The sequence below is a fragment of the Macrotis lagotis genome, chromosome 6, assembly GCF_037893015.1.
Source record: "Macrotis lagotis isolate mMagLag1 chromosome 6, bilby.v1.9.chrom.fasta, whole genome shotgun sequence".
Classification (NCBI taxonomy): domain Eukaryota; kingdom Metazoa; phylum Chordata; class Mammalia; order Peramelemorphia; family Peramelidae; genus Macrotis; species Macrotis lagotis.
This window is the reverse complement of record NC_133663.1, coordinates 231,362,659-231,506,837: the sequence shown is the minus strand read 5'-3', so window position 1 is coordinate 231,506,837 and position 144,179 is coordinate 231,362,659.

The following is a 144,179-nucleotide window of genomic DNA, read 5'->3' as shown; positions in this document are numbered from 1 at the left end:
TAGCTTTTTAAAAATAACTATTGAATAAAGCTTGCTCAAGGACAGAATTCCCTCTTATACTATCTCAGTTTGAGGGGGAGGAAGAGAGATTAGGTTCGTGTTTCAGCTCAGTTTCTATTTTTTTAATTTAAATGTATTTTTATTAAAGACATCATTTGAGCTTTACATTTTTCCCCCATCTTGCTTCCCTCCCCCCCCCCCCCCAGAGAGCACTCTGTCAGTCTTTACTTTGTTTCCATGTTGTACCTTAATCCAAATTGGGTGTGATGAGAGAGAAATCATATCCTTAAAGAGAAGAGAAGTCTAAGAGATAACAAGATCAGACAATAAGCTATCTGGTTTTTTTTTCTAAATTAAAGGGAATAGTCCTTGCACTTCGTTCAAACTCCACAGCTCCTTATCTGGATACAGATGGTACTCTCCTTTGCAAACAGCCCAAAATTGTTCCCAATTGTTGCCCTGATGGAATGAGCAAGTCCTTCAAGGTTGAACATCACTCCCATGTTGATGTTATGGTGTACGGTGTTTTTCTGCTTCTGCTCTTCTCACTCGGCATCAGTTCATGCAAATCCCTCCAGGTTTCCCTGAAATCCCGTCCCTCCTGGTTTCTAATAGAACAATAGTGTTCCATGACATACGTATACCACAGTTTGCTAAGCCATTCCCCAATTGAAGGACATTTACTGGATTTCAGCTCAGGTTCTATTAAAGCATTAGTTTCAAAAGGCTCCAGGCCCAGAATCCCCTGGTGCCCTGCAGCCTGACTTCTAAGAACTTCTGTACTACACTAGTTGCAATATTTGACCAAGAAGGTCAAGTTCTCATAGATGGAGTCCACGGGTTGAGTACTAAACTTTTTGCATCTGAAACTGAAAAAAATGGGGGGGAGACTAAAAATGCCTAACTCCATTTTTCAGGGCCACAGGTCCTCAAGGGAGGAGAGGGTGGTTCTTAGTTCATTTTTTTCCCCAAATAATTGCATGGTATCCAGGCTTTGTTTGAATATATCCTTCCTTCTAACCTATCACCAGAAAGAGAGTGAGTGTCCTAGTCATGTAGTGTTAAAGGTAAATCCAGTTCTTGTTATGCAAACAATGAAAAGAAGATGCTAGGAATCATCTGGATCAGTGAAAAAGATCCACTTATTTCACAGATGTTCCCCAGCACCAGCCACAAATGTATTTCCTTCTTAAGTGATTTGGACATATGTTAAAGTCCTGTTACATATTTTGCAATAAAATGTAAATAATAATACTTGTGCTACCTACTTAAAATAATTACTAAAAGGACCAAATGTGATCATATAAAAAAACTTTATAAACTGCAAAATGATATATAGACTTTTATTATCATTATCAATGAATGGCTTTGCTAAATTAATTCAATAAACTAACGAAAATTCAGCAAACCACCTTAAATTTAGCAAAAATTGCCATTTAGAAATATTTTAAAGTTATTGATCAGAACTGTTACTCTATGACATTCCTCCTATTGGATGGAAATTAATTTTAATAAAATAAATACAAGAATCAAGCTACATGTTATGTTTTTTCTTAGATCGTTACTCTTCGTAGAACTTGCTTTCTTTTTCTTTCTTCCCTGATTTCCTTCCTTCCTTCCTTCCTTCTTTCCTCCCTTCCTTCCTACACTTTGTTTCCTTTTCCTTTCTTAAAAAAAGAAACAACTTTAACATAGGAACAGTTAGATGGCACAATGAATAAAGTGCAAGACCTGGAGTCAGGAATTCATTTTCCTGAGTTCAAATCTAACCTCAGACTTACTAGCTAAGCTAGCTAGACTTACTCAATGAACCCTGGGCAAGTCATTTAATCCTGTTTGCCTCAGTTTTTTTCATTTATTAAAGGAGCCCAAGAAGGAAATGGAAAACCACTATCCTATATTTGGTAAGAAAACCCCCAAATGGAGTCACAAAGAATCAGACATAACCAAAAAACAACTAAACAACAAAACCTACATAATCCTCTAATATATAGATTTGTAATTATGCTTATGTACATTTTATAAAAAAGGACGATAGTCATAACTATACACATAGAGAACACTGTAAATTACAAAATGGTTAATTTCAACTATGTTATATTAAAACGTTTTTTTTTTAGTTTTTTTTGCAAGGCAGATGGGGTGGTTAAGTGGCTTGCCCAAGGCCACACAGCTAGGTAATTATTAAGTGTCTGAAGTCAGATTTGAACCCAGGTACTCCTGACTGCAAGGCTGGTGCTTTATCCTCTACACCACCTAGCCGCCCCTATTAAAACATTTTGTACAAATAAAAGCAATACAGAAAAATGGAAAACAATTTTCACAGCCAATGTTTCTGGTAAAGGACTCATTTCCAAAATATATAAAAAAACTGAATCAAATTTATAAGCATACAAATGATTCTTCAATTGATAAATGGTCAAAGGATGTTGTTGCCATCAAGAGGGAGAGCCGTGGTTCATCTGGGTGATAAAATCTTGGAACTCTGACTCAGGCAGGTAAGAAGGGGTTAATTTATAGGTTGCACAAAAGTTTACAAGTTATGTTCTTTGGAGAAACAGCAAGATCGTAAATTTCATTATTAACTTAAAAGACAGGCTGATTACCAGAAGTTGATGGAAAGAAGAGCTAAAGTGAAGGCAGAAAACCACTGATCTCTAAGGAGGAAAAGTAGTCACCTGAGAATCAGGTTTAGGTACTTTAAAAAGTAAAGATGAGTTTCTAAGAAGGAAATGAAGAGATAGTTGAGAGAGAATAACAGTCAAGTTAAGAAAGAAAAAAAAAGGACCACATTGGATCAGCAGCATGAAGCTGGAATTACATGGATCCAGCCTAGAGAAAGGAAGGGGGGAAAGAAACTAGAGCAACTCAGATGGAAGTCAAATAGGAAGAGAGCCCAGTGAGGAAGTGACGACTCCTTAAGTATTTTCTGTGATGGGAGAAGCAAGAGTAATGCTAGAGGAATGGTTTAACACCCATAGGTGTGATTTTTCACTGCACATGCCAAAGGGATGTTCCCCTAGGAGTGACTAATGTCTTGCATTTAGCCACTGCACATATAGCATTTGCTGCATACTGAGCATACTTGGTGTCTAATGGCACCATGCATGCTCCTGCCCTAAGGGGGCTACCAAGGCCAGACACATGGCTACCCACCAGGTACAGCCATAGTGATACCCAGAGGAGGTTTCTAAAAGCCAAATCAGAATACTATATAGCACAGTTCTTTAACAATACAAAAAAAGCCACAAGATTTGTTCCCAAGACAAAAGGATCACAGTATTTCTCTGTTCCCTTGATATGAACAGGCAGTTTTCAAATGAAGAAATTAAAGCTGAGGGCAGAGCCAAGATGGTGACAAGAGAGGAGCATCTCTTAGGTGCTCTGTCTTAAAACTTATAATCTAAGGACTCTAACTACATTTTCAAGAGACAAAATCCACAGAGGGACCCAGTGAGGCCATTTTGCAACCCAAGGTAACCTGGAAAAGAGCAGAAAGGCTTGGCTCCACAGGGTCAGAGGGGAGGCCTACCAGAGGGGTGGCCCGCCAGAGGGAAGGACCTTCAGCCTTCTGGAGGCAACCCCAGGGCACTGGGAGCCGTGGCTCAGAGCAGCGGGGGCAGTTTCCTAACCTACACTCTGGGGAACTGTGGGAACAACTTGTGGGATGTGGGGGGACCTCTGCCAGAGCAAGAACGTGAAGCCAAGCCCTCAGGGTACACAGTGAACAGCATGGCCCAGGCAGCCCAGATCCAGGAAAGAAAAGCAGGAGCCAGTAAGCAGGAACCCCAGGGCATGAATGCTGAGCCTAGGGAGGGGAGTGGAGAGAGACTGCCCAGCTCTGTCCTCTGTTCCTGTAAGAGGACTCCAGCATTCTGACTACATTCAGATCCTGATTGCAGTCTAGGCCCGCCATAGAACAGCAGGGCCCCCCCCCCCCCCAGCCCCAAGGCAGAGGGGTGTGATTATGGTCATTCACAGACCTGGAGGGAAGACAGAACCTCACACACAGCCATCCTTGTTGGGGGGGGGTGTCCCAATAACACTCAAAAGCTCAGAAAGCACCCCAAAACCAGGCTCAGGCTGGGGAAATGAGTAAGCAGAGAAAAAAGAGGAATACCATTGAGAAATATTTTGCATGTGATCCCAAGAAGGATCAAAGTACTCAATCTGAAGGGGGAAGTCCAAGCTCCTACATCCAAAGACTTCAAGAAAAACAGAAATTGGGCTCAGGCTATGACAGAGCTCAAAAAAGACTTTGAAAATCAAGTGAGGAAGATAGAAGAAAAATTGGAAAAGAAATGAGAGAGATGCAGGAAAAACATGAAAAAGAAGTCAGCAGCCTAGTCAAGGGGATCCAAAAAAATGCTGAAGAAAATGGCATGTTAAAAACCATAGGTCAAAGCATAGGTCAAAAAGTTATTGAGGAGAAGAATGCTTTAAAAAGCAGAATTGGGCCAGCCAAGATGGCAGAGAGAAGACAGGCACAGTTCTAAAGTCTCCTGATCTCTTCCCTATCTATCACATGAAACAAACCTCTTAAAAGAAATCTGACCCACAAAACCCAGAAAGAAAAGCCAGGAGAAAGAACATCTACCTCAGGATTTGTCTCAGGCAGCAGCATTGGACGAATTCTGGCCATTGAGTCTGGGCTCAGAGGGAGGATCAGTCCCGGATCAACCAATTTAACAGCTAAATTGGAGCTGAGAGTCTGAGAGCCCAAGAGCTGGACCTGCTGGATCAGTGGTGGGGCTAGTCGGCAGGGGCTTGAGTCAACTAGGGAGTAGAGGCACTGGTGTTGGTGCTTTCCCCCCGGAGCTTGCGGACAGGGCTGGAGGGAGACTTCCAGAGCAGGAGAGCTATGGACACCATCCCTGGGCTCCTCTGGTTAGAGGAACTCAGAGTCCCATTACAGCTCAGACCTCTTCCCTGAACAAACAAATGCAAACTACCTCTGCCTCAGGCCCAGGTGTGTGAACAGAAGAACCAGCCCAGCTGAGGAATGACCTCAGTCCAGGGTAAAGAGCACCATTGATTCAAGGCAAAAGAATTCAATAGCTCCAACCCCTCCCTTCAAGCAAAGGGAGAAGGCCTCATTCAAAGTCACAGATTGTCCGGGGTCTTCTTCCCCGGACTCCCGAGTGAGCTCCTCAGTGGGCACTGCTTCAGGCGTCCCTGGTTTTTCCCTCCCCCGGGGATCAGCGAGGAGGGACTCAGGCAGACACTTCTTCAGGAGGCATATGTTTTATTAGGTGCAGAGGGATCCCCCGAATAGCTCAGGGCGCTGGTTAATATAGGGAGTTATTTCCGGGCTGCCACCCCAATCCGCCCCGAGGGCAGAACCTACCACCCGATTGGAGCAATGGACACAGGCCAACCAGGCGAAGCCACTGCTCCCCTTAAGGAGCCGTGTCTTCTCTGGGTTGGTCTGACCTCACTCCCGGGGAGGTCCTATCCACCCAGGCGGTCAGGGCCGACCCCCGACAACAGATGCTCCAGAGGAAGCAACCAACACCTCCTATTCGCCAGCCAGAGGAACTGCACTTAGTGAGTAAAGCTTTCAGCAATCCCAAGCCTCTGTGAACCAGCCCCTCTCCAACTCAAGTCTTAGCAAAATGAAGAAGAGTCAGCCGAAAGGTGGATCCATAGAAAAATTCTTGGAAGGGAAAGACCCTAACTCAGAAAGACCTAGAACCTCTGAGGAGAATACGATCTGATCTTCAGTACAGAAAGACGTCCTTGAAGAAATAAGGAAGGAGCTCAAAAATCAACTGGAAAATTTGGGAGACACAATTAATACCTTGCAACAAAAAAACAAATCTTTAGAAAGTACAATTGGACAAATACAAAAGGAGAATAATTCTCTCAGATGCTCAACTGGGCAAATGCAAAAAGAAAATAATTCTCTCAAAACCTCAATTGGTCAAATGGAAAGCTCTTTCAAAAGTAGAATTGACCAATTGGAAAAGGAGTTGCAAAAGGTTAATGAAGAAAACTCCTCCCCCCCCCAAAAAAAGAATGGAATCTACAGAAACTAATGACTCCATGAGACAGCAAGAATCAGTTGAACAAAATCAAAAAATAGAAAAAAATATAAGCAAATGTAAAATACCTCATCAACAAAACCACTGACCACGAGAATAGATTGAGGAGGGGCAACTTGAAAATTATAGGACTTCCTGAAAACATTGAATAGAAAAAAAAGCCTGGACTTAATGTTACAGGATCTAGTGATGGAAAACTGCCCTGATATCATGGAATCAGAGGGCAAAGTAGTTATTGAAAAAGTACATCGATCCCCACCAGAAAAAGATCCTAAAATGAAAACACCAAGGAATATTGTGGCCAAACTCCAGAACTATCAGATAAGAGAGAAAATCCTGCAAGCAGCCAGAAAGAAACAATTTAAATATCAAGGAGCCACAGTAAAGATCATGCAGGACCTGGCAGCATCAACTTTAAGGGATCAAAGGGCCTGGAACAAGATAGTTCAAAGAGCACAGGAGCTGGGAATGCAGCCAAGAATCTACTTTCCTGCAAAGCTGAGCCTTCTCTTCCAGGGAAAACGATAGACATTTAACGAAATGGAAGAATTCCAAAAATATCTGATGAAAAGACCAGAGCTAAACAGAAAATTTGGACATCAAACAGGAGGTTCAAGAGACACATGAAAAGGTTAAAAAGAAAAAGGGGGGTGGGGTGGTAAAAGGAAAAAAAAATGCAATCCAGTAAGTTGAACCTGGCTATATCCCAGCATAGGGGAAAAAAAGATTCTCATAAATCTTGAGAAATGTAACTCTAACAGAGAGAATACACCTAGCGAGAAATGATGGACATTCATGACCTATCCATGAGATGGCTATCTAATGGGATGTAACTGGCTTTAACCCCACTTGGGAGAAAGATTCTAATAACTCTCAAGAATTTTAACTCTGGGGCAGCTAGGTGGCGCAGTGGATAAAGCACTGGCCCTGGAGTCAGGAGTACCTGGGTTCAAATCCGGTCTCAGACACTTAATAATTACCTAGCTGTGTGGCCTTGGGCAAGCCACTTAACCCCATTTGCCTTGCAAAAACCTAAAAAAAAAAGAATTTTAACACTATTAGATAGAATATACCAAACTAGAAGTGACAGACACTCAGAATTTTCTATGACTCAGATAGAATGATCTAAAAAACACTACCTCCTTAAAAGGGGGGACAGGAAAGAGACGGGAAGAGGCAGGGGATTGAATGGGGTAAATCTCATTACACTAAGAGGTACAAAAAAACTTATGGTAATAGAGGGGAAGAAGGGAGCAGATGAGAAGCACCTGAATCTTTTTTTCATCAGACTTGGCTTAAAGTCAACCTACACATACTCAGTTAACTTATAAAACATCTAACCTTTCAAGTATTAAAAGGGGAAAAGGGAAGGGGGGACAGAGAAAGGGAAGGGGAGTGGGAAAAATAAGGGGAAATAACAGAAGGAAGGGAAGGGAAAAGGGAAAAAGTGAAACGGGAAAGAAAGGGGAGGGTGTGATATAGGAGGGCAAACACACAGAAGGGGGTGGTATTCATAAACAAAAGACTGGGGAATATGGATAAAATGGGGGGAATGGGGAAAAAACACAAACAGAGCAAAGATAGCATGGAGGGCAATAAAGAATTAGTAATCATAACTTTGAATGTGAATGGGATGAACTTTCCCTTAAAACATTATTGAATAGCAGAGTGGATTAAAAACCAGAATCCTACAATATGCTGCTTACAAGAAACTCATTTGAAGCAGAGAGATACATATAGAGTAAAGGTAAAAGGTTGGAGCAAAATATATTTTGCTTCAGCTGAAGTAAAATAAGCAGGGGTAGCAATCCTTATCTCAGACAAAGCAGCAGCAAAAATAGCATTAAAAGAGATAAGGAAGGAAACTTTATCCTCCTAAAAGGTACCATAGGCAATAAAGTCATTTCAATACTGAATATATATGCACCCAGTGGGACAGCACCCAAATTCTTAGAGGAAAAGCTGAAAGAACTACAGGAAGACACAGACAGCAAAACTCCACCAGTGGGAGACCTCAGCCTCCCATTCTCAGATCTACATAAATCGAATCATAAAATTAACAAGAAAGAAGTTAAGGAGGTAAATAGATTGTTAGAAAAACTAGATATGGTAGAATTATGGAGGAAACTGAATGGGGATAGAAAGGAATATACCTTTCTCTCTGCAGTACATGGAACTTATAAAAAATTGACCATGTACTAGGACATAAAAACCTAATGATCAACTGCAGAAAGGCAGAAATAGTGAATACATCTTTCTCAGATCACACTGCAATAAAAGTCATATGCAATACTGGGCCAAGGAGATATAGACCCAGAACAAATTGGAAACTGAATAACCTCATTTTAAAAAATGAGTGGACCAAAAAACAAATTATAGAAAGAATTAACCATTTTATCCTAGATAATGATAAAAATGAAACAAAATACCAAAACCTATGGGATTCATTCAAAACAACTCTCAGTGGATATATTATAGCTCTAAATGCTTACATGAATAAATTGTAGAAAGAGGAAATCAATGAACTAAACATGCAACTAAAAAAATTAGTGAAAGAACAAATCAAAAATCCCCAATTAAATACCAAATTAGAAATTCTAAAATTTAAAGGAGAAATTAATAAAAGCAAAAGCAAAATACTATTGAATTAATAAATAAAACAAAAAGTTGGTATTATGAAAAAAACCCAATAAAATTGATAAACCTCTGGTCAATTTGATTAAAAAAAGAAAGAAGAAAACCAAATTGCTAGTATCATAAATGAAAAGGTGAACTCACCACCAATGAGGAGGAAATTAAAGTAATAATTTGAAATTATTTTGCCCAACTCTTTGCCAATAAATTTGATAATCTAAATGAAATGGATGAATATTTACAAAAATATAAGTTGCCCAGGTTAAATGAAGAAGAGATTAAATACCTAAACAACTCTATCTCAGAAAAAGAAATTCAACAAGCCATCACTGAACTCCCTAAAAAAAATCTCCAGGGCTTGATGGATTCACAAATGACTTCTACCAAGCATTTAATGAACAATTGGTTCCAATTCTATATAAACTCTGATCTTGTTACCTCTTCGGATTCTTGTCTCTTCTCTAAGGATATGATTTCTCTCTCATCGCACCCAATTTGGATCAAGGTACAACATGGAAACAAAGTAAAAACTGACAGATTGCTTTCTGTGTTTGGGGGGAGGGAAGTAAGATTGGGGGGAAAATTATAAAACTCAAATAATATCTTTAATAATAAAAACAAAGCAGAATTGGCCAGAAGGAAAAAGATAAGAAAGCTCTCTGAGGAAAATAAATCATTCAGGCAAAGACTGGAACTGAGTGAGGTTGCTGATTTTATGAGAAATCAGGACACAATACTTCAAAACCAAAAGAATGAAAAATTAGAAGAAAATGTGAAACATCTCACTGAAAAAACTACTGATATGGAAAACAGATTTAGAAAACATAATTCAAAAATTATTGGAATACCTGAAAGTCATGATCAGGAAAAGAGCCTTGACATCATTTTTAAAGAATTACTACAGGAAAACTGCCCTGATATCCTAGAAGCAGAGGGAAAAATAGAAATGGAAAGAATCCACTGATCTCCCCAAGAAAGAGATCCAAAATAAAACAACCCCCAGGAATATTATAGCCATGTTCCAGAACTCCCAAGTCAAAGAGAAAATTTTACAAGCAGCCAAAAGGACACAATTCAAATATCGTGGAGCTGCAGTCAGGATCACACAGGACTTAGCAGCAACTACATTAAAAGCTCATAGGGATTAGTATATAATATTCTGGAAGACAAAAGAGCTTAGAATGCAGGAGAAAAGATGGACTTTCAATGAACCAGGGGAATTCCAAATGTTCCTATTGGAATGGCCAGATCTGAATGGAAGACTTGATCTTCAAATACAGGACTCAGGTGAAGAATAGAGAGTGGACAAGAAGGGGAAAATATGAAGGACTTAATGATGATGAACTACATGTATTACTGTATAGAAAAATGATACTAATAATACTCATATGGACCTTCTCATTTAATAGAGCAGGTAGAAGGAACTTTTATAGATGAAGCACAGGAGAGCTGAATTTAAAGATATAATGTGGTGTAAAAATGGAGTCAATAAATAAAAGGGAAATGTAATGGGAGAAAGAAAAGGAAAGGAGAAATAGGCTAAGATATTTCATATAATAAGATTTTTCTTTATTACAATGAGTTATTGCAATGATATAAAATGGGGAAGGCAAGGGGGAATGAGGGAATCTTTGCTCTCATCAGAGGTGGCTAGGAGAGGAAATAGCATATATACTCAATGGGGTATAGACATCTGGAGTAAGAAGGAGAGAAGGGGGACAGGGGGAAGGAGGGATGTGAATGGTGGAGGAGAGGATGGACCATGGGGGGAGAGTTGTCAGATATAATACATTTTCTTTTGTACTTATTGCAAGGGGCTGGGATTGTATGGCCTGTCCGTGAGCATAGGGCCAGGTGGATGCTGGGCCCAAGGGGTGGTATATGAGCTTGGGGCCTCTTGGCCCCAGGGCAGGGGATATGTCTGCTGTACCACTCAGCTATCCTACAGCAGAGACAGAGTGAAAGGAGAGGGAAAATATAGTACATGGTGGTGGAAAAGTACAAATGGAGGGAGTTGTGATCAGCAGTGGCAATGGTGGAAAAATATTGAAGTAACTTTTGTGATGGACTTATCATAAAGAATGTCATCCACCTGGGATAGAGCTGGTGGTGTTGGAACACTGACTGAAGCACAATTATTATTATTATTATTATTATTATTATTATTATTATTATTATTATTATTATTAGGGAGTTGCAGGGCAAATGGGGCTGGATGGCCTGCCTGGGGCTGCATAGCTGGGTGATTGTTGGGTGTCTGAGGCCATATTTGGACCTGGGTGCTCCTGGCTCCAGGCCCAGTGCTCCATCCAGTACACCACCTGGACATACCTAAAATTATTACTATCATTTTTTTTATTTTTTTATTTTAATTTTTTTCTCTCCCCTTTACTTTATCACTCGTGCAGTTCTATATTTTTTGGGAGAGGGGGTAATTATGTTTACTCTTAAACAAGAATATTTTATTAATGTATAAAAAAATTATGTGTACAAAATAAGTATAAATAAATTAATGAATTAAAAAAAATTAAAGCTAGCTATAGTAATATAAAAATGCTTCAAAAAATGCTTATGGATCAGAGAAATGCAATTTAAAACAACTCTGCGGTACCACCTCATACTTATCCTATTGCCTAAAATTACCCCCCCCCCCCCAAAAAAAGGAAAATGATCAATGTTGGAGAGGGAAAACTGGAACATTAAGCACTGATGGTGGAGTTTGGACTGATCCAACCATTCCAGGGAGCAATTTGGAACTATATCCAAAGGACAATAAAATTGCTTGCCCTTTGATCCAGCAAAATCCCAAAGAAATCATAGAAAAGGGGGAAAGACTCACAAGAACAAAAAAATTTATTTATATCATCTCTTTTTATAGTGACAAAGAATTGGAAATTGAAGGGATGTCTATCAGTTGAGGAATGGCAGAACACGGTGTATGAATATTATGAAGTACTATTGTTAGGCTTAGAAAATTCTCGAAAGAGACTTGCATGAACTGATGCTGATAGTGAACAGAACCAGAAAAACATTGTAGACCTTAACAGCTACACTGAGATTATCAACTAAGATGAACACAACTCCTTTCAGCAATTCAGTGATCAAGAACAATTCTAAAAAAACTTATGATGGAAAATTCCATAACATCCAGAGAAAAAAATTCTGGATTTTGAATGTAAAACAAAGCATACTATAATCACATTTTAAAATTTCTTTTATGCTTTTCTTTCTTTCTCATGGTTCCTCCCCCCTCTTTAGTCTTTAACAATAGGACTAATATGGAATATGTTAAATACAGGATTGTCTTTATACAACCAATAGCAGATTGTGGTAGAAAAATGTGGAACTCAAATGCTTGCAAAAGGGTGAATGTTGAAAACTACCTTTGTATATAAATGGAAATGAAAAGAAGAAGAAAAAGGATAATATATTTCTGGATCAAGTCAGTAACACAATGATGGACTAGACATTTTATCTAATCCCCATGACCTCTCAAACCTATCCAAATTATGGACCAAAGATAAAACAACTTCAGCTGGTTCCATAGTCTTGGACACTCAAAATCCCAAATCAAGGAATTGATGTTCATTGACCCTGAGGATGGTCAGCACCCTGCCCCAACCTCCCACACTACTGACATCAAGGTTGTCATAATGAAAGAAACACCATAATGAAGGAAATAATAGAAAGGAATTGTTTAGAACTTCTGACTATTAAAAATAAAATTCCAAAATAATAATTCACAAATTGCCTCCATAAAAAATGCTGCAAACTCAAGAAATATAGTTCTTAAATTTAACAATTCTCCTCAGAAACAAGTTCTGAGAGCCATCTGGACAAAGACATTCAAATACAAAAAAAAAAAAGAATAGCATAAGTCTATTGCTGCACCCACTTAGAAAAATGAAGTAGGTGTGAAATAATACACTGTGAAGAACATTATGGTTTAGAATATAGTCCACGATGCAAATCCAGGGTAGAAATTTGAACTTAACTATATAGGACAAATAATTTTTCCAAAGGAAAACCAGATCTGAGGAGATTCTCAAACACTCCAAACAACAAATGCAGGAAGAATGAATAATGCAGACAGCAAAAGCAACAGAAATAGAAACAACAACAAAATGACAGCAGAAAGACCACTAAGAATCTTCTTTCTAAGGTGGAAATCTAGTAAAGGTAACAGCAGTGAGGTAGGCAGGGGGAATTATGAATAGAACCTGATGACAACCTACTGAAAAAGTTATATAGAGTATAACTTTAATAATTAAAAAGAGAAACAGAATTAATGTAATGTTCATGTAGTTTATTGTTCACCTAGACCTGCAGTTAATCATGTATGAAGGGAGTCCAGCAGAATTAAAATCAGAGAGGATTTGTGGGGTAGCATAGTTATATATTGCTACAGTCAGGAAGGAGGGGTTATTAGTAAGTGGAATTTTCAGTACTTGTCCATCAACTGGGTAACCAAATAGGTTTTAAATCATTAAGAATAGAAGGATCCTTATCAATAATTTCATTAAATCAGGCAGCACTCCTCCTCACTCCTAAATCAAATATATTAAAATTTCCTCACAAAACATGCCCTTTTTCAAGTGGAAAGCTTATCTTGATGGAATTTTTGAAGGCTTTATTTCTTAAGTTATCATTTTACATATAAGTTTGATAATTTCCATTCTTTTGCCTTTACCAATGATAATTTTTAAGTAGAAGTTTTCAAAAGAAAAAGTTCTCCTTTTCTAATTTAATCAGATTAAAAGGAGGCTTTACCTGAAAGGTGATTTTCCAATCACTTTTGTTCTTAGAGGTACCAAAAAATAAGCCAAGTATAAGTATATTTTAAAGTATATTTTAAAAGGTCAAAACTCATGGTTCACACATACAAGTGTATGATTTTTTTTTGCAAGGCTACATGAGAAGATGGAAAAATATATGAAAATGGGGAGGGGTGTGGAGGGTATAAAGGGGTGAGCTATCCAAGAGAGTCAAATCAAAACTAGCAATGAAAAGAAGGTGACCTCTGAGTTCTCAGAAAAGGAAGCACCTATGAGGAAGAAGGTGAGGAGTTGGGAAAGGTTGAAAGGGTGGCAAAAGGAAGGAAGCTGTGGAGTTGGGAGGGTTCCACTAGTATATGCTCCCATGGGTGAATATGAAGAAGTTACATTGGATGAAGCCTGAGGGATTTTGTGCCTGAGAAGTATACTTGTCCTGGGAAGCAAGGAGTTGGAACCCATGGGATGAATGGGCATCTGGAGGACAAGGATAGCATGGACACAGTGAGGAGATTTCCAGGTCAAATTCTGGGGGAAAAAATGTTCAACAAGAGAATATAGAGAAGTGGTGGTGAGGAGGAGGGGCAACAATGGAGCAGTGTCTGATCTGTCACCTGCAGTAATTGCTACTGTTCTGAAATTAAGGCACAGTGGACAAAAAGGGAATCCAAGGCATAAATCTGATAAGCAGTGGCAGAAAGCACCTAAAGGGCAGAGCCTTTAATGGAAACTTTGCTTGTAATACAGAGAAAAGAGAAACAAAATAATTATAGGGGTCATGAATCAGAAAATTGACTCTAGAATAAATAGAAACAGAAGATGAGTTTTTTCCATTTTGGAAAAGGTCTAAAAATTAAATAAAAAAGCTAATGAAGGGGCGGCTAGGTGGCACCGTAGATAAAGCACCAGCCCTGGAGTCAGGAGTACCTGAGTTCAAATCCAGTCTCAGACACTTAATAATTACCTAGCTGTGTGGCCTTGGGCAAGCCACTTAACCCCTTTTCCCTTGCAAAAAACCTTAAAAAAAGAGCTAATGAACAAGGATAATTGAAAGGAAGGAGAAGGAAAAATCTACCATACACACATATAAAACATATGACTAGATAAAAAGCAGGTAGAGAAACTAATTACAAATATTTTTAAGAGAAAAAAGTAATAAATAAGAAGAGGGAATCAATGGTGAAGGGAAGAGAGTCAATGAAAGTCACCTTAAAAATGATTAAAGTAACTGAATGAAAATAACATAGTAAAAGAGGGAAAATCATAATAAAAAACTACTTGAGACAAATGGGGGGAAATATAACCTTTAAATGTGAATGGTTTGAAGAATCCAATAAAATGCAAAAGAGTGTGGATTATGCATTTACAATCTATTTCTTACCAGAAACATTAAAAAAAAAGACACATGCAAAGTAAAACTGAGGGTATGGGGGGAAAATTAATAGATATTAAATCCAAAAAGAAAGGAACTGCTATCATGCTATCAGATAAAGCAAAAACAAACAGAAGCTAAAAGGGGATAAATAAGGAAGCTAAATATAATTTTATGCATTTATGCATACATTTTCAGCATTTATACTGAAAGGAACCATAGAAAACAAACCAACTTCAGTAATAAACATATGCCATAAATATCTTATCATCCAAATTAATAAAGGAAACATTATCTTAAGCTTCAAGAATACTTAGACAGTAGCACACTTGTGACAGGAAGCCTCAAGTATCCCTTTTTCAGTTTTGGATAAGTAAAAGAGAAAGATAAACAAAAGAGAAAATAAGGAACTGAATAAATTTCTAGAGAACCAAGAGTTAAAAAAACATAGCATCTTCTAAATGAGATAGCGAAATAATTTGTAATACATATAAATATATTTATTTTTTATTTGTGCCTTATAGAACTTCTATAAAAATTGCTAGGTCACAGAGACATTGCAACAAATGTAAAAAGCAAAAATAGTCAACATATCCTTTACAGACCATAAAGCAATAAGAATAGAAATTGGTGGGGCTGTCTGCAATGGAGAATACCATCTGTATCCAGAGAAAGAACTGTGGAGTTTGAACAAAGATCAAGGACTATTACCTTTAATTTAGAAAAACCTGTTATTGTCTGAGCTTTCAATCTCTTATACTTTATGTTTCTTACTTAAGGATATGATTACTCTCTCATCATATTGAACTTGGATCAATGGATACCATGGAAGCAATGTAAAGACTGGCAAATTGCCTTCTCTGGGGGGTGGGGGGAGGGCAAGATTGGGGGAAAATTGTAAAACTCAAAATAAATGAAATCTTTAAAATGGAAAAAAAGAATAGAAATTGGTTCAGGGAACACAAACAAAAGATATAGACCAAAAGAAGATGACAATGAAATTTTAAATAAGTGGATCAGGGGAGGCTAGGTGGTGCACTGGATAGAGCATGGGTCCTGGAGTCAGGAGTAACTGAGTTCAAATCTGGCTTTAGACACTTAACAATTGCCTAGTTGTGTGACCTTGGCCAAGTCACTTGACCCCACTGCCTTGCAAAAACAAAAAAATATCATCATCATAATAAGTAGATCAAAGAATAAACTGTAGAAACAATGACATAAAAGAAAATTATAATGATGAAACAACATACCAGAATTTCTGGAACACAACTAACCCAGTCTGCAGCAAAGAAATCATATTCTTAAAATCACACTTTAGCAAAGTAGAAAAAGAAAAAATTAATGAAATAAGTGTGCACTTAAAAATTAGAAAAACTGCAAATAGGAGCAGCTAGGTGGCATGGTGAATAGAACACTAGCCCTGGAATCAGGAGGACCTGAGTTCAAATCTGGCCTCAGACACTTAATAATTGCCTAGCTGTGTGACCTTGGGCAAGTCACTTAAACACATTGCCTTAAAAAATAAAATTTTTTAAAAACACACAAATAGCAAACCAAAAATAGGCAAAAAAGAAGATATTAAAAATTAACAAGAAAATAGATAAATTAGAAAAAAAACATTGAAATAATAAATTAGACATAAAGCTGAAAGACTACTGTATTTCATCCTGTATAAAAATGGTCCCATGTATAAGATGCACCTTAATTTGGGGGGCCCAAAATTTGAAAAAAATATATTTCATAAAGTTATTGAACTCATTTTATTCATTATGAAATTCAAGTACCTTCTGCTCATAGCTTTCAGGTATCTTTTTGGACAAGTCTAGGATGTGGATGCATGCTTAGTCCATTCTGCTTCCTGAACTTGAAGCTCCAGTTGTGTCCTCCTTTGGAATCAGTAACTTTTTTCTTGTTTTTAAAGTATGGTTTTAGTTTATTTCATATTATTACAATAATTTTGTTATAAGTGTAAACATAACCCCCCCCAAGAAGATTAGAAACCTCAAGAATGGTGAGAGAGAGAGAAAAAAAATGTACTTCGATCTGTGTTCAGATTCCAATGGCTCTGTCTCTGGGTTGAGTTGCCTTCTTTATCATAAGTCCACCAGAGAAGTAGCTTCAATATTTTTCCCACAGTTGCTATTACTAGCTGTATTTCCCTCCACTCTATTCCTCCCCACTGTCATTTATTCTATTCTCTCTCTTCTTTCATCCTGACCCTGTCCAAAAGTGTGTTGTATCTGAGTACCCTATCCCACAATCTTCCCTCTCTTCTATCATCTATTTCCCCCCTTCCCTCCTCCTAAGATAATTTAATTTCACATAACTAATATTTGTCAAGTACATACTATGGGTTAGGTTCCAAAACACAAACATAACTATTCTTTTTCTTCTCTTATTGCTGAAGCAAATAGTTCTAACACAACATTGGCAAATAGTGTTATAACAAGCATCCTTATTTCACTCCTGATCTTGCTGGGGATGCTTCTAACTGATCTTCATTATATATAATGCTTGCTAAAGGTTTTAGATCAGGGATAGGGAGCCTTTTTTCTGTCAAAGGCCATTGAAATATTTATAACATTATTTGTGGGTTATATTTGGTTTGTTGGTTCTTGTTCTTTGTTATTGAAGAAGACCAAACTGACATAATTGTGTTTGAGACAAATTACAGTGTGCCCGACTCTGGCTGATCAGATCACTATGAGCTCAGAATGCTCTACCACAGGTTGGGAACAGATAGTCCATGTGAACACCTGCTTACCCTAGGGGCTTACCCTATACTATTGTATGACATGTTTCCTTTGAGCTGCTTCAATTCTGCCTTCCTCATAGAGTCCAGCACCCTCACTGATGAAGGTATACCATGCTGGGCAGTACTGTGCCAGTGTTTCCCATGCTGTTCTTAAGAGACACCTTCAGGATGTCCCAGTAGTGTTTCTTCTGAACCCCTTGTGAACACTTTCCCTGTGTGAGTTCTCCATAAAACAGTCTTTTTAGCAAGCATACTTCTGGCATTCTAGCCCATCATAGCCCATCTGGCATGCCTAGCCCATCATAGTTGCACTCACTGTAGTAATGTTGGAATGCTAATCAGTTTAGCTTAAGAATGGACTTCAGTGTCTGGTATCTTCTCCTTCCAGGTGATCTTCAGAATCTTCCTAAGACAATTTAAATGGAAACAATTCAATTTCCTTACATGATGCTGGTAGATTGTCCAGGATTCACAGGCATACTGCAGTGAAGTTAACACAATGGTTCTATAGACCTTCAAATTGGTAGTTAGTCTCCTCTTGCATGCTCTCTTTTGGAGTTTCTCAAATGCTGAACTAGTGCTGGCAATGTATATGTCAGCCTCATTGTCACTATGTACATCTCTGGAAAGTACATTGCCAAGGTAAGTGAACTTGACCACAATATTCAAAACTTCTCCATTTTCTGTAATTGATGGTTCCATATACAGATGGTGTGGTGCTGACTGATGGAGCAATTATGTTTTCTTGGTGTTATTTGTTAGAACAAAATTAGCACAAGCAGCAATTGACCCAGACTTTGTTGCATCTCAGCTTCAGAGATTGTATTGAGTGCACAATCATCTGCAAACAGAAGATTATGTATCAATATTCCCTTCACTTTGTTCTTTTTTTTCAACTTTTCAAGTTGAAATATTTGCCATCAGTGAGGTACCTGGTCTTGAGGCCATGTTCAGCCTCATTGAAGGAGTTTGATACCATGGCTGAAAATATGCTAAAAAGTATGGGATCAATGACACATTCTTGTTTTACTCCATTGGTGACTGGGAAATCTTGAGATCATTCTTCTGCTATACAGACTCCAGGTAAGCATGCTGTCATGAAATTGATGTACAATACTGATGAAATTCTCTGGGCAACCAAATTTTGACAACTGATGGAATCAAAGACTTGAGTCAGATCTACAAATGTGGTATAAAGACCAATGTTCTTTTCCTAATATTTTTCCTGGAGTTGTTGGGCAGCAAACACCATATCGACTGTTCCCTGACTCTCATGGAGGTGACCATCTTCTAGGTGAAGGATCAGCTTATTGAGAAGGACTCTGGCAAGAATCTGACATGACTAAAAGAGAAATACCCCTGTTATTGTTATAGGACAATCTATTCCTATTATCTTTATAGAAATGGATGATGGAGGCATCCTTGGATTCTTGGGGGGATAACCTCTATATGCCATATAACCTTAAAAATTTCAGTCAGCTTTTGGATGAGCAATGAATCCCCCACCTTGTAGATCTCAAATGGAATAGAATAAACACACAGGACTTAGCAGCAACTATATTAAGGGCTCATGGGGCTTGTAATATAATATTATAGAAGGCAAAAGAGCTTGGAATACAATCGAGAATCAGCTATCTAGCAAAACTGAACATCTCTTCCAGAAGAAAAGATGGACTTTCAATGAAGCAGGGGAATTTCAAATGTTCTTGTTGAAACAACCAGAGCTGAACAGAAAGTTTGACCTTCAAGTACAGGACTTCTGTGATGGACTTATGATAAAGAATGTGATTCACCCGAGACAGAGCTGATAATATCAGAACACAGAATCAAACACATTTTTTCCTCTTTCTTCTACTTTATTTCTCATGCAGTTCTATATTTTTGTGTGGGAGTATTATGTTTAGTCTTAAGAATATTGTAGTAATGTATAAATAAAGTCATATTAACCAAAAAAAATAGAAATGGATGAACTATCCTGCTAGTAAACTCTTTTCAGGGTTGCTTTCCACCTTTGATGTCTATCTGAGCCACCTAACTCTCACCTGTAACTCCAAGAAACTGTAGCATACACAATGGCCACATCCCAGTAAACAGCTTTGGCAGAAAGGCTAAACCAGGTTGAGGGTAACCCAAGAAATCTCAAACTCATTGATAGATTGTGGGAGGTGTCTGCCCCAAACATGTGAAGTCTTTGACTGATGGAATGGGCAAATGAGAACATTTAGTTTCAATGCCCATGGTTAGACATCAAAGACACCAAGCTCATTACCTGCATCTAGAGCCATCACCAGTTGTCTTAACTGTCTTGCCATGCTAAATCATGATGCCTTTAGAAGAGAGAGTCCAATTATTCACACATCAAAAGACATCACCCATACATAAGCATTCCTCAAGTGATGAAACAGCAGGAGTGGATAAATTGGTTGCTGTAGTCACAACTCTACATACAGGCAGCTCAGGCCATAGAATTGTTTCCCCACTGAAAGCAGCAGTGAGATTCGGCAGCCCCCTGGATGACTGAGCAACTATTAAGGATCACACTGTTCACCTCCTGATGTAAGGAAGAGGCTAGAAAAGGTGCCCTAAAAATTGTCTGCTTACCTAACCCTGATCTGATTACCACACTAGGCAGGGACCCCACAGTGGAGTCAAGACACACACACAAAAAAATCTAAAAACTTTTTTGAAGAAGATTACATTCACCATCAGTGCATGGAATGTGTGCACTCCCATAGACAACACAAGATCCAACAGACCTAAAAGATGAACAATTCTTGTTGCAAGGGAACTCAGCAGGTATGGTATGCAAATAGCAGCCCTGAGTAAAACAAAGCTAGCAAATGAAGGACACTTTACTGAAGTTGGAGCTGGATACACATTTTTCTGGAGTAACTGCAAAGAAAAGTGCTGTGAATCTGGGATAGGTTTTGCAATCAAAACTAATCTAGTCAACATTCTTGAAAGCCTACCAAAAGGACAGATTTAGGACAATGAAAAATGTTATGAAGAATGTTATGAAATATTATGAAGAATGTTAGGAAAAATGTTATGAAGACCTGGAGACCCTTATCATCAATATACTAAAAGAGGATAAGGTTATAAGTTTTGGGTGCTTTAATGCTAGAGCAGGTTCAGATTACCAGATATGGCAGGGAGTCCTTGGGAAGAATGGAGCTGGAAACTGCAAGAGCAATGGTCACCTTGTGCATCTTCTCATCACAGTCTTCCTTCTACCTAAATGCAATAAAACTTCCTGGAAGCAGCCTCATAGCAAACACTGGCATCTAAGAGACTATGTGATTATAAGGAGAAGAGATGGACAGGTTGTGAGAGTTACAAAGGCAATATCTTCTCCAGACTCATCTTCTCTAAGCTAAATATTCACATTCAACCAAAGTGGCAGCCCCAAGACAAAATGATTACTAGAAGAATTAAGTCAAGAGATGAGAGTGTTTCTCTGAGTGGAAACAGTTTGTTGCTAACTTGGAGGGAAAACTAACCCAACACACAGTTGACAATAGAGAAGAAAAAGAGTGAGCAGTTTTCAGAGATCTGGTGTTCAGCACAGATCTGGTTCAGAACACTGGCAAACAGGAGGTTCCCTGTTTTAGATAGATATTGATTATCATTTTAAGAAAACAAACATTTATTCCTATGCTCTCTAGTGTTTTTAATAGGAATCAATACAGTACTTTGTCAAAAGCATTTTCTGTATCTATTGAGATAATCATATGATTTCTGTTAGTTTTGTTATTGGTATGGTCAATTATGCTGAATGTTTTCCTAAAATTGAATTGACCTTACATTCCTGGTATAAATCCTATCTGAGCATAGAATATTATTCTAGAAATAAATTTTTGTAATCTCTTTGCTAATATTTTATTTGCATAAATATTCATTGGAGAAATTGGTCTATAATTTTCTTTCTCTGTTTTTCCTCTTCCTGGTTTGGGTATTAGCAACATAATAGTGTCATACAAAAAATTGACAGAACTCCTTCCTTACCTATTTTTTCAAATAGTTTATATAGAATTGGAATTAATTGTTCTTAAAGATGTTTGATAAAATTCACCCATAAATTCATCTGGTCTTAGAGATTTTTTTTAGAGAGCTAATTCATTGATGGCTTATTCAACTTTTTTTCTCAAATGACATTTTATTTCCTCTTTTAATTTAGGTAATTTGTATTTTTGTAACTATTTATCCAATTCTCTTAGATTATCAGTTTCTTCCTCATTCTTTTGTTTAGGTGGGTTTTTTTTGCAAGGCAATGGGGTTAAGTGACTTGCCCAAGGCCACACAACTAGGCAATTATTAAGTGTCTGAGGCCATATTTGAACTCAGGTACTCCTGACTCCAGGGCCAGTGCTGTATCCACTGTGCCACCTAGCCACCCTCATTCTTTTTTTTTAAAGATTTTATTTTGAGGTTTATAATATTTCCTCCATTCATGCTTCCCTCCCCCACCCCCATAGAAGGCAGTCTGTTAGTCTTTACATTGTTTCCATGGTATATACTGATCTAAGTTGAATGTGATGAGAGAGAAATCAAATCCTTAGGAAGAAAAATAAAGCATAAGAGCAAAATTACATAATAAGATAATGGTTTTTTTTTCACCTAAATTGAAGGTAATAGTCTTTGATCTTTGTTCAAACTCCACAATTCTTTTTCTGGATACAGATGGTATTCTCCATAGCAGACAGCCCAAAATTGTCCCTGACTGTTGCATTTTTGGAATTATCAAGTCCATCAAGGTTGATCATCACCCCCATGTTGCTTTTAGGGTACACATTGTTTTCCTGGTTCCCCTCATGTTACTCAGCATCAATTCATGCAAATTCTTCGATGCTTCCCTGAATTCCCATCCTTCCTGGCTTCTGATAGTATAATAGAGTTCCATGACCACAGTTCTTCCTCATTCTTAATGGAATAAACTTTAGTATTTTTGATGCTGGTAATTTTGTTTTATTCTTTCTTTATTTTAAATCAAATTAACCAAAAGTTTATCAATTTTATTGAGGTTTTGTTTTTATAAAACCAACTCAGTTTTATTTATTAGTTCAATAGTTTTCTTACTTTCAATTTTATTAATGTCTCCTGTGATTTTCAGAATTTTTAATTTGGTATTTCATTGGGAATTTCAAATTTGTTCTTTTCTAGCTTTTTTTTATTTGCATGCCTCTTGATCTCCTCTTGTTCTATTTTATTGATGGAAGCATTTAGAGATATAAAATTTCCACTAAGGATTGCTTTGTCTGCATTCCATCAATCTTCATATGTTGTCTCAATATTTTCATTCTCTTGGATGAAATTATTGACTGTTTTAGATTCACTCATTCTTAAATTTAGGCTATTTATTTCCCAATTAATTTTTTAAGGGTTTAAGTGGGGTTAAGTGGCTTGCCCAGGGCCACACAGCTAGGTTAATTATTAAGTGTCTGAGGTCATATTTGAACTCAGGCCGTCCTGATTCCAAGGCCAGTGCTCTATCCATTGCACCACCTAGCTGCCACCCTTATTCTTTTTTAACATACATCTGTGCAACATAATTTTCAAAGCATTCGTAATAATGTTCATTCCAAACATAAGTGAAATACATTGATGGAACTATGTTTATAATACTTATTTATTCATTTCTTAAAACTTATTATACCTTTGATGAAATGCTACATTTTAATTCCCTCATTTTTGTTACTTCAGTAAACAAACATATAACATAAAGAAAAAAAGTGCCAAACAACTGGGGGGTGACAAGTTTTCATTTTTTTCTGCTTTGTGTTATGCCAAAAATTCCACAGAAATTCCATCAGTGTGCTGGTGTTCCCTGAATGATGAAACCAATAGGAAACTGGTCACAATGAACCAATCAAAATATAGATTTCAAGAGTTATGTTGTCACCCATTTGGAAAGTCTGGAAGTAGAAGAAAAAAAAAGTTAGAATAGGTAGAGTAAGTTTTGATTCTGCATATTTCCAAAATTAAGTGCTGAGGTCACATGGCTGCTTTAGCTACATAAGGATATGTTTGCTTACTGTGAGTAATATAACAATCTAGTTTTGTGTACCTCTTTTTTGTTCTTATTTGAGTATTAAATGTTAAACCACATTTTGATATGTCTATTTTCTTAAAATGGTCATTAGGTTAGAAAACATAATGTAGCTGAACAGATGGTACAGGAAGTCTCAAATAGCAATGAAACAATGGTCTAGATCACTTCAAAAAGTTCCTTTCCTATTTTATGTAAAACTCACTCTCTCTCTCTCTCTCTCTCTCTCTCTCTCTCTCTCTCTCTCTTACAAAACCACCATAGTGGTCATTTAAGTTTTCAAAAAGTCTGTGATTGCCTCATTTTGACTTAACATGTAAATAGTTCATAGAGATTAAGGGACTTCCTCAGATTTATATATCTAAAAAGTATTTAAGGTGTCATTTGGACCTGACTTGAAGGTTTTCCTATTCTCCAAGTCAAATGTTATGTCTGTTAGGCCATGCTGCCTTTAGAGTCACTGAAAAACCAAGGTGAAAACAATCCAATGCTATAGAAAACTCTTCTTAAGTTTAATAGCTTAAAAATTAGAAAATTAGTACCTGCCATTACATTTACTAGGTTCAGTGGGGCAAGGAAATTTAACAAAGATATATCTAACCCTACAGTTCTGGCAAAAGTCAGACAAGATAAACTATAACAATATATGAGAATAATAGTGTGTAATTTTTTGATTCGGAGAATATTTATTTCTGTTATATTATCTCATTTGAACTATAAAATTACAAAATAAGATAGTGCTATATTCCCATTTAATATTTCCATTTTACAAATAAGTAAACTAAGGCTCAGAGATGAAAAACTTAGATTAATATGAACTCCATTACCAGAGATCATCCATACCTAGATGAAATCTTTTTGGGGATTACTTTGTATTTTGCAAATGCAATCTATAGGGAAAAATTGTTACAATTGTTTCCTGAATTGCATTTCTTGCCCCAATTAAGAATGATACCAGTAGGCATGCAGGTCCAATGGCCACCTAAGGAAACCACAAATCCATGAACTTGTCTCTGGAACTACAAGAAATCAAAATAGTGAATCAGAGCATCTGGGTGCAAATTATATGTCTGCTACCTACAAGTTATGAGAGTTCTACTAAGCAATTTCTAGAGTTCCATCCATTTCTCAATCTATAATCATTTGTTAAGAAACTTTTCATCATATTGGGGGCTGAGTGGATTAATAATATGGAAGCTAAAAGATAGAGATACGGAATAGAAGAGATTCACCAACTAGAAAAGGTCTAAAGCTTAAAGTTCTTAATTGCATATAAAGAGGGTAGGGAGCTTCTATGGCACAGACTGTATTCATAACTACTCATCTGCAGATGAATTCCACAGTAGTATGGGAGGTAAAATTAATTAAATCCAAAATGAGACAATGTGAAATGTTTTATTGAGAACTGTGATGCTTTTTTTGAACATTTAAGGTTATCAATTAATTGTAAGCCTTTCAGAATATTATTTGCCAAGCCTTCTATTGCTTTAATGTGAAAGCTGCTTAATCTTGTGTAATCCTTACTGTAGTTCCATGCTATTTTAATAGTTTCTTTCTGGCAGTTTAAAGTATTTTCTCCTTGACCTAGGAAACTTCCTGGAAGTTTCATTTTGTGATCTATTTCAGGATGTGAGTGATAGGTTCTACCCTTGGATATTCCAAATTATCAGTTTTTCTTGATAATTTTTTAAAAGATGATGTCTAGCCTCCTTTTTATCATGGCTTTCAGGAGGTCCAATAATTCTAAATTATCTGTTTTCTGTATTAGTTGTTTTACCAATGAAATAACAGTCTCTTCTTTTATTTTCATTATTTGTCATTTTGTTTTATTGTTTCTCATGGAGTCATTAGCTTCCACTTGCCCTATTCTAATTTTTAAGGAATTCTGTTCTTTTGTGAGCTTTTATAAATCTTTTTCATTCATCCATTTTATTTTTTAAGGAATTGTTTAGTAAATTTTTACTAAAAAATTATTCTTTGGTAAATTTTTGTATAACTTTTTCTGTGTTTTGTTCTTCCTTTACCAAAACTATTATTTTTTTCATGATTCTCTTGCATCACTGCCATTTCTTTTTTGCAGTTTTTCTTTTACTTTTCTTGTTTGTTTTAAAAAATTCATTTGGAACTCTTTCAGGAGTTCTTTTATATGTATGTGTCTGTGTGTGTCTGTGTGTGTGTGTGTGTGTGTGTGTGTGTGTGTGTGTGTGTGTGTGTATCTGAGACCAATTTACATTTTTTTTGAGGCTTTGCAAGTAGCCATTTTAAAAATTGCTGTCCCCTTCTGGGTTTGTGTTTTGAACTTTCCTATTGCCACAGTAACTTTCTATGGTCAGGGTTTTTTTGCTGGTTTGTTTTTTTGTTTTGGTTTGTTTGGTTTTGCTTATTTTCCAGTTTATTTCTTGTCTTTTAATTTTATGCTAAAATTGGGCTCTACTTCTAGGTGGTGTATGGTTAATGCATAAGATATAAGATTTTCCTTGATAAGGTCTTATAGTTTAGCTCTAGAGAATTACTGACCCCCCCCAATTCACCCCGATGTACTGGGAGGGGAGATGAGCAGGATTGATTTTATGCATATATTTAAAACAACTTGAGTATTTACAAGAACCAAATTTTGACAAATTATTTAATTTTATTATTTTAGTTTTTTATTATGCCTTTAGACAAGAAAGAGTCCATTGAACAACAATTAATTCTAATTGGTTAACACAATGGGAAGTGGTCTATATTAAAATGACATGATGTCACCCTTGGACATAGAAACTATCTCTATACCCAGACTATTCTTAGTCTTGAGCCAATGATTCAAAGAACACTTTAAAATCAGAATAGTAATGTCTTTCAAGAGATTGAACTTTTAAAATCAGGATGTCAGAAGAATGGAAGATCTCCCCAAATTATGAATAATCATTTTTCTTAATAATAAAAATGAAATTAGACTTCTTTTATCTTCTTTCATTCCATAAGAAAAGCTATATGATGTCAATGACATGACTTCACTGGTTTAAGTATAAAGAACTGGTTCCCAATATAGTAGATCACTTAAATGAGAGCTGAATGTCAACGTTTACTAACTGGTTGCTGTCCTTTTTCTCAAAGAGACCAAAATAAAGTCACTATGTTAGAGTTAAATTACAGTCTGTCTGACAATGGCTGATCAGACCAATATGAGCTTTAATATTGCTCATATCTATGAGCATTCATAGATTGCTCTATCACAGGCTGTACACAAATAGGTTATGTGAATATTTGAGGTGGATCCTTTAAATTTGGGCCTACCAAGAAGGCATAACTGGAGAAAACTTAAGGGAGTATCATTGACACCACAAATAAGTGAATTTTCAGGTTGTAGGAAATAATTTTCCTCAATATGGGTAGAACACAATTCTTGTGAATAATATTAGCATAAAATATGGTATCCTAATATTTTTTTCCTAAACCTTGGATTACTTGGGAAACATAAAAGATGGAATGCAACTAATTTATCAAGTAATGCCACTTATAAATATAATTTAGCTCTATAGTACATAGTTGTTAATGATATATTTTCTTATTAAATATCTTAGTCCTAACTACCATAAAGTAGTCTTCCATCTTGGGACTCTTATACAATCTTTCCTGTCTTAGACTAACTGCAAAAATACTCAGCTTAATATACTTCTTCCAGTCTCTCTCTCTCTCTCTCTCTCTCTCTCTCTCTCTCTCTCTCTTTTCTCTTCTCTTTCCCTCATTTATCCTCCATGTGAATGTCAACATACTAACATATTCGTAACATAATATTAGTTTCATATAAGTGACATAAAATGGTCAGAATGATTCAAACTATTCAAATTCTCATATTCCTTTATTAACATTTCAAGATTTGCAAGATTAAATGAAACTGCCATAATTCAGTCCTTCAAGAAGTTGCCTTGCCCACTCCCACACACAAACTATAAATATTACAGGAAGGGAGACATATAATAAGGTTCTATAATATCTTGGGAAAACATTCATACAAGGTTCTTACATCACTCAGAGTGACTGTCATAACCACAAATTTAGAGTTGAAAGAATCCTTACACATCATGTATTTTACTATCTCATCCTTATCATCATTCATTTAAAAAACCAAGGTCTTCCATGGCATCCAGGGCCATCCCTAGTTGTCCTAATCCAATTATGACCCAGATGACTATGGAGGAGTAAGTGAAATTAGGGACTTTGCATAGCAACATTTCACTTAAATCCAATTCACTTGTATGTCATGGCATCACCTCCCTGATGTCATCATGGTCTTCAAGGACAAAAAACAAGAGATGCCAAAATAACCTTCTAAAAGGTCTGACCAGATCACTCTCCTGCTCAAGAATCCTCAGTGGCTCCCAGTGACTTCTATAAAACATAAATTCAATTTAGTATTTAAAAATTTTTAGAATCTTTCTCCAACCTACTTTACCACAATTATTTCTGATTAACCCCTCACTGACTCCATTTTTTCTGACAAATTGGACAACTTGTTGAAATCTGGACAGCATAAACTGTTATTTGTATCTGAAACACAATTTCTCTGTACTTAATCTCTAAAAAACACATAACTTCTTTTGGGATCAATTAATTTGATAACTCCTATAGGAAATTTTTCTTGATTTCCTAAGTTTTTAGTGTTTTCTCCTTTCTCTTATTGTCCTGTATTCACTTAAATATGCAAATGTTGCATCACTTTAGTAGACTATAAGCCCTTTGAGGGCAGGAGCTATTTGTTTTTCTATTTCCCTAGCACTTGGGTCCTTAATAAATGCTTGTTGAATAGAAATGAAATAATGCTATAGAAGAGAAATGTGTAGCTTTGTCTAATCATGAATGAATCTTGGTCTTTCCTTCTGGACAAAATTCTAATTCAATACTAATTGTTGTCTGGTTGGGAGGCAACATTAAGCTAGACCTATCTCCTACCAATTCTTAAAAAAGAGCTGATGGTTAAATTTTCAGCATGAGCATTTATCCTTGGAAAAATCAGCAAATGCTACATCGGGGCTTGGTTTATTTTTTTTAATTTATTAAATAAAAGAAATATTTCCATAATGGTAGGAAGATGATTGTACATGACACTGCAAGTCTACTATATATCTTTTGCTATTCCTATCAAATATACTGTAAAATATTACTGCAATTTTTTTCTTCCTTCCCCCCCTCCACCCAAGAGATGGCACCCATTAGACTTAAATAGATACACATATGTATATATATATATATATATATAGATGTGTATAATTATTTGATATATAATATGTTCTAATTATTCTCTCTCATGCAGAGAACACTTTTCTTCATATTTTCTTTAAAGTTAATTTGGTTAATTATAATAGTTAAAATAACTTATTCACTCAAAGTCATTCTTAAACAATATTGTTATTGTATATATTGCTCTCTGGGTTCTGCTTATTTCATTCTTTATTATTTTGTGTAAATTTTTCCATGGTAGAATACCATTGTACTATAAGAAATTATAAAGTTGAATTATTGTTTAGTTGAATGTCTAGTGAGAGGGATGTTGACAATCTAAATTAAATTTAAAAGTGAATTGTAGGGGCGGCTAGGTGGCATAGTGGATAAAGCACAGGCCCTGGAGTCAGGAGTACCTGGGTTCAAATCTGGTCTCAGACACTTAATAATTACCTAGCTGTGTGGCCTTAGGCAAGCCATTTAAGCCAGTTTGCCTTACAAAAAAAAAAAACACCTGAAAAAAAAAGAAGTGAATTGTGCTTTTTCAGGGAGCAGGTTATTAAATTTTTATCTCCATACCACTCGGATCCTGTGTCAGGATAGGAGAAAGGACAAGGAATGAGCAGTTGTGGCTTTGGGCTACTTGATTGTCTCCATTGTTCTTCTCATAGATACCACCACTATGCCACATTAAGTTGTAAATTGAAATTAGAATATGACATAATTGGTAGGAGGTAAATGGGAGTGTTTGGAAAACATTCCAAAGGTTGAGGCCAGAGGAGAGAGAATGAAAATCCTCACCCCTGGCCTCTTAATAGCAGTCCATCAGAAGCTCTCTTCACCTTTCCAATCCTTCTCAAGACATACCACTAAACGCTCTTCAATTTACAAAATGTTTTCACATCCTTTATCTTTCCTGATTCTCACCACAGATTCATAATATAATCTTGACTGGTCACTTTGTTCTTTCCTGCCCATGACAGTTCTCCTGCTTCTGTGTTTTTTTTTTTAATAAACTGTCTGTCATCCCCTAAAATGCTCTTACTATTCAATTCCACTGCTCCAAACTCCTAGTTTTAATTTTAAAGTTCAGTTACAACAAGAGTACTTTCCTAAATCTCTCTCCTCTGAAATCATTTAATATTTTATCATTTAATCATCTGTGTAGGCATTGCTTTCTCAAATAGAATGTAAGCTCTGAAGGAATTTCATCAATTTGTCCTTGAATTCCCATATTGTATTGTACCAGACAAAAGAAAGTTGCTTACTATATGCATAGTGAATTTAATTAAATGGAATTAAATTGAACCCCTGTTTCTTCAGACAAGGAAATTAAAACTCAGAGAGTAAATGCAAATTCAAGGTGATATAGGTGTTAATTAGTGGTACTTATCCTTACACCCTAGTCTTCTAACTTACAGACCAAAGAGGGTATGTCTGATTCTTGGCTTTATATATGGACAAAGTAGACAACTACTTAGGGAATTTGATTTGGAGGGTAAAGTTCTGTGCCTCCTTTCTACCCTCAGCTGCTATCTCATGGCTGAAACTGGATCTAAAATTTTCATTGAGTTCTATTCCTTAAAAAAAAAAAACTCGGGGTGGCTAGGTGTCAAAGTGGATAGAGCACCAGCCCTGGAGTCAGGAGTACCTGAGTTCAAATCCGACCTTGGACACTTAGTAATTGCCTAGCTGTGCAGCCTTGGGCAAGCCACTTAATCCCATTTGCCTTGCAAAAGCCTAAAAAGAAAAAACTCCATTCTCACTCCCAATTCAGGGGAATCACTTGAAGCTCCTGTCAGCTATTTTCACTTCAACAGGAATATGTTATAATTTTGGAACTATATTTTGATTGAAGAAACATGAGAATAATTATGTCCTAGAGGTAATAGAGGGAACTCAGAGAAGACCCAACATAGATGAAGAAAAGAAGCAGAATTAAGAGTGGTGGTGTAGTGGAGAGAACACTAGCCCTAGAGTCAGAAGAGCCTGAGTTCAAACCAGAATCAGACACTTAATAATTACTTAACTGCACGACATTGGGCAAGTTAATTAACCCCATTGCCTTGCAAAAAAAAGTTTGAGAACCCTATATAAGAAAGAATATAGAACTGAGAATTGGGGGACCCTAAAGATCAGTTTCATCTGCTTTAATTTTTTCTGCCCAGAGTGAGTTCTAGTGTGGAGACTGAATTTTCATTTTAAACTTAATTTTAAAAAGGACTATCCTTTGAGATAGTGATGCTTTGGTTTTGAATCTGGTGAAATTTCTGGGCAAGAGCTGTGATCTCAATTAGGGGCACCATCTGCTATTATGGGCGTGACAACATAAACGTTAGAAAACAGCTCTGCAAACTGTAAAAATTTAGTGAGTTAACATGAATCCCAATTCCAACTTGGAATTGATTTTTTTATTGAAGTCAGTGTCCTTAATTAAAACTACATTCCCACAAGAGAGGAGAACAGGGAGGGGATAAACAGAGGATGAAGGGGGAGAGAGAGAGAGAGAGAGAGAGAGAGACAGAGACAGAGACAGAGACAGAGACAGAGACAGAGAGACAGAGAGAGGCAGAGAGAGAGACAGAGAGAGACAGAGAGGCAGAGAGAGAGACAGAGACAGAGACACAGAGACACAGAGACACAGAGATAGAGACAGAGAGAGAGAATCTTGACTCACTGACTTCTTCCTCAGACTTCCTCCCCGCTTCAATATTTGGGACCTTGAACTCAGCTTTTGAGGCTGACTCATGGTTCTGACATTGGGAATTCTCACTTTACACCAGGCAGGCAGTCTATTTTCCCCTGATAATGTCAGTTGATCTCAAGATCCAGGATAATGTGTTGTAATTCCTTCTGGACAATTCAGTTAAGAGCCCAAATAACTAATCCTCTCTACCCTCCCCAATAGTCCAAAGAAACCAAAAACAGTGAAGAAAAACAAATTTTAAAGTTTGCCTAATGTTTTTCATTTGTGTCTCTGTCCAAATGTATATCATTTTTTGTCTTTGTGGAGTGCAACCACTTTTAAAAATTTATTTAATGCTTATATTAAAGTTGTCTTATTCACTTTTCTCTCTCTCTTGGGACTTGCATAGTACATTGAAGACAGTAGGCAATTAATACATGTGCAATTAATTGAAGGAATGAATGGGAAGTATAAACTCTATTAAAGTTGAAAATATTCCATTTTCTTTTTTTTCTTCCGTATTTTAAATAGTGCCTGGTATATTGTGGGTGTTTAATAAATGTTTGCTCAATTGGATTGAATTTCTAGTTACTTGTATGTATAGTTTGTTATAATACCAGATGGGAAACATGGAAGTAATGCTTATTGAATGGAGTTAAATTGAATTTATTCAATGAATGAATAATTGAATGAACCATTGCCAATTTGGTAATCTTTGAAATCAAGTAAGTAGATAATTTGGCGTATAGCGGGAGATATATTGCTATGCCTCTTATACTTTATGGTTTTGTATAGTAAAATGGATGCTGTTGAAGCCTAACAGAAAGTATCTCCTAGAAGAATTATTTTAATTAGTCAAAATAATTTAGTTTGTTTTCTTAATATAAACATAGCAAATATTTTTGCAGTGTAGGTTACTTTGGGGCTCAGAAGTTGCATGACCCAGAACTTTACTCAGAAGCAGGCAAGAAACCTCACAATTGATGATATCTGAGTGTTGGCATACAAACTTGATTGTCCATTTTTCCTTCTTAAGCTCTGGAATATTTTGGGCATGCTATTCAGTTGAACATGACTGAAAGTTACTGTTGGAGCTGGGGTTGTGGATATAATGAGAAGATAAGTGACAGGTAAGTAATCTTGAAACAGAGAGACATAGGCTTACCATGAAGGAAGTTAATATATTCTTTGATATGATATGAGATGGCTGCAGTTAATTTTGGTCTTGTGGTCTGCTGAGACTCTGTCTTTGACTATTGGCAGCTAGAGTGGCACAATAAAGTGTTCAATCTGGGGTAGCAAAGATCTGAATTCAAATCTGTCCATTCTTGCAGTGTGACCATAGTCAAGTCACTTAATCTCTTCCTATCTGATAACCACCATAGTTGTTGTGAAGATCAAATGAGAAAATATATTAGTATGGTGCCTGACTTTTAGTTGGAGCTTAATAAATGTTTCCTTCCTTTCTTGTTGACAAGGATGAGTTGAGGCTGAGATTAGTGTTGCGGAAGCAATCCAAACTCTAGAATAGAGGCCAAGGTAAAGACTAAAAGTATGAAGAGGAATAAAATTTCCAAGTACCTGTGATTATCAATTTTCCCAAATCCCAATGGAGTGGTGAGCTAATTACTGGAGGATCAACTTTATTTCCTTGTTTTTCTACACTCTGTGGATGAATTCAACTTGGCTCAGAGAAGAATTTGGGGAGATGATTAGAAGTAAAGTTCTCCAATGGAAAAGCACTTATTTTTAACTTTCAATTCTGCTACATTCAATAAAGTTTGTGGTGGTCACAGTATATTGAATATTTGTTCTCTGTTATTGTGGAGTAACATTCAGGTAGTATATGTATATTAGAAGCTCTAGACGTCCAACCTTTTAACTTTCCTGGGCCCTAGTGCCCAACAAAAACTTGTGAAGGTCCACATATAAAATTTAATATTCATTTATGACTACAGTGAAACCAATATTACCAATGAGTATAATTATAAAATGTAAAAATTTAATTTTTTTGCAAGGCAAATGGGGTTAAGTGGCTTGTCCAAGGCCACACAGCTAGGTAATTATCAAGTGTCTGAGGCCAGATTTGAACTCAGGTCCTCCTGACTTCAGGGCCAGCGCTCTATCCACTGCACCACCTAGCTGCCCCAAGGATTAGGTAAACTTTCAAGAGACTTATACTACACATATGCCAGAGAAGAAATGATAAATTTATTGGGTTTATAGTAATAAGGATGGTGATACCCTGGGTGAGCAACTCATGTGTTGTATCCTTGCTTTTGCTGTTGTTGTTATTGTTGTTTGTTTTCTGTCATGTCTGACTTTTCACGATCCCACTTGGCCAGCTCATTTTACAAAAAGGAAACTGAGGTAAATAGAGTAAAATGACTTGCCCCGGGTCACACAACTAGTAAGTGTGTGAGGCCAGGTTTGAATTCAGAAAGATGAATCTACTTGATTTCAGGGTCAGAGCTTTATTCAGCACCCTTCTATATAAGGAGAATAACCATCTTTTCTATAGGTTATAAACCAATCCGGACAACTTCCAGTGCAGTGCTACAACTTCTTCATACTAAGTGTCATTTGGTAGATGCATAAAAAGATACATTCTGTCCACAGGCTTCTTATGTAAAATAATGCTTGTTGAATTTGAACACAGAGCAAAGCAACTGTAGCCACATATATTATGTAGAAAATATTCTTTTTTGTTCCTTAGATAAATAAGTCCAAACTTTGAAATCAGTGGTCTCTTAATTTCTTTATATGTGCATATATATGCATATATATTTTATATAAGAATGTGTATATGTGTGTATATACATGCACACATATCTATCTATCTATATTAAAGCACTCTTCTTAAAACTATTTTGCTAGTATAAGAATATAGAAATAGATTTGTGCAATTAGTATGATCATAAAATTATGCACTTACTATGGATTTTAAAATGAAAATTCAACATGTCTTACATAGGCAGTAACAATTATACTTTTAATAATTTTCTAATTACTAATAATTTTCCTTTTAAATGCTTTAGACAGGATCAATTGAGATAATGTAAAGTTCTTTCATTATAACAACTTAGGAAAAGAAAATCATTGTTCTAGATCTGGAATAATCTTAGGAGTCAGCTAGATCAACTCTTCCTTTTTACATACATAAAGTCTTATAGAAATGTCAGCTAATCTTATTACTATTATTTAATTATTAATTATTTAATGCTTTTAAAGTCACATATAGATGTCATAATTGTTATAAAATCTGGTCATATAAATTGCTGAACATCTAAAAAATAAATTTTGTTTTTACATCACCTATATTTCTCCTTGTCTCCTACTCCCCCAACCACTCCAAAAAGGACCATCTTTTATAATTTAAAAACAAAGTATAGGAAAGAATTAAAAAGTTTCAGAAAACTGAACAACATAACAAAAAAAAGTCTAATGTTCTATGCAGTGTTACACACCAATGAACCCATTCCTCCCATACACACTTCTACAAAGGAGTAGGGGAGGTGTCTTCTTATATCTTTTCTTCGAATTTGTTAGGCTGTCATTGTCATCATCATTATCATCATTAATGTATATAGTACTTTAAGGTCTGCAAAGTGCTTTACAAAAATCATTCCTGGAAGTAGATGCTATAATTATTCCCGATTTGCAGATGATGAAACTGAAGTAGGCACAACTAGTTAGTGCTGAGACTAGATTTGAAATCAGGTTTCCTGCACTCCAAGTGCAACTCTCCACCTTATTTTCCATGTTAAAAAAAAAAAAATATATATATATATACACACACATATATATATATACGTATATATATCATATTTATTATTTCTTACAACATAGCGATACTCCATTATATTATTCTGCCATAATCTGTTTAGCCATTCCCCAAAATATAAGAATATATTTTATTTCCAGTTCATTGTTACCTCAAAAAGGACTGTTATAAATATTTTGTTGTTTGGGGAACCTTTCTTTTTTGTTATTGATCTCGGAATACTGGCATAACAGCTGAACCTCTGAGTCAGAATACAGATATTTTAGTCAGTTTTTTTTACCTACAAAATCCCAAGACATCTCTAGCTATGCCATCTCCACTTGGACTGTCATCTCCACTGTCTCCCAACCAGAAAAATCATACTTCCAGTACACTAATTCTTGAGTGAAGGAAGACCTTGAATTGTTTACTTACTTAACTCCTTCAGTGGACTTCTCTCCAACTACATATACTCTATCTAGATGCATTTGTCAATGATTGATATATTCTCACATCCTCATAGCTCCCCACCATTCCAAGGATTCTGAATACATAGTCACCAATGTTCAAACCCTGAAATCTCCCTTAATTCAATGTCACCATACTCCATACTCCCTAAGTTCCCTTCTCCACATACTCTACCTCCTAATTCTCCTCTTAAGATCTATTTGCAACCTACAATTGTTCTGTAAAAAATCATGAGTGACCATGATTTAGAAAAGCCTAGAAGTGCATGAACTTGCATGAAGTGAAGTGAATAAAACCAGAAGAATATTGTACATAGTAACAGCAACCATGTGAAATGATCAACTATAATGGACACAGTTCTTCACAGCAGTTCAGTGGTCTGTCCTGAGAGACTTGTGAAAAATGACATTCATATCCAGAAAAAAAACTTTGAAGACTGAATGGAGAGCAAGGCCTACTATGTTCACTTTTTTTTGTTTGTTTTTTTAGATTTTTGCAAGGCAAATGGGGTTAAGTGGCTTTCCCAAGGCCATACAGCTAGGTAATTATTAAATGTCTAAGACCGGATTTGAACCCAGGTACTCCTGACTCCAGGGCCGTTGCTTTATCCACTACGCCACCTAGCTGCCCCTATGTTTACTTTTTAAAGCTTCTTTTATGTTTTTTCTTTCTTTCTCATGATTCTCCTTCCCCCTTAGTTCTAATTCTTCTTTCATAACACAACTAATATGGAACTATATTAAACATGATTGTACATGTACAACCCATATCAGATTGTTCATCGCCATGGGGAGGGGTGGCTAAACAGATTATGGCAGAATAATATAATGGAGTATCGCTATGTTGTAAGAAATAATAAATATGATATATATATATATATTTTTTTTAACATGGAAAACAAGGTGGAGAGTTGCACTTGGAGTGCAGGAGGGGTGTAGGGAAGAGAGGGTGATAGAAAACTCAAAAGCTTGCCAAAGTATGAATGTTTAAAAAAAATCTATACCTTCCACTGTGTTCTCTGAAATTCCTGTTCCATAAATCACAAATTGGCTTTAAAATTAAACCCTTTCCTTTCTTCCTTTTTTACACTATCTGGTACCCACTGAGACTTGGTTTCCTCCTGATAACACTATCTGGTCATCAGTTCCAGGTTTGATTACACTTTCACTCATAACTCCCTCATTTACTTGTTATAATGGGAAAGTTTGTATTATTCTTGCTTCCCATTGTCATTACTAGATTCGCCCTCTACCATCATCACTCAACAATCTCTCCTTATTTGAAATATACACTATTGAAATTTATCAGGGGCAGCTAGGTGGTGCAGTGGATAGAGCACCGGCCCTGAAGTCAGCAGTACCTGAGTTCAAATCTGACCTCAGACACTTAATAATTACCTAGCTGTGTGGCCTTGGGCAAGCCACTTAACCCCATTGCCTTGCAAGAAAGAAAGAAAGAAAGAAAGAAAGAAAGAAAGAAAGAAAGAAAGAAAGAAAGAAAGAAAGAAAGAAAGAAAGAAAGAAAGAAATTTATCTCCCCATACAGATGGTCATTATCTTCTTCCTTCTTTAAAGTTCTCTGCCTGGATCATAGTCTTGATTTTCCTTACAACTGCCCTCATATTGTTCAGTCATATAAGTCATGCACAATTCTTCCTGACACCATTTGAGGTTTTCTTGGCAAAGATATTGAAATGATTTGTCATTTCCTTCTCTAGCTCATTTTACAGATGAAAAAACTGAAGCAAATAGGGTGAGATGACTAGCTCAGAGTCACACAGCTAGTGTCTGAGATGAGATTGAAACTCAGGAAAGCAAAGGCTTCTTGATTCCACACCTAACACTTTATCTACTTTGCTACCTAGCTGTCTCAACTGCTCTCATACAAGAGATTTTAAAATATAACATTCCTGCTCTTTCAAATACTTCAAGATCAATTCACTACATTCTATTTATTCTCATGACTTATTTCTTCAGTCACTCTCAGCTAGACAGAGGTAGTCATTCTCCTGATCCTGCCATCACCTATAGATATTCTACTGTATGTTCATAAACTCTAAAATTCCCTATCTAATCATAATTATTTACAATTCCATCTTTTTCCTCTGATCTACAACCCCTATATCTATTCTTCATTCTTACCATGGCTTCCAATTCCTCCACTTTTAAGTCTTTTTCTCAAGTCATTACTCCTTCATTCTTTCTCCTTTGTTTCAAACTTTTAGTGAATCAAATATAGTCTACACTATCCTCTACATTCAGATTCTTTGTACCTTTTCTGATTGCCAATAACTCTTCGCCAAACCTCAATGTTGGAATACTTTCATCACCTGTCTCTCTCTATCTGCTGCTGATCAGAACTGGAGAAAAATCACAACCATCTCAGTTTCTGAGCTACAAATGTCAATAGTTTGACTTCCTCTGATACTTTACTTTTTTTTAATCACCTTCTGGGTCCTTTGAAAGCAAAAGTTTTCTAGGATTTAGAAAAGCTTCTTTTGTGTTCATCCAAGTGTTAGTTTATTTCTTGATTTGATTTGATTATGACTTGGCATTAATATTTTTAGATTCAAGCCATCCTTTCTCACATGTTCCAGAACATGATGAAATCTAAAATAAGGGGGGAAAGTCAACAGATTTAATGAAACAAAAGCCTTTCTACTTCATTGTGTAAGGAATAAGTTTAGCAGATCCCAGATTTCATTCCTGTACCAAATGTCTCAGGATGTTCTGTTTTCTACAACTTTGAAATCTCTTTTCCAACATCCAGTCCCTAGCATACAGCTATTTTTGTAATCTAATCATACAGAGACCTATTACAATTGCTCTTTATGGAATAGAAGTGGTCCCATGGTTATGAAAGGTTATGTCAGTGACCCATAAGTTCTAGACATTTCTACCATTCTGGAAAAACTTCATGCATGATCCTGGCAGCAGGCTATGTTTATTTTCTCCATATTTAAATATGGAGAGACTCACACCAATTCAATGTCCAACTGATGATGAATTCTTTGGCCCTGACAACTCAAGAATTAAAGAAAAAATCTTGTGAGTTGCCTCTACCCTTCCTTCTGCAGTGATAATAGTAAAGTTTCAGAAAAGGCAACAGAGTGTTAAGAATCAGTTTTTAGATCTTTTATAGGCTTTCATTTCAATGCAGAGACATGCTACTGGAAAAAATATCTTTTTAATCTTAGTATGCTTGTCATTAGTGAAATAGCAGTTAAATGGGAAAATGGCCATGAATTTTTTTCTTAGAAGAATAAATAGGAGCAGCTGGATGGTGGATAGTACATCGCCCTGGAGTCAGGAGGACCTGAGTTCAAATGTGACCTCATATACTTAATAATTACCTAACTGCATGACCCTTGGGCAAGTTGCTTAACCCCATTGCCTTGAAAAAAACAAACAAAAAAGAAATAAAGAAGTTGACCTACTGTGAGTCCAAAGGCAGCAAGAAATATTACTTCATTAGAAATTTGATCATCTCATAAACTAGTATTCATGATAAATTATATATATATGTATATTTCAAAGTATGAAGTGGAAAAAATCTATAAATTCAATGAGGCCATCCAAATTATTTTCTTCATTTATTATTTTATTTATCTAAGGCAATGGGCTTAAATGACTTGCCCAAGGTCACACAGCTAGACAATTATTAAGGGTCTGAAGTCAAATTTGAACTCAAGTCCTCTCGACTCTAGGGCCAGTGCTCTGTCCACTGCGCCACCTAGCTGCCCCAAGGCCATTCAAATTAAACCTACATATTCTCTGATGATGGTGATATCAATGCAAAAGAAGGAATAGGCAAAGATGATGAAGAAAATTTTGGAAACTATGGTAAGTAAAGAGAATGATCATAGTTCTATAGATAAAGCCTTGTCCTTCATTTTGAAGAAGACCACAACATCAGGGAAGTGATACCATGACAAGGATGTGAATTGGATTTGAGTGAGGGGGATGATTTGCTAAGTCACTAGTCTCACTTTTCCTCAGAGCCATCCTTCTAGGTTAATGGCCAGATATGAATCAGGATGATTGGAGATTGCCCGGGATGCAGGGCAGTCAGGGTTAAGTCACACAGCTAAGTGGCAAACTCTTATTCTCCTGAATCCAAGGCCAGTATTCTATCCACTGTGCCACCTAGCTTCCCTTTGTATTCTCCCTCCTTGCCTGCTTCTTGCTTCCTTGCAATCATTTCCTTATTTATAGATTAAGCAGAATCCTCTCAACTATATATGATGAATACTTTTTCCATGGATGGGATCACTCTAAACACAGTAATTATAATTTTCAAGCTTGCCCCTAGAGAAGAGATAAAAAAATGTACCTATTCCCTTCATTGTGGAAGAAGACTAGATATATAGAATATTGCTTACAATGTTAGGCTTGATTAATGTGTTGGTTTTTGTCAAACTATTTTTCCCATTATATTTTTATTTTTTAATTCAGAGGTTACTTAAGAAAGCAGAGAGATGCATTTGGATAATTTAAAATAAAATTTTAATTATTTGAGATAATTAAAATAAAATATACCATAATGACAGTTTTTCATAAGAAAGCATTCAGAAGGCCCTGGACACAAAAATTAAAATTCACTATATTTTAACAGTCAGGAAATGATTCATTTTTGATTATTTTTGTTGTGGAAGTCATTCAGCTATATACAAGCAGACCATTGACCTCCAAGAGAAAAGAACAGAATTAATACAAAATTTGAAGAATGAAAAAAATTTAAAAGATGTCCTACAAATAAAACAACCCCAACCTAATGTAATTAAACTGATTATGCCCCAAAGAAATTATAAAATAAATGGAGCAAAGAACAAAAATTTCTTTCCCCCAATCTCCCCTCTGCCAAGAATAATGACAATTCCCTCTCATTGTTGGATTCATGGAACACTCAAATGAAGTCCATCATCAGTAGGACCCTCTGAGATGCTTATGAATTTAACAAACTCATATGGTCTCCTGGAGTTTGGGGGTAGGACACTTTTCTTTGTCAAAGTCTTGGCTGGAACTACTCCATTGATATGCCTGGCCTGTTGAAATTCCAATTCAGAATCAACTTGGAGTGGTGTACACATAGGCCCAGAAGCACTGCTGCTCTCTTTGTTAAATTACAATTTCCATTTCCTTTTTGGTGCAACCTGCTTTCAACCAGTGACCTAAAACCCCTATGAAACTTTCAAATTGTTTGGATTAATCAGTATTGTGTGATAGATGTTCACGCCTATTTTCTTTTCAGTTGATCAATTCAAGTGGGATATTTGACCCTTCTTGTGATTGCATTAATTATGGACATGATGATACCCATTCTTAACTTTATTATCCACTTAGAAAGTGGATAATCCACTTGGAGTCTCAAAAATAACTTTCAGTAAATATACTACTTATTTTTGTAATCAATACTATGTAGAGTAATACCTTATCAAACATTTGATTCAAAATACTGAAATGTTTATATTTCCAAAATTTTCCATTGTTCCTAATAAAAAAATCTCAGGGGGAAAAATGAGTTTTTCTTCCCTTTTCTCCCTATGTCCCAAGATTTCTTCTTTTTTCTATGGTTTCATATTTCTTTCTTAGACTGGGGAACACAGGACTACCTTTGCCTTTGCCTCTGCAGTGTCTTAATGTGATTTTAGCCTTTAATAACACTAGGATTTTTGGGACACCCTAAATAGAATTTGAGGGCAGTTAGGGGGTAAAGTGCAGGCCTAGAGTTAGGAAGCCCTGATTTCAAATCTAGCCTCAGGATACTTCAAAATTATGTGACTAGGCAAGTCACTTAACCCTATTTGCTTCAGTCTCCTTATCTGTAAAATAATTGGAAGGATATGGCAAACCATTCCAGCATCTATGTACAAAAACCCCAAATGAGATCATGAAGAGTTAGACATTATTGAAAAAAATAGCTAAATAGCAACAGTATATATGATTTGACTTGTGAATTCAGTTTTTGAAATAGTAGAGGTTTTTGTCACCACCACTACCCCATTCCTGGTTTAGCATTTTAGAATTTAATTATTTTCTTTTCTCTCAAATAGAGAAGTACTAGAGCCAGTTCAAAAAATTTCATTGTCATTATTTACACCTCAGGAATCTTCAAATGGCACAAATTAGGGGTTGATTTATTGTTATGTTGATTGTCTGGACTTTAGAAAGTAAGGGAGAAACATTAATGTAGCTTAAACTTCTAAGTACGGTTGGTACAGGGTTTTGGTTTTTTTTTTTGAGAGCTAGCTGATTATTACCCTGGTCACAAGCCACTAGAGTAGAATAGCTAAATAGTTGAAAAAGGAATGAATTTGAAAGTTAAAGACCCAAATTCAAATGTGGTTGGGCTGTTTATGAACTACAAGACCTTGGACTAAACTTTATCCAAACTTTATTTCCCTCCATGTATAAAATTAGGTAATAACGTTCCCATTACTTATCTTAGGAACCAGTGTGAGGAAAGTATTTTTGCAAGTCATTATTTAAAAGTGAACTTTCATTCTAAGTCAAAATCAGAGGTTTTATTGATTTAAATTAGTGAATGAATAAATTAAATCTCTATTTTCCCTAATTTAATAACAATGATTTACCTGCACTGAATATTTTTGTGTTAAATATCAGATTCATTATTATCAAGATAAACAACAAGCTCTGTTGTTTCCTTAAGCGATTTCTTTTTTTCTGTAATCTGCAGCAATGGAATTGTTGCACTACAGAATTTCTATGCTGTAGTATATTTTCTTAGTGAAAGGTGTTTGAGGCCCTGTTTTGAAACTTCATTAGAAATACAGGTGTAGAGGCAACTAGGTGGTGCGCAGTAGGTAAAGCACTGGCCCTGGAGTCAGGAGTACCTGAGTTCAAATCCAGCCTCAGACAATAATTACTTAGCTGTGTGGCCTTGGGCAAACCACTTAACTCCATTTGTCTTGCAAAAAAAAGAAAAAGAAAAGAAAAGAAACACAAGTGTGCTCATTGTAGGGTCAGTCCAAAAGCAAGGATTAAAATTGTCCTTATTATACTGTGTTTATAGCTGTTTGCCATCGACTTTTCCCTTCTTTAGAATGTGATTCAATATCCATTAAAGAGAAATTGAATCACCTATGACCGTTAGGCATTCAAGTATAGAATAAAAGTGTCAGACATGGCCAACAAAAACATACCTATAAAAGAATAAACATGAAGTTGGTGACATTTTTGAAATGCTATGCAAAGTTGAAGCTTGCAACAGACAAACCCCATTAAATCCATGAAGCAACAATACTCAGCGTTGTTTAATCACAGGTTAAGGCCAGAAAGTGCTCATTACATGTCCTTCATTTGCCTCCTGTAGTATTTATTGAGTCTCTTTTAGCTATTTTCCACAGTTCATTGCCCTGTGGTATGATACAGATTGGGGACAGACTCAAGAACACTTTATCAGTTTAGAGCTATATTAATGAGAATTGGAAAACTGGTCAGAATATAATGAGCAGGTCATGAAATGAGGAGGGGAATTAAACTTTTCAATTTATTTTTAAATCAAAAAGGCTACATCACTTAGATTTGCAAAATGATACAGGTACAGGGCACATGGGAATGTGAAACATGCTGGGTTTTAATCCTGGCTTTGCCATTCATTAGCCTTCTGACCTTGGGTAAGTTATTTAACTTCTCTAGTTTGAGTTTTCTTAGCTAAAGAATGAGGGAAGTTGACCAGTAACCCTTAAGATCCTTTTGAGGTCACCAATATCTTTGACTTGTTGGATGTTAATAGCTGTTCTTAGAGGTCATTGGAAGGTCTATTTGTTCATTTAGTTGAAGTTCTTGTTGTAAATTATGAGTATAGTGTTATAAAATGAACACAAGTGCACTCTCCTGGGAACTTGCTGAAATTACAGACCTTGAGGGCTGTTAATGAAGGGTGACTCTGCTCCTTCAACTCAGATAAAATAAATGGCACTGGAGTTCTGAAAGTCACTTCCTTGAATTTTCATTTTACTTCTTTGTAATCATTTTTTTTCTGTTTAAAGAAAAACTTGGCATAATTGAAATTTTATTTAAGTATAAACACATGGGGAAAGCAAAATATTACTGTAGTTTTACACTCCTCTGGAGAGAGTTCTGCCTAAATATATTATCACAACCTAGCACTTGATAATAATGATTAAATTAAAATGGTTTTGCTTAAAATTAATCTTAATTAATTAGTTAATAAGAGCCCAGTTCTTACTTAGATTTGCCCTTCCTGGCAGATTATCTAGGACTTGTGCAAATATTTCTTACCTGGCTCTAAGGCAACATTTGGAACTTTGCGGATTTCATTACCCTTCATAAAGGTGATGAAAATCTTTCTAATTGGCCTCAGAGCCAAAAATGCTGAGAATTCAAGAAAAACTGAGCTAGAACTAAGTATGCATATTAAAGCTATTTTATAAGTTCATCTAATGAAGACTGATGCTATTAATTCTTTTGTGTTTATACATTTCTGATCAGAAGTGAATGAGTACCCTGAGGTAGCAGGGGTCAAATAACAGAGTCTGGCAGTGATAACAGAGGAAGTTCCTGCAGATAAAAGAAGAAAGACAGCTCCCCTAAGAATAGTGGCAACTTCAATGATTATTAACCCATGTGATAGAGAGAAATGCTCAATGTGACCTCTAGAAAGGAACTTTTTCTCAAAAGTCCAGTAGGAGCATCTTTTCTTAGAAAAATTTCATGAAGGGAGAAAGAACTTATGGGGTCAAGAATCAGAAAATAGCGCCCTTGCCATATGTATTTTCTTCATGTATGAAGAATTTAAAGTTTGAGTCCTATTTCAGGAGGGACCTGAATTTCAGGGAAGAGAAGAAATAATTTCTATTGTTCTTTCTGTACTTTTTCAGAGTAGAAACTGATAGAAAACTACTAGATAATCAATATTGCAGAATACATCAGATCAGAGCTCATGGTTGTCAATACTTGAAGTCCAATGCTTCAAGATTATCCTTAAAGAACTGAGGGGAGTAGTACATTGCTTCTAAGGACTCCATCTGAAGTGTAAGTGGGAGAGGGGACAGTGAGTATAAAGGAATATTACATTTGAAGAAGGATAGATGTGTTTTTCTTCAAATTATTTATTTATTTGTTTATTTTGAATTTTACGATTTTCCCCCATCTTGTTTCCCTCCCCCCTCCACAGAAGGCAGTCTAGTCTTCCCATTGTTTCCATGGTATACATTGATCTAAGTTGAATGTGATGAGAGAGAAATCATATCCTTAAAGAAGAAAAATAAAGTATAAGAGATAGCAAAATTACACAAGATAATGGTTTTTAAATTAAATTAATAGTCTTTTTAAAATAATAAATAGAATGGATGAAAAAATCATTCTGCATCATCTTGACTGAAAGATGATGGACCAGAAGTGAAGACATATTTTCTGACTTGGCCAAGATATGCTACTGGGGTATTAGTGTGTGTGTGTATCTGTGGCAGGGGGTAGGTGGGTTGAGGTTTTTTTTGTTTGTTTGTTTTATTTTGCTTGACTATACTGCTGCATTTAGAGGGCTTTTATTTGACTTCAAGTGAATGAGATGACTGGAGTTAAAGAGTAGGGGAGACAGAGACAGACATAGAGAGAAAATAAAAGAGAAAGAGATGGAGGAAAGGAAAGACATTGGGAGGGAAGGAGGCAGAAAAGAAGGATGAGGAGAAGGGAGGGAGGTAAGAAGAGGAAAAAGGAAGAAAAAATGAGGTAGGAAGGGGAAAGGGAAGAAAGAGGAAAAAGAAAATAAAGTACTTAGGAAAGGAGAGGGGGAAGAAAGGAGGAAGAAAAGTGTTAAAAGATTTTTTAATGTACAAAATTAAGCAAAAATAGAGTTAATGTAGACTTTAAGTTATAGAGCAGAAATTCATGTTTCATATTTATATTCATTTCTTCATTCTTTATATACTGAAATGTTTATGTTTATCCATGCTTGCTAAATTCCTACTAAAAAGAAATCTTAAGAGAATTCAAATCTTAGTTAATTGTGGTTATGATGTAACCTGGTAATTTGAGATCAGGTATTCTGTGGCTGTATACCCGATATAAATGATCACATTATGAGGGAAGGAGAAAAATCTCTTGAAAGTTGAAAATGCAAACTTAAAAACCTCATTTCCAAAAACAGATATCAACTTTTTTTTATCAAACTGTTATCCAGGCTATACTCAGATACTGTTCTCAGTGGAGATAGAAAATAGATAATTACCATCCTGAAAATAGTTAATTTTTTTTAAACTTGAAATTATTAGATCACTTCCAGTCTTCTTTCTTTTGGTCTAAAATTATCACTTCATCTAAGTGACATGGAAGATAGAGTACTGCATCAAGAGTCAGGAATAACTATTTCCCAGTCCACTCACAGACACCTTCTGCCTGTGACCTTGACCTTTAACTCTTTCTGCCTCACTTTCCTCAATTAAAAATAGGAATATTGATATCACCTACCTCCCAGGGTTGTTGTGAGGATTACATGAGATAATTTTAAAATACTTTGTAAACTTTAAAGATCTATATTGTTAGGTATTTAAATTCTTTTTGGGGGTTATTTTCCAGATTTTTGAACAATTTGGGGCTCTTTCTTTTAAATATTTTCCTTTATTCCAAGTTCTCAATATTTCTAAGTCAGGATGCTTAGAGATAATCCTTAGAGATAATATTCTAGTCAGGGACTACCAGAAGTGAATTTAGTTTCTATAGCTCTAGTCAATAGTTGCATTTGCCATGAAAATTTTTTTTACAGGTTTTTGTTCAGGAGTGATAGCAGTTAATCTTCTGTCTTCTACTCTATGTGAATGATGCTACACAGTTGTGATGCTTTTACCACAATGAATTTGGCTTCAATTTTTTATGATGTTGTTCTGACTAAATTTCCTTCTGATGTTCAAAACAGTATCTTTTATCCAGGAGACTTAATTTCTCATCAATGGAAAATCAGTGTGACTTGGATTAGCTTCCTAGTTGGGGCATGTCCAACTAGCATTTTGGAGAAAGCTGTAAGTCTTCCTAAAGCAGGTCTAAATAAATAAAAAAGAGAGTAAAGCAACTATCTGCTTGACAAAAATTGGATCATTCAGCCTCTTAAAAATAAGAAAAGAAAAGAAAGGCAACTTTGAGGCTTTGATTGTCCAATTTCACTTTATTTGGGATGGAAATACTTTTATATTGAAAATTCCTTTAAAATATCTTCAGTTTACAGTGGGATCAATTATTCAGCTATTGATGGAGTCTGTTGTACTATCAGGTCTTCATTAGTACTGAGAATCATAAACTAATAGAGCTGGGAGAGACCTAAGAATTATTTAGTCCTGTCCCATAATTTTATACATCAGGAAACTAAAATCCAGAAAGATTCAGGGAATCATCAATAGTATCATGGGACATTATGTATATATATCTGCATGTATGCGCACATATATACACAGATTGCATACATGTATATACCGCATATATGTGTGTATACATACTCATAATTTGTATATATATGCATACATATCTATGTATTTATAGTAACAGGGATGTGTTGGAGCCAACTCTGACTGCTTTGCAAAAATGCATTGCTAAATTTTCAGTATAAGCATTTTATATATCAGAAATCAGTAGTTACAGTGAATCTGGGCTTGATTTATTGTTTTCTTGATTGCCTAAATGGAAAAAGGCATTAATAAAGAATATAAATTTAAGGGTCACTGAATACTTTTTTGAGAGCATTATTTATCAGTACCTTCTTGTATTGTTTTATAAACATTGCTTGAGTTTATCAGGAAAGTAGTAGAAGGTTCAAGGAATGAAATCACCAGATTGGAGCCTTATTGACCGTGGGTTAATAATACTAATAGTTATGGTAATAATAATAATTAATACAACTGACATTTATTTAGTGGTTTGTAAAGTGCTTTTGTACCCATTATTGAATCTGAGTTTCACAATACTCCTGTGTTTATGGATATGTATGTGTGTTTGTATGTGGGTATTTAGGTGGCAGCAGTGGCTAGAGCACTGAGCTTGGAATCAGGAAGACTCATCTTTCTGAATTCAAATCCTTCCTAAGAGACTTGCTAGCTGTGTGACTCTGGGCAAGTCACTTAACCCTATTTGCAAATCTTTGGAAAATGAAAAGTCAAGAAAAACCTCAAATAGGGTCACAAAGAGTCAGACATTATTGAACAACAAATAGTATGTATGTTTGTATGTAATACAACCTGTGATGTCATTGATATTTTTTGATATGGTACTCCTAGTATGGTCACTCTCTTTACCAATACAGATGGTAACTCATCTGTAACTAATAATCCTTAGAAAACTTCCTAGGGTAACTAAGGTGTTGAGTGACTTTCTATGGTGATACAACTAGTATCTATCTGAGGTAGTACTTGAATCCTGATCTTCTTGAATCTTTAATTTAGCAAAGAAATACAAGAAAGTCAGGATTAGAATTTAGGTCCTTGAGTCCTTGACTCTTTCCACTCAGTTAGTGGCAACAGTCATACTAGCACAGACCCCTTAACTCTCAAAAAGACAAATCAAAATAAAACAAACAAAAAACAAATGAAAAGAGTTCATTTGTTATTGTTCAATCATTTCAATTGTGTCCAACTCTTCACGAACTCATTTGGCATTTTCTTGGCAAAGATCCTGGAGTGGTTTGCCATTTCCTTCTCCAACTCATTTTAGAGATGAGGAAAGTAAGGCAAATGGGAGTGAGTGACTTGCCCAGAATCACACAACTAATAAGTATCTGAGGTCACATTTGAACTCAGGTCTTTCTGGCTCCAGATCCAGTATTCTATCCACTATGCTACCTAATTTGATGAGAAAGCTAATACAGGACTTATTACCTCCAATTAATATCAGAAGAAACTGTGATACAATGATTTGCCCATGAAAACATAGTTTATTAGTATTAAAGGTAGAATTTGAATTCAGGTCTCTTGACTCCTGCTTTATCTCACAAACCAGCATACCACAGGGCTTCTTAAACCAGTAGTCTTTTGACTCCTAAAGAAGCTAAAATTCAAATTAGTCTGGTACTATAGGGTGAATGCATTCAAAACTTTGATAAACATTTGACAGGAGAGTAATTTAAAATTAGTAACCAAAACCTGGTTTAGAAATTACTTGTAGATTAATTTGGTAAATGCATTCTCCATCACTACAAATGAGTGACAGATTTCTGAATATATTGGAAGTTTTTTGAAATTTTTTAGGAATTTAGGAAAAATGATTATAATTGAAGGAGATTGCTTGCTGAACCCACTTCTAGCTAAAAAGAACAGCTTCCAAATCAGAGCCATGGGATTCTAAAACAATTGACCAAGCCTTGGAGCTCTGAACTTCTGAGAAGGAGCCAGATAGATTTATTATTACTGATTTCCAGAAAGATTAAGCATTTGTTTTCACAGATGTGCTTCAGTGTCCTGGTTTGACATTTTGAGTTGTTTTAAAAGGCAAATTAAAAACACTGGACAAGGGAAAGCCAGATAAAATATAACTCCAAACCCCTCCAGGGGGGTGGAGTAGCTGATAATGATGACTACAAGCCCAGTTCTACTTCTCAGCAGCTCTAAGGAGATGGAGGACTCAAATTTATACTCCAGGGTTAATCTTTGTTGGGGGAAAGGGAATGAAACTGTAATACAATAGTTTGAGTGCTGAAGTGGAGTCAGGAAGACCTGGGTTCAAATCCTAATTTGTACATTTAATAACCATTTGACCATGGGCAAAGCACTTACTCTTTCTAAGCCTTAGTTTCCTCATTTGTAAAATGTGAATAATAATGGTACCTACCTTATATGATTGCTGTGAGGATCAAATGTCAAAATATAAAACCCAAATATTAAATATAAAAATTTCAGAATACTTAAATCAGTAGAAAATGTGAGCTACTGTAATTTTTCATTAGCTCAAACCACTGAATCTTTAGGCATTTACTTATTATTAATAATAATAATATTAATAATGCAGGGTGGCTAGGTGGCACAGTAGATAGAGCACTGGCCCTGAAGTCAGGAATACCTGAGTTCAAATCTGGTCTCAGACACTTAATAATTACCTAGCTATGTGGCCTTGGGCAAGCCACTTAATCCCATTTGCCTTACAAAATCTTAATAATAATAATAATAATAATAATAATATTAATAATGCCAAGCTTTTAATATTGTACTTATTATGTACTAAAAGTACTCATTGTACTTATGTACATTGTGTTAAGTGATTTATAATCATTTCATCTGACCCTCACATCAACCCTGGGAGGTAAGTGCAATTATTATATCCATTTTACCAATGAAGAGACTGAGGTAAACAGAGGTTAATTGATTTGCCCAAGGCCAAACAGCTTATAAGTGTCCCAGGTAAGCTTTGAAGTCAGGTTTTCCTGACTCTAGATCCAGTACTCTGTTACTATCCCACCTAACCTGCAACAAAACATTAGATTGCTGGTCAATAAACATTTATTAGCTATCTGCTACCATGTTAATTGCTAGGAATAAAGTGAAAGTTAAAAGATAATCTTTGCTCTCAAGTAGCTCACAATCTAATGGGTGAAATACCATGCAAGTTACTATATACAAACAAACTATATACAGAATAAATTGGAAATCATCAACAGAGGGAAGATGCTAGTATTAAGAGGAATCAGTAAAAGTTTCCTAAGTAAATTGGGATTTCAGAAGGGATCTGAATGAAGCCAGGAAGCAAAGATAAGAAGAGAGAGCATTCATGCATGGGGGGAAAGCCAGTTAAAATGCCTGCTTTGGGGAGATAAGAGAGTCTTCTGCAAGCAGACTATTTTTAATGGATTATCCAAGTATGTGGGGGAGGGAAAGGATGGTAGTATAAAGCATAAGAAGAGTGGAAGGAGAGAGGTTATATCAAGGATTTTTAGTGACATAGGATTTTAAATATGATCCTGAAAGTGATAGGGAAACAGTGGCGTTTACTGAAGGAAGGAAGGAGAGGATGACCTGGTCAGACCTGCACTTTAGGAAGATCACTTTGATAGTTGAGAGGAGGATGTACTGGAGTGGGGAGAGAGAGACTTGTGGCAAAAAACCACCCAATAGGCTATTGCAACAGTTTAGGTATGAGAAGATAATGACCTGTTCCAAGGTGATGACAGAAGAGAAGAAAGATGCATATCAGAGATGTTAGAAAGATAAAATCAACAGACCTAAGCCACAAAATAGATATGGGGGACTCAAAGAGAATGAGGAGTCAAGGATGATATTTAGATGATGAATTTAGGTAAATGAGAAGGTGTTACTACCGTGGACAGTAATAGGGAATTTAGATAGGGGGAGAATCTCTTTATTTATGCTGAGGAGGGGAAACAATGAGTTCAGTTTTAGATATACTGAGCTTAAGATAGCTAAAGGACATCCAGTTTAAGATATCTGATAGGTAGTGGAAGATAAAAGACTTGGTATTAACAGAGAAGTTAGGACTGGATAAATAGATTTGAAAAATAATCATTATAGAAATGATAATCAAATCTGAGAGTTGATGAGATCAGTAAGGGAAATAATTTACAAAGAGACGAGAAATGGAAGAGAAGAAGAACCCTGAAGGACATTTACAATCATTACCTGACTGAAGATCTAGCAAAGGATATCCAGAAGAAACAATCAAATAAGTGGAGGAGAATGAACAGTGTAGTGTTCTGAAAGCCTAGAGAGAAGAGAGTAAAAAGGAGAAGAAAATGATTGACATTGTAAAAGAGTTGCAGAGAAATCAAAAATTATGAACAGGGTGGCTAGGTGGTGCAGTGGATAGAGCACTGGCCCTGGAGTCAGGAGTACCTGAGGTCAAATGCCTCGGACACATAATAATTACCTAGCTGTGTGGTCTTGGGCAAGCCACTTAATCCCATTGCCTTAAAAAAAAAGAATGATGAAGATTGAAAGCAGGCCATTAGCTTTGGCAACTAAGAGATCATTAGTAATTTTGGAGAGACTAGCTTTGCTTGAACAATGTGATCAGAAGTCAAACTTTAGAGAGATAAAATGGTGAGAAGAGTGGAAGTGAAGGTATCTGCTGTAGATAGCATTTCAGGGAGTCTGGCTACAAAAAAACAGGAAAGATATGGAATAATAGAGGAAATGGATAAATTAAGTGAGGACTTGTTGTTGTGGTTGGTGGTGGTGGTGGTGGTAGTGGTGTGTGTGTGTGTGTGTGTGTGTGTGTGTGTGTGTGTTTTAGGATGGGGAAGACATCGACATGTTTGTAGGTCATAGAGAAGTAGCCAGTATATGAGAAAATATAAAATAAATGAGAGAATGGAGATGATAGAGAGTCAATCTGTTGATGAAGACAGAATTGTTTGGAATCACTTGCAAATGTAGAGGGATTTGCCTGGCAAGGTCATTTCTCTATGTGAGACAAAGACAAGGGAGAAGATAGTGGCAAGAAAACATCTGGGTAATATGAGATGAAGAGGTGAAAGTAAGATGATGTCTGTGGATAGTCTCAAATTTTTATAGTAAAGTATGAAACAAGATTCTCAGCAGAGATGGAGTGGGATATTTGAGAAAGGATACAAAGTTCTGGAAAACTGCTGCCATGACTGGCATAGTTAATTAGGGAGGTATAAAAGGATTGCCTTGAAGCATGAAGGGCCCAGAACTGTTGCATGATTTTTCTCTAACTTCATTCATTAGCACATTTGTGGGAACAAAGGAAGAAGACAGTGGAATAATACAAGGCTAAAACTTAGCATGTCAAGATTAGTAAAGATAAAGGTATATGGGAGATTCAAGAGAGGATGGTGTAGAATGGAACTGGTTCACCAAGGGGTCAAGATGGGAAAACTAGGAGAATATAAGTAATTCAAGGTAATGATTCAAGAGACAAGTGAGAAATTCAGTTATAGAAGGTCACAGGGAAGATGAAAAACAGTGTTTGGTATTGGAAGGCAAAGGAAAAGGTAGAATTTCAAGAAAATGATATCAATAAAAGAAATTTCAGAGTTTGTGCACATAGAAGAGGTACATTTGTGGATTATGAGAGGATCAAAGGTATGACAGTGTTTGTGAATGACTAAAGTAGTGTGGAAGAGTGAGTCATGTGAAATAAGGTGAGGAGTTGTGATGTTAGACTGCTTGAAGGGGTAACAGTAGGTATCCTGAAGTTCCCTTGCATGAGATGATTTGGGATAGAGAGAAAGATTGGGAGCCAGATAATGAACTCATTGAGGAAAAAATGGGATTGTACTGGAAGTGTGTAGATAACAGCTACCAAGATTTTTGATTGGGTGATAGCTATAGAGCCTCAAAGGAGGAGTGCTTACTGTATTATGGTGGTAGGAAGAAATTCTGGAAGTGGCACTAGGGAGCAAATAGCATTTCAACACCCCCACCCTAACCAGTGAGTGAGGAGGAATGAGTGAAAGTGCATCTTTCACATGGTCAGGGAGTCCATGTCATCAGAGGAGAGCAAGCTCTCAGTAAGACTCAGAAGATGTAAGGAGTGAGTTAGGCAGAGCCAAGATGGTTGCCTGAAGGCATGAATTCCTGGAAACTCATTCCCCAAAAAACTCCAAAAGCCATCTAATTATATGACTAGCCAAAAATTAAAGGGGCAAAACCCACAGAAAGACTCAGTGATACAATTTCCCAGTGCAAGGGGGAATGAGTGAACCATCATTCTTAGCAGAAATGACTCAAAGAGGAAATAACATATACATTTAATAGGGTATAGAAATCTATCTTACCATAGAGAAAAATGAGAGGAAAAGGAGGGGATAAGGGGGAATGGGAAGAGGGAAGGAAGGAATAAATGATAGAAGAGAGGGAAGATTGTGGGAGGGGGTACAGAGTACCGGTCCTGGAGTCAGGTGTACCTGAGTTCAAATCTGGCCTCAGACACTTAATAATTATCTAGGTGTGTGGCCTTGGGCAAGCCACTTAACTCCATCGCCTTGCAAAAAAAAAAGGTAATTTAGTGCACTACTTCATATGCTATAGGAAGCTTTTTTTTTAATTCAAAAACTTCCTGTTTCTATTCTTTGACCATTTGACATTTAGGAAATGATTTGTAGTTTACAAATTTGACTTAGTTCCTTAAATATTTAAAAAAATAAGGTCTTTATCAAGGACACTTGTTATAAAGATTGTTCCTAGCTTTTTTGCTTTCCTTACAATCTTGATTGCATTGATTTTGTATGGGCAAAAGCTTTTAATTTAATATAATCAGAATTATTCATTTTGTTTAAGAAAAGATGCAAGGAATGAGAAAGGAATAGATGAAATCAATATTCGGGGAGGGGGGAGGGGAAGAGCCAAGATAGCAATAAGAAGCTTCCCTAAGCTCTCCTAAGCTTCCCTCAGAAACAACATTAATCGAGCCTCTAAACATATTCTGGAGTCCACAAAAAAAAAAAAGAAAAAACAGAATCCAAAAAAAGAATCTAGCACAGTGAGCAAGCAAAGAAACTTGGGAAAGCTCTCCTGTGGCCCAGAAACAGAGCTCAAAAATGGATAAGAAAAGCCAGACAATAGAAAAAGCATGACAAGAAAAAGTTCTGTAGAGATAAGGAAGATCACAACAATATCTCTGAAGAGGAGAGCAGAAAAAGTACTACATGTGAAGTCAAAGGCCAAGAAATCTTGGGGAAGACTCTAAAAAGATGATTAAAATCAAGTCAAAAAGGAAAGGAAATGTGAGAGAATTCAACATTTTGCAAAAATTAAGTGAAAAAAAACAATTTGTTCAAAAAAATTGGGCAAATGGAAAAAGAAAACAACACTTTTAAAAATAGAATTGGCCAAATGGAAAAGGAGATGCAAATGCTAAGTGAAGAAAATAATTTCCTGAAAAGTAGAATTGAGCAATTGGAAGTTAATGACTTTATGAGACATTAAGAATCAGTCAAGCAAAATTTTTAAAAAATAGAAGAAAATATAAAACACCCTTCTCAAAAAACAACTGACCAGGAAAATCGATCCAGGAAAGATAATTTAAGAATTATTGGTAGATTCTTTTTAAAAAATTTATTTAAGGTAATGGGGTTAAGTGACTTGCCCAAGGCCACATAGCTAAGTAATTATTAAGTGTCTAAGGATGGATTTGAACTGAAGTCCTCCTGACTCCAGGGCTGGTACTCTATCCACTACACCACCTAACTGCCCCGCAAATTTAAGAATTATTGGGAAACCTGAGAGGCATGATGACAGAGAGAGAGAGAGAGAGAGAGAGAGAGAGAGAGAGAGAGAGAAAGAGAGAGAGAGAGAGAGAAAGAGAGAGAGAACTTGGACAACATCTTTCAAGAAATTATCAAGGGAACTGCCCTGATAATCTAGAACCAGAAGATAAGTCAGTGAAAAAAATCCAGTGAAAAATCATCTCCTGGGTGGATAGGTGGCGCAATGGATAAGGCACCAGCAGGAGTGCCTGAGTTCAAATCGGGTCTCAAACACTTAACAATTACCCAGCTGCGTGGCCTTGGGCAAGCCACTCAACCCCATTTGCCTTGCAAAAAGCAAAACAAAAAATCATCTCCTGAAAGAGATCCCAAAATGAAAATACCAAGGAAAATTATAGCCAAATTCCAGAAATGTCAGGTCAAGGAGAAAATACTGCAGGTAGCCAGAAAGAAACAATTCATAAACCAAAAAGCCATAGTCAGTATTATGCAGGACTCTGCAGCATCAACATTAAAGTGTCAAAGAACCTGGAATATGACATTCCAGAGGGGATATGAGCTTGGATTTCCTCCAAAAATCAACAAAATTAAGCATACTTTTTCAAGGGAAAAGATAATCATTTAATGAAATAGGTAATTTTCAAATTTTCCTAAAGAAAAGACCAGAGGTGGGGTGGCTAGGTGGCATAGTGGATAAAGCACCAGCCTTGGAGTCAGGAGTACCTGGGTCCAAATCCAGCCTCAGACACTTAATAATTACCTAGCTGTGTGGCTTTGGGCAAACCACTCAACCCCATTTGCCTTGCAAAAACCTAAAAAGAAAAAAAAAGGAAAAAAGAAAAGAAAAGACCAGAGGTAAACAGAAAATGTGGTTTTCGGGCATGAGACTCAAGAGATAAATAAAGATAAACGAGCTGAAAAAAGCAGAATGTTATTCAATAACATTAAACTGGTTATATCCTTACATGGGAGGATGGTACTTACAACTCTTGAGAACTGAATCTCTCTTAGAAGGAGTATATTTAAGGGTGGTTAGGTGGCGGTTAGGTGGTGCAGTGGAGAGAACACCGGCCTTGGAGTCAGGAGAAACTGAGTTCAAATCTGACTTCAAACACTTAATAATTACCTGGCTGTGTGACCTTGAGCAAACCACCTAACCCCATTGCCTTGCAAAAACCTAAAAAAAAGGAGTATATTTAGACAGAAGTATGGCCATAAGTTTATTTTGATGGAATGATATGAAAAAAATTGACATTAAAACCAGTGATTGTACTGGAATAAGGGGAAGGGGATAAATTATATCTCATAAAGAGGGCAAAATATCTATTACCACAGAGGAAAAGAAGGGAAGGGTGAGAATAGCTTGAATCTGACTTTCATAAAATTTGGTTCAAAGATGGAATAACATAGATACTCAGTTGCATTTAGAAATTTATCTTAGCCTACAGGAAAGGAGGGAAGAGAAGGAGAGCCTGAGAAAAGGGAGAGCAGAAGGGAGGATAAAATGAGGGGAAAGGGGAAAGAAAAGGGGGGGGGCTGATAGAAGGAAGAGAAGATTGAGGGAGGCAGTACTCAGAAGCAAAACACTGGTGAGAAAGAATAGTGTGAAAGGAGAAAGAAAAATACAAATGGAGGATAATACAGATAGTAATAATAACTGAATGTGAATGGGATGAACTCTCCCATAATAGCATTGTGAATTAAAAATTGGAATCCTACAATATGCTTTTTACAAGAAAAACAATTGAAGCAAAGAGTTACAGAGAATAAAGGTAAAAGGCTTGAACAGAATATATTGTGCTTCAAGTGAAATGGAAAGTAGGGGTACCTACCCATATCTCAAACAAATCAAAAATAAAAAATAGATCTCATTAAAAGGGATAAGGAAGGAAACTATATCTTCCTACAAGGCACGATAGGCAATGCAGTAAACTCAGTACCAAATACATATGCACCAAGTGGTCTAGTATCCAAATTCTTAGAGGAGAAGCTAAATGCATTATAAAAAAGACATAGACAGCAAAAATATACTGATGGGAGACCTCAAAGTTCTTCTCTCAGAATCCTGTAAATCTAACCACAAAATAAACAAGGAGGAAGTTAAGGAGATAAAAAGAATTTTAGAAAAATTAGGTAAGTTAGACCTCTGGAGAAAACTGAATGGGGATATAAAAGATATACCTTCTTCTTTGCAGTAGATGACACTTCGACAAAACTTGACCATGTATTGGGCATAAAAGTCTCACAATCAAATGTATTAAGGAAGAAATATTAAATGCATTCTTTGCAGACCATGATGTAATGAAAGTCATATATAATAAAGGGTCATGGGAAGATAGATTAAAAATTAATTGGGAAATAAATAGCCTAATTTTAAGAATGAGTGAATCAAAAAGCAAATCATAGAAACAGTCAATAATTTCATCCAAGGGAATAAAAATATTGAGACAACATACAAAGACTTATGGAATGCAGTTAAAGCAATTTTTAGCAGAAATTTTATATCTCTAAATGCTTACATGAATAAAATAGAAAAAGAGGAATTCAAGAGGTATGCAACTAAAAAAGCTTGAAAAAACAAACTAAAAATTTCTAATGAAATACCAAATTAGAAATTATGAAAATGAAAGGACAGATTAATAAAATTGAAAGTTAGAAAACTACTGAACTTATAAATAAAGCTAAGAGTTGATCTTATGGAAAAAAACAATAAAATAGATAAAACTTTTGGTTAATTTGATTCTTTTAAAAAAGAACAAAACAAATTGCCAGTATCAAAATGGAAAGGGCAAATTCATTACCAATGAGATGAAATGAAAGCAATAATTAGGGATTATTTTGCCCAACTTCCTGCCAATAAAAAAGAAAACAGATATATAAGTGAAATTTTTTTCATATTTACAAAAAATTTAAATTTAACTTTCCCATATTAAGAGAGGAAATAAAATACTTAAATAACCCTATTTCATAAAAAAAGAAATGGAAACCACCATTAAGAAAAAATCTGCAGGGTCAGATGGATTTACAATTGAATTCTACCAAACATTTAAAGAAAAATTAATTCCAATTCAATATAAACTATTTGGGAAAATGTGACGAAAAAGGAGTTCTGTCAAATTTCTTTTATGACACCAATTTGGTACTGATACCTAAACCAGGAAGAGTCAAAACAGGGAAAGAAAAATCTAGAACAATTTCTCTAATCTATGAAAAAATTTTAAATAAAATATTAGCATAGAGATTACAGCAAATTATGAAGAGGATCAGATAGGATTTATACCAGGAATGCAGGGTTGGTTCAATTTTAGGAAAACTATCAGTATAATTGATCATATAAGTAACAAAAATAATAGAAAACATATGATTATATCAATACATGCTGAAAAAGTTTTTGACAAAAGACAATATCCATTCCTATTAAAAACACTAGAGAGTATTGAAATAAATTAGTTTTCCTTAAAATGATAAGCAGCATCTCTTTAAAACCTTCAACAAGTATTACATGTAATAGAGAGAAGCAAGAAGCATCCACACAGGGGTCAAACAAGGATGCCATTATCATGGCTATCATTCAATATTTTATTAGAAATGTTACCTGTAGCAATAAGAGAAGAAAAACATTGAATTAATTAGAATAGACAATGAAAAAACAAAGCTCTCATTCTTTTAGAGAATTCTAGAAAGTCATGTAAAAAAATTCTTTGAAACAACAGCTTAAGCAGAGTTGTAGAATATAAAATCAATTCATATAAATCATCAGCATTTCTGTATATTACCATCAAAGCACAGCAGAAAGAAATAGAGAAATTCTATTTAAAGACAACTTAACTTACTTGGGAGTTTACTCTTCAAGAAAAACTCAGAAACTATATGAATAGAATTACAAAACACTTTTCACACAAATAAAATTTGATCTAAATAATTGGAAAATCTTCAATTGCTCATGGGTAGACCAAGTTAATACAATAAAAGTGGCAATTCCATCTGAATTAAATTACTTACGCAATGCTACACCATTCAAACTATAAAAAAAATAAGTGATTTTACAGAGCTAGAAAAAAATAGTTAAAAAATTTATCTGGAGCAACAAAAGATCAAGAATATCAAGGTAATTGATCACAAAATGCAATGGAAGGTGACCTAGTTATACCAGATCTAAAACTATATTATAAAGCAGCAATCACCAAAACTGTCTGGTCCTGGCTAAAAAAATAGAGAAATGAATCATTGAATTGTTACATACAAAAGAAACAGTAGTAAGTTACTAAAGAAATCTACTGTTTCATAAACTGAAATATACTAACTTGTGGGAAAAGGACTCACTATTTGACAAAAACTTCTGGGCAAACTGGAAAATAATATGGCAGAACCTAGGCATAGACTAACATCTCACATCCTTTTACTTCAAAAGAAGGTCAAAAACGGGTACAAGATTTAGACAAAAGACCAAATAAGAGAACGAGAAATATTCTGTCAGATCTATGGAGGTGGGGGAGAAGTTTATTGCCAAACAAGAAAAGGAGAACATTATAAATTACAAAATGGATGATTTTGTTTATATTAAATTAAAAAGATTTTGTACTAATAAAACCAATGCAGCCTAGATAAGAAGAAATGCACAAGGGTGAGAAACAACTATGATCAACGCAGTTCCACTCAGCAGTTCATGATCAAGGACAATCCTGATAAAGGTTATAAATGTGTTACTATATTAAATATAGTTTCATATTAAAAACTTAAAATGAAATTTTAAAATGGAAAATAGTATACATTCAGACTCCATAACTCTTTTTTCTGGAAAAATAACCAGAAACATTTTATGGAAAACATTATGGTCCATGCCATCCACATCCAGAGAAAAAACTATGGATTCTGAAAGCAGAGCAAAGCATACTATGTTCACTTTTTTAAAGCAACTTTTATGATTTTTCTTTCTTTCTCAAGTTTTCCCCCCTTAGTTATAGTTATAGTTTGACTAATATGCTAAATGTAATTTTACATGCATAACCTATATCAGATTGTCTGCTGCCATGAGTAGGGGGTAAAAAAATGTGAAACTCACAAACTTGGGAAAGGATGAATGTTGAAAACTATGTTTGCATATAATTGGAAAATAAACAAAGATTTTTAAAAATTCTTTTAAAAAATCATAAACAGGTAGACTTCAGGAAAGCCTGGAAAGACTTGAATATGAACTGATGCTGAGTGAAGTGAGTAGAACCAGGAGAACATTGAACACATTCATTGTGTGATGATCAGCTATGATAGACTTAGTTCTCCTCAGCAGTACAATAATCAAAGACAGGGCTAAAGGACTTCTGATGGACAGTATCATCCATATCCAGAAAGAGATATGGAATCAGAATGTATACTATTTTACGTTTTTAAAATTTATCTCTCATGGTTTTCCCCCCTTTGTTCTGATTCTTCTTTCACAACATGATTAATATGGAAATATATTTAACATAGTTATACATTTATAACTTTTATCAGATTATTCCCCATGAAGGGGAAGAAGGGACAGAGAAAAACGTGGAACTCAAAATCTTACAAAAAATGAATGTTGAAAATTGTCTTTGAATGTAGTTGGAAAAATAAATTAAAATAAAAAGAAAGCAATGGATCAGATATTGCAGAGGGATCACTGGAAGTGGTGGATAACTTTGGGGTGCAAAGTTGTGGGGCTAGTTGAGGAAATTAAGGAATCAGGGAACAAATAACGGTAAATGAGTTTGAATGATCAGGTATGGTGGTACAGAATCACTGGGATGGGGAAGATATGACCAAGAAGGGGTTTGTGCTTAATAAATTTTTAAAATAAATTCTTAGTAGTTGATTGATGCTAGAACAATTTTCTCTATGATCTGACAGACTTCTTATTCACAGGAATATCTTTGCAGAACCAAAGATCACCTCCACAACATGATGAGATATTATTATCAGAAAAAGGAGAGTTTTAATGAATGAGTATAATATGTAATACACAAATATACAATGATCTGTGACTCATCAGTATGAATGATCCCTCTAGTAATGAAGATTGCAATTCATCTATGCCAATACATCCTAAATGATTCTTGTTCACAAGGACCTTAATCATGAAATAAATTAAACCTCTCAAGTAGGCTGGTCATGGAAATTGAAGAGGAATGATGAATAAAGTAGCATAAAACAAATCCTATAAGGGAGCATTTTATTTGGAGTTCACTTTTTCTGATACATTTTCCTGATGACATCCTTTGCTACTGTTTTTGAAGTTTCTCATATATATTGCAACCTGTCCCCATATGTGTATATATATATATGTATATATATACATATATATATATACACACATATATATATATGTCCCTTGCCTTCTCTGAATAATGTTATTTTTTCAAATATTTAGAGATTGTAATATTTCATATTATATAAATCTGTAGTAGTATTAATTACAAAGATGGACCTTTTTTCTGGTATGTCTGTAATCATAAAAGGAACTTAGTGATTTCTTGAAGAAATCCAATGAGTTCTCCCTTCTCCATCTCTTGCTTAATTCTGGGACCTACTCATTCTTTTATGTTCTCTATATCATAGCAATTGATAAGCTTTCTAAGCTGTACATCCAACATGTGTCTAATATAAATAATAGACATTCATCCACTTGTTTTGTCCTAGTTGAATGGTAAAGTCAAACTCTCTTGTGTGGCTACAGATCTTTTCTAGTTGGATTTGCATGCCCTGAATCTTGGTACAGCCAACATGGTGTCATCTGTAAGCTTTTAGTGAATCATATCACTCAGTCTCCTCTTCCATTTGAGTAGAGGGTTGGAAGGCAGACTACCAAACTCATCCCAATGCCTTCCTTTAAAGGGGGCAGAAACTTGAATTTCAGTTAATTTCACTCTGTATCTACTGCTCTGCCTGGTCTCAACTCATGGAACAAGATGATCCCATGATGGGTACTCCCCCAAACATAGCTTCCCCTTCTTGTTTCCTTTTACATGTTTCCTTCCCCCATTAGATAATAAATTTCTTGAAAACAGATACTGTCTTTCTCTTTATTAATTGTGTGCCCAGTGTCTGAAACATGGTTTGACACTTAATAGATGTTTATTGGATTGGATTGACATCACACTTTAGTAAATATAATAGAAATCTAGCATTTTACAGTTCATAAAACTTAACTCACAAGAACCCTCTGAAGTGAATAGTATTTAGATTATTAGCCAGATTTTATAGCTCCTAACTGATATGGTCACATTCAAAGGTGAATAGTTAGTGGATGAAGAAGCTAGAGTTCAAATCTCAGTTTTCTGACTCCAGAGTTCGCATTTTTCATTACCTCAAGTTTCTTTTTCAGAGTAGTAAAGATGTTATTAACTGGTTCCAAACCTAACAGTTTCATATTAATGGTTTTGAAAAAGAAAGTCTCTTAACTCTCACTTCTAATCATATAATTCAACCAAAAGTAGGATATCCATGACCACTGAATATTGAATACTGCCATATGCCTCCAGGAAACATAGACCTTGATTGATTTCTAAAAGATACCTTCAAGTAACTTTAACCTCAATGATCCAAGCAACTAGTCAAAAAACAAAGTATGAATACAAGCACTTCAGAAAATTTCCTATTAGTTTACATTGCTGTTGGCTACATTTGCTGTTGCATAGAACTAATCCTTAAGAATTAATTCTCTTTTCATATGGACTTACTGAAAACAAGTCTGTAGTGTAGAGTGCCTTAAGTTTAACTTGATAATCCTTTAGGTTTGCCATTAAATTGCCTGGTATTGAATTTCAGTTTCAAGAGCTACAAAGTTCATTCTGAAAGAAAATACTCTTGAATTAAAAAAAAAATCTTTGAGTGAAAAAAAAATTTCTCTTTCATCATAGTCCATTGAAATAGAGTTTCAGGAACTAAATATACTTTTTGGCATTATGCAAGTATCTTATTTTCTGCATTTGTGTTTAAAGGCATTATTACTTTCTAGTTCTCAAGCATTCATAAGGCTTCTTATTGGAGTTCACAGGTCTGAAGAGGCAATGTTTAAATAACCTCCCTTGTTTTCTTTAATTAATTTTTTAAAAACCTATAAAATATATCTATTGTTTTAGGTTTTACAAAACTTTGCCCTTAGTTTTCATTCTTTCACAAAACCTAAATTTCATGCTTTGACTAATTTGACTAGACAATATATATATATATATATATATACATATATATATGTATACATATATCATCTTTTAAATAAATATGAGTTGACAAGATTCAAACACTGTTGCTAAGATGTGATTCTCTATCCTTTCCAATTTTCTGAGGCCAGGTCAACAACATATATCAACATATATCCAAATAATTTAGAAATAACCTCACTGCCCACCCCAATGAAGAAAATTGTGTTTTACTTGGTTCTATTTTGAGGAAGATGAGGGAAGAACATAGTAGGTATTATAGTGAATTTTTCACATCTCTAAATCCATCTTTTAAACATTCTAAACTATGGAGTCCTGCCATAATATGGATATTTGCTATCTTGTCATGAAGATCTGGATGAGCAGTGATGGATGTGGAAAAACAGCCTTAGCAATCTTTAAAAGTGAGGAAACCAGTAGCTGAAGCATATTCACTCACCATGGCCTTGTGGTAGTGATAACAGTAAACTAAATTCTTAGGGATCATTGTTTCTCACTGAGTATTTCAGAAATGTTTAATGGTACAGTCATCTTAAAAAATTGGGTGACTCAATGTAGTTTTAAAAGTAAAATAAACAAACGTATATCCTGTGAATCAGAGTTAAGCAGTATAATTTTGATTATTTGGTAAACTTATAAGAACAATTCCATAGGCAATGCAATCCTAGTTGATTTTTTAATTGATGTCAAAAACTAAGTCCACATAGTACAAACTAAATTGGAGAGCTAGGAAACTAAAAATTAGCACAGAAAATACTAAATTATCTATAAAATTAGAATTATATGGAACAATGGGGCAGCTAGATGGTGCAGAGGATAGAGCACTGGCCCTGGAGTCAGAAGGACCTGAGTTCAAAACCAGCCTCAGACACTTAATAATTATCTGGTTATGTAACCTTGGGCAAGTCACTTAACCCTACTGCCTTGCAAAAACCAAAAATTTTAAAAAATAATAATTATATGGAACACACTGTAAAAATAGACTTTCACAGAACATTAAACTATTCATACCTCTTGACCAAGTCATCTCAACTACGATAAGGCTACTACCTACCAGGATTCCCTGTTACACCAAAAATATCAGTTTGATCAGCTGACATGGCCAAGGTTTTTGCTGTATGGTCCTTGAAACAACTTCCTAGTTGTGCCTTTGGCTAGATTGCTGTGACTTCTTAGTCAGCTAAAAGCCTAAAATGACCCACCATGTTATATTTAGGCTCTTCAAACTTGTAAACATCCTGAACATGCAAAAGTTACTATATCTTGCCTGTTGACCAGCTTAATTTCCATAAAGACAAAGGAGAGGCTATATCTACCCAAGCTAAGTTCTTCATTCTTATTTATTGTACTTTCTATGTTGGAGATAAGTATGTGGTCTATTATCATGTCACTTCATTTCAACTCTGAACTTAGACTAACAGGCAAACTGCTAATATCACCACTGGACATACACTTCAAGAAGGTCAAAAATTAGAAAAACTGGGCGCGTAGGTGGTGTAGTGGATAAAGCACCAGCCTTGGAGTCAGGAGTAACCTGGGTTCAAATCTGGTCTCAGACACTTAAAAATTACCTAGCTGTGTGGCCTTGGGCAAACAACTTAACCCCATTTGCCTTGCAAAAAAACTAAAAAAAAAAAAATAGAAAAACTCAAATTCACCAAAATCAGTAGTATTTTTGGTGGTAAAAGAGATCTAGAAACAAATATAGAACTTAATGATTAGGCAATGACATACTAGATTATTTTATATCCATATAAGAGAAAATTTTATACTATAAGAAACCATGCATATGTAGAATTCAGAGAATAAATGATTAAAAACTTCTTCCTTTCAATATAGAAGAGAAGCACATATGTGGAATGTTATATAAATTGCAAGATGTAGAAACCGTTTCATTTGACTTTGTTGAACTCTATTTTTTTTTAACAAATGAAGGAAATGGTAGGGGTCAAAAGGGAAAGTCTTATTCTAGGTGAACTCATGTAGGTAAAAATAGGAATCTGGTCTTAAAAGATTCTACCCTTCCAATTCCTCAGGAACAGTTCTCCATAATAATATTTGGGGATTACACAAGTAATTTACAAGTTGCTTATATAACTTGGTTATATTAGTTGAGTTTGGGGGGGTTGGGGGGGTAAAGGGAGAATTTATCCAGAAATGACTCTTTAAAAACTCTTTTAAAAGACCACAAATGAATGGCTGGCTAAATAAGGAGATTTACATCTCTAAATACAAACCATGTATAATTATTCAAATCATTTTATAAGCAGGCTGCTTAATCCAACTCTCATAATATGCTATATTATGGTATATAATTTAAATTGCAGATTTCCCCCTCTATCCACCCCAGGAAAATGATGATATCTAGAATTTAAGGACACTCATATTTTTTTTTTCTCTCTCAAAGGTTAAACTCCAGGAAATTGAATCTGTGTCTTGCAAAATTTGGTATTTAATACAGTCTACCACAGTGTTCTGCAAAAGCAAGTACTTTTGGAGTAATTTAATTAATGGGGGCAAGGAGAGAATCTAAAGCAAATGCCCTCAGCAGTACCCTTCCACTCCTACCTCTCACACACATACCATTCCACCCCATCATTCAACTGTTGCTTTGGTGGTAGAAAAGAGGTAGAGAGAGAAGAAAAGAGAAGGAAAAGGAAAAGGTAGAAAAAATGAGGTCAACAATAAAAAGGGGAAGTCATTCCAAAGATCTGTTCCATTGTAGAAGGAAGGGAAAGAAATTAAAGTTTCCAAAAGAGTAATATTAGTGTAGCTTTCTGTTCTCCCTCCCTCCCAGACTCCTTACTTCAAACTTTGTCAGGTTATTCTACCTAACTTTCATTGGATTCTGATACTAGCAGACCATGATCAGATTGTTATTGTGAATAGACCAAGTTTATCTCAGACCCCTACTCTATTCTACCTAGTTGCTTTAGGCTTTATTAAAGTGTTTTAAAAGAAGGTGAGATCGTTTTTTGAAGATTAATGATTCTTCCATCAATTTTTATGTCTTAACATTTCTATGTATTGAGAAAAAATGGTTATATTTAAATGATTGCAAAAACTCTCTCAGGATTAAAATCTAATATTTGTAAATCTCCAATTCTACAATTCTTTAAGCATCATTGATTTTGTTAGATTTGTTGCTGTTCAATTTTTCAGTTATGTCCAACTTTTTATGATCCCACTTGACAATCATGGTTTGTCATTTCCTTCTCCAGCTCATTTTTACAGATAAGGAACTACAGCAAACAGAAGTAAGTGATTTGCCCAAGATCACATAGCTAGTAGGTATCTTAGGCCATATTTGGACTCAGGTGCTCCTGACTCCAGAATCATGTCTATCCTAATTAATTTACCAAAGGCTATTTTACTTAATTAGAATAAAAACAGTAACAAAACTGGTTTGGAAGAACAGAAAGTCAAGAATATTAAAGAAAATAATTTAAAAAATGAAAAGGAAGATGGTATAGCCAGATCTTAAAATATATTATAAGACTGTAATTATCAAAATTATCTGGTACTGGCTAAGAAATAAAGTAGACACACAATTTAGAACAGCAAATAAATATAATAACCTTGATTTGACAAGTATAAACACAAATTTTGGGGATAAGAATTCATTATTTGATAAAAATTGTTGGGAAAAATGGAAAGCAGTCCAGAAGAAATTGGACATAGACCAATATCTTACCATTTACCAAGATTAGATCAAAGTAGATACATCGCTTAGATATAAAGAGAGAGATTTTTTTAAAAAAAAAAAAGGATAGCATAAGAAAAATTTAAGAAAATGGAATCTATCATCTATCAGACTTATAGAGAGATAATTTTTGAATAACAAGAGATGGAGAACAGTGTGAAGTATAAAATAGATAATTTAGATTACATTAAATTTTAGAAGTTTTGTACAAATAAAACAAATATAGCCAAAATCAAAAGGAAAGCAGAAAATTGGAGGGTGAATTATATATATATATATATAAAGGAATTGTCTAATCTATGAGAAAACAAGCCATTCCATAATTAATAAACAGTTAAGAGATATGTAAGGCATTTTTCCTATGAAGAAATCAAACAAAAGTCATAAGAAAAAAAATTTTAAATCATTATTCATTAGAGAAATGAAAATTAAAGCAAACTTGACAAATCATTTTATATCTTAGGTATCAGATGGCTAAAGTGATGGAAGGAGAAGGTGACAACTATTGGAATAGATGTGGAAAAATTGGAAAATTGGAAAAATTCACTGTTGGAACTGTGAACTGATCCAACCATTTTGAAGAGCAATCTGGAATTATATCCAAAGATTTATTAAACTGCCTGTACCCTCTCCCCAAGATGATTAAGGGAAAAGGAAAACAAACTATATGTTCTAAAATATTTTTGGCTGCTCTCTTTGTGGTAGCAAAGAAATGGAAATTGTAGGCCACCCATCAATTGGGAAATGACTGAACAAGTTGTGGTATATGATATGTTGGAATACTACCATGTTATAAGAAATGAGCTTGATGAGCTTAGAAAAATATGCATAGACTTGCAAGAAATGAGGAGCAAAGAAACAAGAGAACACTATACAATAACAATACTATTGTTTTTAAAAAAATTTTTGAATGTATATTATAAATAGACAAATTAACTACAGGGCATACGAAGGATGATACTACAACCAGAGAAAGAACTAATAAAGATTGCATAGAATGGTTTTACATATATGTGTGTATATACATATGTATACACACATACACACACACACACACACATATTTGTGTCTAATGGTCACCATGTCTGGGACAAGGGGGAGGGGGAAGGAAGAAAGAAAAAGAAAGGAAAAAAAGAAGATGAAAGAAAGTTACCTAATAACTTTATTGCATATTTAAAAGGAATGGGGGCAGCTAGGTGGTGCACTGAATAGAGCACTGGCCCTGGAGTCAGGAAGACCTGAGTTCAAATTCAGCCTCAAACACTTAATAATTAACTAGCTGTGTGACTTTGGGCAAGTCACTTAACCTCACTGCCTTACCAAAAAAAAAAAAAACCCTAAAAGGAATAGTGAGCTGTACATAATAGGTTTGCAGTTTCATGTATAACACTTTTTTCTATTTTACTTTGTTATGGAAAAGCTTGTTTTATTTCTTAAGTTCAGAATAAAATAGATAAATTTTTTTAAAAATGGACCATGAATTTCATTCAAGAACTGAAAGTGATCTTAGACCTTCTTGGGTCTAGTCCGTTGATTTTAAGCATGAAAAAACTGAGACTTAGAAAGGTTATATGACTTGTAACATGACCTTAGAAAGGTTACATAACTAAGGTTATATAGATAAATGGCACATATTCAGGGAAATCTCATCTAAGTCAAGATTTGAACTAATCTTTTCTGATCCCAAATCCAATGCTGTTTTCCTTGTACTTTGCTATGTTGTTGTGAAAAAAAATTCATTAGTATTGAATCAACTTAGTTATGAAAATTTCTGAATTTAATTAGGTGTCCTTAAGTGACAGATATAAATTCTCTTTCTTGGTCTATTTTCAAAATACCTACCAAAGCTTGTGCTTTACTCAGTTAACAAAAATTGTTTAATTATTGTTTAAGGCATTGTACAAATTCAATGAATACCTCCTCACAAGGAGCTTACATGATAATGAGGTATAATCTTCAAGAACTCTGATCAGAGCTCTACAAGTGAAGAAATATTCCCTTGCTTTTCTGAAGTTATCTTAAGGAAAATTATTTGAGAATTGGGCTGTTATTCCAATTACCGTTTTTTCCCCTACAGAGAATTTTCACAAGTACACTTTACAAGAATTGTGGGTTTCCTCCTATATGTTCTAACCTATAAGAATTTTTTAAGAGAAGAAAATGACAAATTGCATTACTTTTTTCTATAAAACATTTTTATGGTAACATTTTTAGTTGAACATATTCATTCTGGAGAAAGTACAAGAAACTCCACAGAAAACACTAACAAGTTTTGTACAATCTCAGACAATCTCTCTTGTCTCCTTTCTCTGGCTCTTTTTGGCATTATCTCTCTCAATTTTTCATTCCTCCCTATCCTCAAGAGAAATTTGCTCTAGAATTCCTAAAATGTATAGAATAAACTGAATTTTGCCATATCAACTTAGTCCTAGATCCATTTTTTTTTCCTTTGGAAAGTAAAAAAAAATTTTCCCCTTTGTTATTAGGTCACCACAAGAATGTGAGTTGATTCAGCTGAGTGTGTTCTTAGCACTATCTTTAGAATCTAGTTTGGTGGTCCTTGCTTGGAGTCAGACTTCTCTTGTTAACTCAGAGCTGTTTTGGCAGAATGCTAAATGTCTGTTTTATTCTTCATATTTTGTGAAAGATATTTTAAAATTAACTACTATTTTTTTCCAGTGATCTTTTTTTGTGCTAGTTTTCTTCTATCTAGCTATGTCTTTAGTAATGAATAGACTGCAAAAGATTTTTTTAAGTGGATGTGATTTTTCTTGGGATATTAGAAGAGATACTTAGTTTCAAGATAGTACTTTTAATGAAATATTTTTTAATTAAAAGAACAAAATAAAATTGCAATTCAAGTAAACAAAGTTTCTTACAAATTTAATTCTAGGTTCATGTTATACAAGGGAATGGTTCAGTATAACTCTTCAGAAAGTTATAATTGAGGATATTTCCCATAGTACTTTGTTTTCCTGAAAAATTACAGCAAAATAATTAGTTTTTCTATATGAGTATGAGAGTATTATTATAAAAATTAACATAAATTTTTTGTTTGTAAAAGAATGTCAGCTCCTTAAAGGTAGTCATTTTTTCTTTTATCTTTATCTTCTCTCTAGCACAGAGTACAAATCACATAGTAGGCTCTTAAAATGTTTAATGGATTGGATTGAAATTTTCTTCTCATTAAAATTTTCAACCTTACATTAAATCATAGTAGTTTGTTTTCATAGTGGTTTCCAAGGTTTTGTTTTTTTTTTTTAGATTTTTCAAAGCAATGGGGTTAAGTGGCTTGCCCAAGGCCACACGGCTAGGTAATTATTAAGTGAGGCTGGATTTGAACTCAGGTACTCCTGACTCCAAGGCCAGTGCTCTATCCACTGCACCACCTAGCCGCCCCTTTCTGAGGTTTTTTTAAAAAAAAATCTCTCATAGAAATGCCAGTGGACTTGAATAGTAGTCAAAAACTCATGCATTAAAAATTCATCTCTGGCACAGAACCAGAAAGACAAATATTAGTGATGACTTATGAAGGTCATAAATCAATCTGAGCAGCTCGTAAGTCAATCTGAGCAGGTTTCAAATAAATTTGCTGCCTTAACCATAATTGGACTATAAACAACTAATGCTTAATTATCTAATATTAGGGAAGATATAAATATAATTTTGAAAATCTTATTTGAAGAAATATAAGGAATTTCAAATAACCAAAATATCTTTGTTTATAGAAAGTTAAAATAGAAGCAAAACTCAAAAGGAACTTTTTGCTGGTATTATACTTATTGCTCATGACAAACAACATGAGATGAGACACGTTCAGATCAACATTATAAAGTACCTCCTCAAGAGCAAGAACCATGTTTTAAATTCTCTTTACACTATTTTCCTCAGTGTACTGCCCACAGTAAACACTAATTTTTTTTCTGAATGAATGAATTAACATTAACTGGTTTAATAAAGAATCTTAATTTTGTATCCATTTTTCCCAGCAAATTGCCACTCATTATTTCAAGCCTCTTCTTAAGCTTGAAACTAAATTGAATTAGATCTTAAACTGATTTCACCTGGTCAACTTACTTATTTGTACTAGCCCATTCCACAATGAATCAGCACTTCCAGGAAATAGCAAAGGTCACAAGCAATGATTTCTTGGTTACTTCTGATGTGAACTAGATATTTTGTTTTGTACTATTTATAGCCTATTCAAAGTGTCACTTGGAGTCAAAATAGCCTAGAAAGGCAAGATTCCCAAAGTGGGAGCCCTGACCATGGGAGGCTGTGGAAGCTCCCAAAAGGTATAGATCAACTAATTAAAACATGTGAAGAGTACTACATCTCATCGTTCTTTCAAGAACTGGTCATAGAGATTGTCTCCAATACAATTACACTATCATCCCTCACCCATCATTACCCATTATTTCCCCCCTTCTTTGGCTAATAAGATCTCAATATCTACATTTCTGCTGCTGCATGAGACCCTGAGGGCAGCATAAACTAACCTCAATTCTAGGAATCTGCACCAACAGTTGTATAAATGCTATTGGGAAATTCCTACCTTCCTTCCCAACCCAGTGTACCCACACACTGCCCCCTCACATCACCTCATTCCTGCAGCATGCACCCTTTGGCTGACTGTGTTCTTCTTGGCTGTCTCTGAACTTTGGAGAAATGACTGATGAGTAATAAATACCTTTACATCACCCCATTTGGTTTGAGCAAATCTCACAGTATGAGGGGTAAAGATATAATTTGTAAGGAAAATTTCATTACTTACCCTTTTTCCAAAAACCCACCTCAATTCCTATGACCAGAAGGTCATTTCTATATTTCTATATTTCTATTTCTATACAGGGTACCACTGTTCTTTTTGTGACTTGGGACAGCACACCCCCTGTAACATTCTTGCCTTCTCATTTTTTTCTTCTTCTTCATATCCTCTTAGTAGCCAAATTATAATGTATATGTCCACAATATTTCTAACATATGCCTTCTTTCTACTGGCCCCCATTATCTCTTCTCTAGAATCCTAGTAGTTTTTTCTGCCTCAATTTTCTCCCATCTCCAATTCATGCTCCATACAGGTTCCAAAATGTATCTAAAGCACAAATTTGACCATACACTTTCCTAGTAGTTATTGTAGTTTCTTATTGACATTAGAATTAAAAGATTATGGGTTATATAGTTATTAGGACAGTAGCATATATGCATATCTTATAATTAATAAAGCATATATACATTGGAGGTCTGTACAAAATTTTTTGTAATTAGTTAGATATGCTATCAAAAAAGTTTGATGATTTAAGAGATTTAAAGGCAAAGAAGTTTTAAAAATTGAAGCAGACCACTTCTGTTCCTCAGGAGAACCATTATTACCATTATTTTTCAAACTTCACAAGTATTACTAATACAGTAAATACCAAAGAGCATAGTCTTAAATATTTCCATTTATGTATGTTCCAAATGAACATTTTGCTTAAATTAATCTGATAGGTTTGGGGTTTTTTTAATGACTTGTCCAATTTTTTCACTGAAGAGATTGGCTTATTGGGTCAAAATCCTTGGAACAGTTGTGTATGTGGGGATAGCCACAGTCTAGGAGAAAGATAAGCAAAGCAGGATTCCTAGTTATACTCCTATTTTGGGTGAACACTGAAAATTCATAATTTCCCTGAAGATACATTAAACACATCTGATTTCTCTTTTAATACATTGTAAAGAGTTGTTTCATTATTAGAATTTTATGAGGAGATGAGAAGACAGTGCCATTGGAAATTATTCCTTTACCCACTTTACATAAGTCACAGGATTGAAAATGTTCCTTTAAGTTCACTGCTACTTTTAGGCCATACCTTAAACCATAGTTCTACAATGATCTTCTCCATTTTGATGGTCATTGATTCATTTCTATCCCCGCCTCAGTTTTGGGGGGTTTTGTGTGTGTGTGTGTGTGTGTGTGTGTGTGATCTACTTATCTTCCCAACTTCTTTTAGTAGCTGATGACTGTAGTAACTGATTCAAAGTTTTCCTTTATACCCCACTTCTCACTATCATTCTTAGGTACTTTAGAATGTTGATGTTCTCTTTAAGTCTGACCATACAATACCCCAATTTCAACAATTCCAGTGACCTCCTCAGTTCCACTTCAACTACAAAACAGTGTGATCACACATAAAACAGCCAAGATTTGCATTTTTTGAAATTCAAAGTTGATATTCTTCTATTTATCCACTTCTCCCATTTTCCAATTCATTTTAAAGATGCTCTTCATTCTTATCATTATCTCCAATTCATTAGGTCATCTCTTTTCTCTAAAAGTCAACCTCAGCTCAATCAACAACTACTTTAGTCTTACTTACCAAACCTTAATCCTATAATTTACTTTAATTTCTCCCTAGCTTTTATCCTATAATAGCTTTTTCCCCCCTGAAGATTCATTTAACTGCCTTCTTCTCCTTGTAAGGCAGTGTTATAAAACATAAAGGAAGTATGACCAGAAAAGGAACTTAGTTGTTCACATGTCCAGAGTGAGAACCTGAACCCCCAAAGAATAGAAAGAAGCTCTTCGATGTGTTGGATAAATGCTCTATAGGAAATTTATTGAAAAGAAAGGGTGGGGGTGGCTAGGTGGCACAATGAATAGAGCACCAGCCCTGGAGTCAGGAGAAGCCGAGTTCAAATCTGACCTCAGACACTTAATAATTACCTAGCTGTGTGGCCTTGGGAAAGCCACTTAACCCTATTGCCTTGCAAAAAAAACTAAAAAAAGGGGGGGGGGAATTGCACAAGGTATAATAGACAATTTTTAATCTATTATAATTTATAGTACTGGAGGGGAATAGTCACATAAATGATATTGTGGAGTTGTTGGAGTATTGAAAATCAAGACATTTCAGTTAAAAAGTAAGTTTAAATTCCATCTTGATGTGATAGTCATATCTTAATACTAAGATAGCTTAATATTCTCTATTAATATGATATAGCTATATACTGATTCAAACATTCCTTTTCTTGTGTTTTTTTTTAAATAACCAGAAAATTCACCTTGTTCACTTGACTTTAGGTATAGATTTAATAAGTTTTTACAGATAGTATCCAGTGATTATATCTGATAATATTACTAGATTATAAGAAAATAAAAGGATATGGGAATTTAGAAAACCATTATTAAACATGAACCCATCCTGAATGAAGTAAACTCAATCAGAAAAGCCTGGAGAAGAGTTGAAATAAATTCATCTTTTACTTTACAGATGTAGGAGATTATGAATACATATTGGATATTGGATATCAGACTTATTAGATGGTTTATTCTGATGAAATTTTTAATTTCCCTTTCATTTATTTATTGCTACAGTGAATTGATCATGGTATAGAGGAGAAATGAAAGATATTTTCAGAAATGAAAGTGATATTTTTAGAACTGCTAAAAATTCTGATTTTCTATATTTTGTACTAGTACTGAATATATTTTCCATTTTGGCTTCTCCCCTTTCAAATCTTCATTTGAATTGTGAGTATATCTGACTCAAAGACTACCATCCAATTAATTTTTGTTGTTATTGTTGGGTTTTAGGTTTTTGCAAGGTAATGGGGTTAAATGACTTGCTCAAGGTTACACAGCTAAGTAATTAAGTGTCTGAGTCTGGATTTGAATTCGGATCTTCCTGACTCCAGGGCCAGTGCTCTATTCACTGTGCTGCCCTACTAGGTTTTTTGGTTGTTTTTTTACAATTAAGTTTTTTTTGGAAAATGAGTTAATATTGTTGGTTGTTATAAAACAGGTTGACAATAAGAGAAGAAAAAGAAACTGAAGGCAATGAGGAAACAAAACTCTCAATCTTTGCAGGTGATTTTATAGTATACTTAGATAATCCTAGAAAGTCAACTAAAAATCTACTTGAAAAAATTAACAACTTTAGCAAAGTTGAAGAATATAAAATAAGCCCTCAAATCATCAACATTTCTAGATTTTTACTAACAGGAGGAAGAGAAAAGGGATGGAACTGGTAATTCTCATAATTGAGATGTAAAAAGTGTACAGAGACTTGGAGAAAGATGGGTTGGGGCAATCATTATCAATGAAGTTCACTTTTAGACACAGTAGGCAAGGTAGGAAAACACAAAACATTTAGTATGAAAATATATCAAACTCAAAAGAGAAACAATTGCAACTTATCAGTGGCAATATCCTACATGACCTTTTTGCATTTGGGATGATTTACAGCTTTGAATTCACTGAGTTTATGTTTTTTCTCCAAATAATAATTTTAAAAGTCTGATCTTCTAAGTGAAAGACAGATAATATGAAAATTTTGGCTTTATGGAATCATTATTTATTACTTAATAGAATAAATTTCACATAAATAACATTGTGACAAACTTAATTAGACTTGTAATATTTCATTACAACCCAAGGTGGGTCTTATAATAATAGCTAGCTTTTATAGATAGATAGATCATTATAACATTATTTTACAAGGTGTATTACATTTTATCTCATTTAATCCCCATAACAAAGGGTAGGTGAGGTCGATGTTTTTAATATCTACATATTACAGATGATTAAATTGAAGTTAGACAACTTGCACAAATTCACAAACTAGTATTTGAATCAGAATTGTAACCCAGATCTTCCTAACTCCAAGTTTAACCTTCTATTCAGTGTTTCATCTAAATGCTTAGTAACTGAATTTTTTCTTCAGAAATAGTGTGCTAGAAAAGGATCAGAGGCAGAGAGGAGGTTCTTAATCCTGGTTTTGCTACTGATTTGTTTTATGATCCTAAACAGACCACTTAACTGTCTTGTGACCTAGGATTTCTTATCAGGACTTCATAGATAATAATCCAGACTCATCTCCTCAGAGTACTGTGAGGAATAGCACATAAAACGTGCATAAAGCACTTTACAAATGACCAGGCTCTAGATAAATATTAAATCAACCCTACAAATAGAAAATTACAGCTCATTTGTGCTTAGTGGTTCTTGGCTGTGTAGCTTTATATGCCTGAAGTCCTTGTATGAGAGTAGAGGAAAAAGGAAAAAAATGGTCTATTATAGACTAATGATGAAATATTTCAAGTTATGTTCTAGCACATTGGAGATTCTTCAATGATAATTTTATTTATCATTACAGACCTTTAGGTTGACTTAAAAATACTAGTGCTTCAAAAGTGTTTCAATTTGATTCAGTGAACCTCTATTAAATGCTTACTATGTATCAAATGCTGAAGCAAGTGCTAAGACACAAAAATGAAAGTCTCTGGAAATCCATGGTGAACATATCTTAGGAAAGAGTCCTGGAAAACTTCAAATCTCTTCATAAATGTGAGCAATTATTATTATTTTTTATTTTGGGGGGGTTGCATGAGCAATTATTATTGGCAATTCCATGTCATTGGTCATCATGTCATTCTTTATGCCTTCTTTAAGGGATGAGGTCACATGGAGTTCATCTGATAACAGATCTGTGCTGGAGGACCAGAGAATTAAGGACAGTTATTATTATACTTTCCCATTTGGTTTTAAAGAGACTTGACTTACTGATTTTTTTTACAGAATACAAAGGCAATAAATAGTTCACATTTTTAAATAACTTTCCCCTTATTACTCCTTTGAAAAAAATTATTTATTTAGGGCAATGGGGTTAAGAGTGACTTGCCCAAGTCACAAAGCTAGGCAATTATCAAGTGTCTAAGGCCAAATTTGAACTCATGTTCTCCTGAATCGAGGACCAGTGCTCCATCCACTGTACCACCTAACTGCCCCACCCCTTAACACTCTTAATTATGTGGTAAGAGAATCTGGACTTTCTTTAAGCATTTTCTTTTTTCACATAAATTAATAGTCAGTATCCCCTGACAATCATTAATCACTTGAGAATTGATGACAAATATTTAGGCAATATAAAGCACTCCATTTGAAAGGGAGGGGGAAAGTAAGGTAACTTTTATTTAGGTGAAGAAAAGAAAATTTTTGATCTATTTAGACCAATTATGCTCTTGAAAATGCATATTGTCCCTTAAAGTAATTTTATGAAAAAATTTACTCTTTTAGTGGATTGCTATTACTGAGTATAATCTGAATTTTCTTCTTGGTACTTTTTATAGGTATTGTCTCATTTTTCTGATTATCTCCATGAAGTAAGAAGACCTCACACTTATCTAACTCTTCAAAATTCTCAAACAACTTTCTTTACAAAACCCAGGGGGAAAAGTCCTAAAGGTATTGTTTTCTCCACTGTACATATGGGGGGAAAATAGTTAAGAGACCTGATTTATCAAAAGTCATATAACCAACAAATGGCAAAATTAGGATTTGAAGTTTGATCTCCTGACTTGCTACCATCCTACATTATACAGCCCCATGTTCAGATAATCATACTTGAAGTACAGAGACATGACTATTAAGTCAGTTCAATGGGTCAATCAATACAAAGGTTTATGCACCAAATCCCTTGATTTCTATCTTAAGCCTATATGACATGACATAACTTGATTAACTGCCTTGAAACAAGGTTGTTGAGAAATTTGGAGAGCATATTTCCAAAACAGTATTGGTATTGGTATAAGAAGAAACCTGGATTTTTGTTCTCATTATGATCCTTAAAATCTTTAAGATTGTCCTTGGGCAAATCAGTTAGCCTCTCAAAGTCTCACTTTCTTGATCTGTAAAATAGAGATAATAATGTTTATATAGACAGGTAGAATTGCATAGGGTATAGAACTTCAATTCAAATCCAGTCTCATCCAGGATGAGTCTGTAAAGCTCTCAGGGTCCCAAGTAAATCTCTAAGACTCTAAGTTTTAGAGAAAGTGATATTCTTCATTCACGAAAGGAGTTTCTTCATTAGGAGCATCCTATGATTTTTCTGGGTACTGGATGCCAAATCTTAAATTATACAAGAAAAAATTGTCTTCCTTGTGTAATTTTCCTATTCTTCTTCAAAGGAAGATGATGTAACACTTTTTAAATTTTATTTTTAAAAATAAGTTTTATTAATGTGTTTTGTTTTATATTACAACCATTTCTGATTATTGGTTCCTTCCCAAAACAACCCTGAAATTCACCCTATCCTGTAAAGATATGGTGTGTTAATATGTGCCTACTATGTGCCAGGGACTGATTACAATGCAATATTATTTTAAGGTTCATTTAAGTATCACAATAGCAGAGTTAGGAGCCATTATCATCCCCACTCAATAATTGAGAATTGAGGCAGACAGAGATTAAATAACTTGTCCAGGGTTTCACAGTTAGCAAGTTCCTGAGATTGAATTTGAACTCATCTCTTGTTGATTCCAGATGCAGTGCTTTATCCTTTTGCCAGCTAACTGCCTCTTACAAAGAAAACAGTTAAACAATAAGCAACAAATATAGGCACCTCTACTTATAAAATATGTAGCATTCTGCCTCCTGTTTTATCAAGTGAGGGAAGTATATTTCACCACCTATTCTAAACTAATACATCCTTGAAAACAGAGATCATGCATATTTTAATAGATGTCATATCATAATGTAAATGAATACCTTTTAAACAAATACCTCAGCTCTTATACATTCAGAAAAATATTTTCTTCAGAGTAGCTGCCCTGAAAGACTATTCATTTGTTTTTAAGGTTTGCTCAAAACATTCTTAGAGTTTGTAGGAACAAAGTACAATGGATCTCTTAAGAGATCTTGGTTTCAAATGTCAGTTTTGCTACCTACTACCTTATGCATTTTGGAAAGTCATTTAAATATTCTTGACTTCTATTTTTCTCATCTTTAAAGTAAGGGAAATGGTCTGGAAATTTCCTGAGTCCTATCTCTCTCTAAAGTCTATTCTCTGTTAAAATTACCATTGGAGCAATTTTATATGTTGACATAAGAAAATCAATCTTAAAGGACTTCCAGAGTGGAGCCACGATTGTGGTGTGAAGCATAAGATAGCATGCTCCTGGAACTTTTCCCTACACAGTGTTAAATGAAGACTCTACACAGACATTAAAGCTACAGATCCCACCTAAAAAAAGAGCAAAAGTAATTCTCAACTTTAGACATCATGGAGGTCTGTCTCTTCAGGGGAAATGGGGAAGTAAAGCCCAACTAGGTGGGATAGCAGAAAAGCCAGTGAAAAGCTTCTAACCACAGCACAGCTCAGGTCCCAACTAGATAGCGGCTCAGGCCCTAGTAGATAGCTAATAGCCCAGGTCCTTTATCAACTAGATAGCTGGCCAGGAGGAAAGGTCCCAACCCCAGATAAAATCTGAGCCCTGGAAACACTGTGGCAACAGACAGGACAGGGGAGGGAACAAATCACTGCATAAGCAAAACCTGGACTTAAAGGAGGAAGTAAACATCTGCTAGGCAACACCTGGGCTGCACAGGCAATATATTGCTAATGATAAACCAGGGACCAGACCCCAAGCCAAGCACAAAAAAACTTGGACCTATATTCCCTATACTCCAGGAGTAGAACTCAACTATCAAAATTTGCAAAAAAAAACCCAAAACAAAAATGAAACAATTCAAAAGACAGCTAATCATAGAAAGCTACCATTCAGATAGAGAGATGATAGAAATGCCATCTCAGAAGAAGAAAGCAGTGACAAATTACCTATATAGGAAGTCTCAAAGCAGTTAATGAAATGAACTCAAATCTAAAACCTTGTGGAAGAGCTTTAAATGGATTTTTAAAACTAAAGAAAAGAAGAAGCAAAATGGAAAAAAAGGAAAAAGGGTTGTGTAGAAGTATGAAAAATTGACATAAGAAATCAACTCCTTTAAAAGTAAAAATGACCTGAACTGATGCTGAGCAAGATGAACAGAACCAGAAGAACATTGTACACCCTAACAGCAACATAGGGGTGATGATCAACCTTAATGGACTTGCTCATTCCATCAGTGCAACAATCAGGTACAATTTTGGGGTATCTGCGATGGAGAATACCATCTGTAACCAGAGAAAGAATTGTGAAGTTTGAATAAAGACCAGCGACTATTACCTTTAATTTAGGGGAAAAAATTTATCTTCTTATGTAATTTTGCTTTCTCTTATACTTTATTTTTCTTCCTTAAGGATATGATTTCTCTCTCATCACATTCATCCTAGATCAACGTATACCATGGAAATAATGTAAAGACTAACAGACTGCCTTCTGTGGGGATGGGAGGAGGGAAGCAAAATTGGGAGAAAATTGAAAAATTCAAAATAAATAAATAAACAAATAAATAAGCAAACAATCAAATAAATAAATGAAGGAATGAAGGAATGAATAAATAAATGAATGAGTGAATGAATGAATAAAATAAATCTTAAAAAAAGTAAAAAATGACCAATTGAAAAAAGAATGTAACCCCCCAAAATAAAATTGTAACTTCAAAAGGAAAACAACTCATTTAATAGCAAAATTAACCAAAAAGGAAACACAAAAGCTAACTGAAGAAAACAAACCGCAAAAATTAGAAGTGGATTAAAAAAAAAACCTGACTCTATGAGAAACCAAGATTCCATTAAACAAAATCAAAAGGCTGAAAAAGATCGATGTAAATGTAAAGTACCTTTTAGGAAAAACAAATGACTTGGAAAATAGATCCAAGAGAGATAATATTTGAATTAAATGTCTTTCTTTCATGGAAAACTGTCCTAATATACTAGATGAGAAGACAAAATAGACCTTGAAAGAAAACACAGAATACCTTCAAAAGGAGACCCCAAAATAAAAACTCCAAGAACAATCATAGCCAAATTCCAGAATTCTCAACTAAAGGAGAAAACATTGCAAAAATCCAAAAAGAATCAATTTAAATACAAAGGAAGCACAATCAGAATTACACAAGACTTATAACTTCAACATTAAAGGATATATGATACTTTGGAGGGCCAAGGACCTTAGATTACAACCACAAATTAACTACCCTACAAAATTCAGCTTATTCTGATGGGGAGACAGAATTTTTCAATGAAATAGAGGTCTTCCAAAATTTTCTTATAAAAAGACCTGAACTAAACAGAAAATCCGATCTTCAGAAACAAGACTCAAGAGACATAAAAAAAAAAATCAATGGAAAGGGGAAAAAATACTACAAATCCTAGTCAAGAACATTAAGTTATTTACATCCCTACAATGGAAGGGATGTAACTCTTGAGAATTGTATTTCTCTTAAGATAATTAAAGGGTTGAATATAGTTGAAGGGATTGTACTTAGAAGATAGGAGTAGGTTGGTTTTTGTCCTTCCTTATTAAAGAAAACCAAAATGACATCACTAAGTTTGAGACAAATTATAATGTGTCTGACTGTGGCTGATCATTCCAATACAAGTCCATGTGAACACCTGTATGTTTACTCTAAACTAACGTATCTCACATTTCCTTTGAGCTGCTTCAATTCTGCATTGCTCGTGGAACACAGCACCCCCCTCTGATGAGGGTATGCCATACTGGGCAGTCCTGTACCAGTATCTCCCATGCCTTACAATCAATTCTAAAGTTCTTAAGGAAGACCTTCAGGATGTCTCAGTACTTAGAGTACTTAAAGGTTCTATATAATTAAATCAGGAAGTGATCTTACTTTACTAGTCTCTTTAGTTAAGGAGGCTTGCAGTAAAATAGGGAGAGAGGGTGGGAACATACTTAAAAGGATTGGACATAAATACATTAGGAAATGATCTTTCTGTAATCCATACTTTAGTTAATAAGGGTTATAGCACCATGTTTAGAGTGCTAAAGGGACAGAAGGAGGAAGCGTACTCAATACACTTGGTTGGAAAGGGTTTTAAGGCTATAGTTGGAGTACCATAGAGATGGAGGGAGAGAGTGTATACTTAGAGGGACAGCACATGAAAATGTAATGAAGCAATTTTGCTTTGATTAATAGAGGGAGTGTGCTATAATTAGAGGGGGGTGGGAAGGAGGGGGGAACATATAAATGGTCCATGAAGTGATTTGATTTTCATGATGCTTTGGCTCATGAAGACTATGTTTCCATGATGGGGGGGTATATAAATCAATTATAATTTGATGTGATTTATGATTTGAGAAGTGTACTTCTAATGAGACAGAAAAAGGGAGGGTACTTAGTGACCATGAGGTAATGTTGCTTATCAATCAAGCAAGCAATTGATCAGACTTTGAGAATGACACTTTTATCAGGACAAATAAAAGGAAAATATTTTGACAAAGGGGTTGTAGGGATAAGAATAATAAAACATAAAAAGGACCAGACTCAGAGAAGATAAGGCATTAGTGTATAAAATAACACTAGGTAAAGAGACAGAAAGTATGAACACTGAGTAAAACCTATTTTCAATAGATCTGGTCCAGAGAGAGAACAGCATACATTCTCAATTGGGTTTAAAAATCTATCCTGCCAGGACAGCTAGGTGGCACTGTGCATAGAGCATCAGTTCTGGAGTTGGGGGACTGAGTCCAAATCTGACTTCAGACATTTAACAATTATTTAGCTATGTGGGCAAGTAACTTATAACCCCATTTCCTTGTAAAAACAAACATACCCTACCCTATAAGGAAGTAAGGGAGGAAGGGAAAAAAGGGGAAGAAGGGACTGATAAAAGGGAAGGCAAACGTAAAAGTTAAAGTTAAATTAAAGTTAAAATTTAAAAGAAAAATTAAAAGGGAAAGGAAGCAAAACAATGGTGAAGAGGAATAAGAGGAAAGCAAAGAGAAAAGTATTAATAGGGAAAGACAACATGGAGGGAAATACACAGGATTAGTAATATTAACTGGAAATGTGAATGGGATGATCTCTTCTATAAAATGGAAGTAGGTAGCAGAATGGATTCAAAACCATAAAATCTTAGAAAACTTAGATATGATAGAATTCTGGAGAAAACTTAGTGGGGATAAAAAAAGAGTATAACTTTTTCTCAGAACTACATGGCACCTGTACCAAAATTGATCATGTACTAGCATAGGGCTGTCCAAAACACAGCCTCCAGGTTGATTTTATGTGGCCACCTGTGGGTTTACTAAATACTTTAGTATACAAAGCTGAACCATCACAGTGGTCTTACTGAAATGGCAAATCAAAATATATTGTCCATTGCTTCAATAAAAAGTTTTAAAAGTAATGTTGTATAACTCTGTACTAGGGCATAAAATCCTTACAATCAAATGTAGAAAAGCAGAAACCATAAATGCATGCTTTTCAGGTCATGATGCAATACAAATTGCATGTAATAAAGGGCCATGGAAAGATAAAACAAAAATTAATTGGAAACTAAATAAGCCAATTTTAAAAAATGAGTGGATCAAGCACAAATTATAGAAATAATCAACCATTTCACCCAAGAAAATAACAATAATGAGACATCATCCTAAAATTTATGAGATGCAACCAAAACAGTTTTTAGGAGAAATTTTCTATTTCTAAACACTTATATGAATAAAATAGAGAAAGAAGACTCAAAACAAAGAAATTTATAGACCATTTCCCTAATGAGCATTAATACAAAAATCTTAAGTAAAATTTTAGCAAAGACATTGCAACAAGTTATTACTAGGATAATATACAATGATCAGGTAGAATTTATATCAGGTAGGCAGGGATGGTCCAATATTAGGAAAACACAACATAATTGAACATATCAAAAACAAAACCAACAGAAATCTCAGTAGATGCTGAAAAAGCCTTTGACAAAATATGGCATTCATTCCTATTATAAACACTAGAGACTATAGGAATAAATGGAGTTGTCCTTAAAAAATAAGCAGCATTTATCTAAAACCATCAACAAACATTAATAATGGGGATTAAACTAGGAGCATTTCTAATAAGATCAGGGGTGAAACAAGGATGTGCATTATCACTATTCAATATAGTATTAGAAATGTTAGCTTTAGCAATAAAAGAAAAAGAAATTGGGGGAATTAAAAGAAGCAATGAGGAAGCAAAACTTTCTCTCTTTGCAGATGGTATACTTAAAGAACCCTAAAAAATCAACCAAAAAAAACCTTTGAAACAATTAACAACTTCAGCAAAGTAGCAAGATATAAAATCAAGTCACATATATCATCAGCATTTCTTTATATGAACAACAAAACCCAAGAGCAACAGAGAGAAAGGGAAATTCTATCTAAAGTAACTCTAGTCTACATAAAATACTTGGAAATCTACCTTCCAAGACAATCACAGAAACTGTATGAACACAATTACAAAATACTTTTCACCAAATAAAGTCAGATCTCAACAACTGGAGAAACATCTTTTGCTCATTGTTAGATCGAATATAATAAAACTCAGAATTCTACCCAAATTAAATTGTTATTCAATGACTTATCAAACTATAAAAATCCTATTTACTGAGCTAGAAAAAATAGTAACAAAATTCATCTGAGGCAACAAAAGGTCAAGAATATCAAGGGAACTGGTGAAAAAAACATTCAGAAGAAGGTGGACTAGCTATACCAGATCAAAAACTATACAAAAAAGTGACAGTCATCAAAACTTCCTGGTACTGGTTAAGAAATAGAATAATGGACCAGTGGATTGGGATAGGTTCAAAAGAAACAGTAATAAATGACAATGGCAATCTACTGTTTGACAAACTCAAAGACATTAGTTTCTGGGATATGAACTCACTATTTGACAAAAAATGTTGGGAAAACTGGAAAATAGTATGCAAAAAACTAGGCACAAACCCACATCTCACACCCCATACCAAAATAAGATCAAAATGGGTTCAGGATTTAGACATAAAGGGCTTTACCACAGACCAATTAGCAGATTAACAATTAACAAGAAAAACTCTATCCATCAGATCTATGGAAAGTGGAGAAATTTATGACTAAACAAGAAATAGAGTAAGTACATTCTAAATTGCAAAATGGATGATTTTGAGTATATTAAATTGAAAAGTTTTTGCACTACCAAAACTAATGCATAGCACTGACCCTGGAGTCAGGAGGACCTGACTTCAAATTCAGCCTCAGACACTTAATAATTACCTCAGATACATAGTAATAATTAAATGACCTTGGGAAAGTCACTTAACCCCACTGCTTTGCAAAAGCCAAAAAAAAAAAACAACAACCTAATGCAGTCATTATTAGAAGAAAAACAGAAAGCTGGGAAACAATTTTCACAATTAGGAGTTCTGTTAAATATATAGAGAATTTTAAAAATTTATAAAGTTACAAATCAAAGGATATGAACAGTTTTCAAATTAAGAAATTAAAGTTACATTTAATCATATAAAATGGTCAAATCATTAGAAATTAGAGAAATACAAATTAAAACAACTATGAGGTACCACTTCATACCTATCAGATTGCTAAACTGTCTAAAAGGGGAAAATGATCAATGTTGGAGAGGTTTCAGGAAGTTTGAGACATTAATGCATTGCTGGTGGAGTTGCCAACCAATTACAACCATTCTGGAGAGTAATATGACCCCATGCCCAAAGAGCAATAAAACTGATCATACTCTTTGACCCAGCAATATCAATACTAGGCCTATGTCCAAAAGAAATCAAAAAAATGAGAAAAGTTCAAAAATATTTATAGCTGCTCTTTTTGTAGTGGCAAAGACATGGAAAGTGAGGGGAAGTCCATCTTTTGGGGAATGGTTGAACAAGTTATGATATACAAATATTGTGGAATAATATTGTTCTGTAAGAAACTATGAATGAGGGGGTGGCTAGGTGGTGTAGTGGATAAAGCACTGGCCTTGGAGTCAGGAGTACCTGGGTTCAAATCTGGTCTCAGACACTTAATAATTACCTAGCTGTGTGGTCTTGGGCAAGCCACTTAACCCCATTTGCCTTACAAAAAACTAAAAAAAAAGAAAAAAAAGAAACTATGAATGGTTTCTTTAGAGAAGCATGGAAAGAATTACAGGAACTGATGCTGAATGAAGGGAGTAGAACCAAAAGAACATTGTATCCATCAACCACAACATTTTGAGTTGACCAGCTATGATGGATGCAGCTCCTCTCAGCAGTTTAGTGATCTAGGACAACATTGGGAAGTCTGTTATAGACAATACCTTCCCCATTCAGAGGAAAATATAACAAAATAAAATGAAAAAACAACTCACAGAATCTGAATGGATACTTTGTTCCCTTTTTAAAATCTACTCTTAGATTTTTTCTTCTTATCTTGACTCTTAGTCATAATTACACATATACAAAATGACTATTATGTAAATATTTTAAACACAAATGAACTAGATTGTTCGCCACTGGGGGTGGGGGGTGAATTTGGGAAAGGAGGGGTGGTAGAAAAATGTGGAACATTGTTGGGAGCCAGGGTCTCTAAGCTGTTTGACACAGTCGCAGGAAGAAGACTCAAGGCAATCACACTGCCTGATGGAACAACATTTCCTTTTTCAATATATGTATACATATATATATATATGTATACATATATATATATGGATTCCATGCATACCAATATTTATAGGTCTATTATTGATTGCAATATTTACTCACCCTAATAGTGGAATGACTATAAAGGAAGGATTTCAGAAAAATTGCTTGAATAAAGCAGATTGTAAACTCTGTCCAAATTTAACAAGACTGCTTCTCCCTGAGGCATACAAAAGGCTTCAACATTATGAAATCTCTGAAAAACCCAATACTGGGAATTCCAAGGAGATGTCAGAATATATACAGGGAATACAGATATAAGATGGGTCAGATAGAATTCCAGGGAAATTAATAGTTTTGCCCCCCTTACCATACACAGGTATATATGAAAAAGATGGTGAGAAAATAGTTAGTACAGGTGACTGATATGTGAACTCCATCAGCCTTAGTTTCATGGGAAAGAAAAAAAAAGTCACAGAAACCGTGGTTTCTACCAACAAGGCCTGAAAGAAAAATTGGTTATTGAAAGAGTTAACGGATGGGTGGACAAGCATAAAGACCCTCACCATAGATTGTTAAGGAAGTATATCGAAAAACATTACATAAAAAATATAAAAAACTTTCCATTAAAATAATTGCTTAATTAATAACTCTAAATGAATTAAAAATTATACAATGTAGTAATAAATAAGGTAACAGATAGGTTGAGGTCATCATGGTCTTAGTTGGGATAAGAAATCAATTAACTATATGATTATTAATTAAACTTGTAATGATATGATTAAAATTTGTAACCACATGAATTATATGATTGATGATGAAAATTGTACACTTTTGTAACCAAGGAAATGATCTTAGCTTGCTTGCTTGAAGCATACATGATTCTGAGACTATAAAAATAAATCCAAGCAGCTGACAGTCAGTCAACCTGCTCCTGCCTTTACCCTTGTGTTGACTCAACTCTTTTCGCCAACTCTATCCCTCCTGTCAAGCTCCAAGGACCCTTCGGAGGCTGGACCCCCACAGAACATAAATATACAAATGAATGAATGTTGAAAAACTTTTCATAATTGGAAAAATAAAATAAGTTACCAATAAAAAAAGAAAAATCAATCTCAACTTATTTTCAGACCCTATTTGAAATCAAATCAGCAATTACCTATAAACTAGTTCCACAATTTTTATTCAACAATTTTGGTTTTGAGTGATTTTTAACTATTAAAAAAATCCAATACGTCTTCAAAAGATAAAGATTAACCACTATTAAAGCCTATTAAAGACATACAAAAAAACTGTGCCAAAGATAGTAAATGTAATTCCAAAAAGAGGAAATACAAAATTATTTTTTTCAAAATTATCACATATCCTCCTAAGGCTGGAGTTATTTAGCCATATTTTAGTTACAATGTGGTTATTATTAACATTGTTCTCTTGACTCTATTCAATTTACCTTTCATTAATTTGTTGAAGATTTACCAGATTTTTCTGAAACCATTGCATCATCATTTTTAATTGATATTTTATTTTTTGAAATACATGTTATAAAGGTTTTTCAACATTCATCCATTTGCATATGTATATTTTTAAGTCACAAAATTTCTTTCCACCCTCCCTTCCCCTCAACATGGAACACTCAGGTTAATACTGTACTTGCATATTTGTGTTAAGCTTGTTTAAAGATCAGTCATTTTTGGTATGAGGAATTAGGATTAAGAGAAAGAAATGTGTAAGAGTTTTTTTTAAAGTGAACATAGGGGCAGCTAGGTAATGCAGTGGATAGAGAATCAGCCCTGGAGTCAGGAGGACCTGAGTGCAAATACATCCTCAGACACTTAATAATTACCTGGATGTGTGACCTTGGGCAAGTCACTTAACCCCATTACCTTGCTAAAACAAAAAAGCAAACAAAAGAAAGTGAATATGTTATTTATCGGATTCTGAAGAATTTTTGTTTTGGCTTTTCTTCCTCTGGATGGGGACAGCATTGACCATAGTCGGTCTAATATGGTTTTCCTTGTAGAGTCCCATTTCTGGACTCCCTTATCTTTTCCCCAAGAGAATGTTGAGGGGTGGGAGACAAAGAAAACAAATTCTTCAAGCTCTCTGTTTACTTACAAAAACACCAGTGCTTAAATACCTTTCCATTTTCTCATCCACTCCCACTCCCATGGCATTTAGTAAAACAAGGTTCTGATGCTCAAAGGCACCAAGTGCTGATAATCTACAGTATTTCCACACACAACAGTCCCCAACATATCCCCCTTCTTGTTTTTGAAACAAAATGATTACATAATAAATGCCATATAAGTTGTAAACAAAAGTTCAAAAATAGTATACATAAAATGTCAGTTTAATAAAACCAATATTCCCAAAATTCCTTGAAATGTTTTATCTCCAACTTAAAAACAGACAAAGATTACAAAGATTTTTCTTTTGCCAACAAAAAAAAAAACCTTTCAAAGCAATCAAATTCAAAACCCGAACTAAAAGGAGTAACTTTTAACTCAGGTAACATTTAACTATTTCAGATCTGAATTACACACACACACACACACACACACACACACACACACACACACACACACAGAAACAGGAGTTTAGAAACTAACACAAACAACTCTCTTTTATCACATTTGCCAAGCTGAGACTGATACATTGGCCAATACCAGATCTCAGAGTATAGAAACATTTTCTCACCTCTCCAGGCCAGTAGAGAGATGCAAGATGCAAAATGCCTTATAGATGTTCAAATACACACATGCGCACATAACCAATGAAGACCGATCAACAGAAATATAAGCCATAGGCACAAGTTTCATTTGAAAGACAAAATCCAAATTTCCCAGTCCCAGAAAAAAAAACTTACCACAAAGCTTTCCAATCAATAACCTATTGAAAAACATAGTCAATGTCCAACTCCCCTCCTCCCCAAAACAAAAAGAAGGCATGGGGGCCCCTTGATTTCTATTTTGGAGGGGTCTTGTCCTTGTAACAAAGCCTACATTCCATTTGGGACATAAGCTTGAGTTTCGAAGTTCCAAAAAAGAAGATTTCCCTTCTCCCTCCCCACTCCCTCTGCAGAGGGTGGGAACAGCAGAGAATGAGAGAGAGCATTTGAAATCACCTAAGTAGTTAACACCACCATAACCTGGAGTGCCGGCAGCAACTTGGGAACAGTAGCCATCACCATAACAAACTGTCCAATAGCGTGTGACACTTTTACTCTCAACACAGGAAGCGCCCAATTCACAGCCCTCTGCTGCTGGAGTAAGGTTCTTAATCTCGAAGCCAGGGGCTGTAGACTGAAAAGTGAAACTCCTGTATTAGTCTTCAGTGTTAGGGTCTGCATCAAAGTCTGCATCAATGTCAGGCTCTGCTTCCGGGATCTTTGGCAACGAGAAGTCTCTAAAGTTGCCTGTAGGTTTAGGGGTTTGGATCAAGTTTAATGCACATAGCACAGTCAGGCCAGTAGCAGAGGCCAAAAGGAGCAGCAAGCAGGTCCTCCGCACCCAGTATGGATCAGCTGGTATGGACTCCTGCTGAGCAAGAAGCTTCATCACCTGCAGCACTGCCTCAGAGATTCCACTTCCACTGATTCTTCAGTGTTAAATTCTTATCACTTTTGCTGGCTATGGGGCTGGCACTCAGTGGCAGACTGCTGCTTGAGGAAGCTCCACCTCACCTGCTGGTCTGCCTCGGAGATTCTACTTCCCAAGTCAACAGCAGCCCCAATCAGAGAATCTGTGCTAATTCTAACCCCCTAATTGATGTCATATATCCCTTCCCTATAATATTGTAGGGAGTCCTTCAACTATGAAAGAATTGACAGTCCCTGCTTTTCTTCTTTTTCTTCTTTTCTCTATTTTAAGGGTTAACAAGAAATTTCTGTGTCCTGTCTACCTCCAATGCCTATTAGGTTAGTATCAGCAACCTGCTTAGATCAAGCATGTGGCCAGTTTTGTGTGGGGAACACAGTTCAATCTGTCCCCGTGTCAATCAAGCCTAGGAAAGCAATTCCTTCTACTGGATAACACATAGAGGTTTTTCTGAAAAAAATCATAGTTGTAAACATAATTTCATTGTGGTTTCTCTGTTTTGACCCCTTTTTCAACTCACTTTCCTTCCTATTTATAACAGATCTTGAAAAAAACACATAAATGAGCTATGCATTGGCTATCATCATTATTAGCATTCACTATTGCAATAGAGAAAATTTCCCCACTCACATACTTTACTAAAGGTATAAGGTGAGTATAGTCTGGATTATGTGGAGCCAAAATGATTGCAAATTCTTCATCCATTAATCATAAAGGATGAATAAGTACTTAAGTAGAAGCATGGGGAGTCACCCTAAATTTCCCAGCACTTTTGACCATCAAGAGTTTGATATGGGTTGACTTGCTGCCAAAGCTGCATACTGGTTTTTCCATTCCATCTCCTGCTGGTCCTGAACTGTCATACCCCATGATTACTTTTGATGGGCCCCTGGGAGAGGGCCCTTTTCTCCATTTAAATTTCCTTGTCTACAGTCTGATGCCCAGTGCCTGCCTTTTCACACTTTGGGCACAGAGTTTTAGGCTTATGTGCCCTGACTTTTCTGGGTTTAGTTCCTTGGGCACACCAACAACCTTTTTTTAAATATCCAGGGTTTCCACAAACAAAGCAAGTCTGTTTCTCTTTATTTTTCATATGCATTTTAGCAAATGCTTCTGTCATTAATTCTGTATGATACACTTGATACTACTCTGTCACATCTTTGAATCATTTCCTCAATGGTGGTATCCCTTCTTAAGCCAATCATTGCTTTCTGACAATCAGCATTTGCATTAGCTCATGCTAATTGTTTTTTTAATACATCTATTCCTGCTATATCTCCCAAAGTTCTTCCTATTTCCTCCTGTAACCAGGCAAAAAAAAAGATCTACAAAAGCCCATCATTTCTTTGTCTGATAAGTGCAAATAGTTATTTTTTATCATTTTGTGTTAGAATATGTCCCCAAGCATTCTTTACATAGGTAGCAATTCTTTCAAATGTCTCTAACCCATAATATAGTTGGTCTGCATTGTTGAAAAATTGAGTGCCACTTAATTGTTCATAATATGTGGTGGCACTGGGACCTTGTTCATGCCTCAAAGCCATCTGTCTACATTGTTATATAAATTCTGTCATCCAAAAAACATATTGTTTGGGTGACAAACATGCTCTAATTATCTGCTTCCAATCATTAGGTGTTAATATGGAGTATACAAGAGTCTCCAATTGTAGCCGGACAAAAGGTAATATTGCCCCATATCCCCCCCCCCCCATTGCCTTCTTTAAATCTCTGACTGCTTTTATATCTAGTGGCTTATGTCTTCACCTAAGGTTTCCTGGATTTAAAGGATCTGGCTCCTCAATAACAGGATATGACTGGAAACTCAGCTCCTAAATCCATCAAACTGACTCCCTGATCTTTTGTTTTTTTGATGGCCTTTTATACAACTGAAATCTCTTCCCTAGGTGCTGTAGGGCTGATCCTAGGCTTTTCTTGAAAATACTTCTTTATTTCTTATACATCAGGCCATGGAGGCAAATGCACTTTCACTTTACCTTCCTTTTCCTCCATGCTTCCTTGTTCCAATTTCCTTAACATCAGCCCCATAGTAAACTTGTTACCTTCTCCAGAGTCCTCTGCTCTGGGATGTCACCTGGTTCTCTTGCTTGTATCTGTTATGTCCATCTTCTGGACTTTACTCAGATAAACTGCCTTTATTGTCCCTGTTTGGGCACCAAAATAGAGTCCTGGACTCCCTTATATTTCCCCAGGTGAACATTGGAGGGGCAGGAGACAAGAAAGACAAATTCTCCAAGTGCTCCATTTATATACAAAAATACCAGTGCTTAAATATCTTTCCACTCTCTCATCCACTCCCACTCCCGTGGCAGTTAGTAAAATAAGGTTCTGGTGCTCAAAAGCACCAGGTGCTGATGATCTACAGTATTCCCACACACAACTTTCTGAATTGCTGAGAGATGCTGCTTCCATTAGGTCTGATTATCTCACAAAGCTGTTGTTAATAAGTACATTGTTCTCTTGGTTCTGCTCCCTTATCTCAGCATTAGATCCTGTAATTCCATGCTTCTCTAGAGTCCAACCATTCATGGTTTCTTATGGAATAATAATATTCTATAATATTCATGTATTATAGCTTGTTTAACCATTCCCCAATTGATGGGCATCCCCTCAATTTTCAATTCTTTGCCATTGCAAAAAGAACTATGAAAATTTTGAAACATGTGGGACTTTTCCCATTTTTTTATGATTTCTTCTGTATATAGGCCTAGAATTGGAATTGCTAGGTCAAAGGGTCTGAACAGTTTTATTGCTCTTTGGGTATAGCTATGCATTGCTCTCCAGAATGATTGGATCAATTCACAACTCCACCAGCATTGCATCAATGTCCCAATCCTCCCACAACCTCTCCAAAATTGATCATTTTCCCTTTCTGTTATCTTAGTCAATCTGAAAGGTATGAGATGATACCTCAGAGTTGTTTTAATTTGCATTTCTCTAATCAATAGTGATTTGGAGCATTTTTGCATATGATAATATATAGCTTTAATTTCTTTATTTGAAAACTATTCATATCCTTTGACCATTTATAAAATGGAGAATGTCTTGCAACTTTATAAATTTGATTCAGTTCTCTACATATTTTAGAAATGAGACCTTATCAGAACTCCTAGTTGTGAAAATTGTTTCCTTGCTTTCTGCTTTTCTTCTAATGTTGGCAGCATTGATTTTATTAGTGCAAAAAATTTTAATTCAATAAAGTCAAAATCATCCAATTTGTAATTTATAATGTACTCTATTTCTTGTTTGGTCATGAATTTGTCCCCTTTCCATAGATCTGATAGAGTATTTCTTGATCTATTTATCTGTGGTGTTACCCTTTATATATAAATCCTATACCCATTTTGACCCTATTTTGGCATACGGAAATGCTGTTTTTTAAATTTATAATTGTATTTCAATGTAGTTGAGGGTTTTTGGATAGTCCTATGCATTTTATTTTGTGAATTTAAAAACATTTTCAGAGAAGAGATTCATAAATTTTATGAGACTGCCAGAGACTATTGAAAGTAAAAACATTCATTTATTTTCATAATTTCTGGCATAGGATTAATTTTTTGTATAAAGAGAAGTATTTTCTGGTACTTTCCAGGGATGTAATACTACAGTTGCCCCCTAATTCTTGGGGTAGTCCCTGTATTTGTTCTCTAGTTAGAAGATGGAAGGACTAAAAGGTTCCTAAAAGAGAGAGAAAAGTAATAACAACAACATCAAAATGGCAACCTTAGCCAGTGATGTTTCCCTTACGTAATTCAAGAGGTTTCATTTCAAATCATCTAAGTCAGACACCTGGAATTTTGTCTACCTGTAGGATACAGTGAATACAAGACCACATGCAATATTAGTGGAAAGAAGTAACAAGTGCCTATGGACAATGTTTGTAGTACATTCTATCCCATTTGTAGTAAATTCTACCCCATTTGTTTCCCTACAGTGAAAGATGCTCTAGGAAGTTGATTTGCTCAGATGATCCTGGACCCTCAGTCCAACTGTTATTTGAGCGTAACTTTGGGAGGTGACTATGCTTCCTGTGCCTGCTGAATATTTTACTGTTTCTGATACATTGTTTATGTTAATGTTATTTTTTTAAATCTAACTAAAAGCAGGTGCTACAATGGAAAGAGTACTGAAATTGGAGTTCAGATATATTTACTAACTGTGTGATCCTAAGCAAGTCATTTAATCTTGTTTGTCTCAGTTTCCTTGTCTATAAAATGAGAAAAATCTGTAAAAAGGAAATGACAAACCACTACAGTAAATCTGCAAAAATAACCCCAAATGGGGCTCACGAAGAATTGGACATGACTGAAAAACAAAAAGAAAATACTTATCATTTATTATGATATGAAGACAATATAATTACTTCCTTCCCACCAACATCCTCATTCTTGGGCTGGTTCTAAATTAGAAAGTAGAAACTGACTCCAAATGAATCCTTTTAATAGGACAGCAGTTCTTGGAGGATTGGACATTCTTGATATAGGACATATTTTAGATTATATCTATTTCTTGAATCACTCAGGGATTTCATATATTCCTTACTATCTATGTGCTTTTGTAGTTAGGGAAAATGGGTCCATTCTTACTGACCTTGAGAAATACATTTAGCAAATTGCTAAGTACATGAAAGAGCTTAATAAACATGTGTGATTGACTTTACAGGCTGTGTAAATGGAAAATTAAAAGAGAAGATTGAAGAAGAATATAGTAGTGATTATTTGAAAAACAGTAATCAGGTCAGGATCTCTACCCACTAGTAATTGGCTAAGGCTGGAAATTTAATACACAGGAAGTATAAAACTCCATAATCAGAACTCTCCTACCCCTTCCCCAATATTAAAGGGGCACCAAAGATGTTTATCTAGATAGACAATATAGTATTCCATTATGAAGATGGGATAAAAGAAGATAGAATTTAGAAGGACTGGGGTGTGTAGGTGTGGAAAAGGACAATGTGACAGTTAAGAAAAGATTTACTTAGCCATAGCAAGCAGAATCAAGGAGCATGTTCAGTGAGGGCACAGTGCTGGTTCTGCTGAACACAGCTCTCCTGCAATCTACTAGTCAAGTACCAAAAAGGTTTTCCGTGACTTTTTGTATTCAAGTGACATGGAAGTATTCAAAGAAAATAACTAGACCAGTCTTTGTGGTGAGAGACTTAAGTAAATATTCATCCTATCACAAAAATGCCATGCAATGATGGATGATGAAGACACAAATCCAAGATTGAACAGTAACAAAATAAAAATGAGGCAATGCTAATAATAATATGAAAGCAGATGTCTAAGATCTGATTAAGTTATTAAGTAATAACTTATATTGAAAAACATTAGATATTGAAAAACATTAGAAGAAACATCTAGGAAGAGGTAGAAATGAAAGATAAAGGATACTTAATCTTTATCATCTAATTCAAAAATAAGAACAGAAATACTAAAAGGACACTAAACTTTTAAAAATCGTCTTAAGAAATTTAAATTTAAAAAACAATTAAACAGAAGGACTCTAATGCAATTACCTTTGTTTGTGAATCTTGGAAGATTTTTTTAAATACACATTTTAAATATGTGTATATATATTTAATATATTTACATATATGTGCATTATTTAAAATAAAAATATTATATATTATATGTAATATATATTTAATATGCACACTATACATGTAGGGAGGGCATTTACACCAGTGTTGTATATTTGGATGTTTTTACTTCTTAAAGGGGTAGCTAGGTGGCACAGTAATTAGTACACAAGCACCAGAATCAGGAGAGACTGGGTTCATATCTGTCCTCAGACACTTACTACCTGTGTGACTTTAGGCAAGTCATTTAATCCTGTTTGCCTCAATTTCCTCATTTTTAAAATGATCTAGAGAAGGAAATAGAAAATATTTTAGTATCTTTCTCAAGAAAACCCCAAATGGAGTCACAAAGAGTTGGACACAATTGAAAAAAAAAGACTGAAGAACAGCAACAATCTGCCTGATAACCATATTGCTAAAATTAACCTTTTTTGATTTTCTATAGAATCAGAAGTGGGGGTATCTTCTTAAGATTAAGTCAGCCTTAACCTACTGCTTTTGGTCATTTTTCCTTTTGGCTCAGTGATGATTTTTGACTCCTTTGCTCATGGAGGCTGGTAACAGAGATTGCTGTAAGGAGTTGAGAGTTTGAGACCTAGTCTTTTCATAGGCCATATGCTCCTGTGAATACTTGTCCTCTCTATTTCTTTTCCAAACTTGTGAATTTTAAAAGGTAATTGGGACTGCTATGACTTCTTGATGGTCCAATTCAAATGATAGACAGTTCAGCACAGATGTTCCAGGAAGCCTTGAGTGATATTTTGGACCTAACCTAGAATAGATGAAACAAAAGCAATTCATTTAACAGTCAGGTCACATCTGGACATAAACATAGTGATATTAGTGTTATTGTGTAGGAACAGTGCTAAGAGTGAGTCAGTACCCTCTCTAGAGATTAAAGTGGCATTGGAGAGAATATGTCACTGAAGTTTTGGAGGGTAAGGGGAAAAAACATTTCTACTTTTGGGGGGGGTTGCATCTTCAGAGTAAATGTCTGGTTATAAAAGCTAATTGATGGTTTGTGTATTTGGTGGTTAAATAGAAAAGGTATACTAATGATTACTGATTAATAATGGGGAGAACACAGCTTGTAGGGACTTGAGCTGATGGCAATGGAGAGAGACCCTTTACATCCAAACTCCTTAGTGTATCTTAGAACACACAGGGGGATATGTAGCCTGCATTGCTCTGGCAGAATGACTAGAGCAAACATACTACAAAAGTAACAAATCAAGTTAAATCAGAAAAGGAGGCAGAGTCAAGAAATTATTAGTGGTGTGATAAAGTAGGAGATAGAGAAGTAATGATTAGACAGGTAGGAGAAAAACCAGGAGAGTGGTGTTTCAAAAACCTTTAGAGAAGAGAGTATCAAAGAAGAGTCATTAACAGTGTCAAAGGTCTCAGAGAGTCAAGAAGAATGAGGCTTGAGGAAAGGCAGAGATCATTGGTAAGAGAAAGTAGTTTTAGTGGAATGACAAAGTTGGAAGTCAGACTATAAAAGACTGTGAAGATTACGAGAGGAGAGAAAGTGGAGGGACAAATGGACTTTTTAAGATTTTAGTTAAAAAGCCAGAAGAGATATAGAATTATAGGTAGCAGGGATAGAAGAATCAAGTGATCCAGAATCTTCAGAGTCAACATTGGCCTCTAAGCTGAATCTTGAAGGAAACTGTCTTCTGGGAAATAGAAATGAGATCATTTTAGACATGAGGTATCATAGCCTATAAGAATCTGTAGAGGCAGGAGACAGTATATTGATTTCTAAGAACAGGTAATAGTAATGTTTCCCTGGAAAGCACAGCATAAAAGGGGGAAGCTAGTTGGTGCAGTGGTTAGAGCAACAGCCCTGAAGTCAGAAGGACCTGATGTCAAATCTGGCCTCAGACACATAATACTTGCCATATTTACTCATGTATAAGATGCACCCTTTTCTGAAAACTTTAGTGTCTAAAAACTGAGAGTGTTTTATATACAATGGTTATAGGGTTTTTTTAACTTGCATTTCCTGCTTTTTTGTGCTTGCTGCCAGTGTTTTGCATTTGTTACCTGTATATTAGGTTACATTTTGTAATGCTTTGCCCAGAAATGACTCAGAAAAGATTTTCATACGGTGCTGAATTCAAGTTCAAAGTGATCCAGTTTGCAAAAGTGAATGGAAATTGTGTTGCTGAAGTTTATCCTCCTCCAACTGAAAAAACAATCTGAGACTGGCTACTGAAAACGCCACAGCAGAAGAAGGTAACGAGTGGGCAATCAGCAAAATAGCCTGATTTAGTGAGGGAATTGAAGATATAGATTGAAGAGCAAAGGGCAAGTGGAATTCTTGTGTCCACAAAGATGGTCCAGCATGAAGAAAGAAGATTTGCCGATGAAAAAGAAGTTACTGTTTTCAAAGGAGAACACAATTAGTGCTTCAGGTTCATGAAACAGAATGGACTAGGCATGTGTCCATGAACCAGACTTGCTCAGGGAGTGCTTGTGGTCAACCACAGGCAGGACAGCAGTCAGAGCCTCTCCTAACACAGTGATTCAACATCAAACACAGATGAGGACAAGTTAATGGATGGGAGTTTTGACAGTGATGAGGATTTGTATGAATTTTATGATAAATAAAACTTGAGTTCAATAACTTTATGTAATTTTTTTTTCAAATTTTAGGCCCCCAAATTAAGGTGCCTCTTATACTTGGGAGTGTCTTATACATGGAGAAATACAATACTTTGTTGTGTGACCTTGGGCAAGTCACTTAACCCCATTGCCTTGCAAAAAACAAAAGCAAAAAATATTTAAAATACAGTACATGAAAGATAGTAGAGCAAAATAAATTTGTAAAGTCAGTTGAAGATAGATCATGGAGGGCCAGACTTTAAATTTAAGGATTTTGTATTTTATCTTATTGAGTGTTTTTTTAAATGTGACCTGGAGACTTCTAATGATCCTTATGGCTCTTTTAGGAGGTCTTCAAGGTCAAAGTTATTTTCATAATCATATTAAGATATTTCAATTTTTCAAACAAACAGAGATAGCTATAACCAATATATACAAAAAAACTTGGGGGGGTCCTCAAAAGTTGTAAAGATTGTAAAGGAGTCCTACAGTCAAAAAAAAAGATCAAGAAGAAAATTAAGGCTTTTGAAGAGGGCAATGACATGACCAGATTATGCATTAGGACAATTATTTTCATAATTCTGAGAAATGGATTGGAAAGAGGAAACACTAAAGGCAGGGGAAGCAGTTCGGAGACTATTACAATAATCTAGGTGAGAAATAATGAAAGGTTGTACCATATTTTATTTGTGAATGTGTATATGTGTGTATTCCTTACATTTTTGTGTATTTTTAAGGTGCAATATTATTCCACCTTAAATTAACCCCAGTTCCAAAACTCAGTTTTATAGAATTCTCTCCTCATTGGTGGAGATCAATTCTCATGGCACTAGGCTTCACCAATGAGGAGAGATTCTCATAGTAATGGGCATTGAGATATAATTTGCAATGATTTATCCAGTTATTGCCCAATTACTAAAAATAAAAGTGTCTATTGTTTACTAGTAGAACTAAAACAATTTTGAATAGTTTTCTAAAATAGATATCTTTTTCTTTTACTATCATCTTTAATGGGTGTCTAGGTGGCATAGTGGATAAAGCACGGGCCTTGGAGTCAGGAATACCTGGGTTCAAATCCGGTCTCAGACACTTAATAATTACCTAGCTGTGTGGCCTTGGGCAAGTCACTTAACCCCATTTGCCTTGCAAAAACCTAAAAAAAAAATCACCTTTAAGTTACAGTCATACTGGAATTCCTGTTTAGTTAAAAGGAATGATCAATTTAAAACTGTAGTTGTATATTAACAGCTTGCTTTCCAAAAAGATTCCATTAATTTACAATTTCAACAACAAACTAAAGTGTCTTTTCCCACAGTCCTGCCAACCTGAATTTTTTTTAAAAATTTAAATCATTTTTGCCTAGACGTAAGAGAATATCTCTAAGGGTATATTTCTGAAAAAGATATTCTGCCTTTCTGGATCCTTCACTTATGTAATTTCAAGTGTTCTATACAACACTATGTTCAGATACTAAACTAATCCTTTGTGATCTTTGGTGTGTTTGGTGAGTCGTTTCTTAGAGACTTTGGTTTTGAGGGGGGAAGGGAGTCAGGTGTTGATCTGTTTTGCATTTATATTTTGGTCCCCAGATGTTACTTATTTAATTAATAAAATAAATATTATAATTAGATAAGTTAAATGCAAAGGAATGAAAATTCCATGTCCCAATAAAAGAAAAAAAATAAAAATAAAATGCTGAGAAAAAAAGATATTATACTTGGAGAATATGGGAGGAGCTATTTGACTACCTAGTTCTTTGATGAATTTTATCTTTCCCTTCAAGTAGTAGGTTTTGATGAAAAACACATAAACAGGAGTCATTATTGTCACTTGCCAGTTTGTGTAATTCCAATAATGAGTTATTGACATTCTTCCCCACCAAGTGCAGAGCATATTCCATTGTAATCAGGTTACATTCCCAGTTACCCACCAGTCATGTGGGTACCTTATTGCTTTTGAAGACTCATGATGGTTCTTCTACTCATGGGATTGGTGTCAAAAGTATTTGGCAAAGATCTTCACTGCACACAAAGTGATTATTTTTAGTTGATTTATCATTACATATGCTACCTAGTACAATTAAAATACTAAAGACTTACCTGAAGACTTACGTTTCTCAAAATGCATACAACTTTTATTAATCAAAGCATACAAGCAATACCCTCTAAAACAGACTTGCAATAGACATTTCTTAATTAACTCGATGAGGCTCCCTCTCTGTCCAGTCATATTACTCACTTAGGGGTGGGCATCTGGCAAGTCTCTAAAATCTCTGTCAACCTATCACTAAGATATCAATGTCTAATTTTAGAAAGACCTATTTTTCTTAAAATAGTTCCTCCTTAGAAAGTCCTTTTTAAAAAGCTTTTATCAGGCACTTCCATTACTTTTAATGTAAGAGGTATTTTCATTATGCTTCTTGAGTGACTTATATTCTAATTATGGTGAGGGATTTAAGGTTGCCAAGTTGCTTTTAACCTATTACTTTGGGACATCCAGCACTTTCACTGAAAAGTATTTAAATATAAATTAAATAACTGCTAAGTTTAAAAATCACAAACCACTTTAAATGAGATGAGGGGTTCTGTATTCAAAGAAGCTAATATCAGTAGGATTGTCAATTGAATATTTGTTGGATTTTTCCAATTGGTCGACTCATTCTGTAAATACTAGTAGAGTTCTGGGTGTTTACTGTGCTGGATGGAAAGGGGAATACAAAGATAATATAAAATATATATTCTCTGCTACACATACATAAAAAAACATGAAGCAAACATACAAATTATGCTTAAGTGTGTTGGTGAATAGTAAGTGATATTCATAGCTCAAAGAAGGGTGAAATCAGTGTAGGTTGAAATAGGAAGTTGTTAATATTGTGATAAAGCAGAATGCTCAAATAAATATAAAGAGAAATTTATTAGAAAAGGTAGGATGGAACTGAAATGAATTCTCTTTTTAAAACAAATGATGTAAATAAATTGGAAGGTAAATGGAAAAGAAAGTCTTTGCAGTCCCATGAATAGCACTTGAATCCTGACTTTGCCACATTATATCTTTGTGACTTTTTTTTTTTTTAGGATTTTGCAAGGCAAATGGGGTTAAGTGGCTTGCCCAAGGCCACACAGCTAGGTAATTATGAAGCATCTGAGGCGAGATTTGAACTCAGGTACTCCTGACTCCAAGGCCGGTGCTCTATCCACTGCACCACCTAGCTGCCCCCCCTTTGTGACCTTTCTTAAATCCTCTTGGTCTCAGTTTCTTCAATTGAAAATAAAGGAGATTGGGGCTACTTGACCTCTAAGGACTCTACCAGCTCTAAATCTATGATATTTTGTCTTTAAAAATAGATACACACACACACACACACACACACACACACACACACACACACATATATACTCTATATAATTCATAATATTATAGGTTAATTGCAATAATAGGATGGAATGTAATAGGATGGTTTTTCTAAAAATTAGGCTATGCATTGATGCTGACAGGAATTTACTTCCCCATCTTTCATCATTCAGTCCTGTATCTGAAGTTAAAAGATATGAGAATCCTGATGCTAGAACTTACTATCATTGTAAATATTGACAAAATGCTTCATCTCTGACTTTACTTATGAAATGAGTTAATATTTCTAAAATGTGTTTAGAACATTTATGGCACTCTATAAATGCTTATTTCCCCCCCTTCTCCCTTCTTAATCTGTAAAGAGAATGAATTGACCCAAATGATGTTCTTTCTACTCCTTTTCCTCCTCCTCCTCCCTTCCTCTTCTTCCTCTTCTTCCTCCTCTTCTTTCTCTTCCTTCTATTGTTTCTGTTCCTTTTACTCCTGCTCTTTATCTTCCTCTACTTTCTTCTCTCAGTCAGGATATTCCTAAATTTTAATCTTGTCTTGACACTTAGAAAGTTTGACCACAGGGACAAGTCATTCATGCTCTCAGAGTCTTTACTTGCTTCATCTGTAAATGTGGGCAATTAACAGGTGAGGATCAAATGAAGTAGATCATACCACATACTTTGCAAACTTTAAATTCAGGGTTATTTCCACCATAGAATGCTGTCTTCATTATAAGGAAACCATTAGGTAAAGAAGTTCCACTAGGCAAAAGGTTTCCAGAGATGAGAAAAATCATAACGTCTGCAGAAAGGAAAAGTCAATTTATGGAGAAAAGGGAAATGAATTTTACATCTTAAATGTTAAACTGTAGATATATTCAGCAGAAGCAAATAAAGGAAATAATTAAGGGCAAAGAGTCAAACAACAGTTATGTGAAGTTAGTTTGCTATAGAAATACCATGCAGAAATAGCTGACATGAATTCAAAAGATAGTTTCTACCTGCCAGTCTAAACTTTGTCCTCATTCACAAACAATTCTATTTCTTTTTGTCAACAGAAAGAATGCTGAACTTGAAGTACAGTTCAAATTGAACCTTATATATTTATGAATTGTGTGATCACAAATCTATTAATCAATTAATACTTATTAGGTGCCAGGAGGAGCAATTAGCAGATTTCAGTGCCAGACCCTGGAGTAAGAAAGACATCTTTCGGGACTGCTAGGTGGTGGTGTGGATAAAGCACCGGCCTTGGAGTCAGGAGTACCTGGGTTCAAATACGGTCTCAGACACTTAATAATTACCTAGCTGCGTGGCCTTGGGCAAGCCACTTAACCCCATTTCCCTTGCAAAAATCTAAAAAAAAAAAAAAAACAACAAAAAAGAAAGACATCTTTCTGACTTGAAATCTGGTCTCAGATACCTACTAGTTGTGTGACCTTGGACAAATCATTTAATCCTGTTTACCTCAGTTTCTTCATCTGTAAAATAAACTAGAGAAGGAAATAGAAAACCACTCCAGGATCTTTGCCAAGAAAACCTCAAATGGGGTCACAAAGGGTCAAACACTACTAAAATGACTCAATAAAATGTTCCAGGCACTAGGGTAAAGCATTAAGGGCTAGAAAAATAGGAAAAAAATAGTCCCTATTCTCAAGAAGCATACATAAAATAAGTAAAAACTAATCTATAGGGCAGCTAGATGGTGTAATGGATAGAGTACTGGCCTTTGACATTTCGGACAGGAATTTGAATACAGCCGCAGACATTTGACTCTTACTGGCTATGTGACCTTGGGCAAGTCACAAATTGGATTTCCTCACATCCAGGGCCAACTCCAGTCACCTCGATTAATATCTGATCATTGGACCCAGATGAACATAGAGGACTAGTGACTTAACACAGCACTCACGCAAATCTAATTCACTTGTTTGTATGGCATCACCTCTTTGAAAATGAAGGACAAAAATTATGTTAATCTCTCAGAACCTCAGTTTTCTCATCCATAAAATAGAAATAATATATTATACATACAGTACCTGTATTTTTTAATTATTTTGAATACAGTGATTTGCAAACCTTAAAATTATATATAAATGTCTTGAAAATACTAAGCTTGTTAGAAGGTCTTATTCAAAGTAACATGAATTAGCCACAGCTAATATTAGCTCATCCAGTCTAGTTCAGACAAAAACCAAAAAAAGATTAGTATTAGGGTATGAGACAAAAGAATCATAATTTCACTTAGCAGTTCTTTTGTAAACCTGCCTAAACTTTACATGCAATTTTGATGTAAGATATTTATAACTAATATTGGAAATAGATGAAACAAGAGAATGGCATACAGGTTGGAGAGAAGAGGAAGGTAACAGATGTTAACGAAGCACCTATTAAATGACTTACAAATCTCTTTCACTTGTGCTAACATTTGTAAATATTTGTTGGAGAAGAATAAAAGATTGTAAGAGAAGTAAGAGTACCTTAGATAAATACAGTAGAGTATGATTTGAAGGATATTTAACTCCAAAAGCTTCATTTTCACTGTCATCAACAACAAATACTTCTTTTAAAAATATGATTATTTTAAATTTAGCATTAAAACAATTAAATGTGCTTTACAAACTTACCTTTAAATTCAACATGTAAGATGCCATAACTATTTGTCAGTCACTTCTACTGTTTTCATCATATTTTGTGTTTTTCCTTTCATTTCATCCCCTTTCCCTTTTCTATAGTTGTGGTTAGTATATTCTCTTTTTTTTACTTTGTATTACTTTATAAAGGATTTTCTAGATTTATTTATAGTTTTTATAATTGGATACTTTTACTATAATATAATTTTCAATTCCTGGTGCAAAGAGTTAAGAGTAGGATAGTTTTTGTAACTGATTTTATTGAATAGAGAATTCTCAGTCCAGAAAATCTCATGATTATTGAAAACTGCCAAGTTCTTTATAACAGTGTCAGAAATAGTTCATGAATCCAGGTCTTCCTCACTGTGAGGTCAACTCTATTTAAATGTACTGCAAACCATTAAATACTGATGCCACATTTATTTAATTATTCCACCACTGTTGTACATTATTGGAAATTTACTGGCATTTTTCACTCTTTGAAACTGTAAAAATGTGTGCAGATTTCTGGGATCCAAGATGGCAGTGGAAACAGAAAGTTGCCAGAACTGTCCCATGTTCACCTCATATAAAATAGCACCACAAAACAAATCCTGGAACAGCAGAACCAGCAAAACGAAACAATGGGGTGAAACAATCTTTTTACCTAAGAAACTTGGAAGTTCGGCAGGAAAATTCTATCTCACTGGCGTAAATGTCCAGGACAGGAAGCATTCCAGTAGAGCAGCAGCAATTCCCGCCTTAGCAAACCAGCAGGAGATCCTGAACACCAATACAGTGGAACAGATAAATATCAAGATCAAATCCACTTTTACTCCTTCCCTTCTCCTTCCCTACACCCCTAATGCCTCAGAATAGCCTGGGAAATAGGCAAACACCAGCCCAGGAAGCTACCAACAACCAGACCACAATATGCTTCAATGTAACCCCAGGCAAACAATTAGATGCCAATTCTAGAGGTACCTAAATGAACAAGTAGACATCAGCACATGGACTCCACATTTAACCCATCATAACCAGACAAATAGGCAGATGATAGCACCAGGACTCACCTTGTGCATCATTATCCCTGGGAAAACAGGCAGATGCCAATACAGCAATACCATACTGCCCCCAGTACACATCAGCCAGCAGCACAGGACCTCAGTTCAGCACTAGGTAAACCGCCAGACCCCTATAGCCTCCAGCAGTGCCAGTCAATCAATGCCCCACCTCCTCAGCATAATACCAGACACGAGAGTCCTCCCAGAAAATATCAGTGCAGTAACAGGTAAACAGGGACCTGCAGCTTCTGACAGAAGAAGCCTGAGTTAGTGATCCTTCCACACCAGGAATAGAGCTCAAATTGAAAAGAAAGGATGAACAAAAAACAACATAAAAAGAACCAGACCATTGCAAATTATTATGGTGACAGGGAAGATCAACCAATACACAAACTCAAAAGAGGACTACAGGGTCAAATCATCTATGGGTAAAGTTCCAAAAAAAAACTAGGAGTCAAGTCCAGAAATAACTTATAGAAGAACTCAAAAAAGGAGCTTAAAAAATAAAATAAGAGGAAATAGAAGAAATATTGGTAAAGAAATCAGTGATACAAGTATGAAAAAAGATGAACAGCTTGGTAAAAGAAAACTGCTTAAAAAGTAGAATTGACCAAATGGAAAAGGAGAAACAAAAATAAACTGAAGAAAACAATTCCTTGGGGTCAGCTAGGTAGTGTAGTGTAGCTCCTGGCCCTGGAGTCAGAGGACCTCAGTTCAAATCTGACGTCAGACACTTAATAATTGTCTAACTGTAACATTAGGCAAATCATTTAATCCCATTGTCTTGCAAAACCAAAAGAAAAAAGAAAAAGAAAACAATTTCTTAAAAAGTAAAATTGACTAAATGGAAAAGGAGGTTAAAAAAAAAAGCTGAGTAAGACAATGCCTTAGAGTTTGGAATTTGGCAAGTGGAAACTAATGACTATGAGAAATCAAGAGTCAAACAAAATCAAAAGAATGGAAAAAATAGAACATAAAAATGCCTCATTGGAAAAATAACTGGCCTGGAAAATAGATCCAGGAAAGCTGATATCAGAATCATTAGTCTATCTGAAAACCATAATCAAAAGGATGACTTGCACAGCATCTTTCAAGAAATTATCATCTATGGGGAATGATATCCTAGAACCAGAGCACAAAATAGGTATTGAAAGAATCTACCAATCACCCCCAAAATAAAAACTCCAAGGTATAGTATAGCATAGTCAAATTTAAGAACTATCGGGTCAGGGCGGCTAGGTGGCAGGTGTAGTGGATAAAGCACCGGCCTTGAAGTCAGGAGTACCTGGGTTCAAATCCGGTCTCAGACACTTAATAATTACCTAGCTGTGTGGCCTTGGGCAAGCCACTTAACCCCATTGCCTTGCAAAAATCTAAAAAAAAAAAGTGAATGTTGAAACTTGTTTTTTGCATGTAACTGTGAGGAAAAATAAAATAATATAAAAGAAATTAAAATTAAAAAAGAAAAGCTATTTGGAAGAGTTATTACACTAGCCATACCCTTTGACCCAGAAATCCCCTGTAGAGCACATAACCTTCAGAAGAAAAACAATCTGCATTCTATATTTTAGCCAGATATGTCAAAGATGTGTTTTATTGTTTTACAAGCATTTTACTTGGAGGGAGATTCTAATCAGAGTTTCCTCAACTAAAAAGACAGCTATCTGATCAAAACAACTTCCAACTCACATTTAAAACAATTTTAGAACAAAAGGTGTAGAAATTCCCTAAAGATGAATAAATTCCATAATAATGAAAAAACATAATTTTTATTAGGGTCACAATTGAGTTATTTAATCAAAATTCATTATGGTAATGTTGGCAACAAATATATTTGTAGTTCTTTTTCCCAGAAAATCAAGGTCTGGTCTCTGGTAAATAAAAGAGGAACTTTCTTTCTCAACATTATTAAAAATAAACATAACATTCCCACCCTTCATTTGGTCAGTGATAAATAGAATATTCACTTTATTGAACTGATCACTCATAAACTATTTCTATATCTAATTGCTCTTCTGCTTTTTGGGAGAGTTAAAATAATTCACTAAATTTATTGTCTTCATTTTAAGTTATACTAAAGACATAGTCACAACATTAGAATTTAATTTTTATATGATATTGGAGAGCTTGGTCCTGCTTGCTTCCACAAACCCAAGAAGGGAAGGAGAAAAGAAAAGTTATATAGTATTTATACAGAAGATTTACATAGTTCCTATTTTCTGTCATGCACTTGGTCCTCACAACAACCATGTGAATTAGGTACTATAATTATTTGCATTTTTATAGTTGAGGAAACTGAGGCAAACAGTGGTTAAATGATTTGCCAAGCATCACCCAATTAGTAAATGAATGAGCGGCTCTCAGCAACTGAGGAATCTCTAAGTCTCTAAGACTTTAGGTGTAAAGAAGTTGCCATTTTGTATTGATAGAAAGAATTTCCTTACCAGAAGTTCCCCTCACTAAAACAAAGAAACAAAGAAACAAAAAACTCCATAGGTCTAAAAAATACATTACAGCAATTTTTTAAGTGGCAAAAAACCCCCCAACCCAACCTCCCACTAACAATTGGAAACAAAGACTATTTCCATTCTGATATAGAATTATAATGGAATAATAATGCAAAGTAATAAATATAAGAAATGCAGAAAATATGGAAAAATACACACACATAAATACAGGTGAAGAGTAAAGAAAGTAAAAGCAGAAGAGCATTGATAATAGAATTAAAATAAATGCAATGATCAGTTTTGATTTCAGATTACTAATGTTGGGAGAAATTATATGTTGAATGTTGTATGAGGGTGGAAAATGTTAAATATTATCAGATATAATTGCTCTTTTAGGTGGAAGTGGCCTTACTTATTTTTCTGTTACAAGGGAAAATATGGCAAGAGCAGAAGAGCAGATAATTGGAAAGAGAATATAGTATTAAAAAAAAAGAAAATTGATAAAGCACTAAAAAAACTATTAAATCTATCCATTCTTCAAATTTATATAGTCATCTGAGAAACATAGAGATGTCTATTTTCTTGTTATATAATTTGCCTGTTGACTTTTTAAACTAGTTTTCTTAATTTAAGCTTATGTCTCTCTTCCCTTTCAGTACCAAGTCTCTAGAAAGAAGTATCTACTTTGGATGCCTATATTTCCTCACTACACTCACTCACTTCTACCTCCTTTGCAAATTGGGATTTCTAACTCTACAAGACTCAAACTGTTCTCTCAAAGAATATCAGTAATTTCATTCTTCTTTCTTCCTTCCTTCCTTCTTCCTTCCTTCCTTCCTTCCTTCCTTCCTTCCTTCCTTCCTTCCTTCCTTTCTTTCTTTCTTTTCTTTTCTTTCCAGGAGAAAGTGAGACTGGTGACTTTGCACAGTACTCTCTCACTTAAATTCAATTCACTTGAATGTCATGACATCATCTCTCTGATGTCATGGTTCTCTTCAAGAATGAAGGACAAACAAGAACTATCAGTGGTGAGGTGAAGTGGTGAAAAATGTTTTTCAACTTCTCTGATTTTTCCCCCTTACCCTACTGCTGACTCATTTACTTAAATGGATTTTCCATTACAAACATCCTTTATTTGCTCCATAACATTAAAACAGATAAACATATAATCCTCTCTATTTCCTTTTTTAACTTTGAGCCCCCAGAAAGAGACATTGCTCTGCAAAAATAATTAAGTGTAAGTTTTCTCTTCTCCAAGAATGTACTCTTCAGTTCCATCCTCCCAAGTACATTCCCAATAACTAACATTCAAGCCAGTATATCTTTGGTTAACACTGCTTATAAAGATAACAAAGATAGACTTTGTATCCTGAGTTTTAGGGAAGGGGGGGAACTTCAATCTTTCCCGAAGGATCAGATCCCAAAGGGATAAAGGAGAAAAAGAATTGTTGTCTTGAAGACTGTATTCAGAAGGGAAGATTCAATGTTTGTCCTTAAATTCCTTTGCCAAAATTTACAGATGAGGAGATCAAAGTGATCCATAGCCATAAGAAAAATTACTCTAAATCATTACTTATTAGAGAAATGCAAATTAAAAAGCATCTCTGAGGTATCACCTCACACCTCTCAGACTGGCCAATATGACCAGAAAGGACAATGATCATTGTGGGAAATCTGGGACATTAATACATTGTTGGTGGAGCTGTGAACTCATCCTACCTTTCTGGAGTTCAGTCTGGAACTGTGCCCAAAGGACAACAAAAAATGTGCATATCCTTTGACCCAGCAATACCACTACTGGGCCTATACTCTGAAGAGATGATGAAAAGGGATAAAAACATCACTTGTACAAAAGTATTCATAGCAGCCCTGTTTGTGGTGGCAAAGAATTAGAAATCAAGTAAATGTCCTTCAATTGGGGAATGGCTTAATAAACTGCTATATATATGTGATGGAATACTATTGATCTATTAGAAACCAGGAGGGATAAGAATTCAGAGAAACCTAAAAAGATTTGCATGAACTGATGCTGAGTGAGATGAGAAGAACTAGAAGAACACTGTATACCCTAACAGCAACATGGAGGCTATGATCAACTTGATGGACTTGCTCATTCCATCGGTGCAACAGTCAGGGACAATTTGGGGCTCTCTGCAATGGAGAATACCATCTGTATCCAGAGAAAGAGCTGTGGAGTTTGAACAAAGACCAAGGACTATTACCTTTAATTTAGAAAAAAAAAAAACTGATGTCCAGGCTGATCTTGCTATCTCTTTTACTTTATGTTTCTTCCTTAAGGATATGAATTCTCTCTCATCACATTCAATTTGGATCAATGTATATCATGGAAACAATGTAAAGACTGGCAAATTGCCTTCTGTGGGGGTGGGGGAGGGAAGTAAGATTAGGGGAAATATTGTAAAACTCAAAATAAATAAAATCTTTAAAAGGAAAAAAAATAAATTCCTTTGACAGATCAGCTTGTTCTGAGGGTCCTGACACCCTTTCTTGGGGCAGTTTCATATGTTCATCTTCTCTCTGGATTCAGAAAGACTCTTAAGGACTTCCCTCCTCCACCTCTAAGTTCATCTGAATTCCTTGACTGGAGGACTGATATATTTTTTTTCAAAACCACTGATGTGCTCTTGGTAGAATTGTGAACTGATTCAACCATTCTGGAGAGCAATGTAGAACTATGTTCAAAGGAAAACAAAATTGTACATACACTTTAATCCAGGAGTAACACTGTGAGGCCTATATCCCAATGAGATAAAAAAATGAAAAAGGATTTATTTGTACAAAAATATTTATAGCAGCTCTTCTTATTGTGTCTAAGAATTGGAAAAAGAGGGAATCCCATCAATTGGGGAATGATTGAACAAGCTGTGGTATATGATTGTGATAGGATATTATTGTATTATAACAAATAAGCAAAATGAGCTAAAAAAATACCTGGAAAGACTTAAATGAACTGATGCAAAACAAAGTGAGTAGAACTCAGAGAATGTTATACATGGTAACAACATCATATAATGAAGAATTGTGAATGCCTTCGCTAATCTCAGGAACATAATAATCCAAGACAATCTGAAAGAAGTCACAATGAAGCATGCTCTCAGCTTCCAGAGAAAGAACTGATCCTGTCTGAATCCAGACTGAAGAATGTTATTTTTCTTTTTCTGTCTCTTTCATTTTATTTGTGTCTTCTTGAACAAAATGACAACTATGGAACTGTTTATATGATTGCACATATATAACCCATATCAGATTGCTTACCATCTCAAGAAGAAGGGAGGTAAGGGAAGGAGAGAGAGATAGAATTTGGAATTCAAAACTTTTAAAAAGTACTACTATTCAATATTGTATTAGAAATGTTAGCATAAGCAATTAGAGAAGAAAAAGAAATTGAAGTAATTAGAATTGGGAAGGAAGAGACAAAACTCTCACTCTGAAGATGACATGATGGTCTACCTAGAGAATCACAAGAAATCAACCAAAAAACTACTGGAAACAATAAGCAATTTTAGCAAAGTTGCAGGTTATAAAATAAACCCTCATAAATCCTCAACTTTTCTGTATATGTCTAGCAAGAAACAGTATGAAGAGCTAGAAAGAGAAATCCCATTCAAAGTAACCTCAGACAATATAAAATACTTGGGAATCTATTTGCCAAGACAGACTCAGAATCTTTTTTGAAAACAATTATAAAACACTTCTCACACAAATTAAATCAGATTTAAATAAATTGGCAAATATCAACTGCCCATGGATAGGTAGAGCTAATATAATAAAAATGACAATTCTACCAAAACTAAACTATCTGTTTAGTGTCCTACCAATCAAAATTCCAAAAAAATTACTTTAATGAGTTAGAAAAAATTGTAAGTAAATTCATATGGAGAAATAAAAAGTCAAGAATTTCCAGGAACTTAATGAACAAAAGTACAAAAGAAGGGGGCTTAGCCCTACCTGATCTAAAATTATATTATAAAGCATCAGTCATCAAAACTGTTTGGTATTGGCTAAGAAATAGAGTGGTGGACCAGTGGAATAGACTAGGTGCAAAAGCAGTTGACGATTATAGTAATCTGCTGTTTGATAAACCCAAAGAGTCCAGCTATTGGGATAAAAACTCTCTCTTTGATAAAAACTACTGGGAAAATTGGAAGTTAGTATGGAAGAAACTTAGAATAGACCAACACCTCACATCCTTTACCAAGATAAGAGCCAAATGGTTACAGGATTTAGACATAAAAAACAATACTATAAGCAAATTAGAAGATCAAGGACTAGTTTACCTGTCAGATCTATGGAAAGGGGAACAGTTTATGACTAAGGAAGAGTTGGAGAACATCACTAAAAACCAATTAGATGATTTCGATTACATTAAATTAAAAAGCTTTTACACAGATAAAACCAATGTAATCAAGATCAAAAGAAAAGTAGTAAATTGGGAAACAATCTTTACAATTAATGATTCTGACAAAGGACTCATTTCTAAAATATACAGAGAACTGAGTCATATTTTTAAAACAAAAAGCCATTCCCCAATTGACAAATGGTCAAAGGATATGCAAAGGCAATTTACAGATGAGGAGATCAAAGCAATTCATAGTCATATGAAAAATTGCTCTAAATCATTAATTATTAGAGAAATGCAGATTAAAGCTTCTCTGAGGTACCACCTCACACTTCTCAAATTGAATTGTTGGAAGGGTTGTAGAAAATCTGGGACACTATTACACTGTTGGTGGAGCTGTGAACTCATCCAACCCTTCTGGAGAGCAATTTGGAACTACACCCAAAAGGGCAACAATAATGTGCATACCCTTTGACCCAGTAATACCACTACTGGGTCTATACCCTGAAGAGATGAGGAAAAAGGGTAAAACATCACTGGTACAAAAATATTTATAGCAGCCCTGTTTGTGGTGGCAAAGAATTGGAAATCAAGTAAGTGTCCTTCAACTGGGGAATGGCTTAGCAAACTGTGGTATATGTATGTCATGTAACACTATTGTTCTATTAGAAACCAGGAGGGACGGGATTTCAGGGAAGCCTGGAGGGATTTGCATGAACCGATGCTGAGTGAGATGAGCAGAACCAGAAAAAAACACTGTACACCCTAACAACAACATGGGGGTGATGATCAACCTTGAAGGACTTGCTCATTCCATCAGTGCAACAATCGGGAACAATTTTGGGCTGTCTGCAAAGGAGAGTGCCAGCTGTATCCAGATAGGACCTGTGGAGTTTGAACAAAGTTCAAAGACTATTCCCTTTAATTTAGAAAAACCCAGATATCTTATTGTCTGATCTTGTTACCTCTTAGACTTCTTGTCTCTTCTCTAAGGATATGATTTCTCTCTCATCACACCCAATTTGGATCAAGGTACAACATGGAAACAAAGTAAAGAGTGACAGATTGCTTTCTGCAGGGGTGGGGGAGGGAAGTAAGATTGGGGGAAAATTGTAAAACTCAATATTTTTAATAAAAATTAATTAAAAAATTTTAAAAAGTTAAAAATTGTTTTAATGTGATTGGGACAAAATAAAATATTATTAAAAAAAAGAACAGAGATCCATAGACTAAACTGAAAGAAATCTCCCCACTTTTGCTACTGGGGGACCTTAACTAAGATTTAGCATCTTTTAGGTAAGGGGAGGGAGAGCAGGGTCAACTGGGAAAAGTCTCATAAATATTAAGATATTCAAGGTTTAATTTTTCTTGGTAAAATTGGGTTCCCTCAATTAGAAACCTCACTTTTGGTAACTTTTGATAAATAATTTTTACATTTCCTAAATCCTCATCTATAGAATAGAGGCCATAACCAACCATTCAGTGACTATTTTCCTAGAAATCACCATTTTGGCATTTGGATTGTGGCATTCCCCAATTATTTTCTGTGTGTGTGTGTGTGGTGTGTGTGTGTGTGTGTGTGTGTGTGTGTGTGTTTTAACTCTCTTTTGAGTCCACACAAATGAGTGAATGGAGAAAAGATACTTGCCTTAGTGGCAAGTTCATTGTCTTTGATGACTACCCACAAGCTTTCCTAATCTTTCCATATAGAAATTAACTATTTAAAGAAAGGTTAAGCCAGGTGACTCAGTTGATAGATTGCTGGACATGGAGTTCAAATGTGACCTCAAGAACTTATCAGTAGTGGCCGCTAGGTGGCATAGTAGATAGAGCACCAGACCTGGAATCAGGAGAGCCTGAGTTCAAATCCAACCTCAGACACTTAATATTTACCTAACTATGTGTCAAGTCACTTAACCCTAATGCCTTGCAAAACCAAAAAAAAGATGTTTAAAAAAAAAAAGAATTTATCAGCTGTGTGAACCTGTGCTTATCACTTAACCTCTCTGTTCCTTCATCTACTGGTGAAGGAAATACCAACCCCCTCCAGCATTTGTGCCAAAAAAACCCATAATGTGGTCACAAAGAATCAGACATGACTGAACAACATTAAAAGTCTAACCACATTCTCACTCAAAGTTTTATATCCTTTCAAAGGGTCTTACTCTTCACAAAATGAAAATATAGTCAGAAGAGGAAGCACCCTTTCAAGAGATGACTCTGAAGTCTAGACATCAGTTCCTAATCTTTCTTCTGAGTTCCTGTCCTACATTTCTTTCATAACTCCCAGGCTTTTGAAGTGCACTATGTCCAAAATGGAATACATCACCTTTCCCCAAAAACTCGCTCCATATTTAATATATCTATTTCTAAGGAAAAGTCTATCACCCTCGTGCCCATAACCCCATTATCCTCCCTGAATATTCCCTTCCCTTCACTCTCCTATCCATGTTATTGACATTGCATCTGTCTGCAATAACTCTTTTATCCACCTCTTTATCTGTCTGTACATAAGGGAAGGAGGAAGAGATAGAATTTGGAACTTAAAGCTTTTAAAAAGTGTTAAAAATTGTTTTAATTTGATTGGGACAAAATAAAATATTATTTAAAAAAAAGAACAGTGCTCATCAATTCTTGCCTGGACCATTGTACTAATTTCCTATTTTCTTTTCTGTACTTTCGGTGCCTGCCTTCCCCAATATATCCTCCATGTAAAGGGAGACATCTGAGGGACAATCAAGATCATTTTATTTCCCTACTTTAAAACCTTCAATATCTTCCAAATGCCTATGGGATAATATTTAAACTCCTATGTAATATTTATAATAGTAATATTTACAGTCCTGTAATATTAATAATAGTAATATTTACAGTCCTTTTCAGTCACATTTTATATCACTTCCCTGCATGTACTTCATATTTTAACCAAAATGGACAAAAAAACTTAATATTCTTCTCCTCCCTTCCTCCATTTTCACAAGTTATTTTTCATGATTGGAATGTACTAAATTCTCATCTCTCACTTTCAAAATCTTAATGTTTCAAAATTAATTTAACCTTTATTGATTCATAAACACTATTTTTTAATACTCTTTCATTTGTTAGGTTAACTTGTATTTATTTGCCTGTGTCCAGGTTGGACACACTGTTTTACAGTGAGGAAAAGGGTTGGGATTAAAGTGAGGATGAAGTTAAGGGCAGGATTAGGATTGTTGGCAGGAAAGGAATTACCATTAGGACTGTTTACTGGAAAGTAACTAACATCATTTGAAACCAGTTAAAAAGTCCCTACAAAGGAAGCCAGTGATAACAAGTTCCCTGAGGCTAAAATTATCCTTTTAGATTGGAATTCTTAATTTCTTCACCACTTCTAGAAAGACTGCTTCCAGAGGGTCAGGATTATTCAGACCTAATCAGTCACGGATACCTTCCTGACTCATCACAGTTCATACCATACAGAAAAATGAAGTTTTGAATACCTTAGTATAGGTGAAACCTTTCTTGGATCTAGCAATGTAATCTCTGAACCAAAGGAGATGGGCACTTTAGAAATTTTCTTTTATGATAATTCCAAATTACTTCACAGTGAAGTTAAACCAATATTATTATAATTCCCCTAATAGTGTATTAGTGTTTCTGTTTTCTGTAAGTTATTAGAAAACAATATTAATGATTTCTGCCTTTTTTTTAGGTTTTTGCAAGGCAAATGGGGTTAAGTGGCTTGCCCAAGGCCACACAGCTAGGTAATTAAGTGTCTGAGACCGGATTTGAACCCAGGTACTCCTGACTCCAAGGCCGGGTGCTTTGTCCACTATACCACCTAGCCGCCCCACAATTTCTGTCTTTTGACATTTGAGTCATTTTATGTGATAAACTATAAAAAGTTGCTTTTATTTTATTTTACCTTATTATTAGTGACCAGAAGTTCTCATGTGCTTTGACCCTTATTGCTTCATTCAGGAATGAAGTCATGAAATTCTAAGTTTCTTTCCTCTTCCATACTAGTTAACTGAGGTTTCCATGGTGAGAAGACATCTTGCAACCTACTGAAACTGAAGGAAATAGCATAGGAAGAATAGGTAGAAAATAGTTTAATAATACTATTTTAGAGACATTTCGATAATGGGAAAATATTTGAGTGAAATCATTTAGTGAAAATAATAATGATAAGTTATAGCCTTCTCCCTTTTATTCTCTGCTGGTACAAGTAGGTTTCTTAAGAATGCTCCAAGGAGAGTTTTCCTTTGTGTATAAGCTTCTTAATTATTTTCCCTTTCATATCCTTTCAAGAGAAAACACAAAAGAAATAAGGACTTAGAAATGCAAAGAAAAATGTTCAGTAGAATGGGTAAATTGAGCAATTTAGCATGTCTGGTTTAGATTTCTGTATTCCCGTATTTTCAAAGAGGATAATCTCTCAAACCAGAAGTAGGCTAAAGAATTAAGAAATCCCTCTAACTCATAGGAGAGTTCATCTGGTTTTAAATCAGACATAAGACTCTTTTATCTGCTTTTTTTTATTTGCAACAATTTGTGTTCAAATTGATATTCCTCTCCTGACTTTTTCATGTATGAACATAATCAATTATATGTGATTGCTTGTTTTTGTTTTCTTACAAATATAGATCTGGTAGAACAGGACCTTTTATATAGTTCATTATATAGTTCATTATATAGTTCATTCAGAATATTGTTGATTAATATACTGAGTTCCACATTTATGCAAAAACTCCATGTGGTATTCTCCTTCTCAGACTCAAAACATATATCATCTACTAGGAGGGAGAGGCCAGGATATTAGTCAATAAAAAACCAGTCTTTGTTAGTCTTGCACTGTTCCTTTTGTCTGACATGTTTTGATTGGGGATAGGTAATCAAAGCAAATTCTTCTGGGGAACGTACTTAATTATCCCATCTGTGCCACTGTAGGTAAATCAATCAGAGTTGTAGAGCTCCCTCCTTTCAGAGGCTGTCTGATTTAAGAGGGAAAATAAAAAAGAACAAATTCTGGAATGAGAGGTCCTGAGATTTAAATCCTTTTTTTCAACTATTTACTGTGTGACCTTGGGTGAATCATTTGAGTCACAGTTTACAGTTTACATATAGAAAGCAAAAGAATTAGACTAGACCAGTGGCTGTTAATCATGAAGTCTGAGATAGATAGACAGACAGACAGACAGACAGACACAGACAGACAGATAGATAGGTAGATGAACTATTTCAATACAATTGGTTTCTTTCTTAATTCTATGTATTCTATTTTCTATTTCATATATTTAAAAACACTCTTCTGAGGAGACCATAGACTTCACTAGAATGCCAAAGAAGCCCAAGACACAAAAATGGTTTAGAACTCTTGGACTAGACTAAGGTCTCTTCCAATTTTTGAGTTGGATGACTTTTCCTATTGCCTCAAACAGTCTTCCAGGTTTCAGTTTGAATCCTTTATTCTGAAATCTATATACTTGATGAGATTGACTCCATTTCCCCCATTTTTTACTCCTAAATTTTTTCCATTTTTATTGTTTGCTTGGGATCTCCTAAATTTAATCCGATATCAGAAAGGAAGTTTGTGGTAAAAAAGAAAAAAAGTTACTAAAGATGCATGGAATTTAGTTATTTTGGGGATAAAACCTGTGGGATATAGATCTCTCCTCTAAAACTTGTAGATAGTGGCATGATGCCTATGTAATGAATAAACCAGTGAAAAAAATTTCTTTGTCTCTTGTTACCATCTCATTTGAATTGTATATCATTCCAAAAAGTTTTGTCATAAATCAGAACATATTTGAGCTTCTTAAACTTAAGTAATTAATATACCTACAATATATGTAAATCTAAATCTAAATATGTATAAATATATACATATATATATATATATACATATCTTTTGTAATTCTAGAAGATAGTACTCCATATTGTTGTAGTTACTAGAAATTTTCTCAAGCTTAATTATTTGCTTCTTGGTGTGTCATCACCTAAAAATAAACAGGAAGAAAAAAATTTCATTTTTTTGAATTTCTAATTTTCTATGATCAGATTCAGTGTTGAGATGGAATGAGGCTCTAATAGGTGAATGAAGAGCTAAAAAAAAAGCAAGTTTACTCATCTTCAACAAAGCACAGATATGGGGGAGAGGATGCCATTAGGTTTTAAATACTAGCTCTTTGTGGAAATAGCTGTGGTCAATAGGGTATACGGTAGTGAATAACATCTTCAGACATCCACTAAATCAGAAAAGCCTTGATCCCCACATAAATGGAAACTTTTATGCCTCTAGTTGACCAGGAAGCCACAGAGATCTCAAGAAGCGTCCAAATGACTGTTTCATGTTTTAAATTTTTGTCAGTGAAAGTTTGTGAATTGTGTTTTAAGAATATCTTTTTCATAAAATAGAATTCACAACAGTGCCTACCTCACAAGGGTTGTGGTGAGGATCAAATAAGAACTTAATTTGTAAAGCATATAGCATAATGATTGGCATATAGTAGGTCTGTTTAATAAATACTTGTTTACTTCCTTCTTGCCTCCCTCTCTTTCTTCCTTCTCTCCTTCCCTCTTTTCTTCCTTCTTTCCTTGCCTCCTTTCTACTTTCTTTCCTTCCTCCCTTCTTTCCTTCCTTCTTCCTTTCCCCATTCCTTTCTGAGAAAAGGTAGAAGATTAAGGTGGATTTATCGTAGACCTGTTATGATAGTACCATTTTACTCCTTTCTGTTCTGCCTTAGATCCTGCACCCTATCCACCAATAATAATAATAATAATAACACATTCATGTAATCCTTTAAAGTCTAGAAAATACTTTCAAGCTCTGTAACTTATGACTTGGAAGCTAAGGTTTACTGATGTTGAATAATACAGTTAATCCCCAACAGATATCGTACTTGATATCCACCAGTAACTGAAATAATACTGGATTTAGTCTTAAATCCACTTGCTGTGTGATCTTGAGGGAATCATTCAGTTTCTTAATCTGTAACAAATAAAACATAACAATGGTCATTCTGCTTACCTTATAGGATTGAGTGCAACAGGAAATATATGAAATAGCTAGGTGATGGAATGCCTAGCATGTTGGAGTTGGAGTCAGGAAAGTCTGAGTTCAAGTCCTATCTTAGATACTTTCTAGCTTTGTGTCCTTGGGCTTGTCACTTAACAGCTATTTGCCTCAGATTCCTTATCTGTAAAATGGAGATAATAATAGCTCCTACCTCACAGAACTATTACAAAAATCAAGTGAGGTAAGATATGTAAAGTACCTTGCAAACCTTGAAGTGATATTATATCATCTGGGATATTGCAGAGGATGTTTATGCAAGGAATGATTTCTTTGGAACACATGGTCTCTAAGACCTTTTCTACTTCTATCATAACAATAGATCCTATAGACCAGGAAGCTATTTTTGAATAAGAACAGGTCTTTATTATTCTGGATTCAAGCCAAACTTGAGTGGGAGTCTGACTTCTAAAGAATGGAGTCAGACTCTTATTGGCTCTGGCTCTTTTTGACCCATAACCTCTAGGTTCCTACCTAAGGAAGTATTCAGTGGAATAACAGGTCCACATTTTAAGGTTAAACTCAGTTCTTTCCGACCCCAGACCCAGTGCTCTAGCCAGACCAGGCTTTTAACCACTGTACTACCTCGCTGCTGCATTTATTTATATTTCTTTATTTTGATCAATTTGATTTTTTAATTTTTTTATTTATTTAAGGCAATGGGGGTTAAACGTGACTTGCCCAAGATCACACAGCTAAGTGTCTGAGATCAGATTTGAACTTAGGTCCTCCCAACTCTAGGGCTGGTGCTCTAGCCACTATGCCACCTAGCTGCCCCCTGCCCAATTTGATCTTTCAAGGAATGGCAGGGAAAGCACACTAGTCTAGAAAATCAGAAAATCAGGGATGGGCTCCCCCACCTCAGTAACTTGCTAACTTTGGGAACTAAAGTAAGTCACAATTTGTCTGAGACTATTTTTTTTATCATCTATAAAGTGAAGAAAATAATACTTTCCTAACTACTCCACCATGTTATTCTGAAGATCAAATTTTATAACATATATATAAACTATGTAAATTCTTTATTATTTATAAATGTATATTCATAAATAAATATATGTATATATACATATATGTGTGTGTGTGTGTATATATATATATATATATATATATATATATATATATTATTGTTTTCCATGAGAGAGTCTTCCTTTGTCCCTTTCAAAAGTTGTGCCAATAGGGGCAGCTAAGTGGCACAGTGAATAGAGCACTGGCCCTGGAGTCAGGAGTACCTGAGTTCAAATCTGATATCAGACTCTTTATAATTATGTAGCTGTGTGACCTTGGGCCAGTCACTTAACCACACTCCTTTCAAAAAAAAACAACCCCCAAAAGTTGTGTCAATAAACAGTTATCAAATGTTTCCTTTGTGTTAGACATTCTGCTTTTTGTTATTGTTCAGTGATTTTTCAGTCATATGTAAACTTCATGACCCATTGGGGATTTTTTTGGCAAAAAGAAAAAGTGGAATGATTTGTCATTTTCTTCTCCAACTCTTTCTATGGATGAAGAAACTGAGGCAAACAAGAATAAGTGACTTGCTCAGGATCACATAGCTAGTAAGTTTATGAGACCAGATTTGAACTTAAAATTGTGTCTTTCTGATTCCAAGTCTAATAATCTACTTACTGTACCACCTAGCTATCCAGGCAGTCTGCTAAGTTCCCAGAATTCAAATAAAAAAAAAAAGATAGTCCCTGCCCTAAATCTAAAGGTGAAAGATGATATACAAAAGCTGAAAGCAGAGAGGGGCATGATATTCTGGGAGTCAAAGTCAAACAGAAGGGGAATTCTAAGTCCTCTCTAAAGGAAGACAATGAGAGGAGTTTATTTCTAAGGCCAACAATTCTCCAATCAGTAGGGAAAGGATGCTGAAAAGCTGTTGATTACTAGACACTGAGTCAATCAATATTACAATGCGATTTCAAGTGATGAGTTTATCCTGGTAAGATGCTCCTGGAGTAAGAACCAAACAGAGAAGTTGATAGAAAATGTCTTTAATCCTTGGCTTAAATTTTACTTCTGCCTGTTTGTCCATGGACAAGCCACTTGATCTTTTCTGTGGTCCCCAATTTCCTCATCTGTAAAATGAGAAATTTGTGTAGCTAGATAGCATTGCGGTTACAATACTGAATTTGGGAGTCAGAAAGAACTGAGACTGAATCCTGCCTCAAACACAAGTAGTATATATGGGTATAACATTTAAATTTTCTGTAGCTCAGTTTCTGCATCTGTAAAATAGGAATCACAATAGCAATTATATCATAGGGTTGTTGTTAGGATATATGTAATGCACTTTACAATCTTTAAAGGGTTAAGTAAATTTGAGATATGTGAATTGTGACCAAATGACCTCTAAAATTTCTTCCAACTTAAAATTAGTAATCCTATTTCTTCTTTAAATTGACCCAAAATTTGTTCTATCATTATTTCTTTTGTTGTAATTCTTAGTTTCTGCTTGAAACAACTATTGGGAAAATTGGAAATAAATGTGGAAGATATTTGGATTAGATTAATATCTCAATAGCAAATGATCCCATCTCTATATTATTATAGTACCAATGATCATGCCAAGCTGAATTGCAAAAGAAAAAACAAATTCCCTATTTAGAGATTCAGTAAACCACATTCTTTTTTTTCCTTTGATGATTCAAGATTCCTTCCATCCCTGGTAGCTTGTGTGTTTTTCTTTTCATGTGGTAGAATAAAGAATTTGATTTTAAGCACTTACATGGATCTTGAGATGTAAGACAGTGTTTGTTTTATTGAATTTTTAATTATTTCATTAAATATTTCCCAATTACATTTTAATCTGGTTTTGGCCATTTGGGGAATATTTTGGCCACTGGGCTACATTTTTGATACTTCAGGACTAGATGATCTCTAAAGTCATTTCCAGCTCTAAATTTTCTGATTTTAACATTGAGAAAAACCTCTACATATCTAGGGAACTTAACTACAGGCAAGTTTTTAAAAAGAGCAGATAATAAAGGATAGTGTAAAGTGTTTCCTCATGAACAGATTTGCTAATGGAAAAGTATAGAAACAGTATGAGGCAGCAATTTAAAAAATTTATACTAGCAATGAAGGAATAGGAATAAGGAAAACTATTAGCATAATTGATTATATCAATAATAAATGTTTAAAAATCATTAGTATAACAATAGATGCAGAAAATTTTTTTATAAAGTACAATCAAATAATTTTCTATTAAAAACACTTTAAAATATTTGTATAAATGGAATGTTCCTTAACTAGGTAGCTAGGTGATGCAGTGGATAGAGCATTGACCTTAAAGTCAGAAGGATGGGAGTTCAAGTCCAGTCTCAGATACTTATCACTTACTAGCTGTATGACTTTGGACAAGTCATTTAACCCTGATTACCTTGCATACAGGGTCATTTCCAGTCATTCAGAGCCATATCTGGCCACTGGACCCAGATGGTTGTGGAGGAGAAAGTGAGGCTGGTGACTTAGCACAGCACCATCTCACTCAAATGTAATTCATGTGCTGCTGGTAGTATGGTCTTCTTCAAGAATGAAGCACAAACAACATCACCCTTAACTTGATAAAAGCATTTATTGAATATCATTGTGTGAATTAAGAAAGTCCCCTATCACCAATATTATATAATTTTGTATTGAAAATCCTAGCAATAGCAATAAGAGAAGAAAAAGGAAATAGAAGGAATCAGAATGGAAAATGAGGTAATAAAGCTATCCTTTTGCATACTATATAATGATATATTTGTAAAATTTCAAAGACTCAATTAAAAAGTTAGTTGAAACAATTGATATTTAGCAAAGTAATAGGATATGAAATAAATCCACATAAATAATCAGCATTCCTTTATATCACAAACAAAATATTGTAAGAAAAGATAATAAAAGATACCTCTATTTAAATAACTTTAAACAGCATAAAATATCTGGGACTACCCAAAATAACCCAGGAACTATATAAACAAAATTATTAAAAAATCTAAACAAATAAAATCAGATTTAAATAAATGGAGAAATATTAACTGTTCATGGGTAGGCAAGACCAATATAAAAGAAAAGATACAGAGATATTACCAAAAAATTTAGAAGACTATGGAGCATATTACTCATCATATTTATGGATCAGTAAAACATTCACGAATATAAACAAGAGATAGAGAGCAAAGCTAGGTAAAGTGGTTAAATTTCATTATATTAAAGTTAATTGGTTTGTACAAGTATAACCAAGATCAGAAGGAAAACAGAAAACTGAGGGTGGGATCAAAGGGAATTTTATAAGCTTTCTCAGATAAAAGTCTCTTGTCAAATATAAAAAAGAAATTTGTCAAATCTATAAGAATATGAGTCATTTCCCAATTGATAAATGGTCTAATGATAAGAGCATGCAGTTTTCCAATAAAGAATTCAAATGATTTTTAGTCATATAAAAATGCTCTAAACCATTATTGATTAAAGAAAGGCAAATTAAAACAACTTTGAGCTATCATTTTACACTTACCAGATTGACTAAAATGATGAAAGGGGAAAGCAAAAATGTTGGAGGGAATGTGAGCTAATTGAGACACATTCATTGTTCTTATTGTAAACTGATGCGATTATTTTGGAGAACAATCTGTACTTATGCCAGTAATACCAATGCTAGGTCTATTTCTGAAGATGATTAGGCAAAACGGGGGAAAAATCTATAAGTTCTAAAATATTTTAGCAGTTCTCTTGTGATAGCAAAAATTGGAAATTATGGGGATGCCCATCAATTGAGGAATGGTTGAACAAGTTGCAGCACATGATTTTGATGAAATACTACGGTGTTATAATATATAATGAACTTAATGATCTTAGGAAACCATAGAAAGACTCCAATAAAATAATTAAGAGTAAAATGAACAGAACCAAAAGAATACTGCATACAGTAACTATCATATTGTTTTAAGAATGACTTTAAGTGAATAAGTCATTTTGATTATAATAAATATCCAAAAGAACATAAGAAGAAAGACATTATCTTCATCCAAAGAAAGAACTGATAAATTGAAGCATATACTTTTACATATTTATAACCTATTTATGTCTAATGATAGCCATCGCTAGGATGGAGTGAGAAGACAAAAAAAGAGGAAATATTTGCATGATAACTTTATTATATATTTAAGAGGAATAGCAATTTGTACATAATAGCTTTACAGTTTCAGGTACAAATATCTTTTTTACTATCTAGTGGTATGGAACTGCTTGTTTTTTTTCCATAAATAAAAATGAAATATTTTTTAAAAGAAGCCATCAAATTTAACTTTAATAAAAAATGAATTCCCTTAGCAAAAGGGTAATTAGAAGGTAAAGATAACTTGTGTCCTTATCTCAGAATCTAATTTGTATATGATTCACTTGAGAATTTTGAAAATAATAATTAGAAAATCAAAATTCCTGTTTGTAATAAATTCCTAAGACTATAGGACAGATACATACTGCCTGGTTTTTATACTGATTACCAACATGCAAGTACAGGTTGGGGTGAATGAGATGAACCAGAGCTCTTTTGCAGAAGTGTCATTGAGTCCAACACGTACCACATATGCTATATACCACCACTACTAAAGCGAAAGTCCTAGAAAAAAGGGAGAGCAAGAAGGGCTGGCATCATGAGGCATTGTTTCTTTCATAAAGAATAGAAGTTGGGTCTTAAAGGATAGGAAGAATTTAAATAGGCAGAGGGAAGGCATTTCAGGTAAAAAGGAATTACATGAAATGAAGGCACTAGAGTAGTAACAGGCATGACATATTACTGGTATATTACTAGTTAGTAAAGAGACTGGTCAAAGTAGAACAAAAGGTTCTTGAGGTACAGTTGTCAGTAGATTTAGTTAAGTTTATTTAGAAAAGAACAAGATACCAAAGTCAGTAAATTAATAATTTATTATACTCTTACTGGTTTCAGGCTAAGGAATACAAAAATGTTTTTTTAAAAAATCCTATCTTTCAAAAGAGCCCTCAAGAATCTTACATGAAGAAGAAAATGTATAAATGATTATGTACATATACAAAATATATATAATTGAAGGGTAATATCAGAAAGCAAGTACTGACAGGGGAAGGAAGTATCATAATATAGGGAAAGGTCTATATTTCAAAAATGGATTTTTAAGATGAATCATGAAAGAAGTCAGGGAAACCAGCCTCAGACACTTAATAATTACCTAGCTGTGTGGCCTTGGGCAAGTCACTTAACCCCATTTGCCTTGCAAAAACCTAAAAAGAAAAAGTCAGGGAACCTAAGAAATGGAGGTAAAGAAGAACATTCCAGGAAGAGCATGCAAAGTCATGGAACTGGGAGACGAAATTATATTTGAAGAATAGCAAGTGAATCAGATCAACTGGGTAGAGCATTTGGAGTGGGATAAAATGTAAGAAAAATGGAAATGTAGGAAGAAGTCAAGTTTTGAAGAATTTTAAATGATAAAAAGAGGACTTTATATTTAATCTAGAATTATTTAGGAGGTGAAGTGACATGTCAAATCTGCATTTTTAGGAAAAATCATATTGCCAATTGAATGGAGAATGGATTGGAATGGGGAGACAGGGAAATGATATTAGTTTGGTATTATAGGAAAGTTTTGAAGCTTATTGAGCTGGGGATTAATAAATCCAAAGCATGCTTAATGAAAATTACTGTGGTGTTGGTGTAAGGATGACTAAAAGTGGAAGAAGAGGTGTGGAGTTATGGTTACAGAACTGTTCTTGGAGTCAGGAAAATCGATAGCTTGAATAACTTTGACAGTACTGGCTTTGTTTCCTAGAGTAAGCAACTTACTTTTTCAGTATCTCAGGCAAACTTTAAAGACTGTAAGTTGTTGAACAGTTTCAAATCCTCACTGGCTATTCCTTATACCAATGAAATCACATTTTTGGTTAAAACAAAAACATACAAAAAGGGAAGAAACAAAATTTAAAAGACCAATACAATAGAATATTTTGATCATGAGTTAAGAAGCTTAACATTTAAAAAAAAAGCCATAATAGTAGATGATAAATATTTTTTTTGCAAGGCAAATGGGGTTAAGTGGCTTGCCCAAGGCCACACAGCTAGGTAATTATTAAGTGTCAGACTGGATTTGAACCCAGGTACTCCTGACTCCAAGGCCGGTGCTTTATCCACTATACCACCTAGCCTCCCTGACAATAAATATTTTGAAGGGGATTTTGGTTATTGGAAATAGAGTGTGAAGTTGATGGATGAAACAATTATGACACCAAATTTTCAAGATTGGGTGACTGGGAAAATGATAAAATCTTTGATAAAGGAATTGGTTTTAGATTGTAGGTTCATTTGTGGGAGAAGGGGAAGGAGTAAGATGGAAACCAATATATGGATGATTTTAATTTTAGACTTTGGAAATATTGGTGAGAAGTCCAAATAGAAATTTCCAGTAGGCATTGATCTGGGATTCAGCAGAAGCAACAAGACTGAAGGAAAGATTTAAGTGTCATCAGCACAAAAGCAATAACTGAAGCAAACAAAATAGAACATTATGCTTCATCTCTGAGCTTCTGATTCTTTTAAAATAAAGATCTTTTTTATAGTTCTCAAGTTTGTCTTAGGAATCACACTTGGTTACTAAAATAATAATTTTTGTGAAGAGAAAATCTTTTTAAAACCTTCACATTCAAATTATATTTGAAACAGTAACATTATATAATACAAAGAGATGATTGCACATGAAACTGCAAATCTCCCAGGCACAGCTATTCCTTTCAAATATGCAATAAAATTATCTTGTAAATTAAAGGAATTTAAATCCACTGGCCTCTAAGATCCCTTCCAACTTTAAGCCTTTGATCCTTTGATATAATACTATGTGACACCAAGCACATCACTTAAAATATCAGTGACACTGGGCAACTCTTTAAAACTTAGAACAGTTTCCTCCTTGGGAGTTCCCTGTACTAAGGCCAGCTGGGTAGAACCATAGTATATAAAATACTGAACCTGGAATTAGGAAGACTCAGCTTCCTGAGTTCAAATCTAGCCTCATCCACTGATCCACTATATGACCCTGGACAAGTCACTAAACCTAGTTTGCCTCTGTTTTCTCCTCTGTAAAATGATCTGAAGAAGGAAATAGAAATCACTCCAGTATCTTTTCCAAGAAAACTTCAAATGGGATCAGGAAGAGTCAGACACAGTTGAAAATTGACTGAACAATCTGAATTGACATGGTCATACCTATACTTTAGGAAAATCACATTGGCAGCTGAATGGAGAATGGATTGGAATGGAGAGAAGCTTGATACAGAGAAATGAAAGGAATTTGATATGCGAAGAACCGGAAGTTTTTGAAGGTAATTGAATAGGAGGATCAAAGTAGTCAAAGCATGTTTGAGGAAAAATTACTATGGTATTGGTATAAGACTGGTTTGAAGTGGGAAAAATGTAAAATTGTGGTAAAGATCTGGCACTGGAATCAGGAGACTCTAAATCACAGAAATTGCAATCTACCTTTAAAAATTCATGGAGTGGGGCAGCTAGGTAATGCGGTGGCTAGAGCACCAGCCCTGGAATCAGGAGTTCAAATCCCACCTCAGACACTTAATAATTGCCTAGCTGTGTGACCTTAGCAAGTCACTTAGCCCCCATTGCCTTAAATAAAAATAAAAAATAAAATAATAAAAATTCATGGGATTTCATTAGTGATAGAAAGAGATAATGATGGTGAGCATTATGGCGCATACCTGTAAGCCTTTTTGCTAGGGGAGACAGGTTGGTGAATCATTTGAGTTCTGAGTTCTGAGTTGTAATAGTGCTAAAACTGATTGACTACCTGAAGGAAATCCTGCACACAAATGATGAGCCACCCGCCCCCCCAAGTGGAACATCACTAGGCTGCCTAAGGAAAGGCAAATCCACTCCTACTGGAACCCAACAAGTCAATGCTTCCATGTAAACCAGTAGTGAGAGGCAGCTATCAATTAGCCACTGCCCTTCCAACCTGGGTGAGATAGGAAAAACAGATATGAGAGGAAAAAGAAAGAATACCATGAGAGAAAGGAAGGAAGGAAGAAAGGGGGAGAGAGAGAGAAAAAGGAAGGAAGGAAGAAAAGAATAAAGGAATGAAGGAAAGGAGGGAAGGAGGGAAGAAGCAAAGGAAGAAAGGAAGAGAATTCAAGTATGCAAACCCTCACTAGAGCATACTCAAAAAGAAAAATGTCAACAGAATAAATTACAAAAAAATACAAAACAAATACAAAAATATTTAAATTTTTAAAATTTGTTCATTAAACATTTTTAATTTGAATGAAGAAATAACCAACCTGACACAATTGTTTATTATTTGGATGGGCCATCTAGTGATCATATTGGGAAATGACATGTTTCCCTAAGGAATCAACAATAAATTGGCTGGAGATCTGTGAGTTCTAATGTGTTTGGCTTGGTATCTTTGTTGCTTTGTTTCAGTTGGGCATAAATAGAGTTCATCTTTTTATAGCTTGTATGCTTTGAATTTTTTTTTAGTCCCCAGAAAAATTTAACACACGATAGTCAAGTGTACTTTTTTAGAGTTTTAACTTTGAAAAATAACTGAATTGTATACAGACTGTGTGATTTAGTTCAGGATTTCTTTTATTAACTGTTTTATCCTTGTATAGTCAAGGAAAGTACCAATTACCTATTTTTCTTTGAATCTTGGAGAATCATGGTCAGCTCATAATGTCAATTAGTGTAGTAGACTGTATAGAAGATTTCTAAAATTATTAGATGTTCTTTCAAAGGAAAAATAATCCTGCTGCCCCCAGGAGAACAAGAGAGACACTTTTATGTCCTACTTAAATTTGTTGACTGTTGAAAGATAGTTGAAAGATACCATAGATGAGTGGAGGAGCATAATGCATTATGAATCCTTGGAACCACCTTGGGCTCAAATAGGCCAGCTTTGCTTTTATTATCCTCAGTTCCAGTTCTTCTTCAAAGTCCTTTCTAAATAAATATCTCTAATCATTCCACCCCCTTTTATATTTGTTGCTTTGCTCTATTAGAATGTAAGTCTTAGGGGGCAGCTAGGTGTCACAGTGGATAGAGCACTGGCCCCAGAGTCAGGAGTACCTGGGTTCAAATCTGGCATCAGACCCTTAATAATTGCCTAGCTGTGTGACCCTAATGGGCAAGTCACTTAACCCCATTGCCATAAATTAAAAAAAAACACAAAAGATCAAACTATAAGGTAAGCCCTAGGGTAGCTAGGTGGTTCAAATGATAGAGCACTAGGCCTGGAATCTGGAGGGCCTGAATTCACATCCAGCCTCAGGCACCTAATACTGACCTTGAGCAAGTCACTTAATACCATTGCCTTGTTAAAAAAAAAAAAAGGAAATGTAAGCCTCTTTGGGGCAAAGATTGTGGAACATGCTTTTATTTATCACCACACATACTAAATGCTTAAGAATGTTTCATTTATTTACCTATTCATTTTATCTCTCTGGATCTTAGTTTTTTCCATCTTTAAACTGAGGAGTCTGGAATAAATTGATTTTCCAAATCCTTTCTGATTGTCATCCTAGTTCTCTTGTGTTGAAAGTTATTTCTTTATAAGTTTTCCCCTCACCCCACTCCAAATGGTATCATTTTATGGTTTGGTAAACTCTCAGATTTCTAGGGAGAAGATGAAGATGAATAAAAATATAATAGTGGAGTTTTGTTCCTTAAAGCAGAGATTGGTATATTGTCTTGGAAAGGATAAAACAAGAGATGTGAGGTAATAAACTATTAATAATAAAAATATTTTCTCACATTTACATAAAACTTTAAGAATTTCACAGTGCTTTCTAACAATTGTTTTATTTGAAGAAAGTATTTAAATTTGAGGATCACAGAGATAATAGGAAGTCCTAAGGAAGGAAATTAATGATACTGAGAATTGATTCAGATGACAAAATGGTGATAAACTATAATGGTGAGAAAGGAGATAATCACAGTGTTTGTTGTTAGCCATTTATTTTTGAAGAGGACCAATGACATCATGGGCAAGTTCACTGACCTATAGTTTGCAAATTTTAATTACTTCCTTATGGAAAATCAGTACATTTTCACTTCTTCAATCCTGTTGAATTCTTTTAAGAAACATTTGTTTATATCCTTATACAATTTATCCATGGGAGAATGGCTCTTAGTCATAGAAATATGTCCTAATTGTCAATGTATTTTGTTGACCAGACCCTTATTAAAAGTTTTTGATTTAAAAGATATTTCCCACTTGAGTTTTCCTTCTTATTCTAGCTTCCTCATTTTTGTGTGCAAAAACTTTTCCATTTCATATAATTGAAATTATCTTCTATATCAACACAATTCTATATATTGTTAAGAATTCTTCCCAGACACAATTGTTTAAGATGCCTGATATCCTCGTCTAATTTTGTAAAATATTTTAACCTTTCATATTCAGTTCATATAATAATTTTGAGCTTGTTGTGGTGGATATCATGTGTTAATCTAAGCCTCATTTGTACTGTCTTGATTCCTGATTTTCTCAGCAGTTTTTAATAAATGGGGCTTTATTTCCTAAGACTATATATATATATATATATATATATATATATATTTGGGTTTATTGGACACTGGGTTATTGAATTCAATTGTTTCTGAGATTTCTTATATAGTTAGTTCCATTGCTCTTTTTTAAAAATTTAGTACCAAATTTGTTAGTTGAACTAAGTGCTAGAGAGATAAATACGGGAAAGAGAATTTTTCCCTTCAAGGAGTTTACAATTTAATAAACACAACTGAAAAGACCTTGGAGAGAGAAAGTAAATGGAGTGGGAGAAGTGGGAAATCAAAAAATGAAAGGACCGGGAAGTTTGGGGAGGAGCTCTCCATTCAGGGGTAACTGATGTAGGAATGTAACAAAGGTGGCATAGACATTGCGGTCAGGAGGAGGCAGAGCAGCATACAGGTTTAAACTAAATGCTCAACCCCTTTTTAATCAGAAGTGCGGTACAGGTGAGGCAAATCTCTGGCTGCTCTGCCTCTCCTCATAGGAAGTTCCTGGTGTGAATAACAAGGCTGATGAGATCTTAAAGGGTAATGAGGGTTCCTGGGGCATCATGAAGATAGTCTAAAGATGCCTACCAAGTGGAAAATGAATCTTATTTTTCTGTTGTGAAGGAAAAAAGTTAGAGTAGTAGGGAAATAATGATACATTAGTGGATAGTATGCAGGACTTGGAGTCAGAAAACCCCGGGTTCAGATCCCAGGTTTTATAACTATGTGATCATATTTACTAGCTATATATTTACAATCACTTTATCTGGGTTCCTCAACTTTAAAATCAACACCTGTAAAGCATACTTCACTGCTATTATGAGATTCCAGTTTTTATAAATATTTATTAAGTGCATTGAAAACTTTTAAAAAGTGAACAAATGACAATTATCTGAATTGTTTCTGTTCATGTATATGTATACTTAATAGTGGTGCAAATCATTGCATCAGTATTTTCATTTTTGGATTCTTGTGACAATCAGAAGCTTCTGTCTTTGCTCTTGGGAGTCCGTCAATATTTGATCCATAAAAATGCTTCCATCTATTGCCTGGTTTATAAATTCTATAACTGCAATTTTTACATTATAGATTACATCTGTATCTACTAATTGAATAACAAGACAGTTAATAATTGCATAGTTACATTGGGCAACTGAGTACCAGACATCATCTGTAATATACATTCAAAGTGAAGTGGACTGGAAGAATTAAGGTAATTATCGGGATAATTCAAACCACCAAACACTAACTTCAAATATATTTTGGGTTTCAATTATACAAATAAATGTCCTAATTTTTTTTAAAATTCTTCCAGTGCACCTGAGACAAGTTTTGCTTCACTATATCAAAATATCAGAGTCTGTATTTTCCACTCTAATCTCAAGTAACTTGAATAAAATAAGATTATACTCCTCATTTTAAAGTTAAGATAAGTATACATAGAGAAGCCTGACCTAAATTTTATAATCTAGATGAGACTTCTCTAGTGGTTCTAGATTTCTATTTACTATCTCAGAATTCTATTACAGAACATTTTTTCTTTCCAATCCATCAGTAAATCACTACTATGTTTCTCAATGCAACTAAATAACTCTGTCAAAATTTTGTTGAGGCAATATAATGATCCAAGACAATTCCAAAGAACTCATGATGAAAACACGGTCCATCTTCAAAGAAAGAACTGATGGGAGGCAGCTAGGTGGCACAGTGGAAAGAGCACTAGCACTGGAGTCAGGATGACCTGAGTTTAAATCTAACCTCAGACACTTTATAATTACCTACCTTTGTGACCTTGGGCAAGTCACTTAACTCCATTGCCTTGCAAAAACAAAAACATCAACAATAAAAGAACTGATGGAGTCTGGAATACAAATCAAAGCATACTATTTTTTGCTTTCTTTTTTCATGTTTTGTGTATGTGTTTTCTTTTATAACATGGACTAATATGGAAATGTGTTTTGCATGTGTATAAACTATATCAAATTACTTACCATCTCAAGGGAGTGAAGATAAGGGAAAGAATTTAGAACTCAAAATCATTTTAAATGTATGTCAAAAATTATTTTTATAGCTGTAAGTAAATTCATATGGAGAAATAAAAAGTCAAGAATTTTCAGGGATTCAATGAAAAAAAGTACAAAAGAAGGTGGCTTAGCCTTACCAGATCTAAAATTATATTATAAAGTATCAGTCATCAAAACTGTCTGGTAATGGCTAAGAAAAAGAGCAGTGGATCAGTGGAATAGACTAGGTAATAGCAGGAAATGATTATAATAATCTGCTGTTTGATAAACCCAAAGAATCCAGCTGTTGGGATAAAAACTCTTTCTTTGATAAAAATTGTTGGGAAAATTGGAAGTTAGTATGGAAGAAATTTAGATCAGACCAACACCTCACACCCTATACCAAGATAAGATCAAAATGGATAGAGGATTTAGACATAAAAAACAATATTATAAGCAAACTAGAAGATCAAGGAGTAGTTTACCTGGCAGATCTATGGAAAGGGAAGCAGTTTATGACCAAGGAAAAGATGGAGAACATCATTAAAAACAAACTAGATAATTATGATTACATTAAATTAAAAAGTTTTTGCATAGACAAAACCACTGTAACCAAGATCAAAAGAAATGTAGTAAAATGGGAAACAATTTTTACAACTAGTATTTCTAACAAAGGACTCATTTCTAAAATATACAGAGAACTAACTCAAATTTTGAAAAAAAAACATTCCCCAATTGACAAATAGTCAAAGGATATGCAAAGGCAATTTACAGATGAGAAAAATCAAAGTGATCCATAGTCATATGAAAAATTGCTCTAAATCATTACTTATAGAGAAATGCAAATTGAAGCATCTCTGAGGTACCACGTCATACCTCTCACACTGGTCAACAGGACCAGAAAGGACAATGATCAATGTTGGAAGGGATGTGGGAAATCTGTGACACTAATGCATTGTTGGTGGAGCTGTGAACTCATCTAAGCTTTCTGGAGAAAAATTAACACTATTGGGTCTATAGCCTAAAGAGATTATGAAAAAGGGTAAAAACATCACTTGTACAAAAATATTCATTGCAACCCTGTTTGTGGTGGCAAAGAATTGGAAATTAAGTAAATGTCCTTCATTTGGGGAATGGCTTAACAAACTTTGGTATATGCATGTGATAGAGCACTATTATTCTATTAGAAACCAGGAGGGATGGGAATTCAGGGAAGTATGGAAGGATTTGCATGAACTGATGCTGAGTGAGATGAGCAGAACCAGAGAAACATTGTACACCCTAACAGCAACATGGGGGTGATGATCAACCTTGATGGACTTGCTCATTCCATGAGTGCAACAATGAGGGAGAATTTGGAGCTGTCTGTGATGGAGAATACTATCTGTATCCAGAGAAAGAGCTGTGGAGTCTGAACAAAGACCAAAGACTATTACCTTTAATTTAGGAAAAAGAGTTATCTTATTATGTAATTTTTCTATCTCTTATACTTTATTTTTCTTCCTTAAGGATATGATTTCTCTCTTATCACATTCAACTTAGATCAATGTATACCATGGAAACAATGTAAAGACTAATAGCCTGCTTTCTGTGTGGGGTGGAGGGAAGGAAGCAAGATTAGGGGGAAAATTGTAAAACTCAAATAAAATCTAAAAAATTATTTTTATATGTAATTGGGAAAAAATTTATTCTAAAATATTCCTAAGAAATTGTCATTCTATATTAGGACCTTCCAACTGTTGTTGGGAATGTTGTTCTTCACATGAGCATAGATAATTTCTTTTTAATATTGTCTTGGGTTTACACCCCTGGGACCTTTTGGAAACATGATGTCTATTTCACACACCCATCCCTATGAGAGCAATTTAAAATAAAAATAAATATCTTGCTTTGATCATCAAGTAGTTTATCAGTGATATGTACAGTTTCTCATTTTATTTTCTCTTTTTTAAGGTTATGGGATAATATGACAGCCTTGTTTCTTCTCATTCTCATGATGAATCATTTGAAAACTTGTTTGGCTAACAGAAAAGGTTTTCCAATCCTTCCCACCCCACTGTAACTTGATAAGCATCTATACTTTGATCTAAACTTTCAATGCCTATTTCTATTACTTACTCTCTTTTGTAAATTAATATGGTTTCTCTGCTTAAAAAAATCAACCAGTGGGTTTTTTTTCTTAAACAATGAAAAAATCCACACTCTAAAGCTGAAGCCATCAATTGAGTTAGAGATAGGTGAACTGGTTTGGATTAAAACAAAGCCAGCTCAAACTCTTGCCCAAACCTTTGAATCAAATTGCAATGAGTTATTAAGCTGCATTTCTCCTTAGTTTTATCATCTCTCTTCCCCCAGCTCAGAAAGTCACAAAATATTAGAGGAAAAGAGGAAGCTTGGAGCTCATCTCAAACTAATCCTTAATTTCCTTAAATTGTCAATAGAATACTGAAAAAATCCCCAAGATCTTTAAATGTTAAGTGAGGTATTATTAAGAATTTTCTGTATGCCCCTCTATGTAGCTAAGTACCATCACTGTAGACATATTACATCTGAATTATTCATAATAACTTCTATATGTAATATTAGGTATAATAAATCAATAGATACTAATTACAAATATTATCAATATAATATAACATAATAAATGTAATATCAAATAATCATAATTATTATTTTTAAATTATACACAAAAGTATGCAAATAGAAAAACACACCAAAAAGCCCCTATTTTTTTTAATCATTTATTTTCCTCTAGAGGATCTCTGTGTCACTAGAGTATTCAGAAAATGTTGTATGAAAAATAACTTCAGTAAGTCCCTGCCAATTCAAGGTCACACTCTAATTTATCTTAAATGATGACCCAACAGTATACCCACTGCACAGAGAACGACCAGCCTACTTTCTAGGCACCCACCTAGCCCTCACACTGGAAGGTCTGGAGTTCTTGGAGAGCCATATAGCTATGGCTCAATTCTTCTCAGGACTCCAGGGCTAACTTTGTTGTATATAAAAGAACATGATACAGATTCCTGGGAAAATATGTAATAAAAGTTCTGAATGTACCATCCTAAATACTCCTTTTTAAAAGTTACTGCTGTTTGGATACTTAGAATCTTGGGGAACACCAAGAATTTTCAAGGCAATAGCATTAGAGAATTACCCCCTCACTCCTTAGTAGTTAACTCCAAAGGGGAGATGTAGTCAAGACATCCAAATGCCCCTGATCTCTTTGTCAAATGGAAAGCAATTAGAAAAACAGCTCACTTGGAACAAAGTTAACTAGTCTAAACTAAGTTCAAACTTACTTTAACTCTATTTAGCTCTCTATTAGAAGACATATAAAGAGGGGCAGAGCCAAGATGGTGCTCTCTCTTAAAACTTATAAGCTAAGGACTCTAACTAAATTTTCCAGAGACAGAACCCACAGAGCGATCCAGTGAGGCAGTTCTCCAACCAAAGGTAACCTGCAAAAGAACAGAAAGGCTCCACTCCACGGGGTTGGAGGGGGCGGCCCACCAGAGTGAAGGAACCTCAGCCTTCCAGAGGTAGCCCCAGGGTACTGAGAGCCTTGGCTCACTGCAGCGGGGGCAGTTTCCTGATCTACACTGCAGGGAGCAGCAAGCACAACTTGGGGGATCAGTGGGGAAACCTGTGCCAGAGTGAGAACGTGAAGCTCAGCCCTCAGAGCACACAGTGAGCAGCGTGGCATGGCCGCAGCAGCCCAAATCCAGCAACCCAGAAGCAGGCAGAGCCGGTAAGCAGGAACCCCAAGGGCATGAGTGCTGAGCCTAGGGAGGGGAGTGGAGAGAGACTGCCAAGCTCTGTCCTCTGTCCCTGGAACAGGACTCTGGGGTTCTGACCACATTCAGATCCTGATTTCAGGCTAGGGCCCCCATAGAACAGAAGGTTCCCTCCCCCAACCTCAGCCCCGTGGCAGAGGGGTCGGCTTATGGTCATTCACAGACCTGGAGGGAAGATGGAGCCAAACACGCTGAGATTCTTGGGGTGGGGGGATGTCCCAATAATACTCAAAGCTCAGAAAGCACCCCAAAACCAGGCTCAGGCTGGGGAAATGAGTAAACAGAGAAAAAAGAGGAACACCACTGAGAAATACTTTGCCTGTGATCCCAAGAAGGATCAAAATACTCAACCTGAAGATGAGGAAGCACAAGCTCTGGCATCTAAAGACTCCAAGAAAAACAAAAATTGAGCTCAGGCTATGACAGAACTAAGAAAAGACTTTGAAAATCAAGTGAGGGAGATAGAAGAAAAATTGGGAAAAGAAATGAGAGAGATGCAGGAAAAACAAGAAAAAGAGGTCAGCAGCTTAGTCAAAGAGATCCAAAAAAATGCTGAAGAAAATAACATGTTAAAAACCATCATAGGTCAAATGGATAAAACAGTTCAAAAAGTTATTGAGGAGAAGAATGCTTTAAAAAGCTGAATTGGCAGATGGAAAAACAGATAAGAAAGCTCTTTGAGAAAAACAAATCCTTTAGACAATGGAACTGACGGAGGTTGCTGATTTTACGAAAAATCAGGACACAATACTTTAAAACCAAAAAGAATGAAAAATTAGAAGAAAATGTGAAACATCTCATCAAAAAAACAACTGATATGGAAAATAGATTCAGGAAAGATAATTTAAAAGTTATTGGAATACCTGAAAGTCATGACCAGGAAAATAGCCTTGACATCATTTTCAAAGAATTTCTACAGGAAAACTGCCCTGATATCTTAGAAGCAGAGGGCAAAATAGAAATGGAGAGAATCCACCAATCTCCCTGAGAAAGAGATAAAAAAAAACAACCCCCAGAAATATTATAGCCAAGTTCCAGAACTCCCAAGTCAAAGAGAAAATATTACAAGCAGCCCAAAGGACAAAAGTCAAATATTGTGGAGCTGCAGTCAGGATCACACAGGACTTAGCAGCAACTACATTAAAAGCTCATAGGTCTTGGAATGCAATATTCTGGAAGGCAAAAGAGATTAGAATGCAGGGAAAAAGATGGACTTGCAATGAACCAGGGGAATTTCAAATGTTCCTGCTGGAATGGCCAGAGCTGAACAGAAGGTTTGATCTTCAAATATAGGACTCGGGTGAAGCATAGAGAGTGGAGGAGAAGGGAAAAATATGAGGAACTTAATGATGCTGAACTACATGTATTCCTGTATAGAAAAATGATACTGATAATACTCATATGAACCTTCTCATTTAATAGAGCAGGTAGAAGGAACTTTTATAGATGAAGCACAGGAGAAAGCTGAATTTGAAGATATAATGTGGTATAAAAATAGAGTCATAGATAAAAGGGAAATGTAATGGGAGAAAGAAAAAGGAGAGGAGGAATAGGCTAAGATATTTCATATAATAAGATTTTTCTTTATTACAATGAGCTATTGCAATGATATAAAATGGGGAAGGCAAGGGGGAATGAGGGAATCTTTGCTCTCATCAGAGGTGGCCAGGAGAGGAAACAACATATATACTCAATGAGGTATAGACATTCAGAGTAAGAAGGAGAGAAGGGGGACAGGGGGAAGGGGGGGATGTGAGTGATGGAGGAGAGGATGGACCATGGGGGGAGAGTGGTCAGATATAACACATTTTCTTTTTTACTTCTTGCAAGGGGCTGGGATTGGATGGCCTGTCTGGGACCATGGGGCTGGGTGGATGCTGGGCCTAAGGGGTGGTATGTGGGCTCAGGGTCTCTCGGCCCCAGGGCCAGGGATCTGTCTGCTGTGCCACTCAGCTACCCTACAGCAGAGACAGAGTGAAAGGAGAGAGAAAATATAGTACATGGTAGTGGAGAAGAATGAATGGAAGGAGTTGCAATCAGCAAAGGCAACAGTGGAAAAATATGGAAGTAACTTTTGTGGTGGACTTATCAATAAAGAATGTGATCCACCCACAACAGAGCTGGTGGTATTGGATCACAGACTGAAGCACATTTATTATTATTATTATTATTATTATTATTATTATTATTATTATTATTATTATTATTATTAGGGGGTAGGGTTGCAGGGAAAATGGTGCTGGGTGGCCTGCCTGAAGCCGCACAGCTGGGTGACTGTTGGATGTCTGAGGCCGGATTTGAACCTGGGAGCTCCTGGCTCAAGGGCCAGTCCTCTGTCCACCACCCAGCTGCCCCTCCTATTAGTATTACTATGTTATTTTATTTTGGGTCTTTTTTTTTTTTTGGTTTGTTTTTTGCAGGACAATGGAGTTGGGGTGGCTTGCGTGGGGTCACACAGCTGGGTGATTGTTGGGTGTCTGGGGCTGGATCTGGGCTTGGGTACTCCTGGCTCCCTGGCTGGTGCTCTGTCCACTGTGCCACCTACCTACAATTATTATTATTATTATTATTATTGTTATTATTATTATTTTTTTATTTTTATTTTTTCTCTCCTCTTTACTTTATTGCTCATGCAGGTCTATATTTTTTGGGGGGAGATGATATTATGTTTACTCTTAAACAAGAATATTTTAGTAATGTATAAAAAACATTATTTGTACAAAATAAGAATAGATAGATAGACAAAATAAGTAGATTAAAAAAGACATGTAAAATGAAATTTGAAGTCCATATTTAGCTATTATGAATGTGTAGGTATGGGTGTGCATGAATGTAGTTATGTTTGGACATATATCTTATAGTCATAGAATATACTTAATAGAATATAGTCATAGAATAGACTTAAGTCTGACTAGAACAATGAATTAATCAGAAAAATAAGGAAATAAAGGATGGCAAAACATCAAATTCAGGAGCTAGTCATCTTTGTAGTAAGCTACATTTTAATCATGGTGGATTAGATAGCAATGTTTTTTTCTCATATTTTCTTCAGTGATTCACTGATTTCCTATTTGAGAGTGGAGGTGTTATTTCTATTTGTGGATCTATTTTTTAACCTCTTAATGCCTCTAATCAAAGGCAATTTTTTCCCTTTTAGAAGGTAAATTCCTTAAGGGCAAGAGCAGTTTCATCTTAATCTTTGTATCATCAGAACCTAGCAGATAATAGATGCTTAATAAATGATTAATGATCACTTGATTCCTGTAGTCTTTTCCATTTTATAGTATTTAGTCAGGTAATTATCAAAACAGTTCCCAGTCAGATTAAGAGTGAGAGACTCATGTCATCCCTCTAACATTGTCTATGAATGTCAGTCACCTAACATCTGCTTGAGGGTCTCCTGTGGTGATAAGCTTACTGCTTCCTGAGGCATCTGATCTGCTTCTGAACACCTCTAACCAGTAGGCTGTTTTTTTTTAATGACAAACTGAAATCTGTTACTGTGTAAATACTTTACTTTATTTTTGGCCTTTTTCATTAGCTATATGGAACAGCGAACCTTATCCCTTTTTCACTTGATAAGCTACCATGTTCACTTAACAAGAAGACTTAAGTCTTCTCTTAGCCATCTAAACATTTTCATTTTCTTTAATTGGTCTTTGTATAGGGATTTGTGAACTTTAAAAGGATATATATATATATATGTATGTATACATATACATACATATATATACATACATATGACTATTATTGTTGTTTTTGATAAAATTTGTCTCATGCCAGTGTGTTTTAGTTTGGTTTTTTTTTTACTAAAGTAAAGCATCTATTTTGTTCTTTGCTAAGAATTAATCTCAAGTGAAAAAGGAGACTCTGAATCTAGAGGTTAACAAAATTATAAATCATGGAAATCTGTCTTCCCTGTCTTCTCACCTTTATTTTTTTAGTTTCCTTTTTTCTACCAATCTATAGTTCCAATCCTATATCTCATCCATATTAATTCTTCATAAATTAGTTGGTAAATTATTAAGGTAGATTAAGATACATGCCTTTCAATGATATTTGTAACTGGATTGAATTGATTTAAAATTTTAAAAAATTATAGGAAAAAATATAGTGGAGGAATGATGGGTGGTTGATGTTTTTGAGTTGTAGAGTTCCCCCTCAAATTACATGCACAATTTGTATGAGTGTATACTCCATGACTCATAAGGCAAGGTGTTTGGGTTTTTTGGTTTTTGTTTGACCATTACTTTGAAAATTAAATTTATTTATTTATTTTTTTAGGTTTTTGCAAGGCAAGCGGGATTAAGTGGCTTGCCCAAGGCCACACAGCTAGGTAATTATTAAGTGTCTGAGCTTGGATTTGAACTCAGGTACTCCTGACTCCAGGGCCTAGCCGCCCCTGAAATTTAAATTTAAAAAGAAAACAAAAGAAACTGAAAATCTGAATTTGTCTTCTCTGATTTGTCTTTTTCTGAATTAGGAATTTCTTAGAACTATAAAACTGATTTGAGAATTTTTTTTTAGAGTAACTGTCTTCCACATTTTCTGAAAGGAAAAGAAAGATTCTACAGGATAAGTTGGCACTTACCAATCTGAACATTTATGGATCTGATATGAACCATTATTTAAATTGTTCCTTATAAAATATTGTAAATCATATAGAAAGCACAACACAGCAATTCACTTCTGGTGAATTAGTAGAGAGTCCCTTAACATGAGAAATTTCACAATAGGGGTTTGTTCTCAGTTCTCTCCCTTTATCTCCTTTTCTCAAGTCTTTATTTTCTTTTTTCACCCTCTCATTTCTGCCCAATTTCCATTCCCAGTTTTATGACATCATTCTATTGTCTCAAAGTCATTAAAACTTCATTAAAATTCAGGCAGTCATCTTTAGAGCAACTGAATTGATTAGAAAGTATCTACTTTATCCTCTCCTCAGACATCCAAAGCTTGAAAGAATATTTAAGAGAGCCAAGTATTTACAGCTTCATGATAGTTAAAGAAAAACATTGAACATAGTAAAAGCAGGATTTGATTTGCCCCTGGTTTCCTGTGTGTAAGTTTTCAATGACCTGATCTTCTTGAAAGGGATTACTTATAAGTCCATGGAAGGTAGAGCTTCCATATGTATGTAAACACTGGTGTAGAATTCATGGATCAGGTTACTGAGAAAAGTCCTTCACTCCCTGCTTAACTGCTGGAAGGGAAACCATCAAGATTCCCAGGTTAGTACCAGCAAAGAACATGGTTCCTAGGTAATACACTTCTTATCCTTCTTTTTGTACCAGACTGGTATCCCAAAGGACTTACTGTAAAATTGTACTAGGGGATTTTTAAAATTAACCATAGGTTATTGCTCTTTCTATTCACAATGTTTCCTATAAGCTTTTTTCCAAACTGGTTAATGAATTTGATCACAGAGTGATCAAAAAAGATTTCTGATATTTATTTTCTCTAGGGGGAGTACTCATTAATTAGTTACCTTCCACATTCTTCTTGTCAGAAACTGGTTGCATCTCTCTCTCTTCCCAGACTAACAAATTACTCCCGTCTCTATTTATGTGATACTAGCAATGATTATACAACTAGGGCTGTGATCTCTAATTTATTTTCTATAAAGAAAGATAAACAATATAATAATAAGAGTGAGAGGAAAAGTGTTAGGAGCCATATTCACTGGATTTATAACAGAGTGCCAATAGTAGAATTCTGATCTTTTAGACTAGAAATAGCTTTTCTGCTTAATTTTCTCACCCCCCCCTTGAGAATGATCAATCAATTAATATTTATTAAATGTTTACTATGTTCCAGGAACTGTGCTGCTAGGAATTTAAAAAAAGACAAAAGACAGTCCCCATTCTCAAGAAGTTTACAATCTAATGGAGAAGCTTATAATCTAAAGGCATAGAAATAAACAAAAAGTTACTGAATAGTGTCTGTTTCCAACTTGTAGTCAAGGAAGAAGGATAAAGTCTCAGGTTCTCAAATTAGCTCCCTAATAATTATCTTCAATCACACAGAAAATATTCTCAGCAGCCTTAACTGCATCAATAGAGCAGGTCATCATGGTCTCATTGTAAAAAGGAGGCAAGACATATAGATGTCCAACATCTCCCTATGTAGTACCCAAAATGGAGGACCCTACATGTCCTCTGAAACTGCTTTCTTACTCTTCTTCTTTCTGGTAACTTAATTTCATAATTTTCCATGAACCAGCCTCATAATATCTCAGCTCTACAAAGATTATGGAGAAACATCTTTCCTCTCCATGTGATTGAAGTATGAGATTACACAATTATCTGAATTTGGTTCACTTTGAACAGATTATTTCTATTGAAAATGTTAGCATTGCAACTGGATGACTGCTTAATTTTCAAAGAAAACTGACTTTACATTGTTTTGAGTTTTTCTTCTCTAATTTGCTATTCTGTATATTTTCAAGGCAAATCTATCACTTACTTTTCATTTCATTATTAGATATAATCATTCTGAAGAATATTCATTTGCATCAGACAAATTAGGGACTAAATTTCATTAATTCTTGAATATTCCCAGTTTTATACTATTGATAAAATAACTATTACCAACATTCATTCTTTCTCTCTTCCTTCCACTTTTGATTCAACTTCATCTTTTCTCTGTTTTCCGTTCTGTTTCACTCAATTTTTGTTTTGTTCTATAGATGATTTCTTATCCTAGTCCTTTTCCCCATCTCTTAGGTCTCAATAAGATTCCTGCTGTCTGCAATTTTAAATTATGAGTTAAATGGAAAGGTATCAAAGTTTTCCTAAAAATGGAGATGGACTATGTTGAATGCATTACCATTATGTAATTTGCCTGCAAGTTTCTGTAAACCATGTTAAAATACCAGTCTTTTTTTTTAATATTTTTGCAAGGCAAATGGAGTTAAGTGGCTTGCCCAAGGCCACACAGCTAGGTGATTATTAAGTGTCTGAGGTCGGATTTGAACTCAGGTACTCCTGACTCCAGGGCCAGTGCTCTATCCACTATACCACCTAGCTGCTCCCAATGAGTCTTTCTAAAGGTAATGTTTCTATTTAAAACTGAACCTTCCTGGCTCTGTTTTCACAATGCCAAAATATCTGAACTGAAGATGTCAAGATTTTTCCAGAAGCAGTTGAGCTTACATACCATTCCTCAAACTCCCCCTCTTTCCCCATCCATTCTTCAAGTATCCTTGGTTGAGAGAGGTATTTAAAGAAGACAAAATCAAAGAGGATGTTGGATCTATTAAAATTCTTTCCAAATAATAAAAATCCAAAAACTATGTACTATTGGCAATTACTCAGTAGTATAATTTTATATACTACTATATAGTACATTACTTATGACTTTCTTTGATTTTTCTCAATTACATATAAAACATTTTAAACTTTTGTTTTTAAATATTTTGAGTTCTAATTTCTCTCCTGCCTTCTCTCTTCTATTCCTCCCTCAAGAAGGCAAGAAATTTAATACAGATTATACATATAAAGTCATGCAAAAACAATTCAATATTGGTCATGTTGCAAAAGAAAATAGACCAAACTCCCTCCCTCTCACCCCCCAAAATAGGAAAAATACAGTGTTAAAAGTATGCTTCAAATTGCATTCAGTTTCCATCATTTCTTTCTCTGGATATATGATAATATTTTCTATTATAAGGCCTTCAGAATTTTCTTGGATCATTATTTTATTCAGAATAGCTAAGTTACTTACAGTTGATCATCAAAAATTATTTTTATTATGTATAATGTCCTCCTGGTTCTGCTCTTTTTGCTTAGCATCAATTCATGTAATACATTGAACTTAAATGAACTGATATAAAGTGAAGTGAGCAAAGCCAGGAGATAATTGGGCACAGGAAAAGCATTATTTCTGAAACCATACTTCTCATCATTCTTAAAGCATAATAATATTTCATCAAAATCATATACCACAACTTGTTAATTACTCCCTATTTTCCAGCTCTTAACCACCATAAAAAAAGAATTGCATTAAATATTTTTTGCATATAGCTCCTTTTCCCTTTATCTCTTTGAGATATAGATCTAGTAGAAGCATTGGATTAAAGGGTATGAAGTT